Raw genomic sequence first — 144,179 nt, 5'->3', positions numbered from 1 at the left:
AGGTCAGGTGGTGTGGTATTCCCATCTCTTGAAGAATTTTCCACAGTTTGTTGTGATCCACACAGTCAAAGGCTTTGGCATAGTAAATAAAGGAGAAATATATGTTTTTCTGTGACTATTTGATTTAGGTCATGCCTGAATGGTCTAGTGGTTTTCCCCACTTTCTTCAATTTAAGTCTGAATTTGCCAATAAGGAGTTCATGATCTGAGCCACAGTCAGCTCCCAGTCTTGTTTTTGCTGACTGTATAGAGCTTCTCCATCTTTGGCTGCAAAGAATATAATCAATCTGATTTCAGTGATGACCATCTGGTGATGTCCATGTGTAGAGTCTTCTCTTGTGTTGTTGGAAGAGGGTGTTTTCTATGACCACTGCATTCTCTTGGCAAAACTCTATTAGCCTTTGCCCTGCTTCATTCTGTATTCCAAGGCCAAATTTGCCTGTTACCCCAGGTGTTTCTTGACTTCCTACTTTTGCATTCCAGTCCCCTATAATGAAAAGGACATCTTTTTTGGGTGTTAGTTCTAAAAGGTCTTGTAGGTCTTCATACAACCATTCAACTTCAGCTTCTTCAGCGTTACTGGTTGGGGCATAGACTTGGATTACTGTGATATTGAATGGTTTGCCTTGGAAATGAGCAGAGATCATTCTGTCGTTTTTGAGATTGCATCCAAGTACTGCATTTTGGACTCTTTTGTTGACCATGATAGCTACTCCATTTCTTCTAAGGGATTCCTGCCCACAGTAGTAGATATAATGGTCATCTGAGTTATATTCACCCATTCCAGTCCATTTTAGTTCGCTGATGCCTAGAATGTCAATGTTTACTCTTGCCATCTCCTGTTTGACTACTTCCAATTTGCCTTGAATCATGGACCTAACATTCCAGGTTCCTATGCAACATTGCTCTTTACAGCATCAGATCTTGCTTCTATCACCCACCAGTCACTTCCACAGCTGGGTATTGTTTTTGCTTTGGCTCCATCCCTTCATTCTTTCTGGAGTTATTTCTCTACTGATCTCCAGTAGTATATTGGGCACCTACCAACCTGGGGAGTTCCTCTTTCAGTATCCTATCATTTTGCCTTTTCATACTGTTCATGGGATTCTTAAGGCAAGAATATTGAAGTGGTTTGCCATTTCCTTCTCCAGTGGACCACATTCTGTCAGGATACATTATTGTTATATAATTCTTGTAAAGACCTCACCAGATCTACTCCCATAATTTACATGTTAAGATAACAGGATTAGCCAGAAGGTTTAATCGAGAGATTGTCCTCAGGCAGGATACATTATTGTTATATAATCCTAAGGAATGTAGAGGGGAAAAAAATTTTTGTCCTTTCTTCCTCCTTGAGAATTTCAGACCCCTCTCTCCTTGGAGACCCCTAGACTTCTTATCAACCTGCCTAGGAAATGACTCTCTCACTGGGACTGAGGCTCTCTGGAGAGAATCAGAGTGTAAATCTCCACACATGAGGACATCTGGACAGTGTGTGCAGCATGGACATGTCTTCTAATGATTTTCACGATCTGACCTCTGGATGAGAATTATTCCACTGGTGACCTCACTCCTAGCCTCCAAGGTCCCTGAGCCCTGTCTGCCAAGAAGAAATCTCTTCAGCAAGTGCTGACTCGGAGAGCCTCCCTCAGGCACTCTCTGGGACCCAAACGTCACAGGCTGTCTCCCAGACCCGGAACTGGGTGAACATCTGCTCTGTGAGAAATGCCCCTCAGCAGGTCCACTAGCAGGTGAGGACCTTCTCCACGGTAAGTTCTAGGCACCCAAAGACCCTTTGTGGACAGGCAGTGTTTAAAACATTAGGGGCCTACCTCCACCTCAGTCTTTCTTTTCCTGGTGCTCAGTATAAATCCTCTCACTCTTTTCAAGCCTCACAAAACAAAAATAATGGAAACTATCACTCAAATGGAATTCTGACAAAAACCCATAACACACTGGCTCAGCATGCACATCAGAATCACCACAGCAGACAGTTAATATGAGCCAGGTTATACCACCCCCTTCCCAGTGCCCAGAGCCATGTCATCACTCTAGGAATTCTCTTTGTAGGAACTGTGGGGAGTCTGAGAAGTGGGCATCTGTCCCTTAAATTCTGTCATTTCACAGCCAGTGAATGGCTGTAGAGGATTAGACAAGGACCAGGGAATGGTCATGTTACATTGGTTGTGGGAGTATAGACTGCCTGGGGTACTTCCCCTTTGAGTTCCCAATAACAGAGAGTGAAGACAAACTGAGAAACAGGCATGATCCAGGTGCCATTGTGATAAAGTTGTCTGGAACACATCCCTGTTCAGGAGAACACGTTACATGCCACGTGCACCTAATTAATCAGAACAGGTGTCGTAGGACTTTTACTCAGAACAGAGAAGATTGTCTGCCTGCTTCTGGGCTACACTCCTTACCCCCTTTAAAGAGGAAATCAGCTTTCACTGACATTCCACCAGAACTAACCACCCTCCACATCTGTTCCCTGTCCACAAAGGAGTGACGTGAAAAATGAAGAAACTCTTCGTCTCAAGATATGCCGAAGGTCCACCATGAGATATTGGACAAGATGAAGTCGGTCTAAAGAGCTGCTTTTCCACAAAAGGAAGAACAGTTTAGGACATCTTGGGAAACTGAGGCCTGTCTTGGTTGAAGTTACATGGACACCCATCCCTGTCAAAGCCAAGGCAACTGTTACCTGAACTGAGAGGTCAGCTGTGAGCTGGAAGGAGTGGAGACGGTCTGGACTGCAGCAGTTAGAGTAACTTCCTGCCTAGCTCTCAGAGGAAATTTCACTTCAGGTGTGACCACACACAGTCCCATTGAATAGTTTTCTAATAAGACTATCTCTCCCCATGGCCCAGTTAGATACAGTATGCCCCAGTCCAAACCCCTCAGAAAGACATGGGGTGGGACAAGCTTCGGGTACCTAAGAAACACAATACGGGGCTAGGGCCTCCTCATGACCCTTCCTGTGTCACCACCAGATCACCCACACTTCCTACACACATGTTTCAAAGCGGCTTATCTTCATTCTAGAAATAATCAAGCCTGCCTGCTGCCATCCTTTCTCCATAACCAGGGCAATTTCCCTTGATCCACTTCCAATGAACCCTCCTCCCCAGTGCAGCCTCAGGTTTCTTCAGGCTTTTCAGTCTCCCCAGATGTCCTTATGGGTCCAGTGCTCTCTCCTTCCTCAACTTCAGTTCAACCGTGTGCCCACAGTGAAATGTCACATGTGGACTCAAAGGTCTGAGAAATGGCAGGGAACACGACCGCAGCCTACAGGCTTACCTCCTTCTGAAGCCATTCCCATAGGCTTGGACATGGACCACTGCTGCCTGGTAGCCTCAATGAGAAAAGTCAAGACCAAGACCCAGAGAGGGACCTGCTCCAGCAGATGCTCAGCATCCAGGTAAAGGAGGGAAATGTTTGAATTCAAACAGTAGAATGTGGAACTGAAACATTCTGCAGCGGGGGAGGGGCAGAAGGCAGGTGGACCTGGGTGGGGTGAGCAGACATTCCATGAACAGCTCTGGCAGGAAGGCGAGAACCAGAAGTTCGTTCCACATTACATAGCGGTGACACAATTGGTGTTTGCCTCTTTAGGCAACTTATCAATTGTTTCTCAGTTTCACAGCACCAAAGTTGGACTTGATCTTCCACCTATTTCACTTCTTTTTCCATCAACCTAGTTTTGTGTCCCTCAACTCACTCTGCTTCCTAACTGGATCTTGACTTACTTCAACAGAGACTAGACTTTCAGAACAAGTTCAGAAGAACTTTTAGTCTTATAAACCCTTGGGTATTAATGGCTACATGGAACTGAGGGTTTGAAATTAGGATTGTCTCAGTAGATGCAGGGTGTTTGGTTGCTGTATGTACATCACTCCTAAGGAAGCAGTCCTTGTGCCCCAACCAACATTCAGCAGGACTTTTCCTTACTAACAATCCCTTTTGCTGGAAAAAGCCCATCTATCAAAAATCCATCATGCAACCCACACGTCTAAGACCAGAATTCACTGTGTTTCTCATAGCATTACATTGTTGTTAAATATTTAGTTTTTTATCTTTTAAATGATTTTAGTATAATACTTTAAACAAGTAATATCTTCTAATGGTTCAAAATCAAATTGTGAGAAATGGAATATGCAGTGACATAGTTCCACCTCTTTCCTCACTTCAATCTTCTTTCCCAGAGAAAACCAGAGTTATCTGTTTCATTAAAATCTTTCCAGAGATGTGTTTTGCAACTAAAAATAAATGTAATTGATATTCATTTTTAAAAATGTCTCCAGTTTTGTTTTTTTTTTCTGGTTGAAAATTCATATATGTTTTAATATATCCAAGTATATTTTCAATGATTGTTTTTGTATTTTGTATTACAGCTCCTCTGTTTCTGGACTTAATTCCTAGAACAAGAATTTCTACAGTCTTTTAAATTTCAAATTACCTGAAAAGGTAGGATGACCAGATCAAGCAAATAAAAATAACAAATGCCTAAATGAATTTGATTTTTTGAATTTTGCATAAACAATGGATTAGTTTTTAGTCTAGCTGTGCCCTATGCAATATTTCTGATATAGCTTTATGCAAATTAATTTCCTCATTATCTGATACTTGCATTTAACTGAAAACCTGTATTTTATCTGGCAGTACTACCAAAAAAGTATAACATAGTAAGCTATTATTCATCATTCTTATGAGAAAGAGGGGCTTCCCTTGTGACTCAGACAGTAAAGAATCTGCCTGCAATGCAGGAGACTCAGTTTTGATCCCTGGGTTGGGACGATCCCCTGGAGAAGGAAATGGCAATCCACTCCAGTATTCTTGCCTAGAGAATTCCTGGACAGAGGAGCCTGGAGGACACAGTCCATGGGGCTGCAAAGAGTCGGACACGACTGAGTGACTACAGTTTACACTATGAGAAAGAGAACTGGGAGTAAAGAGACTGACGTGTGCATCTTGGGTCCAACACAAAACACAATTGCAAACACACAAAATCTGCAGACTCTGGATGAAATGGATTTCGAAGAGCCATCACATGGCATTGAAAGTTTAGGCTTAGTAGGACTAAGGACAGAAATAAGGAATGAGAAGGTAAAAAAATCTTCTCTTTCCTTGTGTTTAAAGGACTAAATATCCCAGAGCACTGGTTTTTCTAGATGTTAAAAATCTATTACCCATGAAATGGACGTGTACCTTGAGAAAAATGCCAAAAGTTTATCTAGCAATGTCCAATCCCCATTCACACAAATCCACTTCCATCTAAATCCTAGCCTGCAAATACTGCTTATAAGCTTATGAATTTCCTGTCTGCATTACATACCCTTGCTCTTTAGAACCTAAGCTCATCATTGCATATGGACCCACCTGCATGAAATAAAGGGAGCATCTCTTTTTTTTTTTTTAGTAATTTGCCTGATTCTCATTTTCATATTGAGAATCAATGTCAGTTTATCACTATCAAAATGATATGAAAGAATGTTTGCCTTTTGTGTTGTGAGAAGAAAGGAATTTAGGTATCTTGTCAAGGGATATGAAGGGTGAAAACTTCAGAGGACTACAACCAGATCTCTTGGGAGACAAGAGTCACTCCCTGCTATAGCAGGAATTGTGGGGTGTTGGGAAAAGAAAGATTTAGAAGGACAGTTCCATACGGTGAAAAAGACTTCTGTTGGTGCTTATGAAGTTCCTTGCACCTTGCAAGGAAAAATGGACTCAAAAGAATGTGAGAAGATGAGGTGAGAGTATTTAAAGTAATATCATGGTGAACTTTATATCAATAAACTCCTGTTGGGGACTGAAAAAATAACTTGGAAATATGGCTCAGCTCTTGGACTCCTATCATGAAGGAAAACTTAAATGATATTCAACCAATGCTAGACTTGATGCTAGAGGGATGGTGAGGCAGAATACAAGAAAGGAAAGCTTTCTTGTTGCTTCCTCCCCTTGTTCAGTCCTTCAACCAATTACAAGATTCTCATTCATAACTCTGATAAAGTATTTGAATGAGGCCTCTCAGGGCCACTGATACAAAAATTGCATTATGTAAAAGTTATCAATTCTGCAATCATTTTTGTACTGCTTCAAAATACTACACCCCGGAGACAGATATAATCAAATCAGCCCAAATATGATTTGGGAAGACCAGACAAGGAAGGAGTATCTAAAATTCCTTTAGATCACAATCTCTGACTATTCCTGCAGACGCTGGGGGCAGGCATTGATTACAGAGAAAAAGTATCTCTGGACATGGATCACAAGCATCAGAAGACAGTTCATCTTCCACATCACTATGGAACATTAAAGACAGAAAGAGATACAATGTTTATGTCTTGTGGAGTTTTCAAGTCTGTGCACTTGAAGCTCTTAGTACTGTTAAATATGAGGGATCTTCAGAAGCTTTCTGTTGAGTGAAAAAATGCTCTAATCTTGCAATTGACCAGAAAGAGGATTTGCTGATTGAGGTTTCTTTGGCAAGCATTACATAGTCAGGTTAATAAGTTGATTCTGCTACTATTTATTTTTTTATTGCCAACAGAAATTTTGCAATATATTACCAAAAAAGGGGGAGAGTAAAATTGTTCCCATAGTATTAATACCTGTTGTGTTTAAATTGAACCAGATTGTTGTCTTACTCAGGGTTACAACAAAAACTTTACAAAGGAAACACTCAATATTTACTGAAAAAAACTCCATGTATTAAATACACTACAGAAAAATATTCTAGTAGAGTATATGCATTTGGAAGAACTCTAGGAATGGAATCAGGAGAAAGCATCTTAAGAGTGTTCCCAGGTCTGAAACTCTTTGCTAAAATTGTTCTTTAACAGAAACGTCCACCTTGCTAGGAAAAAGACCTACTGGTTTTGACAGGCATAAACAAGAAGCAAGGAACTGCAGTCCGAAGGTCATGAAAGCACTTGCTCCAATTTGAGGATATTGTTATAAGGATGGAGCTCTACAAAACCCTTTGCATCTAAGCGCAAGGACTTCACGTGTGCAATTTAAAAATCACAAGTGCTCATCTCACGAGAGCTAGTTTTAAGAGAGCACCACGAAGTTTCCAGCAAGGAGACTTAGCCAGAGAAGCTCCTCAGGATACCCCGACCCTCCATTTCTCTCCTCTCCAGCAGGGACTTAAAAGGACAGTTTCCCACAAGTCCTGACGCACAGGACTCCAGGGGCTCTAGAGCACTGGAAGTGCGGTAGTCTAATGGCTCTTTCAAGGGTCTGTTGAGGCTGTCTGCTCAGGAAAACAGGAGCGCACGCGCGAGCTTGGAGGGTGGGGCCCCAACGGCTGCCTCAGCAGAGGGCCGAACCTCTTAAGGCCGCCTCCAGAGTCAACATGGAGGTAAGGGATGGAGGGACCCTTCAACCTGCGGGTGTCACTCTCTGACTGCTGTTCACCCTGTCGGGTATTTGTGTCTTTGTTTGTAGGGGAGTGGAGAAGGAAATGGCAACCCACTCCAGTGTTCTTGCCTGGAGAATCCCAGGGACGGCGGAGCCTGGTGGGCTGCCGTCTCTGGGGTCACACAGAGTCGGACACGACTGAAGTGACTTAGCAGTAGCAGCTGTAGGGGAGACTCCTCACAATGTGGATTCATGCCCGTATAGAGCTTACTTAGTTCCCTTTGCTGCGTTTACACTAGGGTTATTGGCCATGGGGGAGCAGGCTGCAAGAACGGTTCGGTGACTGTGGGAGTAAGTTGTGGGATAAATAGTGTGTGAGAGCCGTTAAACAGGTGCCATTCTGTCCACGTGTTCTGAAGAGTACGAAAGCTAGACGGAAGTTCTTCCGATTTGAAAGCCCTCATCAGGTTCCCAAAAACTAGCACAGGTTATAGGAAAATGAGTGGAAAGTGAGTGAAACCATAGTTTCACTTGTGTCTTCATTTTTAACGTAAAGGCATCAATCGATTGTTCAATTGATTTGGACACAAATGTTCAAACTGCACTCTTTTGTCCATGATAGAAGAAACTTTGCTGAATGTAGTAATAAACATTGATTCATAGTCTGATATCAATTCAGTATTGATTTGCAAGCATAGATGGGATTCGTGTGTAATCGGTTGGTGGGAATCTGATATGTAATAAAATGTGTGGGTTGGTTTTGTTTGTGAATATTTGTGTTTAAGGGGAAGTTATGTTTTTGTGAGAATGTGTAAGGTAAATCTTTGAAGGATATTTGAAGGGTGTTGAGATTTAACGGAGACATACTCAAGGAGTTAGTTAGTGGTTGCTGCTGCTGCTGCTGCTAAGTTGCTTCTGTCATGTCCGACTCTTTGCGACCCCATGGACTGCAGCCTACCAGGCTCCTCTGTCCGTGAGATTTTCCAGGCAAGAGTACTGGAGTGGGGTGCCATCACCTTCTCTGTAGTTAGTGGTTAGGTATTTGTAATTTGGTATTTGGGGAATATTTTTACATGTGTCTTTTTCACCCATGAATTTGGGAATTTCTTTGTGTCTCATGATGGATTTGCATATGCATAAGGGCAGTGTTAGGAAAAGGACTGATGTGTATTAGTTTGGGTATACTATCTGTTTTGTGTATTTGATGAATGTAGGATGATCATTTGTGTATTCAGGATATCATTTGTGCATTGTGTGTGTTGTAGGGCTTATGTGGTTTGTGTGTGTGTATTTTCAGGAGCTGTGTATATATCTGTTGCTGTGTAGGGGAAGTCTGTGGCTATTTTATGGAACTGATAGATGTAGGTATGTTGTGTTTGTATAATACTGTATTATGGAAGATGGAAGAGTTAATTCTGTGTGAGAGTTTGGGAATGTGGGGCTATGCATATGCAGGTAGTGTAGGATGTGTATTTGAAACAGAGAGTATATACAGTTATATGTTTGCTTATTTTTAGTGCAGCGGGTAATTGTTCTATTTGGAGCTTGTGGACAGTTGTATGTAAAGTAAGTTTGTGTGTGTATTCAAGGGGCATAGCCATTTGGAGGAATATCTGCTAGTGCTATGTATTTGTATTTTTCAATAGGGGCCTCTTAGGCTTATATATTTTGAGAAGTGAGTATATGTGTACCTGATGAGACGGTGAGGTTCCAGGTTTATACACAGGAGTTGGAGAATTGCACTTATATGTATTAGGAATATGTGACATGGTTTTTTGTTAGTATTTGCAGATATATGAGCTGGCTCCTACTAGCTAGGGATCATTTGGTATGTGGAAGTTATTTCATAAATGGTTTCCTGTAGATATTTCTATGCATGTTACTTGTGAATAGTAATTTGTGTGTATGTCATCAAAGGGTGTATGAATTATCCAAGTTTGTTCATGAGGTATGGAGTTGTTAAGAGTATTCTAAGTGCATTTCTTTGGAAACTGCTAGGATCCCTTATGATTATACAGTGGAAGTGAGAGATAGATTTAATGGACTAGATCTGATAGAGTGCCTGATGAACTATGGATAGAGGTTTGTGACATTATACAGGAGACAGGGATCAAGACCATCCCCATGGAAAAGAAATGCAAAAAAGCAAAATGGCTGTCTAAGGAGGCCTTACAAATAGCTGTGAAAAGAAGAGAAGCAAAAAGCAAAGGAGAAAAGATATTCCCATTTGAATGCAGAGTTCCAAAGAATAGCAAGGAGAGATAAGAAAACCTTCTTCAGCGATCAATGCAAAGAAATAGAGGAAAACAACAGAATAGGAAAGACAAGAGATCTCTTCAAGAAAATTAGAGATACCAAGGGAGCATTTCATGCAAAGATAGGCTTGATAAAGGACAGAAATGGTATGGACCTAACAGAAGCAGAAGATATTGAGAAGAGGTGGCAAGAATACACAGAAGAACAGTGCAAAAAAGATCTTCACGACCCAGATAATCATGATGGTGTGATCACTCACCTAGAGCCAGACATCCTGGAGTGTGAAGTCAAGTGGACCTTAGAAAGCATCACTTCGAACAAAGCTAGTGGAGGTGATGGGATTCCAGTTGAGCTATTTCAAATCCTGAAAGATGATGCTGTGAAAGTGCTGCACTCAATATGCCAGCAAATTTGGAAAACTCAGCAGTGGCCACAGGACTGGAAAAGGTCAGTTTTCATTCCAATCCCAAAGAAAGGCAATGCCAAAGAATGCTCAAACTACTGCACAATTGCACTCATCTCATATGCTAGTAATGCTCAAAATTCTCCAAGCCAGGCTTCAGCAGTACATGAACTGTGAACTTCCTGATGTTCAAGCTGGTTTTAGAAAAGGCAGAGGAACCAGAGATCAAATTGCCAACATCCTCTGGATCATGTAAAAAGCAAGAGATTTCCAGAAAAACATCTATTTCTGCTTTATTGACTATGCCAAAGCCTTTGGCTGTGTAGATCACCATAAACTGTGGAAAATTCTGAAAGAGATGGGAATACCAGACCACCTGACCTGCCTCTTGAGAAACCTATATGCAGGTCAGGAAGCAACAGTTAGAACTGGACATGGAACAACAGACTGGTTCCAAATAGGAAAAGGAGTCTGTAAAGGCTATATATTGTCACCCTGCTTATTTAACTTCTATGCAGAGTACATCATGAGAAATGCTGGGCTTGGAAGAAGCACAAGCTGGAATCAAGATTGCCGGGAGAAATATCAATCACCTCAGATGTGCAGATGACACCACCCTTATGGCAGAAAATGAAGAGGAACTAAAAAGCCTCTTGATGAAGGTGAAAGAGGAGAGTGAAAAAGTTGGCTTAAAGCTCAACATTCAGAAAACTAAGATCATGGTGTCTGGTCCCATCACTTCATGGCAAATAGATGGGGAAACAGTGGAAACAGTGTCAGACTTTATTTTTGGGGGCTCCACAATCACTGCAGATGGTGACTGCAGCCATGAAATTAAAAGACGCTTACTCCTTGGAAGGAAAGTTATGACCAACCTAGATAGCATATTGAAAAGCAGAGACATTACTTTGCCAACAAAGGTCTGTCTAGTCAAGGCTATGGTTTTCCCAGTGGTCATGTATGGATGTGAGAGTTGGACTGTGAAGAAAGCTGAGCGCCAAAGAATTGATGCTTTTGAACTGTGGTGTTGGAGAAGACTCTTGAGAGTCCCTTGGACTGCATGGAGATCCAACCAGTCCATCCCAAAGGAGACCAGTCCTGGGTGTTCATTGGAAGGACTGATGCTAAAGCTGAAACTCCAATACTTTGGCCACCTCATGCAGAGTTGACTCATTGGAAAAGACTCTGATGCTGGAGGGATTGGGGGCAGGAGGAGAAGGGGTCGACAGAGGATGAGATGGCTAGATGGCATCACCGACTCGATGCACATGAGTTGGTGATGGACAGGGAGGCCTGGAGTGCTGCGATTCATGGGGTTGCAGAGTCGGACACAACTGAACTGAACTGAGTGCGTTTATACATGTGTTTGATAGTAGATAGTAGGAGGTGGTCTGTGTATATTAGCATGAGGTTAGATATATGTATATAGTGTCCTTTGTTTATATGTTTGGGGAGCAGTGGGGAGGTTGTATTTGGAGAGGTAGTGTTTGAGGGGGATCTCTATGTTCAGAGGTTGGGAATGTTTGCACATCTGTGTCCATAGGTGTGTGAGAATTGCATGTGTATATTAGAGAACAGAAATTGTCGGTGTTTTTGTGTTTTGTGTGTGTCTTAGCATTTGGGATGTATACTCAAGAGAAGTTTATGGATGTGTGTATTTGTGATTTGTGCGTAAAGGAGGCTTAGTGTCCTCTTTGTGTTTATTTCAAAATGTAATGCCTGAAGAATTTAGCAGTGTTGCTTGTGTGTTCTCAGAACTGGTAAGTTGGACTTATATAAGTATAGTTAACTCTATAACATCATGGGTTTGAACCACACGGGTCCATTCCTAGTGGATTTTTTTTTTTTTTCAGTAAATACTACAGTGCTACTACATGATCCATGGATACAGAAGCATTGAATGGAAGTTTGGTACCCTAATCCCCAAGTTGTTCAAGGTTCAGCTGTATTCGATAAGTGTAGGTTGTTTGTGGCTGTGTGTATTTGAGTCCCTGGGGCTATGAATTAAGTATTCTGGCAGATATGAGAGTTCAGTAGATGGAGTAGGTTATGTGTATGTTCAGAAATCTGGAGTATATGTATTTTAGGGCTATGAATTGCATGTGGGTCTTTTGGGAGTTGCTCATGAAACAAACAGTTGTGTACCTTGTGAGCCTGTGTGTATACGTATACAGTGTGTACATATGAGTGGTATATTGGTTGCATATGTTTGTGTTCAGGCCCATGTCGTGTGTATATATGTATATAGTTGTAAGAGTGGCATGTGAATATTCAGTGTGAGTAGGTTTTCATCTATAAAAATTTAGGTAGTAAGAGGTGGTCTCTGTGTATATTTTTTCAAGGTGAGAGTAGAAATGTACATGTGTGTTCAGAATATATATGTGTATGGATATACATACATACACATATATATGAATATGTATGTTGTGTCCTTTTGCTTATATATCTGTGCTGGGAGTCGAGGGGCCTACTCTGGGTATAAGTGGATTTTGTGCACATACTCATATGAAAAGATTTGGGATGTGTTGAAACTGGTTCATACTAGCTTGGGATAGTCAGTGGTGCATATCTCCTCCCAGTTCTGTGTTCAGTGATGTCAACTGGGTAGCTTGAAACTGATCATGCTGGGAATGTTTATACCATGTAGACACCATAAATGAAGTCTTTCCTACCTTTCTCAGAGAGGTTTTTATTAAGCATTTATCAGCACACCACTGATGTGTGTGTTTAGATGTATGTATGTATGACACAAGAATATTTGGGCATCAGTGGGAATGTATGGGACACTTACGTGGTTATCAGTGGGGCTTCTGGGGTTGTAAGTGTGAATGGATCCTTGTCATTCTGAATCATTGCATCGTTCCTATCAGGTTGGTCAAAGAATTCCCGTAAATGTTGGGGATTCCCAGCAGAAATCATGCAGATGGATAGAGGGGTGTCTGTACTTTAGGCAGTAGACACTCCAGCATTTGTATGGTCCTAGCATCTGGGCCCCTAGAAGGGTGGGTGTGGTGGGCAGATGGCCTTGTAGAGGAGAAGCTTCACAGGTGCGTTGTTGGTGTGACAGGCAGCAGTCAAAAGTCATAGGGCTTCCTGGATAAGAAGTCAGATAACCAAGTGCTCTCCCAGGAAAACCCCCTGAGAGTTGCTTGGACAGCTCCAAGTATTGCTGGCTCTTCTGTGACACAGGTGATGGGCAAGCACACCCTCCACACTGGGTCTAGGTGTTGAAAGTCTACAAAGCCATGTATCCCTAAGCCCAACTGCCCCAGGGTGATGGGGACTATTATCAGGCTGGTCAGCTGTATCACTAGGTCTCAACCAACCTAGCTCCATGGAAACCTAAGTTCTCAGGGTAAGGCAGGACCTCTAGGGATCAATGAGCTGACAAGGATGGAGGTGGGGAGACTGTCCCTGAGGGACAGTTGAGGACTGAGACCTGCAGAGACTGGGGAGTCCCACTCTGAGAAATATGGCTCTGATATTCCCAAATCCTTTAGTCATGTTCTCTGGTCTTTTCTGAAGGCTGAGGATGCTTCTAGCAGTGGGAAGCTCATCTCAGTTTCATGTTTCTCTGATAGGATAAAGTGACTTTTTTTTTTTTAATATTCCACAGCAAGCTGCAAAGTCATCAGATGGAGCCATGTGATCAGTGTGGCCACCAGCTGACCCCATAGTCACATTCTGCCTCCCTTGCATCCTCCTAAGAATTTCTGAACCTTCTTAATGGTGAGTCTTCTGGCCTTTTCTCCCTCATTGTGAATCCTCCTGCCAACAAAACATGCTGTGAACTTTAATAAAAGGATAACTCAACTGTAACTGGAGTCTGGAAGGCCTGTAGAGGGAGCTACCATTTCCTGTCACTCATCATCAAATACCCTAGCAGGAAGAGGTCATTACTGATCCCAGCAGGAAGACTGATACATTGCAATCCCAAACAGGAAGTGCAGCTACATTACTACCCCAGCTGGAGGAGGGAAGATTTCCTTTTTGGCCAACAACAAACTCAGCTAATAGAAAATTTTGCCATCAGAAGCCACTTTTCCCCACTGGAACTTCATCGCTTCCTTTCCTTGTCCTACCTTTCTTATTTTAAGAGCATTCCATGATGTGCAGCCCCTTGGAGTATCTCCTTGTCTTCCACGAGATGCCATCTGATTCATGAATCATTTACTAGAGTCAGTATGTTACAAATTCCGAGTAAATCTTCCAATTTACTCAGTTAAATATTGCTTTTTTAATATATTAGTGGCAGTGATGGAATGATATCTGGGGACAAGGAGAAACAGGTGTGATGTCTAGAAATCCTTTGAATTCACTGTCTTTCTTGCCATTCCTGGAGGTTGTTGGTAAGCTCCTCTTGGTTTGAGCTCCATTCTCTTTGCATCTGTGCTCCCAGTCTGATGGCTTTCCTTTACAGGGCAGGTCAGCTTGGCTGGTAGGGGATTCTTCCTAAGGCCAAACCCCTAGCCTTTCAGATCAAAATTGCCAGGGCACAGTAATATCTCTTGGTTATTGCCAATCTATTTTTGAGTAGTAAATCCTAGCCCCTAATTCCGTTCCCTGGAAACTGCTGACAGTTTAGTCTGTACTTTCCCATCTGTTTGGAATCAGCAGTGGCCCCCAGATTCCATGCTGGGAACTATTGGTGACAGCCATAGTTCTCCTTTTTGTTTGGAATTAGTTTGTAGTCCCAATTTCTTGGAATTTGCTAGTTTGACCATTTCCCCCATTCCAACATTCCCTGGGAATTGGTGGTGGTACAGGCCAGGCCTTCTTTCGGCTGAGACATAGCAGCATCTCTTGGTTACTGCTCATATATTAAGGCCCAGGTGTATTTGCCTTGTTTCAGGTTGACAAAGACTAGCAAAGGAAATGGGAGCCTTTATCGCAATTCGTTATGCTACCTTCTGGCACACTTGCTTATTTTATATTTAAGAACTGTAGTCCTGGAGGCTGTAGAGACCTAGAAGGATGGCAAAATTTTAGTGATATTGGTCTAGAATTACAGTGGCCGTTGTGGGGTGTGTTCCAATCAGACAAGATTGTTCATTTAAGGAAAACACTAGAGCAAAGGATCCCATTTGAACAGGGAGAATGAGATGCCTACTTTAATGGGTATGTGAAAACTTACAAGCCTTCAAGATTCCAAAATATCTTCATTTAAAAACTCAGTACAAAAAGCTAATGAAAAATTAAAGAGATAAAGTTACCTGAAACAGAAGATCATAGGACAGCTATGACTGTAGACTCAAGTCCTACTATTCTACCATATCCTTTTCCAATCCCTGGTGGCTCAGACGGTAAAGAATCCGCCTGCGATGTGGGAGACCTGGGTTCAATCCCTGGGTCAGACAGATCCCCTGGAGAAGGCAATGGCAACCCACTCCACTATTCTTGCCTAGGAGAATCCCATGGACAGAGGAGCCTGGTGGGATACAGTCCATGGGGTCACAAAGAGTCAGACATGACTGAGTGACTGACTTAATGTTTTATTAACTTTTTGACTGAACTACTTTTCTATTCCAAAGAGAATATTCAACAATTGCTATTTAAAATAAAACTAACTGAGGTTGTAGGCAAACCTCCTCAGATATCTTCTCTCCCTTAGTTAAAGACTGAACTGAGAGCTCTAGGCAAAGAATTCTCTAAACCTAAGGAGGAACCCCAAAAGTTTTTGAAGAGTTTAGAGTCATTTTTAGGGCCAAATTGCTAGATCTTTCTCAGCTTGTACACATGTTGGTCCTCTCCGCCTCACTCCATGGCCAGACTCACTTCCTGTGGCTGCAAGTAACACTCCCTAATAGAGGGAGTGTTATCTTGGAGGGCAGGGGTCCAGGTTCTTCCTGTAGCTCTCCCATACGTTAAACAATAAGCATGGTGTACCCAGATTAGAACTGCAGTATATAAGGAAGAAAGTTCAGGCCCTCTTCTCTGGGAACAGCCCAGAAACCTAACCAGAAAGGCCGTTTCTGAATAGCTCACAAGTCTCTTTGTACCCTCCCCCACTACTACCATGGGCTTCCCTAGTGGCTCAAATGGTAAAGAATCTGCCTGCAATGCAGGAGAGCTGGGTTCAGTTCCTGGGTTGGGAAGATCCCCTGGAGAAGGAAATGGCAACCCTCTCTAGTATTCTTGCCTGGAGAATCCCATGGACAGAGGAGCCTGGCCTCTACAGTCCATGGGGTTGCAAAGAGTTGGACATGACCGAGCTACTAACATTTTCACTTTCTACTACTACCTGCAGAGCCAGGTAGATCAAGCACCCTTAATTCAGTTGCTAACTGGATATCTTCTAATACCCTGCATGTTTATGATGGAGCTATGTGTTTCCTGTCTATTTCCTCCACATACTGTAAATCTATAAGAGCGGTCTTTGCCGTGTTCATTGATGCCTGATGAATAATTGAATGAAGAAATGATTATGGTTGTCATAGTTTGGATTTTTTGGAACACAGAATCAGAGAAAGAGTTTAGGGAACAGTATATTTACCAAGCAACACCTGTGAGGAGTAGAAACAGAAAGGATTGGGCAGAGGGGCTGTTGAACAGTGACTCAAACTCCAAAACATCTTCCCCCTACCCCATGGGACCTGAGGAGCCAGACTGTCTCTTCAGAGAGGTGGTCAGTTGGAAGGAGTGGGCCAGGCATTTCTAACTCTGCCTCCATCAGTCCATCAGATATGAACTTTCCTGGAAGGGGAATGACTGTTAGGCAAGGCAGTTCTCTAGTTCAGCAGTCCCTGAAGGAATTGGGAGCTGACACTGCCTCCCAACTATACCCTCATCAATTCAGGACACAAGGCCTTTCCTGAAGAGAAATCCAGGTGGCCCACGTCCATGTCACCAAATTCATCCCCTTTACAGCTTGCAGCTGTTTCTTTACAGGGATTCTGAGTGTGGGTGTGTCTTTGCTGCTGCTGCTGCTGCTAAGTCGCTTCAGTCGTGTCTGACTCTGTACGACCCCATAGACGGCAGCCCACCAGGCTCCCCCATCCCTGGGATTCTCCAGGCAAGAACACTGGAGTGGGTTGCCATTGCCTTCTCTGGTTGTGTCTTTAGGGTGGTGGAAATTGTGTGTGTGTGTCGGGGCTGTGTTTATGTGCATAAACATGGTTTGTATGTGTGAAGTCAGGGAGTGTGGAGGGTTGTGCTTATGTTTGAGGGAAGTTGGAATGGCCCCTTGTATGTTGGGGTGAGGTGTGTTCGCAGGGCAATATCTGGTGTGTTACATTAAGAATATGTAGATTATGACCTGCTGAGTGAGGAGGCACAAGCCCCACAAGGAACTGGCAAGCAGCTTCCTCAGCACCCAAGCTCCCATGTTCAGGAAATGAAAGCCCTAAGTGTTGTTTTGATTGAAGGCATAGTTTCAGTACATACACACAAAGGAGGTAAAGTCACAAGAGTTATTAGTGTCACACCCTGGAACTGGGGGATAGTGGGGGTTGGGTTGGGCAAGGAGCTTTGAAAGGCAATCCTCTGCCCAGGTTATGAGCCAGCAAGAGGTAGAAAGCAGGGTAGCATGCATCTATTAATTATTAGGTGTTTGGGGTGGAGGTCACTAAACTTTGGTGGGCTCAACTGTAAGTGGCTACTTTAAAAGGTGTCCCAGGAAAAGTAAAACTGAACTTGGAGCAAGAATTCTAAGTTCAGGGTGTAAAAAAGGTTATGAGACTCAGCACATACCTTGGTTTTCCAAAACTCAAAGGCATAGCAGAGAGCAGCCTGACAATCGTAGCAACCATCTCACACTCAAGCAGCAAGTGTTATATACAGTAAGCAAGCAAGGAGGCCTTGGTGTAGACATATAGTTAGCTCTGCAAAATGCTATTTGAAGTGTCATCGGCAGGGTATTTAGATAAGCAAGCATTCAATTTAGCAACCAAGTCCCAGTGCTTGTGTCCCTTGATGTCATCTTGGGTACAGTGGAAGGTTGTGGAGGCAGCATTCAGGATGAAGTTGTGTCCAGTCATGTCATGGGCTGGGGTGTTATAGCATGAATCCTCATGTCCCAATCCATCCATGTTGTCTTCTCTCAGACTGTTATGTCCTGCACTTTTGTGGGCTATAGCATTGCATCTCCAGTGTTGTCTCAGGTGAGGGGAGCCATCTCAGAGGCTCCCAACATAGTGGCTCTGCCAGGGAGCCGCTGAGGAGGGGAACTGAGTGACCAAGGGGTCTAATAGGGCCCTGATAAGGGTATGCTTGCACTGTCGGGAGTCAACATCAGGGTGCATGTATCTTTTCAGGTTAGAGTTTTCATCTTTTCTAGGTATGTGCCCAGGAGTGGGATTGCAGGATCATATGGTTGGTTACTCTATTTTGGGTTATTAAGGAACTTTCATACTGTTCTCTGTAGTGGCTGCAACAATTTACATTCCCTGCCAATAGTGTAGGAGGGTTCCCTTTTCTTCATACCTTCTCCAGTATTTATTATTTGTAGACTTTTTGTTGGTAACCATTCTGACCAGTGTGAAGTGATTGAAGCTCTGATTTGCATTTCTCTAATAATTAAAGATGAGATGGCTGGGTGGCATCACCTACTCAATGGACATGAGTTTGAGTGAACTCCAGGAGTTGGTGATGGACAGGGAGGCCTGGCGTGCTGCAATTCATGGGATCGCAAAGAGTCGGGCATGACTGAGCGACTGAACTGAACTGAACTGAATAATTAGTTGTGTTGAGCATATTTTCATGTGCCTGTTGGTCATCCGTATGTCTTCTTTGGAGAAATGTTCATTTAGGTCCTCTGCTCATTTTTTGATTTGATTGCTTTTTTTTGATACTGAGCTATATAAGCTGTTTGTATATTTTGAAAATTAAGCCCTTGTTGGTTGTATCATTTCGAGATATTTTCTCCCAACTATAGATTGTCTTTGCATTTTGTTTATGGTTTACTTTGTTGTGCAAAATCTTGTGATTTTGATTAGGTCCCATTTGTTTTATTTTTGCTTTTATCTCTTATGCCTTGGAGAATGACCTGAGAAAATATTGCTACAATTATGTCAAAGAATGTTTTGCTTATATTCCCTTATAGAAGTTTTATGGTTTCATGTCTTATATTTAAGGCTTTAGGACATTCTGAGTTTACTTTTGTGTATGTTGTGAGGGAGTGTCCATTGATTTGCTTGTGACTGTCCAACTTTTCCAGTACCAGTTGTGGAAGAGATGGTCTTTGGTCCATTGCATATTCTTGCCTCTTCTGTCAAAGATTAATTGACTGTGGGAATGTGGGGTTATTTCTGGGCTCTTCATTCTGTTCTATTGATCCGTATGTCTATTTTTCTGCCAATATTGCAGTCTTTCGATTAATGTAGCTTTGTAGTATTGTCTGAAGTGTGGGAGCATTATGCCTCTAGCTTTGTTCTTTTTCTGAGTCTTTTGTGGGTCCGTATAAATTTTAGGATTATTTATTTTTGTTGTCTATTTGCTAAGTCCTGTCCAGCCCATCAGGCTCCTCTGTCCATGGGATTTCCCAGGTAAGAATATTGGAGTGGGTTGCCATTTCCTTTTCCAGGGGATCTTCCCAACCCAGGAATCAAACCTGCATCTCCTGCATTGTTAGGCAGATTCTTTACCACTGAGCCACCATGGAAGCCCAGAATTAGTCACTGCAGTTCTATGGGGAAAAAAAAAAATATCATGGGTAATTTGATAGGGATTGCATTAAATCTGCAGATTGTTTTGGATAGCATTACCATTTCAAGAATATTAATTCTTCTAACCACAGAGCATAGGATATCTTTCCATTTCCTTGAATAATCTTCATTTGCCTTTGTCAGTGTTTTTATAGTTCTCAGTGTGTAAATCTTTCATGTCCTTGTCAGGTTGATTCCTAAGCATTTTATTTTTTTTGACATAATTTTAAACAGAAATTTTTTTTTTTACTTTCTTTAATATTTCATTATTAGTGTAAAGAAATCCAGCAGATTTCTGTATATTAATCTTGTATCCTGCTACCTTGCTGAATTCATTTATCAATTCTAATTGTTTTTGTGTGGAGGCTTTAGGGTTTTCTATAGAGTATTATGTCATCTGTACATGACAGTTTTATCTCTTCCCTTCCAAAATGGATACCTTTTATTTTTATTTTTTTGTCTGATTTCTGTGGATAGGACTCTCAATACTATGTTGAATAGAAGTAGTGTAGTAGGCATCCTTGACTTGTTCCAGAATTTAGTGGGAAAGCTTTCAGCTTTTCACCATTGAGTATTATGTTGGCTGGGCATTTGTCATAAATAACTTTTATTATGCTGAGATATGTTCCTTCTGTATCTACTTTGGTGAGAATTTGTGTCATGAATGGATGTTGAATTTTATCAAATGCTTTTTATGCATCTGTTTAAATGATCATGTGGTTTTTGTTATTTGTTGTGATGTAACAGATTAAATGTTTTGCATATATTGAGCCATCCTTGTGACCCTGAGATTTATCAAACTTGATTATGGTATAGGATCCTTTTTAAGTGTCGTTGGACTTGGTTTGCTAGTATTTTGTTGAGGATTCTTGCATCTATATTCATAAAAGATATTGGCCTGTAATTTTCTCTTTTGGTAGCATCTTTGTCTGGTTTTAGCATCAGGATGATGGTAGCTTCAGAGAATGACTTTGGGAGTCTTTCCTTACCATGTCAGGTTTAGCCTGTTCATAATGGTACTATTTCTGTTTTAGCCCAGTGGCATTTGTGGCCATGCTGGGTCACTCTTAGGAGGAAGCCCTTATCCATGATATAATAGGGATGTGAGTTTGCCAGAGAATAATCTTCATCCCATGAAGGCTTCTGTTTGTAACAAAGCCCGCTAAGTGACCAGGATTTGATGTGCTAGGGGAATGTAGTAGGTGTGGAGAGTAGCTGTTTGGTCTCGAAGCCCACAGGCATCTAGGAGGAGCTATGTTAAGTTCAAAGTCCATGCTGATCAGTCATGCTCTACCCAGAAGGAGCAGCCGAGGGGAAGGGCTTCATTAATTTTTTTTTCAGATACATTTTATTAAATCAGACCAATCACCCAATTTAAAAATTTACATGTGTGATAGCAACCCAGGTTGCACATTCAGGGGCTTCTCAGGTGGCACTAGTGGTAAAGAACCCGCCTGCTAATGACATCATGTTGTGTGTTAGCTCCTCAGGTCTTATTCCTTCATTTTGTTTCTCATTTTATAATGAAAAATTTGTATCCATTTACCAACCTGTTCTCATTTCCCCCACAACCAGCTGCAGACAACAATTTCTACTCTGTTCTATGATTTCTTTTTTTTTTCTTTTAGATTCCACATGTAAGTGATACTGTCAGGCTTATTTCAGTTAGCATAATGTTCTCCAAGTTCATTCAGTGTTCTTGAAAATGTCAGGGTTAACTTTTGGTAAGGCTGAATAATATCTCATTTTGTATGTTATGTATGTGTGTGTATCACCTTTCTTTATCCATTTATCTACCACAAACAGGAAGTTTCTTTCTGTACCATTATTTTGTGATTAATGTTTCAGAGAACATAGAAAAGCACTGATAACTTTTTCAGATAAAAATGTTTGTTTCTTTTTGCTAAATGACCAGAAGTGAAATTGCTGGATCACATAGTATTCTAATTTTATTTTTTGAAGCATCTCCACAGTGTTTTAAATATTAGTTGTACCAATTTACATTCCGAACACCAATGCACAAGGTTTGTTAACGTCAGACCTACCGTGAAGGCCCTGTCAGTGAGTGGATACTCAGATTCTAAGGAACGCCTGTGAGGTCTGTGTGGGAGGTCTCAGAGACAGATTTGAGAGGTCACTGGGAGATTACTCGTATGGGTCTGTGAGAGGCCCTTTTGTGGGGTCATTGTAGCTCTGTGCCAGGCCTCTGTGAGGGGCTAGTGGGGTCCCTATGGGAGATCAGTGTGGGTTTGTCTGAGGTCTCTGTGTGGGGTCACTTTTTATCTGTGGGAGGTCTCTGTGTGGGACTAGGGGGAGTTTATGTGTGGGGTCAGTGTTGTGGACTCAGTGTGGGTTTGTGGGAGATCCCTGTGTGGGACACTGTGTCTCCATGTGGAGACACACAGTGGGGGGCCCTACATTGGTGTCCTTTCTGCACTTTAGGGCAGGAGAAGGGCACAGGGATTTTTCCCCTCCTGGTTTCTTGCTTTTCTGTCAATATCCCTTCTGTGTCACTCCTCCAGACAGGAAACGATGGGGCGCCCCAGCACTCACCTCTTGGTGCCCCTAAGAGAACCAAGCAGCAGCCAGGCTCGAGGTCCCCACTCTGTGCCCCACTCTTCTGAGCTCTGGAGGCCACTCTGTGCCCTGAGCCCCCACTGCTAGGCCCACGCTGGACGATGGGGACCAGAGGAGGGACCAGGCTCCAGGGAGAAACCGCAGCACAAGCAGGCCCATGCCGCTGCCCTCCACTCCCAGGTTCTGGTCCTACAAGTTAGGGTTCTGACACGCTGATAGTAGTTGACACTTGCTGTGACGCCAGCATAGTCCCTGGGCCTGTTGAGTCCCACATGTTCCCTAAGAGTCTCCTTGGATCACAGACCATGAGTCTGTCCCAAGCTCCCAGTCCTGTGAAAGCTTCCCTGCTCAGAGGCTCCGCTGTCTCTGGGAGCCTGGCCCTCTGTGGAGAGCTCTAGGTGTTCTCTCTCTGTCTGGGCTCTGGGAGCTGGAGTAGGGGGAGACTCTGGGGTGGGGCCACCAGGAGCCACCAGGCCTCTAAGTTCTTTCCTCTGGGCCTCTTGACAGTGGTGGGACGCCAGGGATCCCTCGGTCACTGCACCATCTATGGACACCTCTGCCACCTGCCTCCTTCCCGTGCATCCCACCCTAGGGGCACAGCGTCCCACCCTCAAGCAGTGAGGTGACTGCACACGCAGTGACACCCCTACTTCTTCCCCAGGGGAGGTGGGCACTGTGAACAGGGCTGTCCTCTCCTCTCGGGCAGGGTGGACCAGCCCTTGGGGGCCTCCATGCTTTACACTGCACACCCTCAGAGCTGGGAATGTGCTCCTCATCCTCGCCTCTGCTCCAGAGCATGAGAAAGGCAGAGGGAGGGTGATGCTCCTGGTTCATCTCATTCCAGTTCCGTCTGGGAGAGGAGGGACTTCCAGGGCAGTGTCATCTATCCCACCATGACACAAGGACAAGGTTTCTCCCACGTCTCACTCAGGGCCAGCACTGGCCCCAAGCTCCTGTCCTTATTCTGACATGAGAAGTTCTCTCTGACACCTTCTGAACCTGAGGGGAATTTCAGCCTCTGCAACCCAACCCCCACCCACAGCCGTACAAGTTCAAAGTAGAGAGAGAGCAGGAGAGAACTGAGCTGGATCCTGAGAAGGAGTGGTTTTTAGGTTTAGTTCACTTTGGCATGTCCTGAATGCTGTTGCTTGTTTCCGTAATGCTGGTATTGTGGAAACTGGGGTGCAATGAGGGAATTGGGGTGAGGGTGAGTATCCACACTGGGGTCACCCTCCCTATGTGTCCCTGTCCAATCTGGAAGACAAAGCAGGCACCTGAGAAGAGTGAACCCTGACCCCTTCCCTTCCCCTCTGCAGGGTGCAGAGGCCACCATTGTTCATGAGAAAAAACATTTATTTCAGGAAAGAGTAAACTTTGTGGTAGGAAGAAGCCATTAGCACACAGAGGATGTGCTAACATGAGAGAAAAAAGGTTTTAGCTGCATGGCATACTATGCATTTTTTTCTTGGAGATGAGTTTTTCTACCAGGAAAGCTGTGACAGGCATGTTCTGATTGACCAAAAGAGGTTTATGTCTGAAAGAGGCAGTACCTTGGACAGTGGAGAGGATGGCCTGGGACACTTGTCATTCTTGATCCATGATGAAGGTTCTGCCTGGTGGGGGTGGGAAGGTCCACCTGCTGTCCCTGGGGCTGGTCCACTTACTCTTTCTAGGGCAGCCATGACCCATGGGGTAGGTTGGTCATCCCGGCATGTATATTGCCTCACTCTTAACTTGGTAGAGAGAAACCTGTGGTAGTAGTAACGTAGAACTAATGGGGCCCAGAGTTTTCCTTTGAACCAGTTAAACTCGGAGGCACGAGGTCCACAGTGAAGTGCCACCTTCTCCCTTAGGATCCGGCCAACAGCTGTCCCAAGAGCCTGGACCTCAGCAGTCCTGCTATCGAGCTGGCCTGGTCGGCCCTCCGTACTGCCAGCCCTTTTATGCTGTCCTAGTTTGGGCCTCCTGTGAGTCTCCCGGCAGTGGGGACAAACATCTTGCTCAGGCTCTTATATTTGGGCTGTTGTCTTGGGGCCTCCTGCTGGCCGTGCCTACTCCCTCCACTCAAGGTCATGGAGCTTCTGGGAATTGGATGAGTCTCCAAAGGACAAGGGCTGGAAGCCAGACAGAGATTCCTGAGAAACCAAGATGTCTGGGGCAATGAAAACATCTGAGTAACAGTCTGAGAAACGTCTTGGTGGCGCCATCTTGAAGGAGCAAGTAGTGACGCAGCCTTGAGCCTGTTTCTGCTGGTCTCTGAACCCTTGGAACTCAGGCTTGCAACACTGGGCCTCAAAGTGTAGATCTTCTGGACTTGCGGCTGTGGACTCTGTTCAACGAGGGGCTTTTATGGGCCTTCAGGACCACGATCTCCTCAGATCCATATTGCAGATTTGGAATTTAATCAGCACACTAGGTTTGAAAGTACTTTTCCAAGAAGGGTCCCCCTCCATGACCTCTTGGACCCTGGAAGATTGGGACCATGTGTCGAGGTCTATGACTGTCATGACAGAGCAGGTGTCTGGGGAGGCCTGCCCCCCAGCTTCTTCCTGTGGTTCATTCCTAGCCAATGCCGGACTTGGACTGGGCTCCAGGCTGCCTTTGTCAGTCCCCGCAACAGACTCATGTCACAGATTCTGCCCACAGAGTTGTATGAGGGGGCCTGTGAATGTGGCTTGTCTTCCTGTCCAGTCAGAGGGACCTCTGAGGGCCTATGGATGTCACCAGGTGGGGGTCCTCCCAGGGGCCCTGGGGTTTCTTCACTCACCTGTGAGGGGGCAGGAAAGAGACTCTTCAGAGGGGAAACTGCCCTTGTTGTTATCACTTTCTCTCCCAGATGAGCCTGGAGGGGCTTTTCCAAGATCTTGATTAACTGGGATTTTGAGTGGTCCCCAGAGTCACAGGTGACTTTCAAGGTGGACTTGAGCCTTTTTCACCTTTAAGCTAAGTATGAACTTGAGTAACTCTAGAGGTACACCCCACCTGTACCTCACCTGTGTGTGCTTAAGTCGCTTCAGTTGTGTCTGACTCTTTGCAACCCCATGGACTGTAGCCTGCCAGACTCTTCTGTCCATGAGGATTCTCCAAGGAAGAATACTGGAGTGGGTTGCTATTTCCTCCTCCAGGGGATCTTTCTGGCCCAGGGATTGAACCTACGTCTTATGTCTCCTGCATTGGCAGGTGGGTTCTTCACCACTAGTGCCACCTGGAAAGATCACTTGAAACCTTATTCTATGTGCTTCCAACTCTTGTTGATTATAAGGATTTGAGGACAAGAGATTCATGGGAGGTGTTCATGGACACGACTGAAGCAACTTAGCATGCTGTTCTCCGAAGTGGCTGTATCACTTTACGTTCCCACCAACAGTGCAAAAGGGTTCCCTTTTTTCCCACACTTTCTTCTTCACTTATTATCTGTAGATTTTTTGATGATGGCCAGTCTAGAAAACTCCAGTACTTTTGCCTGGAAAACCCCATGGACAGAGGAGCCTGCTAGGCTGCAGTCCATGGGGTCGCTAGAGTCGGACATGACTTTTTCACTTTTACTTTTCACTTTCATGCATTGGAGAGGGAAATGGCAACCCACTCCAGTGTTCTTGCCTAGAGAATCCCAGGGACGGGGGAGCCTGGTGGGCTGCCGTCTACGGGGTCGCACAGAGTTGGACTCCACTGAAGCGACTTAGCAGCAGCAGCAGCAGTCTAGAAAAAATGTTACAGATGAATCTAGTTCCAGGGCAGGGATACAGATGCAGAACTAGAGAATGAGCCATGTGGACACAAAGGGTGGTGAAGGGGAGGGTGGGGTGAATTGGGAGATTAGGTTTGATGTAAATACACTACCATGTGCAGAATAGATAGATAGTGGGGACCTGCATAGAGCACAGAGAGCTCAGTTCAATGCTCTGTGGTGACTTAGGTGGGTATGATGGGGATGGAGTGGGAGAGAGGTCCAAGTGGGAGGGTCTGTATGTATATATACAGCTGATTCACTTCATTGTACAGCAGAAACTAACACAACATTGTAAAGTAATCGTACTCCAATTAAAAAACAACTGCAACAATTTGTCCATAGCTGGACCTGGAGTCCCACCTCCCAATCCAGGTGCTATTGGTTCAATGCTGCCCACAGGCTCCTGCTCACCACACCCTTTTCCAGGCCCCTCACGGCTTCCTTCTCCACGTGGAATCTCAGAAGTATCTGTGTTCTGCTCTTCATCCCAGGAGTCTCCCTGAGGCTTCTGTTTCCTGAGTGACAGGTACTGCCACTGGCCTCCTCGGAGTCCATGGACCTGGGCCCTCAGGGTAGGGAGAGGAGGGGGCTAATGTTTGGGGCACACAGGGTTGAATGGCAGAACTCGCCTTTCAAAGCTCTGTTTCTTTTCCTGCTCCTGCTTCTTCCCCTCAGCTCCATTTGATGCTGAGAGAGAAAAAAATGAGGACCTGGGACCAAGTCTCACTCTCCCTCTCGAGACAAGCATAACTCAGAGGCCATACATAATATGACTTCATATGTTTTACTAACAGCTCTGTGGGTTTTCCTTCCTTTCACTCATTTTTAAAGAAGATAAAAGTGTTTTCTGTTTTCCTTCTTTGAAGAACATAAAGGATTTTCAGTGTGAGATTCACCCTGAATTTCTTTTGTCACTGTTTCTCTGCTCAAGAAACACACGCATTCTCAGACCTGTGGGTGAATCCGAGCTCCATCCGGTAGGTCTCTGCTTCCTGAGACCAGGCCCTCCTCCAGCCCCTGCTCTGAGGCTCTGGGGGCCTCAGCAGTGCCCTCAGATTAGTCCTGGTCTGAGATACCTGGTCAGGTCTGGTGAACAGATGCTCAAGGGCCTCTCCTCTGGCTGAGAGTGAACTCAGTATCCAGTCCTCAGACTCTGGTCACTATGCTGGGGACTACTCCTGGAGCCCTCTGCTACAGCTGGTCAACTGGTCTGATAACTTTGGATAGAAATCCTAGTGTTCATTGTATCCCCTGCCCAGCCTGGTTTGTCCCTAGAGGGATGATGTTCTGTTCTTCCTTGAGAAAGTTATTGTGTTCTTTTCCATCCCAGGAGTCTCCCTAGTTGATTCAGAAAATGGAAATACGTATGTAAAATAGACAGCCAATGGGAATTTGCTGTATGACTCAGGAAACTCACACAGGGGCTCTGTATCAACCTAGACGGGTGGGATGGGGAGGGAAATGGGAGGGATGTTTACAAGGGAGGAGATATATGTATATCCATAGCTAATTCATGTTGAGGTTTGAAAGAAAATAGCAAAATTCTGTAAAGAATTTTTATTCTTCAATAAAAAATAAATAAATTAAAAAAAAAGAAAATGGAAATAATAATACACAAGAAGAGGGAATCATGTGTTTGTGAGTCTGGGCCAAGGGTTCCTTACCCTCCTGATCAATCATTAATCACCTCCAAAGTAGAACTGGAGTTCAGCTGAGTATCAAAAGTGCTTTTCAGAGAACAGAGGATTCTCCAGCATCTGAATCACACTGCTGCCCTCAGGCAGTTAAGCACAGGGTGTGCACTGGGGACTCAAGTCCGAGGTCCCTGTCACAGAGCTGTGGTCTGGTCACAGTGGGCTCCTGAAGTGGGAGGGAGTACTGGAGGGCGGGGCTGGACCACCGCCCCTCTCTAACCATCCAGACCCACAGCTCCATCCATCTCCTTCTCTGAGCCTTCCCATCCTACCTTTTCATCCTGTTAGAGAGACATAAGTCAAGTTTCAATTAATTCCACTTGGAACTCAGACAATACTTGATTCCTTTGAGATCTCCACTTGAGCCCCGTCAGTTGCTCTGAAAAATCTGGAGTTGTCCCTGTAGTTTTGGTTAATCCCAGGAATTTTTATTCCCATGATGCCCTTGACTGTAATTCCAAGTTTCCCACATAGTATGTTTATGCCTTGCCTCACCCAGGCACAGAACTTAAATTTGTCTCATACTTAGCCGTGTGAATTTTGAAAACATTAAAGAAAAATTTTAAACTTTATGTTAATCTTAACTGTATTCAGCTACAGGGACTGAAACAATTATTTGAAATTTACAAAGTTATGAAGTATAAAACAAGTTGAAATAGTTAAACCTTACAAATAAATATAAGTAACACTGATATATTTTATATATAAAAGTTTTAACAGAGTAAATCTTAAGAGTTCTCATCACACAAAAAGTTTTTTGTTTCTCTAGTTATATGTAACACATGAGGTAAGAATGTTCACTAAACTTTTATCGTAATCATTTCATGATGTATGTAAGTGTAATCACCTTAAACTTATACAGTGCTGTATGTCCATTATATCCCAATAAAACTGGAAGAAAAAAAAAGAAACATAAGTAAATATACTAAAAAAGAGAAAAAAAGGCATTGTGTCTGGAAACTTTAGAATAATAATAAAACAAGCAAAATATTTGGGCAGAGATATCTATGGTAAATTATCTAAAATGTCTAGTGTTTAATAGTAAGTTATAAGACATAAAAAGAAGCAGGAAAATGTGTTCATACTAGTGTGGAAATAAATTAGTAAAAATTGTCTTTAAGTAGTCTCAGATATATTTTTCAAACTTAGAATTCAAAGCACTTATTTAAGTATGATTAAAGAACCCAAATTGGTCTCCTCCAGCTTATCCCTCTAATTGACTCCAATCATGTTACGTCTCTGGACAAAGCTTGGGCACAGGTCTATGTCCTAGCTTCAGTGGCTGCTGCTGAGGGGTGGGTCCTTGGATTACCTGGCTCAGATAGCCACCAGGGTTTGCATTCACTGGTCCCATAGGACAGTAGCAAACAAAGAAGTAGTTTTCACTGGCTGTCCTCCTGGGACTCAGGAGCAGAAGGAGCAAACAGAAATACACATCTTTTAGTCTTTTCCTGAAAAGGGTCTATTTGCATATTTTAAAATTCACTGCAAGTATCAAGTTTCCAATTTAGCATCCTTCTATGGGCTGAATCAGAGCCTCCCCAAAATTCCAAGAGCCTGTGTCCCACCCTTTGCCCTCTTCCTCAAGCCTACTTGAAGTTGCTAGTATCTCTTACAAGAAGCTTGTACACGTATTCCCCAGCTTTTTCGGCTACTGCCCACGTCACAGGCCACTGGATTTTTTGACAGCCAGTGGGGTTTGCTTTCATAAGTCCCACAGAACCGGAGCAAGTGAAGTAGTAGTTCTGAATGGGCACAGGACAGCCCCTCCTTCTTCCTCACAACTATACAAGCACAGAAGGAACAGGCAAAAATGTCAGTCTTTCAGCATATCACTGGAGGGGCCTTAACTACATACTTTGCCAGCTTCCAGTCAGCCTACCTCCAGGGCCTGATGTGATCCTGCCCTTTGGGACGCTGATGGGCCCTTGAACATCCTCAATGACTGAGAAGTACCATGGACAAAGAGTGTGGCTTAAACAGTCAAAGATTTGAGAGGCAATCAAGAACCCAGGGTGAGCTGATTAATAAGTTTCATCTTCTGTGTGAAACCACTCTGTCAAGACTGGGAAAGGTGGCTGTCTTTTCTAATGTTTAAAACCAACAGACAGTGAAGGAAATCAAAGAAACAAAGGACTGTGTTCCAAACAAAAAGGTAAGGTAAGAGGGTCCAAGCTAACACAGTAGAAGGATGTGTGTTCATCTCCCCTTGTGAGAGCCTTCCAGCATGGATCAAGAGTAACAAGTGTCCCAGGCGATGCACTATCTAAGGCACTGTTTCCTTCAGAAATATACCTCTTCTGGTCAATCAGAACATGCTTGTCACAGATTTCCTGGTAGGAAAACTCTTCTCCAAGAAAAAAGAAATTGCATATCGTGCAGAGAAAAACTTTTTCTTTCATGTTAACACATCTTCTGTGTCCTAATGACTTCTTCCTACCACAAATTTTATTGTTTCCTGAAAGAAATGTTTTTTCTCATGAGAATTGGTGGTCTGTACCCTGCTGAGGGGAAGGGAAGGGAGCAGGGTCCACTCTTGCCAGGTGCCTGCTTTGTTTCCCAGATGGGACGGGGCCACGGAGGGAGGGTGTGACCCCGGCGTGGATGCTCACCGCCACCCCGTTTCCTCACTGCACCTTCAGTTTCCATGATCGAAGCATTGCAGAAACAAGCGACAGCATTCAGTACATGTCAAGGTGAACTAAACCTAAAGACCTCCCACTTTTTAGGATCCGACTCAGTCCTCTCTACCTCCCTCTCTACCTTGAGCTTGTGGGACTATAGAGCAGAGGGGTTTGCAGAGGCTGAAATTCCCCTCAGACCCCAGAAAGTGGCAGAGACAAGTTTACATGTCAGAATAAGGCGGGGAGTTTAGGGGCAGTGCTGGCCTCAAGTCCAGAGGTGGGAGAAACCTCATCCCCACATCTTGGTGGGATTAGATGACAGTGTCCTGGAAGCCCCTTCTCTCCCTGATGGAGCTGAATTGAGATGAACCAGGAGCATCACCCTTCCTCTGCCTTTCTCATGCTCTGGAGCAGAAGCGACAATGAGGACCACATTCCCAGCTCTGAGAATGTGTGTTGTGGAGCATGGAGGCCCCTGAGGGCCCATCCACCCCGGCCCTAGAGGAGAGGACAGCCCTGCTCACAGCACCCACCTCCCCTGGGGAAGGAGCAGGGGTGTCACTGCGTGTGCAGTCACCGCACTGCCTGAGGGTGGGACGCTGTGCCCCTGGGGTGGGATGAAGGGAAAAGAGGCAGTGGCAGAGGTGTCCGTAGACGGTGCAGTGACCAAGGAGCCCCTGGTGTCCCACCACCATCTACAGGCCCAGAGGAAAGAAGTTAGGGGTCCAGTGTTTTCTGGTGGCTCCACCCCAGAGTCTCCCCCTACTCCAGCTCCCAGAGCCCAGACAGAGTGGGGCTACCTGGAGCTCCTCCACAGAGGGCCAGGCTCCCAGAGACAGTGGAGCCTCTGAGAATGGAAACTTCACTTTTCCACAGTGTAAATAATCAGCTTTCACAGGACGGGAAGCTCAGGACAGACTCGCGGTCTGTGACCTCTACCTACATGTGTGGCCCAAGGAGGCTCCCAGAGGACAGACGGGACTTAACAGGCCCAGGGACTGTGCAGGGGTCATAGCAAGTCTCACTTGCCCCCAGCCTTGCTGACCTGAGCCCGGGGCGGGGGAGGGGAGAGACTAGCAGACGGGATGTGTCACCCAATGGCGGGGGGTGGGGGCGGGGGTGACCTGTGGGGAACAAGTATGCTGTCAGCTTTCCTCCCTGGACCCATCCACAGGGGAAAGTGGGGAGATAGGAGCAGTTCTCTGGAACAGCTTGGGGCCCTGTGTCACAGTCACTCCCACAGTGGAGAGACCTGCTCCAGGAGGGGCCCCGATGCAGGCGACAGGAAGAATAGTCCTGCCGCACGGCTGTCAGGACTCCCACAAGTGGGACCAGGATCAGGGTTGCAGGGGCAGCGGGCACAGGCCTGCTTGTGCTGTGTTTCTTCCCTAGAGACAGGTGCCCTCTGGGCCCCATCCTCTGGGGTGAGCATAGAACTCAGGGCTTATCCAGGGCTGAGGGACGAGCTGGGGCCCAGGACAGACAGTGACCTCTGGAGTTCAGCAGAAGGGAACACAGAGAGCTGAGACCCTGAGGCCGGCTGCCACCTGGTCCTCTCAGCGGCACCAAGAGGTGAGTATAAGGGATGGGGGAGGTAGACCCCCTAGGCATGTATCCAGAGGAATGAACCAGAACGGACACAAGAAACAAGAAGCAGCAAGTCTCTGTGTCCTTCTGCCGCGAGGGGCAGAAAGACCAGCAACAGAGGTTTCCCCACTAAGAGTCCCCACGCTGACCCACACCGACCCCACACATGGACCTCTCACCCCAACTCTGAGAAATCCCAGAGACCTCTCTCTCTGAGACCTCCCCAACACACCTCACTGGTGTTCTTTAGGATCTGAGTATCCCCCCACTGACAGGTCCTTCATGGTGGGTCTGATATCAGTTAACGAACTGCAGCATGGGAGAAAGACCAGTGGCCGTGTCCCGAACTGCCCCCCACCCCTTGTCCAAAACTCTTAAGACATCCAGACATTGTCAGCATGTCCCCAGATGGGTTTCTCTGCTTGGAGAAATGCTCCTGCTTTCTTGTACTTTTGCAAACATTGCCTCTGAACAGAAGAATTATAACTTTCCACGTGCAGACTTGCAAATGTCTTTCCTCCACAGGTCTTCATTACCTGGAGCTCTGCCACATTGCTTCAGTTCAGTTCAGTTCAGTTGCTCAGTTGTGTCTGACTCTTTGTGACCCCATGAATCGCAGCACGCCAGGCCTCCCTGTCCATCACCAACTCCCGGAGTCCACCCAAACTCATGTCCATCGAGTTGGTGATGCCATCCAGCCATCTTATCTTCTGTTTTCCCCTTCTCCCCCTGTCCCCAGTCCTTCCCAGCATCAGGGTCTTTTCCAATGAGTCAACTCTTCGCTTGAGGCAGCCAAAGTATTGGAGTTTCAGCTTTAGCATCAATCCTTCCAGTGAACACCCAGGACTGATCTCCTTTAGGATGGACTGGTTGGATCTTCTTGCAGTCCAAGGACTCTCAAGAGTCTTCTCCAGCACCACGGTTCAAAAGCATCAATTCTTCAGTGCTCATTGCTTAGAGAATCACAAATTTTAAACATCAGTAAAATGCTGCCAGTCTGTTGTTTCACGTCCAGTTCTAATTGTTGCTTCCTGACCTGCATATAGGTTTCTCAAGAGGCAGATCAGGTGGTCTGGTATTCCCATCTCTTTCAGAATTTTCCACAGTTTATTGTGACCCACACAGTCAAAGGCTTTGGCAAAGTCAATAAAGCAGAAATAGATGTTTTTCTGGAACTCTCGTCCTTTTTCCATGATCCAGCAGATGTTGGCAATATATGCGGAGTGCATCATGAGAAACCCTGTGCTGCAAGAGGCACAAGCTGGAATCAAGATTGCCAGGAGAAATATCAATAACCTCAGATATGCGGATGACACCACCCTTATGGCAGAAAGTGAAGAGGAACCCTCTTGATAAAAGTGAAAGAGGAGAGTGAAAAAGTTGGCTTAAAGCTCAACATTCAGAAAACTAAGATCATGGCATCTGGTCCCATCACTTCATGAGAAATAGATGGGGAAACAGTGTCAGACTTTATTTTTTGGGGCTCCAAAATCACTGCAGATGGTGATTGCAGCCATGAAATTAAAAGATGCTTACTCCTTGGAAGGAAAGTTATGACCAAACTAGATAGCATATTGAAAAGCAGAGACATTACTTTGCCAACAAAGGTCCGTCTAGTCAAGGCTATGGTTTTTCCACTGGTCATGTATGGATGCGAGAGTTGGACTGTGAAGAAAGCTGAGCACCAAAGAATTGATTGCTTTTGAACTGTGGTGTTGGAGAAGACTCTTGAGAGTCCCTTGGACTGCAAGGAGATCCAACCAGTCCATTCGAAAGGAGATCAATCCTGGGTGTTCATTGGAAGGACTGACGCTAAAGCTGAAACTGCAATACTTTGGCCACCTCATGCGAAGAGTTGACTCACTGGAAAAGACTCTGATGCTGGGAGGGATTGGGGGCAGGAGGAGAAGGGGACAACAGAGGATGAGATGGCTGGATGGCATCACCAACTCTATAGACATGAGTCTGAGTGAACTCTGGGAGTTGGTGATGGACAGGGAGGCCTGGTGTGCTGCAATTCATGGAGTTGCAAAGAGTCAGGCATGACTGAGCGACTGAAATGAACTGAACTGAACTGAACTGAAAATGCTGCCAAACTCTAATGAGAGAAAGTATAAAAATTTCTCCCATTTTAGTTATCTTCCAGTCGGATGGTGTCAATATCATATTAATTTCCTTGTGGACAAGATGAGAACTCAAGATGTCAGGTTTCTTTACTCTGAAAACAAAGTAACAAATGGGCTCAAGGAATAAACCAGCAAAAAGGCATGTGAAGTCTCCCCCACCTCCCAGGGGGCTGTGCAGCTAACACACTATTTTGTGCATACAGCTTGTGTCAGGTTTGTGGGTTTGGTTTTATTTTTAAATGAAACAAGCTAATACGTGAAGTTTTTCAGGTGAATTATATATTTGGCAATATTCCTTTTTTGTGGAGAAGGCAATGGTACCCCACTCCAGTACTTTTGCCTAGAAAATCCCATGGACGGAGGAGCCTGGTAGGCTGCAGTCCATGGGGTCGATAGAGTCTGACACGACTGAGCGACTTCACTTTCACTTTTCACTTTTATGCATTGGAGAAGGAAATGGCAACCCACTCCAGTGTTCTTGCCTGGAGAATCCCAGGGACAGGAAGCCTGGTGGGCTACCGTCTATGGGGTCGCACAGAGTCGGACACGACTAAATCGACACAGCAGCAGCAGCATTCCTTTTTTGTCCACTGGGATTTTTCTTTTTCCTTAAAATCTGGTAATGCCCTCAAATGGTGTTATACATATTTCCAAGATATGACAAAGTCCTAATATCCAGGTAACATAGCTGAAACTGATGAATATTTAGGAGGAATCATTTTTTAAATAATTCTTTAAAAATGTAAAATTTCCAAGACTCTGGTAGGCTCCATTTTTTATTCATTATATCATTTTAGGGCTAAAAGGGGGCTTTCCTGGTAGCTCAGCTGGTAAGGAATCTGTCTCTAATGCAGGAGATCCCAGTTCAATTCCTGGGTTGGGAAGTTCCCCTGGAGAAGGGATAGGCTACCCACTCCACTTTTCTTGGGCTTCCCTGGTGGCTCAGATGGTAAAGAATCTGCCTGCAATGAGGGAGACCTAGGATTGATCCCTGGGTTGGAAGATCCACTGGTGAAGGGAATGGCTACCCCTTCCAGTATTCTTGCCTGGAGAATCACCCTGGACAGAGGAACCTGGTGAGCTACAGTCCATGGGGTAGCAGAGAGTCAGGCACGACTGAGCAGCCAAGCACGGGGCTAAAAAAGGACTCTGCTTCAACTAGTCTGGAGTTTTACAAAAGATCATTTAATCTGTGCTTGATATATACACATGGCATGATAAAATGACCAGAAGGGACTTCTTTACATCTGAATTGAAGATAGGGTACATAAATAAATAATGTATTAATGTACACAGAATGTACATCAATCATCAAAACCCTCACATTGTATTTTCAGCCCTTTCCAAAGTTGGCACTTTAGTGAAACTACATACATATTTCTTGTTGCTCATAAGCAACTACGTTTCCTTGCCTTGTTAAAATCTACTTTAGTGACAGCTGTCGAGTGTTAATCATTGGTTAAGTCAGATTATCCCTCAGGATGACAGTATCACAGTCTGTTTCTAAGAGAAACAGAGCTGATGTGAGGGTTCTTCTGGCCTATTTATTTCAACAAAAATTCCCTTCTTGTATTTTTTTATGATTACAAATCTATAACTAATTTTCTACCTTACTTCTTACAATCTTACTGAATCACAACATGATGGAATATGGTTGTGGATGTCCTCTTGTATTCTATTATGTGATTTTTTTTTTGTAGTGAAAGTTACGCAGGTAGGTTTCATAACGAAATGGGGCCAACTGAGAAAAATTCCATACAGGAAATGCTTTACAAAATGTATTATTCCCTTTTCAAGTTGACTGTCTTAGACTGATTATTATTCAGTCCTTTGAATTTAAGTTGAACAAACTGAAAACATAGACAAACATACATAATAATAAATAGTTTATTGCAATGATGTGTGATTGCACTGCCCCTCATTAGTAATGCATAGTGCGAAACTGCAATGAGCAACGAGCACTAAAGCAACGTTCCCGTCAGTCACTGCACCTGCATCTTCATATGTTGTCTCAGATGATTTATGTGTCCAAATTCCACAGCATAAACTTGCACCTTTGCCCTAGATAAAACAATCAAGGGGATTCTATCTATTTTAAAAATATTGTTGGTATTTCCAGACTTTACATTCACCCGTATTTTAACAGGATTCACCTACTGTGTGTAAATCTTATGTTTTGCCATTTATATATACAAAACAGAAATGGATATAAAAATAAGATAATGGAGAACATAACAAAACAAGTCCTTTGATTTTTACATTTTTCACATGAAAACATGTGATTAAAAAAAATTATTTATTTTAATTGGAGGCTAATTACAATATTGTAGTGGTTTTTGCCATGCATCAACATGAATCAGCCATGGGGTACATGTGTTCCCCATCCAGAACCCCCTTCCCACCTCCCTCCCCATCCCATCCCCCAGGGTCATCCCAGTGCACCAGCCCTGAGCACCCTGTCTCATGCATCGAACCTGGACCAGCGATCCACTTCACATATGATAATATACATGTTTCAACACTACCCTCTCAAATCATCCCACCCTCACCTTCTCCCACAGAGTCCAAAAGACTGTTCTATACATCTGTGTCTCTTTTGCTGTCTTGCATATAGGGTCATCGTTACCATCTTTCTAAATTCCATATATATGCATTAGTATACTGTATTGGTGTTTTTCTTTCTGACTTACTTCACTCTGTATAATAGGCTCCAATTTCATCCGCCTCATTAGAACTGATTCAAATGCCTTCTTTTTAATGGCTAATATTCCATTGTGTATATGTACCACAGCTTTCTTATCCATTTGTCTGCCGATGGGCATCTAGGTTGCTTCCATGTCCTGGCTATTGTAAACAGTGCTGCGGTGAATATTGGGGTACACGTGTCTCTTTCAATTCTGGTTTCCTTGGTGTGTATGCCCAGCAGTGAGATTGCTGGGTCGTATGGCAGTTCTATTTCCAGTTTTTAAAGGAATCTCCACACTGTTCTCCAAAGTGGTTGTACTAGTTTGCATTCCCACCAACAGTGTAAGAGGGTTCCTTTTTCTCTGCACCCTAATTTATTAAAACATGTGATTTTTAATGCACAATATTCAGTATCTAAAGGAACGTTGGTTTTGAGATTGATTTACATTTAAGACTATTCTCCCTGGTGGCTCAAGACAGTAAAGAATCTGCCTGTGATGTGGGAGAAACAGGTTTGATCCCTGGATCAGGAAGATCCCGAGGAGGGCGTGGCAACTCACTCCAGTGTTCTTGACTGTAGAATCCCATGGACAGAGGAGCCTGGCGGGCTATAGTCCATAGAGTTGCAAAGAGTCAAACATGACTGAGGAGACATAGCATCAGCAGCAACATCACACTGATTAAATTGAACCCGGAAAAACGTGGAAACTAAAATGCTTTTGCACAGCCAAAGAAGCAGTGAACAAAATGAAAAGGCAGCCTACAAAATGAGAGAAAATATTTGCAAATCATCTATCTGATAAGGAGTTGATATCTAAAATATATAAGGAACTCATACAACTAGCGAAAAGAAGTAATCTGATTTAAAAATGCACAGAAACCTGAATAGTTTCCCAAAGAAGACATACAAATTGTCAAGAGAGACATTAAAGGATGCTCAACATCATTAATTACTAGGGAAGTTTGAAAAACTCCAAAGTATCACCTCATACCTATTAGAATGGCTAGTATGAAATGTTGGCAAGAATATGGAGAAACGGGAATCTTTGTGCATGTTGGTGGGAATGTAAACTGGTACATTCTATGCCAACAACTATGGAAAACAGTATGGGGGTCCCTCAAAAAAGTTAAGTAGAGAACTATCATATGATCTGACAATTCCTCTTCTGGGTATTTTTCTGAAGACAGTGAACTCACTATTCCAAAAAGATATCTGCATCCCCATATTCATTGCAATGGTATTCACAGTTGCTAGGACATGGACAAGTGTCCCTCAACAGATGAATGGATAAAGAAAATGTGATGTATGTGTGTATGTGTGTGTGTATATAATACAGATATTATTAAGCCATGAAAAGAAGAAAATCATGCCATTTGAGGAAATCATCCTAAAAGATGATGCTGTTAAAGTGCTGCACTCAATATGCCAGTAAATTTGGAAAACTCAGCAGTGGCCACAGGACTAGAAAAGGTCAGTTTTCATTCCAATCCCAAGGAAAAGCAATGCCAAACAATGTTCAAACTACCGCATAATTGCACTCATTTCACATGCTAGCAAAGTAATGCTCAAAATTCTCCAAGCAAGGCTTCAACGGTACATGACCCGTGAACTTCCAGATGTTCAAGCTGGATTTAGAAAAGGCAGAGGACCCAGAGATCAAATTGCCAACATCCATTGGATCATAGGAAAAGCAAGAGAATTCCAGAAAAACATCTACTTCTGCTTTATTGATTACGCCAAAGCCTTTGACTGTCTGGATCACAACAAACTGTGGAAAATTCTTTTTTTTTTTTTAATTTTATTTTTAAACTTTACATAATTGTATTAGTTTTGCCAAATATCAAAATGAATCCGCCACAGGTATACATGTGTTCCCCATCCTGAACCCTCCTCCCTCCTCCCTCCCCATACCATCCCTCTGGGTCGTCCCAGTACACTAGCCCCAAGCATCCAGTATCGTGCATCGAACCTGGACTGGCAACTCGTTTCTTACATGATATTTTACATGTTTCAATGTCAAAGAGATGGAAATACCAGACCACCTGACTTGCCTCCTGAGAAATCTGTATGCAGGTCAAGAAGCAACAGTTGGAACTGGACATGGAAAAACAGACTGGTTCCAAATTGGTAAAGAAGTACGTCAAGGCTGTATATTGTCACCCTGCTTATTTAACACATGCAGAGTACATCATGAGAAATCCTGGGCTGGATGAAGCACAAGCTGGGATCAAGATTGCCAGGAGAAATATCAGTAACCTCAGATGTGCAGATGACATCACCCTTATGGCAGAAAGCAAAGAGGAATTAAAGAGCCTCTTGATGAAAGTGAAAGAGGAAAGTGAAAAAGCTGCCTGAAAACTCAACATTCAGAAAACAAAGATCATGGCAGCCAGTCCCAACACTTCATGGCAAATAGATGGGGAAACAATGAAAACAGTGAGAGACTTCATTTTTGGGGGCTCCAAAATCACTGCAGATGGTGACTGCAGCCATGAAATTAAAAGATGCTTGCTCCTTGGAAGAAAAGCTATGACCAACCTAGACAGCATGCTAAGAAGCAGAGACATTACTTTGCCAACAAAGGTTGGTCTTGTCAAAGCTATGGTTTTTCCAGTGGTCATGTATGGATGTGAGAGTTGGACCATAAACAAAGCTGAGTGCCAAAGAACTGATGCTTTTGAACTGCGGTGTTGGAGAAGACTCTTGAGACTCCCTTGGACTGCAAGGAGATACAATCAGTCAATCCTAAAGGAAGTTAGTCCTGAATATTCATTGGAAGGACTGGTGCTGAAGCTGAAACTCCAATACTTTGTCCACCTGATGTGAAGAACTGACTCATTGGAAAAGACCCTGATGCTGGGCAAGATTGAGGGCAGGGGGGGAAGGGGGTGACAGAGGATGAGATGGTTGGATGGCATTACCAACTGAATGGACATGAGTTTGAGCAAGCTCCAGGAGTTCGTGATGGACAGGGAAGCCTGGCATGCTGCAGTCCATGGGGTCACAAAGAGTCAGACACAACTGATCAACTGAACTGAACTGAAGCCATTTGAGACTACTGCTGCTGCTATGTCACTTCAGTCGTGTCTGACTCTGTGTGACCCCATTGATGTCAGCCCACCAATCTCTCCTGCCCCTGGGATTCTCCAGGCAAGAACACTGGAGTAGGTTGCCATTTCCTTCTCCATTTTGACTATTGAGACTACTGGATGGACCTTAAAGACATTTTGCTAAATGAAGTAAGTCAGAGAAAGACAAATACTATAAAATGTCACTTATATGTGGAATCTAAAAATGATACAATACAAAACCAAAAACTGAGCACATAAATTCAATTCAGTTCAGTTCAGTCACTCAGTCATGTCTGACTCTTTGCGACCCTGTGGACTGCAGCACACCAGGCTTTCTGTCCTTCCCCATTTGCCAGAGCTTGCTCAAACTCATGTTCATTCAGTTGGTGATGACATCCAACCATCTCATCCTTGGTCATCCCCTTCTCCTCCTGCCTGCAATATTTCCCAGAATCAGGATGATCCAAGTATTGGAGCTTCAGCTTCAGCATCAGTCCTTCCAATGAATATTCAGGACTGATTTCCTTTAGGATTGACTGGCTTGATCTTCTTGCAGTCCGAGGGAGTCTCAAGAGTCTTCTTCAACACTACAGTTCAAAAGCATTAGTTTTTCGGGCTCAGCTTTGTTCATGGTCCAACTCTCACATCCATACATGACTACTGGAAAAACCATAGCTTTGACAAGACCTACCTTTGTTGGCAAAGTAATGTCTCTGCTTTTTAGCATGCTGTCTAGGTTGATCATAGCTTTTCTTCCAAGGAGCAAGCATCTTTTAATTTCATGGCTGCAGTCACCATCTGCAGTGATTTTGGAGCCCCCCAAAATAAAGTCTCTCACTGTTTTCATTGTTTCCCCATCTATTTGCCATGAAGTTCTGAGACTGGCTGACATGATCTTTGTTTTTTGAATGTTGAGTTTTAAGCCAACTTTTTCACTTTCCTCTTTCACTTTCATCAAGAGGCTCTTTAGTTCTTTTTTGCTTTCTGCCATAAGGGTGGTGGTGTCATTTGCATATCTAAGGTTATTCATATTTCTCCTGGCAATCTTGATCTCAGCTTGTGCTTCATCCAGCCCAGGATTTCTCATGATGTACTCTGCATATAAGTTAAATAAGCAGGGTGACAATATACAGCCTTGATGGACTCCTTTCCTGATTTGGAACCAGTCTGTTGTTCCATGTCTGGTTCTAACTGTTACTTCTTGACCTGCATACAGATTTCTCAGGAGGCAAGTCAGGTGGTCTGGTATTCCCATCTCTTTAAGAATTTTCCACAGTTTGTTGTGATCCACAAAGAACTTGGTGTAATCAATAAAAGCAAAAATAGATATTTTTCTGGAATTCTCTTGCTTTTTCTATGATCCACTGGGTGTTGGCAGTTTGATCTCTGGTTCCTCTGCCTTTTCTAAATTCAGCTTGACCATCTGGAAGTTGTTGGTTCATGTATTGTTAAAGCCTCGCTTGGAGAATTTTGAGCATTACTTTGCTAGCATTACTCATGTGAGATGAGTGCAATTGTGTGGTAGTTTGAACATTGTTTGGCATTGCTTTTCCTTGGGATTGGAATGAAAACTGACCTTTTCCAATCCTGTAACCACTGCTGAATCTTCCAAATTGCTGGCATATTGAGTGCAGCACCTTAACAGCATCATCTTTTAGGATTTGAAATAGATAACTGGAATTCCATCACCTCTACTAGCTTTTTTCATAGTGATGCTTCCCAAGGCCCACTTGATTTCACATTCCAGGATGTCTGGCTCTGGGTGAGTGGTCACACCATCATGGTTATCTGGGTCCTTAAGATATTTTTTGCACATAAATACAGACCAAAAAATGGTGGCTGGCAGAGTCAGGAAGTTACAGGAGTGAAATTGGTGAAGGGGATCAGAATGTGCAAACCACAGTTATTTAATAAACCATGGGCTTATAATGTTCAGCATGGTGACTATAGTTAATAATACTGTATTGCGTATTAGAAAGTTGGTAAGAGAGTAGGTCTTAAAAGTCCTCATCACAAGAGAAAAATATTGTAACTAGTATGGGGATGGATATTAACTAGACTTTTATTGTGTTTCAATATACACCAATATGAAGTCATTATGTTGTACATCTGAAACTAGTATAATGTTATATGTCAATTATACCTCAATTTTAAAAAGAAAACTAGTAAAATTTTCCTGTTGGGAAAAAATGTGCTTTCTTACTTAGGACCATTCCACATTGTTCAGGTTTTCTGCTCTTGACTAAACAAGTCTGCAAGAATTATGCATGTGTCTGCTCATAACAAGGTTAAAAAGAATAAAATAGTTTATCAAGTCTTAGGTAAAAATCATAGCTAAAACAGAAAGAGAGGGGACATGTAACCTGTTATCTGAAAATTCCAGAATTTTGAGGCTAGGGATAAATGAGGCTCAAGTCATTTTGGAGAGGGTCACAAAGTCCCAAGTCTCTAAGACATGTTTGGAGACCAGAGTTTTTCTACCATGAATTCAGCTAATTCATCAAACCATGAATTCATAGTGACTCACAGAAGCATGGATTCATCTGATTCATAGGATCATAAATTCAAACTGAGTGATAGAACCATAATTTTATACTGCCATCTCTAATTCTTAATCCAGCATCACAGAGTACATTATAGCCTTCCTTTATTTTTAGTTTCTCCTACAGAGAGAATGAGTTCTTTATCCATAACATATTCACTTCTTACTCACTCCTAGAATACACGTATGTTGGCACCACCCCCAGCCCTTTTTAAATTATTTCTGAACACATAAAGTTAACACATTTCTAAATGTAAGAACAATTAAACTTACATTTAAAGTGCCTCTCTTCCTACTCCTATTCCTCTATTACCATTTCCCCATCCTTTCCACTTACCCCTTCCCATCTCTGTCACCTCATTCACTTTTAGTTTATATTTTCTGTGGGGTTTTTTTGTGGCACATATGTATATTTTGCTGTTTCTTGTCCTTATATTAAAAGTAGACAGTTCATGAGGAAGTTCTTATCTTTAAGTCTAATCTAATACCTAAACAAATGATAAAATCTCAGTTATTTAGCAACTTCAAGTGGGTATATAAAGAAATGACAAATAGCTTCAGAAACTAAACTGAATTATTGTGCTCTCCTTTTTTCCTTTGTCCACGAACATCATGGTCCTGATGGCGTGTGTGCTAAGTTGCTTCCATTGTGCCTGACTCTGCGCCCCTGTGGACTGTAGCCCTCAAGGCTCCTCTGTCCATGGGATTCTCCAGGCAAGAATATTATAGTAGGTTGTCATGCCCTCCTCTAGGGACTCTTCCTGACCCAGGGATCGAACCCATGTTTCCTGTAGCTCCTGCATTGCAGAAGGGTTCTTTACCACTGAGCTACTGGGGAAGCCCTAAAGTCCTAATTAGGAAACACCTAATGAGATGGTTCAGAGAAGGCAATGGCACCCCACTCCAGTACTCTTGCCTGGAAAATCCCATGCGTGGAGGAGCCTGGTAGGCTACAGTCCATGGGGTCGCAAAGAGTCGGACACGACTGAAGCAACTTAGCAGCAGCAGCAGCAGCAGCAGCAGCAGCAGTGAGATGGTTGGATGGCATCACCAACTCAATGGACATGAGTTTGGGTAAACTCCAGGAGTGGTGATGGACAGGGAAGCCTGGTGTGCTGCAGTCCATGGGATCACAGAGTCAGACACGACGGAGCGACTGAACTGAACTGAACTAAAAGGCACTTACCATTCAACCTAAGTGTAAGCGCAAAATAACAGCAGCCATCCTGTTGCCATTCTGGTCTACTGAAGTATTCATTTGTATTTCTAAACTAAGAATATATGCAAGCTTAAAAACTTCTGATCAATAAATACAAGGTTTGAGCTAAGTGTATCTCTGATGCCACTCAGCTCCAAGATTCTGTGAGCCTCTGTTCCCATGGTGCCATGGTTCTAATATTCCAAACCAGAGGAGAATCATTTTACTGAGACATTAACAGGCAGTCCTACTCTCTTGTTTTGGACTTCTTCTACCGAAGTTTGAACATGGGTGGAATGAGCTACACAGTGAAGAAGGGCACAATAAAAACAGGAGATCCTGTATACCTGCGGAAGGCCCTTGTGTACAACCTCGGAGAGGAGAAGAGAACCAGGATCCACATTCTAAAACTTCAGCAGGCTTTAAATATGCGGTTCAGGGAGATCGATAAAGAGAAAGCAGCCTTGAAGAAGTTTTTGGTTAAGCTTCAGAAGACAACTGGGTATTTTCCTCAAATGCCCTTCTGGTGACCAGTGCCACTGTAGGTGAGGAGTTCCGTGAAAAGTCCAATACAAAACACACCTGTGTCTCCTTCTGTTATCGCTGTGACCCAAGAAAGCATTATAAAAAACCATTGGGACAAGTGAAAAAAAAAAAAAGACTATACAATTGAACATAAAAATGAAATGCCTAGAAGAAAATCAACAAATATCTCCTACAAAAGAGAGACTAGAGCATTACTTTTTCCAGATGATTCCATATATTTACAACTTGAAGTGGTAATATGCAGTGCATATATTATTTCCGTTCAAACTTTTCCTTGAGACCAGAATAAAGCTTAGGCATTGTAGAGATCTTTCTGATATTGACGGTAGCATGCATATATTTGTCTTAATTCTGTTTTTTTCTCATTGATGTCATTTTCAATTGTTTTTCTATAGTTTTAATAGCATGAATAAAAGTTAGTTTGAGGAACTTCCTTGATGGTCCAGTGGTTAAGACTGCATGCTTCTAATGCAGGGGATGCAGGTTTGATCCCTGGGCACCCCACTCCAGTACTCTTGCCTGGAAAATCCCATGGACTGAGGAGCCTGGTGGGCTGCAGTCCATGGGGTCGCTAAGAGTCGGACACAACTGAGCGACTTCACTTTCACTTTTCACTTTCATGCATTGGAGAAGGAAATGGCAACCCACTCCAGTGCTGTTGCCTGGAGAATCCCAGGGACGGGGAAGCCTGGTGGGCTGCCGTCTATGGGGTCACACAGAGTCGGACACGACTGAAGTGACTTAGCAGCAGCAGCAGCAGGGAACTAAGATCCCACATACCACGTGGCAGGGTCAGAAAATAAAATTAAATATGAACAACAGAATAATTTTTTAAAATAATGATATAGTAGGAAAAACTTAGAATCTTGATTCTTTAGTTGTTTGTTGTTCAGTCACTCAGTCATGTTCAGCTCTTTGTGACACCGTGGACTGCAGCAGACCAGGCTTTCTGTCCTTCACCATCTCCCGGAGCTCGCTCAAACTTATATCCATCCAGTTGGTGATGCCATCCAACCATCTCATCCTCTGTCACCTGCTTTTCTTCCTGCCTTCAATCTTTCCCACATCAGGGTCTGCTCTTTGCATCAGGTGGCCAAAGTATTGGAGCTTCAGCTTCAGCATCAGTCCTTCCAGTGAATATTCAGAACTGATTTCCTTTAGGATGGACTGGTTTGATCTCCTTGCAGTCCAAGGGACTCTCAAGAGTCTTCTCCAACACCACAGTTTGAAAGCATCAATTCTTCAGCGCTAAGCCTTCTTTATGGCCCAACTCTCACATCCATACATGACTACTGGAAAAACCATAACTTTGATTTATGGATCTTTGTTGGTAAGGTTTGGCCATGCATTACCTGTGTAATCCTGGATTTAGAAACTTTTCTTTTACCCAAGATAGAGATAATAACACTTATATCAAAACACTGCTTTAGCAAGACAATCTATATATAGGTTAAATAAGACAATATACGTACAGGGGATATTGCAGACACCCCCAAGTGGTAATATATGGCATTGTAGTTAATTTTGTTTTAAATATTATTTTATGACTATATAATAATTAAATTTGTTTAAATTATTACTCAGATTCTCTTCTTAGCTCTTCTACTAACATCCTAGGTCTCCAAACAAGTCCATTTCCATTCCTAGGCCTTGGTTTTTTCAAGGCTATAATGTGAAAACTGGACTGAATCATCTCTAAGGTCCGTTTCAACTTTAAATTCTTTGAAACTAAAACTCCATAGTTCTACTTTGAAATGTGCTTGTGGGACAGAAAAAGGATCCAGCAATCAGAAAACATATCAAGGTGACTTCATGACCTTGGATATATTTTCCTATTTAGCCCTGACTTATCTACCAATCCTATGTTTAAAGATACATGCTATTCAAATGTGATATATTCACTGGGTGAGGGCAGAGCAAATGCACCTCACTTCTTGAAAGCCCTTGGGATTAAGTTGCATGTCTTTATTACTTCTTTAGGCTCTACAGTGAAATAGACATAGATTCTGCCAGATATTACTGTTTAATACTAGGCAAATTCAGTTCAGTTGTTCAGTCATGTCCAACTCTTTACGACCCCATGAACCACAGCACGCCAGGCCTCCCTGTCCATCACCAACTCCCGGAGTCTACCCAAACCCATGTCTATTGAGTCAGTGATCCCATCCAATCATCTCATCTTCTGTTGTCCCCTTCTTCTCCTGCCCTCAATCATTCCCAGCATCAGGATCTTTTCAAATGAGTCAGCTCTTCGCATCAGGTAGCCAAAGTATTGGAGTTTCAGCTTCAATATCAATCCTTCCAGTGAATACCAAGGATTGATCTCCCTTAGGATGGACTGGTTGGATCTCCTTGCAGTCCAGGGGACTCTCAAGAGTCTTTTCCAACACCACAGTTCAAAAGCATCAATTCTTCAGTGCCCAGCCTTCTTTATAGTCCAACTGTCACATCCATACGTGACTACTGGAAAAACCATAGCCTTGACTAAACGGAACTTTGTTGACAAAGTAATGTCTCTGCTTTTTAATATGCTGTCTAGGTTGGCCATAACTTTCCTTCCAAGGAGTAAGCGTCTCTTAATTTCATGGCTGCAATCACCATTTGCAGTGTTTTTGGAGCCCCAAAGAATAAAGTGTGACACGTTTCCCCATCTATTTGCCATGAAGGGATGGGACCCGATGACATGATCTTAGTTTTCTGAATGTTGAGCTTTAAGCCAACTTTTTCACTCTCCTCTTTCACTTTCATCAAGAGGCTCTTTAGTTCTTCTTCACTTTCTGCCATAAGGGTGGTGTCATCTGCATATCTGAGGTTATTGATATTTCTCCCAGCAATCTTGATTCCAGCTTGTGCTTCCCCCAGCCCAGCATTTCTCATGATGTACTCCGCATAGAAGTTAAATAAGCAGGGTGACAATATACAGCCTTGACGTACTCCTTTTCCTATTTGGAACCAGTCTGTTTTTCCATGTCCAGTTCTAACTGTTGCTTCCTGACCTGCATACAGGTTTCTCAAGAGGCAGGTCAGGTGGTCTGGTATTCCCATCTCTGAGAATTTCCCAGTTTTTTGGTGATCCACACAAAGGCTTTGGCATAGTCAATAAAACAGAAATAGATGTTTTTCTGGAAATCTCTTGTGTTTTCAATGATCCAGCGGATGTTGGCAATTTGATCTTGGGTTCCTCTGCCTTTTCTAAAACCAGCTTGAACATCTGAAAGTTCATGGTTCATGTATTGGTGAAGCCTGGCTTGGAGAATTTTGAGCATTACTTTACTAGCATGTGAGACGACTGCAATTGTGCGGTAGTTTGAGCATTCTTTGGCATTGCCTTTCTTTGGGATTGGAATGAAAACTGACCTTTTCCAGTCCTGAGGCCACTGCTGAGTTTTCCAAATTTGCTGGCATATTGAGTGCAGCACTTTCACAGCATCATCTTTCAGGATTTGAAATAGCTCAACTGGAATTCCATCGCCTCCACTAGCTTTGTCTGTAGTGATACTTCCTAAGGCCCACTTGACTTCACATTCCAGGATGTCTGGCTCTAGGTGAGTTTGAGTGATCACACCATCGTGATTATCTGGGTTGTGAAGATCTTTTTTGTATAGTTCTTCTGTGTATTCTTGCCACTTTTTCTTAAATCTTCTGCTTCTGTTAGGTCCATACCATTTCTGTCCTTTATTGAGCCCATCTTTGCATGAAATGTTCCCTTGGTATCTCTAATTTTCTTGAAGAGATTCTCTAGTCTTTCCCATTCTGTTGTTTTCCTCTATTTCTTTGCACTGGTCACTGAGGAATGCTTTCTTATCTCTCCTTGCTATTCTTTGGAACTCTGCATTCAAATGGGTATATCTTTCCTTTTCTCCTTTGCTTTTCACTTCTCTTTTCACAGCTATTTGTAAGGCCTCCCCAGACAGCCATTTTGCTTTTTTCCATTTCTTTTTCTTGGGGATAGTCTTGATTCCTGTCTCCTGTACAATGTCACAAACCTCCGCCCATAGTTCATCAGGCACTCTATCAGATCTAGTCCCTTAAATCTATTTCTCACTTCCAGTGTATAATCATAAGGGATTTGATGTAGGTCATACCTGAATGGTCTAGTGGTTTTCCCCACTTTCTTCAATTTAAGTCTGAATTTGGCAATAAGGAGTTCATGATCTGAGCCACAGTCAGCTATTTGTATACCTTCATGTATACTTTAAGTTGCTTATATTTTTAAGTTGTACATATGTCCATGGGGTCGTAAAGAGTTGGACACGACTGAAATGAGTAGCACACATCTTTCCTCCATTTTACTGCCTTTGTATTTCATCAAGATCAGTGATATTTTCACAGAAATACAGTGATATTTATGTGAGTCTCTTTCAGGGTTCTTTATTCTGTTCCAATTATCTATATGACTTTTTTCATCCAATACCACACTTGGTTACTGTAGCTTTATTGTAAGTCGTGAAGTCAGGCAGTGTCAGTCCTCCAACTTCAGTACTGGCAATTCTGGGTCTTTTATCACTTCAGATATACTTTAGTATTATGTAGTTGACATCCACAAAATAACATGCTGGCATTTTAATAGGAATTGCATTGAACCTATAAATCGTTGTGAAGAATGACCATCTTGACAAAACTGAATTTTCGCATCCATGAATATCTACCTATAGTTCTTTTTAAATTTCTTTCATCAGAGTTTTGTAGTTTTCCCCATATAGATCTTATATGCATTTTCTTAGATTTACATATAACTAAATTTTTTGAGTGTTAATGTAAATGGTAACACATTCTAAATTTAAAATTCTGCATGTTTATTGCTGGTATAATAAAAGTGTTAATAACCTTTTGTACATTAACCTTGTATCCTATAAACTTGCTGTAATAACTTTATTTCCAGAAATTTTTTGTTAATTCTATATAGACCATCATGTAATAAATGAACGTTTTATTTCCTCTTTTCCACCCTGTGTAACTTTTATTTCCCTTTTTTGTTGTTACCGCATTACCTATATCTTCTGGTATGATGTTGAAAAGGAATGGTGAGAGGACATTGGCCTTGTTCCTGCTTTTGGTGGAAAAGCTTCTATTTTCTTGCCATTAAGTATGATGTTAGCTGTAGATGTTATCAAGTTGAGAGTTCCCCTCTATGCCTAGTTTGCTAGTTTTATAAAAAATGAGTGATGGATTTTGTCAAATACTTTTTCTGTATCTATTGATACAATCATGTGGTTTTTGTTAGCCTGTTGATGTGGTAGATTAATGGATTTCCAGATGGTAAACCAAACTTGCATACCTGGAATACATTCTTTGCATACATTTTGGTTTTGATTTGCTAATATTTTGTTGAGAACTTTCGCATTTGTATTCATGAGAGAGACTGCTCTATAGTTTTAAAGACTATCTGGTTTTGGTTTTAGAATAATGCTGGCCTCATATAAAATGAGTTAGGAGGTTCCCTTCTGCATCTTATCTTCTGGAAGAGATTGTATAGAATTGGCATAAATTCTTCCTTAAATGTTTTAATTCACCAGTGAACCTATCTGGGCCTGCTGCTGTTCTGAAAGGTTTTTAATTATTGACTCAATTTCTTTATTAGATACAGGCCTATTCAGTCTTTTTCTTCTTGTGTAAGTTTTGGCAGATGTATTTTTTAAGGAATTGCTCCATTTAATCTAGGTTACCAAATCTGTAGACATATGGTTGTTCATAGTATTTCCTGATTATCCTTCTAATATCCATGGGATCTGTAGTAATGTCCCTCTGGATCTTACTAATTTGTATTTTCCTTCAGTTAGCTTGACTAGAGGCTTATCAATTCTATTAATTTTCAAAGAACTATCTTTTGTTTTTTAACTGAAGCATAACTGACCTGTAATACTATGTTAATTCCAGGGGCACAACATAGTGATTCAATATTTCTATACATTACAAAATGTTTATTATGCTAAGTCTAGTTATCTGTCACCATACAAAGATATTACAGTATTACTGTGTATATTCCACATGTTGTATATTTCATCCGCATGACTCATTTATATTGTAATTGGAAGTCTGTACCTCCACCTATGGCATTCAACCCACCACTCCCTCCCTTAAGGCAATCACTATTTCTTCTCTGTATCTATTGTTTTCCTTTTTTCATTTGCTGTTTTTTAGATTCCACATATAAGTTAAAATCACACTTCATTTTTCTTTCTGACTTATTTCACTTAGCATAATAACCTCTAGGACCATTCATGCTGTCACATTGAAATCACGAAAGATTTTTCTTTTTATGGCTAATATTCCACTATATATAATATACCACATCTTCATCCATTCATCTATTGCTGGACATTCAGGTGGTTTCCATATGTTGCCCATTGTAAGTAATGCTGCAATAAACATAGGAATGCATACATCTTTTCTAATCAGTGTTTTTTTTCCTTTGTAAAAAATATGCAAAGTGGAATTGCTAGATCTTAAAAAAGTTATGACCAACCTAGATAGCATATTAAAAAGCAGAGATATTACTTTGCCAACAAAGGTCCATCTAGTCAAGGCTATGGTTTTTCCAGTGGTCATGTATGGATGTGAGAGTTGGACTGTGAAGAAAGCTGAGTGCCGAAGAACTGATGCTTTTGAACTGTGGTGTTGAAGACTCTTGAGAGTCCCTTGGACTGCAAGGAGATCCAACCAGTCCATCCTAAAGGAGACCAGTCCTGGGTGTTCTTTGGAAGGAATGATGCTAAGGCTGAAACTCCAGTACTTTGACCCTCATGCGAAGAGTTGACTCATTGGAAAGACTCTGATGCTCGGAGTGGTTGGCGGCAGGAAAAGGGGATGACAGAGGATGAGATGGCTGGATGGCATCACCAACTTGATGCACATGAGTTTGGGTGGACTCCGGGAGTTGGTGATGGACAGGGAGGCCTGGCATGCTGCGATTCATGGGATCACAAAGAGTCAGACACGACTGAGCAACTGAACTGAACTGGTGGTAGTTCTACTTTTAAGGAATCTCCATACTGTTTTCCATAATGCTTGAGCCAATTTGTACCACCAACAGTGCACAAGGGTTTTCTCTATATCCTCACCAACACTTGTTATTTCTTATCTTTTTGTAATAGCTATTCTGACATGTGTGAAGTGTTATCTCATTGTGATTTTCAGTTGCATTCCCCTTATGTTTATAATGGGAGCTTTTTTATGTTGAGCATCTTTTCATGTGTCTTAGTCATATGTATCTATATCTTTGGAACAATGTCTATTCAGTTCCTTGGTGGGACTGTTAGTCCTTTTGGTGTTGAGTTCTATGAGTTCTTTGTGTATTTTGGATATTAACCCCTTATCTGATATATTATTTGCAAATAAATGCTTTCTCCCATTCAGCATGCTGTTTTTCATTTTGTTAAGTTTCCTTTCTGGTACAAAAGCTTTTTGGTTTGATGTAGTTCTGTTTGTTTATTTTTGCTTTTCTCTTGCCTAAAGACACATATTAAAAAAAATATTGCTAAGACCAATGTCAAAGAAGGTACTATGCTTTTCTAGAAGTTTTGTTTTTTCAAGTCTTAGACTTAAGCTTTAATCCATTTTGAGGTTTTTAGTTATGTGGGAAAGTAGTCGTTTCTTTGGCATGAAACTGTCCAGTTTACCCAACACCAATTATTGACAACACTGTCTTTTCCCCATTCTATATTCTTGCCTACTTTGTCATAATTGCCCACAGTTCTGTCAGCATCATCTCCCAAACTTGCTGAATGCCTTATCCAGACATCCTGGACAACACTGCCTCAGAATGAAGGACCTATTTTACACCAGAGGGGTGACAATGAGCTCATGACTGTGCAATACGTTGATCTTGTCATGTATCCATCATCCGGAAGTAACTGGCCTGATGCAATACAGGATGGCCTACTGAAGGCTCAGGTAAGGTGCTGGCTGGGGAGACAATACTTAGTGAGGTTTGGATACAATCTTCCAATACAAGATATGGTGTGTGCTCTGAACCAATGACTGGTAATGTGACTATAGGGAAAATACACGGTTAGCAATTGGTATTTTGCAGTTTAAGACTTGACTTGTAGCCAATGACTAGGGAACTTTATGACTGAGTGTGACTATAGCCACACTCAAGAATACACGGTTAGCAGTCAGTATTTTGTAGTTTGTTAAGACTTGACCTGTAGCCAATGATTAGGGGAATTTTTAAAAAGTAATACAGAATACATATGCCTACACCAGGAGTTACTGGAAGGTCTCACAGAGATCTGCATGCTTCTGTAGGACTCGAGGAGGACCACTCACGCTCCTTAACTGGAACAGTGCCCATTGCACCTTGTAAAACAAGCCGTCAGGACTTGGACTTAGAGGACTTTAGAGCATGACATACTAAGTGCCTATTCCTGGGGCCATGGCACCACACCCCAGCAGACCATGTTTTCCTGACAAAAGCCCATCTGCCAGACTCAGGACCTACCGTTGTCAAGACTCACAGAAATCCCCAGAGCTCCCTATGTTCCCATAGACTCCCTTACAAACTTCCTACACACAACCAAAGCAGAACTGCACTTGTTCTTGGGTAGGGCTGCCATTCCCAGACATGATACCTAATGTAGCACCTGAGGACAGAGTGCCTGGACCTGATTAGCTGGCCTCCCCTAAGAAATGACCAGGACCGCTTTCCTAGCCATCACGTGTCCAAGTTTCTTAGGTGGATCCACACACTCAAGAGTTCCCTTGTCTGATCTCCAATCTCTTGCTGACACCCCAACCCCTTTCCCTGTGTCTTCAGAAAACCTTCCTATATCTCAATTTATCTGAAGTTTTCCCTTCATCTCTGAACAGCTATTTCCTGCTGTGTCGCATGTGTGTGTGTGCATATTTATTTCAGCTAATTTCTCATCTCCTTCCCCTTTCCCCACTGCTGTATATACGATGCATTAGTACTTAGTTCATGAGTTTTGGAACATCAAGCAAAATCGTGATAGAACCAAAAGAGAGATTCACAGCCCTAAGAGTTCTGACTTGAAACCGGTTCACACAGCTAACAAAGACCTTGGGTTTTTAAGTGTACCAGTTATGCGAGATTTAATGCATTAGGAAAGCTGGGTAAAGGGCGTATGGGAACCCTCTGTACTATCTCTGCAAATGTTCTGTAAATTTAAAATAACTCCAAAATAAACCTTAAGATTAAAAAAGAGAAAGGAAAACCTTAGATTTTCTCCTCTGGGTGAAATGATTGCATGTGGTCTTGGCTACATAGTATATAGGTGCTGTGTTAGGCCAAAAAACTATTGTTAAAAGGCAAATATAGAAGTAGGGTATATTGGGAACTAGGCAGCCACAAGAGCAGAATGTAGTAGAGAACTTTTTAATCTTTATTTTCTATTTTCGAGGAGTTCTTCACTGTATGAATCTTGGTTTTGAGTACCTACTATTAAAGCTGAATGGGCCAGACTCTCCCATCCTGAACTTGATGGTGTGGGCTTGTGACGCAGGCCAGTAAATCCCATACGCACACTCCACTGAGTCGCAAAGAGTCGCATTTCCTTAGGGAAGTTTTCAGATAATGGCAGTGATGCCTGTTCAGTGACAGCGATGGGAGCATGGTGGCAGCGATGTGGTGGAGCCGGAGGGGAAATAGGGATATGAGCAGCAGAGCCGGGAAGCCAGGCCTTGCTGGAGCCGGCCCTGGTTGTCACCTGCTGCCAGCTTCCATGGTGCCAGGCCTACTCCTCAAGCATGCACACTGCCCCTCTATGCTACTCTATTTCTTTCTAATAAATTCCTTTTTTGGTGTTAGTGATCCAGCCTGCTGTTCCTATTGCCTGCAATTAAGAATGCTAAAGACAGACCTGCTAACCCAGTCAGGGCTTCCATATGGACCAACTCTGGAGGCATCGCTGTCACAAGGCACAGAGTGGTGCCCTGCAGCCATGCAACGTTGTGCCACAGAACATCTGTAGGACACCCAGAGCTGTTTATTAATGTGTGTCTAAAGCATGTAACACAGACTAGGAAGATAAAAATATTTACTCCATTAATTACATATTTGGACAACAAAAAACAATTATGTTACAATCTTGAGTACTTTAAACCTGGGTTTTCTAGCACCCAAGGTCTTGCACTCATTCTTCTTGGCTACTTACTATCTGAATAACCTTGGACAGTTTGATAGCTGGAAAATGGACCAACGGTGGGTTAACTACTCTTCTACTACATTTCAACTTCTTTGAAAAATACAGACAGTAATATCTACACTTCAGGGCTTCTGCTGAGGATTTAAAAATAAGGTCACCTCACACACTTGTGTGGCCCATAGTAGGTATTTGAGGATCATTACTTCTTTTCCCGATGTTGATACAATAATTACTTTAGTCTCTGTATGCAGACAAGCCCCTCACAACTGTGGTGACAATCTTCAGTTGATGCAGTCATCTTAGCCACAGCGCACTTGGAAGTAATATGACCTCAGAATACTAGTTCCGATGTTTCTGGCTTCCACGCCTACAATGCTCATACTGTCACTCTCCACATGAGTGAATCCACTGTGAAGGAAGGGACACGCTATATGTTAACTTTGGAAAAGGACAAACGTTTAAGTCATAAAGCTTTTACACGAAGATGGAGCTCAGCCTTGTACGTTCTCCACCCAGTCCACCCCATCTGTGAGTATGCTAGGCTTTGACTTGAGGACCTACGTTCATTTATAACAAGTAGCAAAAATCATCACATTCTTGACTATGATCAGTCTGAGGTCTTCCTGATGGTAGCTGCCTGAATCACAATGATTCCAGCTACTCTAGAAACTTCTGATACAGGAGTGGGGGATACCTCATCCAATCTGGGCAAGTCAGAGTCATTTCTCCAGAATTTAGAATTACTATCAATTCCTACCAGTCTTAGTGAAGGAGATGTAACCACAGGAGCCAATGGGGACTTCGGTTTCCACAAAAACACAATGCTGCTCTGTTGCATTATAGAAAAATTGAGCAAGTCTAGACCAACAAACAAAAAAAAGAACTAACCAACAAACAAAAACAGAAGGAACTTGCTGAGTTTCCCAAAGAAGCCCAGTTTTTGTCTATAGATTGCTTCTGAAACGAGCTTTGGCTTTCATGAACTACTTTCAGCTTAGAGTAAATGCCATGCTGACTTACTCAACTTAAGAGATTAATAAACCACCACAGTATGAGCGACTTCACTTTCACTTTTCACTTTCATGCATTGGAGAAGGAAATGGCAACCCACTCCAGTGTTCTTGCCTGGAGAATCCCAGGGACGGGGGAGCCTGGTGGGCTGCCGTCTATGGGGTCGCACAGAGTCGGACACGACTGAAGTGACTTAGCAGCAGCAGCAGCACAGTACTGCAAAGTAATTAGCCTCCAATGAAAATAAATTAATTTTAAAAAACGCATCTTGTGCAAACAACAACAACAGAGATTAATAACAAGAGTGGAATGTGGCAGTTTGCAGACTGTGTCAGAAAACTGCGAGATTGGGTTGGAAAATTGCAGGACTGGCTGGTCTGTGTGGGGTGAGCAGGGCAACAACTGCTCCCTGATACAAGCAGTCAGCCAGCAGTCTCCTTGGTTTGTTAGCAAATAAGGTTGAACTAGCACCTATCTTCTTTCTTTTTCTCTTTATAGACTTCCTCTTCATCTTCCCCCACGCCCTCAACTCATCTTTAGTAAATTTGCAGAACTCTGTAACTATCACTAAAACCCAGTTTTAAGAACATTTCCATTGGCCCCAAACGATCTGTTGTAGCCATCTGCAGTAAATCCCATCCTACCCCCAACCCTGGGCAGCAGTAATTAACCTTCTGTTCCTACACTTGCCTTTTCTATATGTACCATATTAAAGGAATCATTCAATATGTGACCTTACACATTTTGCTTCTTTCACCAGCACAACATGTTGGCAGTTCACCCACGTGTATGTCATATGCCATTCCTCTTTACGGCTGAATAACATTCCCCTGTATGGACGCACCACAGTGGATTTATCCATTTACCAGCTGATGGGCATATGCACTGTTTGCACCTTTAGGGTTTTCTGAATAAATCTGCTAAGAACATTCAAGTACAAGTCTCTGTAGACATGTTTTATTTCTCCTAGGGGTATGCTGCTACGTTTGCTATTACATTTTTATTTACCACACCCGTTTTCTTTGGAGAATCAGAGTATGTGTTCACAGATTATAACATTTTAGGAAACTGAAAAGCTCCTAAAAAGTAATGAAAAGATAGATCAAATGCAGTCCACAGCTGCCCATCCTGTGGGGATCAGCATGGAGCAAGGTTGCTGGGTTTATGATTGCCAATGAAGCCCTCAAAGAGAAAAATTACCACTTGCATCAAATAAGGATTTCTGAGGAATCTGTTATGAATTAGGAAAGAGCAGAATTCAAGGTTGTAATACATTCCAGGGTTCTGATTAAAGCACATTTATGTTACTAAGTGTGCTATGCTCATTGAGAAAATGTCATTTCAGTGAAAAGGTTTACCATCCTATAAAATGGGTGTGTTAGTCACTCAGCCATGTCTGACTCTTGTGACCTCATGGACTGTAGCCCCCCAGGGTCCTCTATCCATAGAATCCTCCAGGCAAGAATAGCCATTCCCTTCTCCAGGAAATCTTCCTGATCCAGGGATCAAATCTGGGTCTCCTGTACTGCAGGTGAATTCTTTACCATCTGAGCCACCAGGGAAGCCTCAGAATAGCACAGTTTAAAAACACATAAAAAACAGAAGTTTCTGGAACTTCCCTGGTGGCTCAGTGGTTCAGAATATGCCTGCCAACAATATAGGGGACACATGTTTGATTCTTGGTCCAGGAAGATCCAACATGCCACAGGGCAACAAAGCCCATGTGCCACAATTACTAAGCCCATACTCTAGAGCCTGAGCTCTGCAACGAGAAGCCACCGCAACTGGAAAAAGCCTGCATGCAACAATGAAGACCTAGCACAGAGGTAAGTAAATAAAGTGTAATTTAAAAAATAAGTTTCTAATAGTGCACAATGAATATTTCAGTGAATGAATGTGTTCTGCTTTGTGTGATGCATGTAGAGCAGTGTTTAAAAATGTGTAAAAAAGTTTCTAGAAGTGCTACTTGCTTACTAAGTTGACAACAGTGTTTTTTCAGTGAAAAGATGTTCTAACCATTCAGTAATGATACAGGGAATTCTTTAAAGGCACATATAAAAACGGAAAGGAAAAAAAAGCACATCTTGGGAGACCAACATCGCTGGCAAGCTCTTCAGTGGCCTCCTTCCAGTGGCAACAAGTGTTTGTTCGCACATACATCTCCTGCCACTGGAGGGAAAAAATCATTACTGAGGGGTCATGAGTGGATGTGGGGTGTGTAATCAGGGCCTCCATCGGCCTGAGGGGCTTGCTTCACAATGGCTGGCCTGCGGCCCAGGTACAGACAGAACAGAGCAAGGCCACCTCTCCCGAGCACAGGGGAGGGTAGATAACAACATATTAGGGTCTTCAGTAGGAAATATACAGCCCCTCATGGCCTGCAGTGTGGAGATGGAATGTTATGGCTCTTAAACTCAGCAACTAGGTAGGTTTGTTATACTGGAGTGGGTTGCCATTTCCTTCTCCAGGGGATCTTCCTGACCCAGGGATCAAACCTGGGTCTCCTGCATTGCAGGCAGAAGCTTTACCATCTGAGCTGCTAGGGAAGCAGGTTTGTTAATAGAAATATTTAATTGTAAAAATATTTAGTTTGGGGCATTGCATTTTTTTAAATTAACACTGGAAGATGTTTGCCACAGGAGGCTGAATTAATCCCATAACTCATGACAAGTAACTGATGATTATGAAGCAGGAGGTATTACCATAAGTAACCCAGTGAAACAGACAATCTGGAAGCCCTGTCCTTACTTTGCAGGACTTACTCTGATAAGAAAAAACATGTCATCCCCCAATTCTGGGCTGCCCTGGTAGGTCAGCTGGTGAAGAATCCACCTGCAATGCAGGAGACCCCAGTTCCATTCCTGGGTCTGGAAGATCCCCTGGGGAAGGGATAGGCTACCCACTCCAGTATTCTTGAGCTTCCCTGGTGGCTCAGGCAGTGAAGAATTCACCTGCAATGCGGGAGACCTGGGTTTGATCCCTGGGTTGAAAGATCCCCTGGAGGAGGGCATGGCAACCCACTCCAGTATTCTTGCCTGGACAATCACCAGGGACAGAGGAGCCTGGTGGGCTACAGTCCGTGGGGTTGCAAACAGTCAGACACGACTGAATGACTAAGCATAGCATCCCCAATTCTAATTGTAAATCAGAGCACAAAAATCATATTCTCTTCAACTTTTACAGTCTTGCCCCTATGGCCACCTAGGTTTGGTAAATGGAGCTGGCATTGTGCAGGTTACAGAGGTGGGGTAAGGGCTGCATCCAGGCTGACCCCAGCTTCACTGTGCATCCCTGTGGGCCTTTGGGCAAAACCCACATCGCTGATTTCATCTGGGAAACATGGGTGATGCTAACTGCAGGTGGTGGCTTTGTATATTAAAGGAGATAATGCAAATGATGCACAGTGTAGCATTTTTTTTAAAACCAGAGGATAAATATGAACAGTGACTTGCCTCAGGTCCCCATATAGGGAGGGGCAGGCTGGGCTAAGACCCCAAGTCCTATTCACATTCTTGCCAATGGTATCCTCTTGCTGGGAGGCCATGAGAGGCCATTGTGTAGCTAACATTTAAAAAGTCAGAAGCAATTACCTGGCCCATCTGTGGGACCCACCAAGCAAATGATAGCAGCTCTTGAGGACGGGAAATTTATTTTCCTTGTTCCACATGTAGACTCGCAGGGAGAGGTCAAAGGAAGAGGTGATGACTCGAGTCTGGTCCTTGAAATGAAAAACCAAGTGAGGCAGGAATGTGGGCTCCAAGGCACGGAGCCATGAGGCTGGCAGCAGGCGGGCAAGGGGCCACACTCACCACCCACATGGACGTGATGGGCCTCTGGTGGTCCTGAAAGGCCACCAGCTGCAGGCCGTGAATGGTGAAGAGCACCAGCTCTGAGCCGGACACCAGCAGGATCACCTGGGAGCCGTGGCCCTTCATGAGGTGAGGAGGCATCATGGTGTCTGGCAGCAGGAAGCTCGCAATCTGTCGTACTTTTTGAAATAAAGGCACACAGATTGTCATGTCTTAGTAGCAGCTGGGGGTCTGGAATAGACATGCCTCACCTACAAGGATGTGGAATAATGAAAAGAGCAACAGCTTTGTGCTGCATCTGCAATCAATCCTGACCCATGCATTTACTCCCCTAGTCTACTGGTCATCAGCTGTCGAACGCTGATCATGCTGCTTTATAGGGAGACTGTGAGGTTCAAGGCGATATGCACATGGCAGTGACAGTATCTGGCCCATGGTACTATCCAGGGGTGCGGCCTCCACCCTGCTTTCTACCCTTCCCCATCTAAGACAGGGGGATGTAAGACATGACCACAAGAGAACTATGACATTTATGACATCTGCTGAAAACTACTGTTGAAGATTCTTTTATACTGTACAGCATTCCTTGTTAAAAAAAAAAATTAATTCGATCATTTCCTTATGGAATTTAGTTAGCACCAGGAAAACAAAATTACCTCTTTTGAAGAGTTCATGCGTTTTCTCGTATCAGACAAGGGATTATATTACACATCCTGTTTCCCTTTTTTTCCTCGGCTGCCAGGAAGCTCAGAGTAAAATTTATGGTCAAATGATGACAGGAAAACAAATGAATATAATACAAAGGAAAAAACGCTAAGGAACAAAGAAAAGGCCTATCAGGGTGGTGTGGGGTTTGGAAAACAGAGGAGACAGGAAAAGACAAAAATGTGGGTCTTATTTTCCTACTGGACTAGGAGCTCCTTAGGGAAGAGCTCCTTATTCATCTCTGTGGGCACTCAGTGCTGAGAGTGGTGACTCTGACACAGTTGTAAAAGGAGAGGTGGGGATGAATGGACGCAGAGAAGGGAGAAGAGTGGACAGCAGTTAACCTCTGAATCCCACGGCCATGCAGAGGGCCCCAACACACAGCAAATGTTCAACTACTCCACCAGCACACAAAAGCACAACTAGAAGACATCTGTGGGGTCACTATGATTCACTGAGAGGAAAGAAAAAGTGCCCCAAAGGAAACATGAAGAAGCACTGTAAGGTAGTGGTGGTGACACGGGGATCCTTACCGAGAACCTCCACTCTATCCCTGGACTTCCTGCTCCCTAGCTCATAGGTGGTGATGACCAACTGCATGCCATTGTCATTTCTGTGCATCACCATCAGCCTGGCTGCCTCGTCGGGGGTCCAGCAGGCTCTGGACGTCAGCCAGATGGGGAGAGTGGTGGAGGCAGGAGTCTCATCTTCTGACCGGCAGAGCAAGGACTGAGTGTAGAACACCTGGGGAACAGCACCGCACGTCTCATCGCTGGTGAGGGAGGAGACTTCTCCAACCAGGAGCCCTCCGAAAGACCACATCCACGGTGACTGTACTGGGTCTCACAGGGTGCCTCATGTGGACCCGCCTTTCTCAAACGCCCTTACCAAGGAAAAGAGGTTAACCCCACACCATGTCTGGCCCTGCTGGAAAGATCTTGGCACACCAGTCCCAGTGAGGTCAGCATAATGGGTGAATCAAATAAATGGATTTTCTTTTCCTGAGCGCCTATCACCATCTTGCTTTTGCCTCCAATGTCTTCCTCCATATTCCTTTCCTGTCTTCTTGCAGTCTGGCTCCAAACCCCTTCTTGGTCCCTGGAACTGATTTGAGGCTGCCCACCGATCCTATGGCCTCTCTCCTTTGGCTGCCCTCCCTGACCCCTGGCCTCCCCTGACTCCCAGGTCTCGGCACTTCCACTTCCATCCAGCTAGGCCACTGATTCTCTTTTTCTGTCCTTCCTTGCTCACCAACCCCAGTATGTCTCAAGACCCGCTCCAGCTGCCTGCTTTTTACTCCAGTCTAATTTTCCAATTCAGGCTTTCCTGGTGGCTCAGTGGTAAAGAATCCGCCTGCCAATGCAGGAGACACAGAAGATGCAGGTTTGATCCCTGGGTTGGGTAAATCCTCTGGAGTACGAAATGACAACCCATTCCAGTAGTCTTGCCTGGGAAATCCCATGAACAGAGGCGCCTGGCAGACTACAATCCATGGTGTCACAAAGAGTTGGACACGACTGAATGACAGAGCTCATGGGTGCACCTGCGCGTGCACACCCACACACACACTTTTCCAGTTCACACCCTGGCACTCAGCCTGAGCATCTCTGGGCCCTCACTGGCAGAGGCAGCCATTCTCACAGGCAAGCTGTGTATGGGCCTCCAAGTAATGGATACAGTCCCTATGCTGTCAGCATCTCCTCCATGCTGGCCCAGACACTGTCTTCCTTAATCTTGTTGAAGCCTGTTCTCAGGCCACTAATACCTCATGAGCATTTCCACCAGGAAGTCCCAAACCTTTTCAAAACTGAATTCTGTCATCTCCAGTCAGGTAGCTGACCCCCTCCAGCCTGTGGGCAACACGGGAGCCTGGAAAGAACAGAGACTCCTGGGTGAGGCTGCCATGGCCATCAGCTCAGCTGGTGGCCCTGCGAAGGCAGTCCCTACTGTGAAAGGTCACAGATGACTCATCACCACCCATACATGCAGGTTTGGTCCTACATGAGAAGCTGCCCCCACAGATGCACCCCAAAAGCCTAGGGCATAGGATCCACCACCCTTGTGCACAAAGCCAGCCACCTGAGGCAAGGGACACAGCCCACCACTGACCTCCGGGCTCAGGTCTGAGTTCTGGGTTGACGCGAACACCCACTGCCGGTCAGGTGAGCAGAGGAGACTGGTGGGGTTGCCGGGAAACACGTTGACTCTGGAGAGCAGCTGCAGCCAGGGCACCGTAAGTGTGTAGAGTGCCCCTTCAGCACAGGCGGCCTGCAAGCAACGGATCAAAAATGGGATCAAGAGCCAAAAAGAATCAGAAAGTGTCCAAGGAGATAAGCAAAGGTCTAAGAAACACAGAAATGAAGTTCCTACAGAAGAAAAGTCAACTAATTAACAGACTAACACTGAAAATCCATGTTCAAGGACTTCCCTGGTGGTCCAGTGGTAAAAAATCTGCCTTCCAATCCGCAGGGGACGTGGGTTTGAACCCTGACCGGGGAACTATGATCCTACACGCCACTAAGCAACTACGCCTGAGCGCCGAAACTACTGAGTCCACGTGCTGCAACAAACACGTGGTGCAGTCAAAACAAACAAACAAAATTCATGTAAAAACTTTCCGGCGATAAATCCTGGGGAAGTTGAGCTGGGATGGTCACCACAGACACATCACAATAAAACTAACTACTAGGCTTTAAATCTTTCAAAAAATCCTTTAGGCCTTTGATTTTTTAAAACTCCAGTATTTAACAAGAGAAATAAGGGTGGCAGTAGACATTTCCAACAGAAACACTGTGGCATAATATTTTCACAAAATTTAAGGAAAGCATGAGCCAGGGATGCAGTGGCCAGCCAGGTCACTCTTCAACCCCCAGACTACAGAACCACAATGCTAATGCAAGAATTGCATTCATGGGTCCTTCCTCGGGACCTGACCAGGCGATGGGCTTCATCAAATCACAAGATACAACGAATATGTCACCAAAAGAACTAGTGTTGTTATGAAATACATTAAACCGTAAATCAAAGAGCTAATTTAAAAAAAAGGTAGACACAAGAGAAGAACAGGGTGTAAATATTTTATGTTCTCAAAAAGCTGGAAATAATATATCTTTAAAAAGTGAGGAGGATCAAAATAGAATAACTCACTGACTGCCATGGGAGTAAAGAGTAAAGACAACAAATAAAACAGGTGACAGGCCCAAATAAGGAAAAAGGAGAAAGAAAGTGTTAAGGTAAAGAAGACCGGGGCTTCCTTGGTGGTCCAGTGGCTAAGAATCCCCATTCCCAATGCAGAGGGCCTGGCTTTGATCCCTGTTCAGATCCTATTCCAGGGGATCTTCCCAACCCAGGGATCAAACCCAAGTCTCTCGTGTCTCCTGCATTGGCAAATGGATTCTTTACCGCTGCGCCACCTGGGAAGTCCTTACTTGGCTGCACCAAGTCTGAGTTGAGGCACTTCAGAGTTGCAGCCTGTGGACTCCTGGCTGAGCCTCCAACAAAAGGGGGAAGGACAGTACCCACCGTCACGAGTTTTTAAGCAGGTTGTCATATATGAGAAGCATATAATGCCCTGCTTAAAAAAAAACAACTCTGGCGTTGGTTAAGACTCTTGAGAGTCCCTTGGACAGTAAGGAGATCCAACCAGTCCATCTTAAAGGAAATCAGTCCTGACTATTCACTGGAAGGACTGATGCTGAAGCTGAAACTCCAATTCTATGGCCACATGATGTGAAGAACTGACTCAATGAAAAAGAGCCTGATGCTGGAAAAGATTGAAGGCGGGAGAAGGGGACGAGAGAGGATGAGATGGTTGGATGGCATCACTGACTTGATGGACATGAGTTTGAATAAGCTCCAGGAGTTGGTGATGGACAGGGGAGCCTGGCGTGCTGCAGTCCATGGGGTCGCAAAGAGCTGGACACGACTGAGCAACTGAACTGAACTGAGGAGTGTTCAAATCATTTGCATAATTTAAAAGCTGCATTGTGTCCTTTTTCCTGAGTGGTACCAGTTCTTTATATATTCTCGACGCAGTCCTATGTCATGTTTATATATGGGAAATACATTATTCCAGTTTGAAGCTTGCCTTTTATTTTCTTTAATGTCTTCTAAAAAGTTCTGAACTTGATGAAATCGAATTTGTTTATTTTTTATTACACAGCTAGTCCTTTGTGAGTCCTAAGAAATTGTTACCTTTGAAAAGTTTCTACTAATCTACTCCCCTGCAAAACAGTTAGAATTAATAGGTTGAACTTCCCTGGTGAGCCAGTGGTTAAGACTCTGAACTGCTAGTACAAGGGGCACAGGTTTAATCCCTGGGTGGGGAAGGTCCCGCAAGTCGCACAGTGTGGGCAAAAAATAATAAAAAAAATTTTCTTTTTTACCAAAGAATTAATAGGTAAATTTAGCAAGGCTGTTGGATACAGGTAACTATACAGAAGTCAAACGCAAGTCTCTGTATATTTATACAGAAATTATTTCTATGTATGCTACATAGTGCATGCATGGCAATTTCTTTATAAATACAAAACCATACATTCTCCTATTACTCTTGGTCTGCACCCTACCCACTCACGTAGCCTCAAGACAGAAGAGTGTGGAGTCAACAACAGTTTAATGGATGGGGGACCTTATGTCTGAAGCAAGGCCCTTAAGTGACATTCTACCATATGCAGCAGGGAGCAGGCAGGACATAGCAGCAGTCTTCACTGTTGAGGGGGCAGTTGGTGTTGTTCAGTGGCTCAGTTGTGTCCAACTTTTTGCGACCCCATGGACTGCAGTATGCCAGGCTTCCCTGTCCTTCACCATCTCCTGGAGTTTGCTCAAACTCACATCCATTGAATCAGTGATGCAATCCAACGATCTCATCCTCTGTCATTCCCTTTTCCTCCTGCCTTCAATCTTTCCCAGCATCAGGGTCTTTTCTAATGAGTTGGTTCTTCTCATCAGGTGGCCAAAGTATTGGAGCTTCAGCTTTAGCATCAATCCTTCTAATGAGTATTCAAGATTAATGTCCTTTATGACTGACTGGTTTGATCCCCTTGCAGTCCAAGGGACTCTCAAGAGTCTTCTCCAACACCACAGTTCAAAAGCATTAATCTCTGCAGTTCAGCCTTTATGGTCCAACTCTCACATAGCATGAATACTGGAAAAAACCATACCTTTGACTACACAGACCACTGTTGGCAAAGTAATGTCTCTGCTTTTTAATACGCTGTCTAGGTTGGTCACAGCTTTTCTTCCAAGGAGCAAGTGTCTCTTAATTTCATGGCTACAGTCACCATCTGCAGTGATTTTGGAGCCCAAGAAACTAGTCTCTGATTGTTTCCCCATCTATTTGCCATGAAGTGATGGGACTGGATGCCATGATCTTAGTTTTTTGAATGTTGAATTTTAAGCCAGCTTTTTCACTCTCTTCTTTCACTTTCATCAAGAAGCTCTTTAGTTCCTCTTTGCTTTCTGCCATAACAGTGGTGTCATCTGCAAATCTGAGGTTACTGATATTTTTCCCAGCAATCTTGATTCCAGCTTTTGCTTCGTCTAGCTCGGCATTTCGCATGATGTACTCTGCATATAAGTTAAATAAGCAGGGTGACAACATACAGCCTTGAAGTACTCCTTTTCCCATTTGGAACCAGTCTGTTGTGCCATGTCCAGTTCTAACTGTTGCTTCTTGACTTGCATCCGGATTTCTCAGGAGGCAGGTCAGGTGGTTTGGTATTCCCATCTCTTGAAGAATTTTCCACAGTTTGTTGTGATCCACACAGTCAAAGGCTTTAGCATAGTCAATGAAGCAGAAGTATGTTTTTCTGGAATTCTCTTTTTCTATGATCCAGCATATGTTGGCAATTTGATCTCTGGTTCCTTTGCCTTTTCTAAATCCAGCTTGAACATCTGGAAGTTCTCGGTTCACATATTGCTGAAACCTAGGTTGGAGAATTTTGAGCATTACTTTGCTAGCATGTGAGATGAGTGCAATTGTGGGGTAGTTTGAACATTCTTTGACGTTGCCCTTCTTTGGGATTGGAATGAAAACTGATCTTTTCCAGTCCTGTGGCCACTGCTGAATTTTCCATATTTGCTGGCGTACTGAATGCAGTTCTTTAACAGTATCATCTTTCAGGATTTTAAATAGCTCAGCTGGAATTCCATCACATCCACTAGCTTTGTTCATAGTAATGCTTCCTAAGGCCCACTTCACACTCCAGGATGCCTAGATCTAGAGTGACCAGACCATCATGGTTATCTGGGTCATTAGGATCTTTTTAATATAATTCTTCTGTGTATTCTTGCCACCTCTTCTTAATATCTTCAGCTTCTGTTAAGTTCATACCATTTCTGTCCTTTATTATGCCCATCTTTGCATGAAATGTTCCCTTGGTATCTCTAATTTTCTTGAAGAGATCTCTAGTCTTTTCCGTTCTATTGTTTTCCTCTATTTCTTTGCAGTGTTCACAGAGGAAGGCTTTCTTATCTCTCCTTGCTATTGTTTGAAACTCTGCATTCAGAAGGATATGTCTTCCCTTTTCTCCTTTGCCTTTTGCTTTTGTTCTTTTCTCAGCTATTTGTAAGACCTCCTCAGACAACCATTGTGCCTTTTTGCATTTCATTTCTTGGAGATGGTGTTGATCGCTGCTTCCTGTACAATGTTACAAACCTCTGTTCATAGTTCTTCAGGCACTCTATCAGCTCTAATCCCTTGAATCTATTTGTCACTTCCCACTGTATAATTGTAAGGGATTTGATTTAAAGTGTAAGTGTTAGTCTCTCAGTCATGTCAGACTCTTTGCAACCTCATGGACTGTAGCCTGCTGGACTCCTCTCTCCATGGGGTTCTCCAGGCAAGAATACTGGAGTGAATTGTTACTTCCTACTCCAGGGGATCTTCCTGACCCAGGGATCGAACTCGCATCTCCCACATTGAAGGCAGATTCTTTACTGTCTGAGCCACCGGGGAAGCCCAGGATTGTCTTTATTCAGACTAAATAATACAGTTTACTCATTTCCCTGCTTTCCAGGCCTCTTGCATCCCACTTCTTGCTCTTTCCTTCCCTCTTCTTTTTTTCCTCCAGACTGCAGACTGTGCTTTCCCAGGAAGGGCTTTATTATCAGCCTGTGTGCTCTCTGCTCAGGAGGCTCATGCTTCATTCAAGCCTGCTTCTGTCCCTTGATACTCCTGTAACTCCTCCTATCTGTAGTCCAGTTTATGGTCAGAATTATGGAATTGATTTAGATCATACCCTTATGGCCTAGTGGTTTTCCCTCCTTTCTTCAATTTAAGTCTAAATTTTGCAATTAGGAGTTCATAATCTGAGCCACAGTCAGCTCCTGGTCTTGTTTTTGCTGACTATATAGAGCTTCTCCATCTTTGGCTGCAAAGAATATAATAAATCTGATTTCGGTATTGACCATCTGGTGACGTCCATGTATAGGAGGGAGACCAATTACAGAGGTAACTGACATCAGGTTGGCTTGTCAGTTACCAGGGAAACCAGCAGAGGAGCCCGTCCCTCACCACCCCTTTGATAAACTACCATGGAGAAGATGCTCTGATCTAAAGATTAGAATAATCACTAACTGGAGGTGGGGGCAAGTATGTATTAGGGGGGAGTAGGTATTAAGGGTTGGTCATGTGAGTAGGGGCTGGTCATGTGAGTAGGGTATAGGTGAAGAAGGGACTGGTCGAGCAAAGGATGTACAGACAGCAGGAGAAGAGCCATCTTGGGTAGCATGATCACATTTATGTTCTATATATGCTGTATACTAGCAATGGAAAAAATTGGAAAAGTACATTTTAAAATAACATTAAGGGACTTGCCTCATGGTCCAGTCATTAAAAATCTGCCTCCCCATGAAGGGGATGTGAGTTCAATCCCTGGTTGGGGAAGATCTTAAGATCCCACACGCATGCATGCTCAGTAACATCCCACTCTTTGGGAAGCGATTAGACTGTAGCCTGCTAGTTTCCTCTGTCCATGGAATTTCCCAGGCAGTAATACTCAGAGTGTCCATTTCCTGCTCCAGAGGATCTTCCTGAACCTAAGATCGAACCCATGTCTCCTGCACTGGGATGTGGTCTTAACCACTGCATCACCAGGGAAGCCATAAGATCCCACATGCCTCGGGGCAACTAAGTCCGTGCCCCACAACTGAGCTGGCAAGCTCTGGAGCCTGTGCACCACAAGTACTAACAGAGAGCAGCCCCTGTGCTACAACAAAGAGCCTGTGCCCAGCAATGATGATCGATCCCGAGTGCAGCAACTAAGACCTGATGCAGGCAAAAATGAATGAATATTTTAAAATAATATTTAAACAGTATGAAAATGCTTGTAGCAGACTATGTGCAAGTGCTGTTCACTTAAAACCACAAAACTTTGTTGAGGAAAATAAATGAAGGCCTATATATATATATGGACATATATGCTTGATGAAAGTCAAAGAGGAGAATGCAAAAGTTGGGTTAAAGCTCAACATTCAGAAAACGAAGATCATGGCATCTAGTCCCATCACTTCATGGGAAACAGATGGGGAAACAGTGGAAACAGTGTCAGACTTTATTTTTTGGGACTCCAACATCACTGCAGATGGTGATTGCAGCCATGAAATTAAAAGATGCTTACTCATTGGAAGGAAAGTTATGACTGACCTAGATAGCACATTAAAAAGCAGAAATATTACTTTGCCAACAAAGGTCCGTCTAGTCAAGGCTATGGTTTTTCCAGTGGTCATGTATGGATGTGAGAGTTGGATAGTGAAGAAAGCTGAGCGCTGAAGAACTGATGCTTTTGAACTGTGGTGCTGGAGAAGACTCTTGAGAGTCCCTTGGACTGCAAGGAGATCCAACCAGTCCATCCTAAAGGAGACCAGTCCTGGGTGCTCATTGGAAGGACTGGTGTGAGGCTGAAACTCGAATACTTTGGCCACTTTATGTGAAGAGTTGACTCGTTGGAAAAGACCCTGATGCTGGGAGGGATTGGGGGCAGGAGGAGAAGGGGTCGACAGAGGATGAGATGGCTGGATGGCATCACCAACTCGATGCACCTGAGTTTGGGTGAACTCCAGGAGTTGGTGATGGACAGGGAGGCCTGGGTGTTGCGATTCATGGGGTCGCAAAGAGTCGGACATGACTGAGCGACTGAACTGAACTGATGCCGTATTCATGGCTTAGAAGACTGAATACTAAGGTGTTAGTTGTTCCCAAATTAATGTACAGATTCAAAGTAACCAAAAACCCAGGAAGCAGTGTTACAGAAATTGATGAGCTCACTGGAAAAATTTTATGGAAACAGATATATTTTCAAAGAAAGGAAATGTGGGAGGTCATGACTTAACTAAAAGCTGTGGGAAACAAGATCCCATGTGACTGTCATCAGGACAGACATACAGATCAGTGGAGACTGACCCACAAGTTTGACATAGAACACCCATGACACATTTGGTCAGCTGATATTTTGACAAAACGAAGGTGATAATGTAATTGGATGAAGAAAGTATGGTCTTTCCTGTGAGTTTTGGATGACCATTTCTAAGTAAAAATGAACCCTGATGCTGACCCTGCACACAAATGTAATTTAACTTGAAATGAGCCAATGACCTAACCACTTCCAAATAAACCGTGGAATGTATAAAAAGTCACACAAAGCTGAGTCAAGGTGTCAGGGTGCTGGATTCTCATTTCAGGGCCCATTCAGGTCACTGTGGCTGCAGGACTGAGGTTTCCCTGCCCACTGGTTGGCAGCAGAGACCATCCCTGTTCCAGGCCCACCAACAACCTGGCAGCCAGCACAGGAGGCCCCCATGCCCTCACCCTCTGTGTCTCTGACTTCCTCTTCTGTGACCAGCCAGAGAAAATGCTTGGCCTTTAAAGCGCCCACGGAACTAGAGTGGGCCCGCCCAGATCATCTCTCTTTAACCAGGTAACAGCAATGTCTCATGATGCATGTAGCTTTGACCATTTCTCCTTGAAATTCTACACATTATTTTTCAATATATATTTTAGACCATATTCTAAAATGCATTCAAAATTAGCCCTGGGATTTTCCTGGTGGTCTAGTAGTTAAGATTTTGCACTCCTAATGCAGGGGGCACAGGTTTGATCCCTGGTCGGGGAACTAAGATCCCGAAAGCCACTCCAAAAACACGAGGCCAAAAAAAAAAAAATTAGTCTTGCTGTATCTTCCCAGGAGGCTTACCTAATTCTTATTCTGATATAAGACCCCTAAGATCCAGGAAAGACTTTCATCTTCCAGTCTTCTCGTCTAACATAATTAGCTGTATCAGCTTGCCTCTGGTAACATCTCTAATGCCTATCATTTTCCCATCATTTTAATTCCAACCCTTCCTTAAGTGTTCTGTTTTAGAGGAGTCTTGTATTAGTTTCCTTTGGGTGCAGTAGTAAGACAGGGTGGCTTATAAAAACAAAAAATGTATTCTCTCACAGTTCTAGACAGCAGAGGCCCCAAATCAAGATGCCAGCAGGGCTCTGCTTCCTCTGAAGGAAGACCAGAGCCAGTCATTCCTCCCTACTCCCTCAAGCCATTTCCAGAGCTGACTCCTAGAAGCCCGCTCTGCTCTCCCAGGGAGGTCTGATAATGAAACCAATGAATCTTTTTACATCCCCTCAGAGCATGTGTGGCATCATGAGTTCTCATGATAATGAGAACTAAAAATGCTGCCTGCCATATATGTAAACAAAGGATGTTGCAGCCATTAAGCATCACATTACCGCCACCCGCAATGGTGAGCTCTGAGGGGACTCGGGATGTGAAAACACAGGATACTGGCCCCAGACAGTGAAGGTTCATAAAATGAAAGTGTAAGTTGCTCAGTCATGTCCGACTGTTTGCGACCCCATGGACTATACAGCCCATGGAATTCTCCAGGCTAGAATACTGGAGTGGGTAGCCTTTCCCTTCTCCAGGGGACCTTCCCAACCCAGGGATCGAACCCAGGTCTCCCACATTGCAGGCGGATTCTTTACCAGCTGAGCCACAAGGGAAGCCCACATCAAAAGAAAGTACGTATCAAAGGAACAATTCAGTAAGCCCAGACTCTTGCATTTTCCCATACATGGAAGAGTGTTAAATTCCTTAACTTGAGATATCATATCTGGTTTTCTTTAATTAACAGTAATCTTTTGATGTTCCAACCACCTGGTCATTTATTGCAAAAAAAATCCTATATATCCTGGGTCCCCACCCTTGCCTCTTCCGAACAGTTTTCTTAAGGTTATCTGAAATGCTCTATCTTCAGAAAGTCCTGCTGAATAAAACAAAACTCTCAGCTTCTAGGTTGTGCTTTTGTTTTTCTTTTCCAGTTGACAATAACCAAGCCAAACTTTGGGTTGGGTTGATCCTGCCCCTAGAGGGAAACCACAAGACACATTGATCTTCCTCTTATGATTTAGAAGCTATTTGCTGTATACTATTTTGGGAATTAGGTGAGAGATAACTGTTTGCAAACTGCCTCATAAAGTATATGACTAATTTCGTACATTTAATCTCGGACAGTTCAAGGAGCTTAGTAGACCTAGTTCCTCATAACCTTCTCCTAACCTAAATGGTGAAGTCATTCATTTTATTTCTACATATAAAATCCACAAGGCATTGTTTCTGCTGCTTTATACAGGATATTCGTTTAGATTTCCTAAGATTTACCATGGTTCTTGCTCAAAATTCTTTCCTGCTCCTTCTGAAAGTTCACCTATGATCATTCTCCCACTGCCTGAAGCAGTCTCATTACTATTACACTTAAGGTAGTTTTATTTCCCCTCACTGCTATTAAATAGATCTGTCTTAGTCTTCAATTATCTCAGTTCACTCTGATAGGTCTATGTGCAAATTTATTTTTATTTACCTTACTCGGGGTTTGCGGGACCTTCTTGACCTTCATTGATTAATGTCCTCAGTCTATTTTGGAAAAATGTCTACCATCTTGTCAAATGTTTCTTATGCTCCCACCCCCACCCCACCCCCCAGCTTGATAGGGAAAGAGTAAAGGGACAACGTAGGTCATAAAATAGTTAACTCCCACTAGGGGATTGTAAGTTTTAAAAATTGGACCCTGAAGAAGGAAATGGCAACCCTCTCCAGTACTCTTGCCTGGAGAATCCCTTGGACAGAGGATCCTGGTGGGCTACAGTCCATGGGGTCGCAAGAGTCGGATATGACTGAGCGACTGACACACACACACAACTGAAATACTTGATGGTGCAAGGGCACACTTTCTCTACTCTCCCATCTCCTGCAGGAAGCAGGATGGGGCAGGCAGGACCTGGGAGGCAGGGTGACTCCCCCCACCCCCATCCCTTCTGGAAGTCTTGGGGCCTCAGTGCCTGCAACAGCTGGCCTTGGGCAAATAAAAGACTAAGTTGTTTACTGGAAAAAATAAATAAATAAATAAAAATTGGGGAGACCCCTGGGAGTTAATGATCACTCAAGAAAGCAAATTTGGATAACCTCAAAACCAAGTTGGCTTGCTTAGCGACAGAAGCATGACATGCCCCAAAACTGCAAACCACTGGTGGCACGAGACCACATCCTGCCCAGGGAGCTCAGTCAGCTGATGATGCCTAGGGCATGCTCTCTGCACACATGAAACAGTACCTGTGGACTTAGATGGACCACATAGGGACAAGAAAACTCCCCTGCTCAACCTGGAGGAGGAACTCATGATGGAAGCGTGACATCTATCAAGAAAGACAAAGATCTCCTCCTCCTCACTTTTCCTTTGATTATAAAACTAGCCCACTAAGTTCTCAGGACACAGCGCTCTCTTGCCCATTTGCTTGTAAGCCTCACAAGCACCCTTTTCTAATAAATCACTTATCACTTCACCCTTCGCTGGATTCTTTCCACGTGGAGACATAAAAGATCAGGGCTCTTTGGAGCCCCATGAAATGGCACTACATGGTTTCACCCTGACTCACCTACTCCTAAGATATCAAATGAACAAATACTAAACTTTTTCATGGGTCCTTTATGGCCTTGCTACTCCAAGTGTGGTCTGTGACCTGACGGCATCAATATCCTCAAGAAGCTCCTAAAAAACTCAGAAATCTCAGGTATTCCCAGGGACCCACTCAATCAGAATCTTCATTTCAACAAGGTCCACAGGCAAATAACATCCCATTCAAGTCTGAGAAGCACTGGTCTCTGTCTCTCAGCCTCTCTTCCACATTTACCACTCCTGATATCCCCATTGCATTCTACAGAATTACGTTTATCTTCCAGTTCACTAATTCTTCTATAATCTTAACTTCTTAATTGATGTACATAACACAGAAAATTGCACCAAACATAAACATAAGAGCTCAGTAAATTATTACAAAGTAAATACTCATATCACCACCCATGGCTTCCATGTCTTGGCTATTGTAAACAGTGCTGCAGTGAACATTAGGATACATGTGTTCTTTTGGATAATGGTTTTCTCCAGGTGTATGCCCAAGAGTGGAATTGCTCGATCGTATTTTAAGTTGTAAGTTTTTTAAGGAACCTCCATACTGTTCTCCATAGTGGCTGTGACAATTCACATTCCCACCAATACTGTATGAGAGTTCCTTTTTCTCCACACCCTCTCCAGCATTTATTGTTTGTAGACTTTTTGATGATGGCTATTTTGACTGGTTTGAGGTGATATGTCACTACTTTTGATTTATATTTCTCTGATAATTAGTGATACTGAGTACCTTATCATGTGCTTTTTGGCCTTTAGAATGTCTTCTTTGGAGAAATGTCTATTTAGGTCTTCTGCTCATTTTCTGATTGTTTTATATATATATATGAGAGAGACAGAGAGCGAGCTCCATGAGCTGTTTGCATATTTGGGGGATTATTCTCCCATTCTTTGGGCTCTTTGTTCATTTTGTTGATAATTTCCTTTGTTGTGCAGAAGCTTTTAAGTTTAATTTTTGTTTACTGTTGTTTTTATTTTCATTACTCTAGAAGCTGAATCCAAAAGGATCTTGCTGCGATTTATGTCAGAGTGCTCTGCCTGTTTTCCTCTTAAGAATTTTATAGAGTCTGGCCTTACAGTTAGGGCTTTGATTCATTTTCAGTTTATTTTTGTGTATGGTGTTAGGGACTGTTCTAATTTCATTATTTTATTGAAGAGACTGTCTTTTTTCCTCTGTATATTCTTGCCTACTTTGTCATAGATTAACTGACCATTGGTGCATGGGTTTGTTCTTGCCTGGAGAATCCCAGGGACGGGAAGCCTAGTGGGCTGCCGTCTATGGGGTCGCACAGAGTCGGACACAACTGAAGCGACTTAGCAGCAGCAGCAGCAGCAGCATAGGTTTATCTCTGGGCTTTCTATTTTGTTCCATTAATCTATATTCTTGTTTCTGTACAAGTCTCATACTATTTTGATTACTGTTGCTTTGCAGTATAGTCTGAAGTCAGGGAATCTGATTCCTCCAGCTCCCTTTTTCTTTTTCAAGATTACTTTGACTATTCTAAGATATTCTATGTTTCTATATAAATTAAAAAATTTTTGCTCTAGTTTTGTGAAAAACTGGTAGTTTGCTAAGGATTGTACCAAATCTGTAGATTGCCTTGGTAGGTCATATTATCTTATCTCTACTTATCTCTGAAAGTGAAAGTTGCTCAGTCATGTCCCACTCTTTGCCCATGAACTATCCAGTCCACGGAATTCTCTAGGCCAGAATGCTGGAGTGGGTAGCCTTTCCCTTCTCCAGGGGATCTTCCCAACGCAGGAATAGAACCCTGGTCTCCCATACTGCAGGTGGATTCTTTACCAGCTGAGCCACAAAGGAAGCCCAAGAATATACACCATTAGTAGTTTGGTAAGGACTGGACTGAATCTGTAGATTGCCTTGGGTAGGTCCTGTTATCTTATCACTACTTATCTCTAAGGTGAAGGTGAAGGTTAAGTCTCGCTCAGTCGTGTACAATTCTTTGCGACCCTGTGGACTATAGTCTACCAGGCTTCTCCATTCATGGAATTCTCCAGGCAAGAATACTGGAGTGGGTTACCATTTCCTTCTCCAGGGGATCTTCCCAACCCAGGGATCGAACCCGGATCTCCTGCATTGGAGGCAGACGCTTTAACCTCTGAGCCATCAGGGAAGCCCATTGTCTTAACCACTCCCTCCCTTATTTCTAAGGGAGTGCTAAACACTATATTTGAAAAGAGAGGCATGGTGAGTCTTATCTTTCTCTAGAAAGGATTTTCATTTAGTGAAGAAGTGAAGTCGCTCAGTGTCCGACTCTTTGCGACCCCATGGACTGTAGCCTACCAGGCTCCTCTGTCCATGGAATTTTCCAGGCAAGAATACTGGAGTAGGTTGCCATTTCCTTCTCCAATTTAGTACCACCAGGTAACTGGGCAGCTGCAGCCATTGCTGCTGCTACTGCTGCTAAGTTGCTTCAGTAATGTTTGACTCTGTGTGACCCCAGAGACGGCAGCCCAGCAGGCTTCCCCGTCCCTGGGATTCTCCAGGCAAGAACACTGAAGTGGGTTACCATTTCATTCTCCAATGCGTGAAAGTGAAAAGTTAAAGTGAAGTCGCTCAGTCGTTCCCGACTCTTAGCGACCCCATGGACTGCAGCCATTGCAGGCACTGTTTATTTTCAGACCCTCCCCCACAACTCTCAGGTTCCAACATTCGATAACACACCCAATGTAAGAGGCTTCACAGGGCTCCAACCCTTGATGGCCCTGCACTCCAACCTTTATCTACTTGGCTATCTCCCTGCTCAGCTCCTTGGCCTTGGAGTAAACATCTCCAGAACAAAAGCAGCCCCAGTGTTAGGCTCAGCACTTTGCTTTCTGCCATCTTCTGAATCTTGGCCTAGAAACTGTTTGCTATTTTTAGCTCTCTGATTTAATATATATTCTAACTTTCCTAACTGTCCTTCACCAACAATGAAGTGTGAATCATGTGGTCTCTCATTCCCCGGAGAGAACTACAGTGGCTTCCTCTTCCTCTTTACAATATATTCTCAAATTGCTCTGGAGGTATTAATTACACTTATTCCAAAGTCTCCTTTAAATAACTACAGAGTTATTTATATGAAATATGTTTCATCAGGTCTTACTGTTTTTGTTCATGAACTTAGTTCCTTTACAGAATTAGTCCTGTTTACATATGAAGCTGTTCCTGGGGGTGTGCTCATCTTGGTATTTGGGAGGCCAGCTTGTTCACACTCTCAAAGACCTCCTTCCCTCCAGGAGGAGGATACTGCCGCCAGGTGAGAGCCACATCCTCGACCTGCCAACTTACACCCACTTTCACCCTTTCTCTCTGGCCAAATGCTCCCTTGCAATACTCAAGAATCACCTCCAAACCAAATGTCCTGGCAACAGAAGGCCTTTATCATCTCAGGCAAATGCTTGCATTCTGTCGAACATGCCTGTTTTCCTTTGAGTTGGGCCCTTGCTGAGACTTGAAAGGGGGAGAGAAGAGTGAGAATGCAGTAATGAGAAGTAACCAGAAGGGAAAGAAAGACTATGAGCAGGACGGGGAGACAGGAAAGCAGGGGCATGTGGACAAGAAAGCACCGGCAGCCCATGGGGCTGGACCTCACTGTGAGAGGGTGAGAGGCTGCAGAGACAGGTCCAGGGAGCAGGCTGTGGCATGTTAGAACTGAAGGGGGATGTGGAGCCTGCCCTCCACACGGCAGGCAAGGAGGAGCGGGGGGACCAAGCAGAATAATGAGGTCACTTGGTCTGCCACGTGGAGGGCCTGGCTTGAGGTGCCACCTGACACGGTGGTCCGGTGCCAGGCCCACAGATGCCGGGAAACAGGAGAGGCTCCTAGGAGCCAGGTTACTCACCAGCAAGAGGGGACCCTCCGGAATGTCACAGGCCTCCAATGCAGATGAATACATGGGCAGCAAGAAGGCGGCTTTCTCACACCCATTCTCTGCTTCCCATACTTTGATCAGTCCCCGCTCATCCACAGTGACCACCAGTTGCAGTCGAGGGTAGGCCACCAGATTCACCAGAGCAGCAGACTGTACAGGGCTCGACCAGAGCTCCATGCCCTGGGCAACAACAAAATGAATATAACAACTCACACAGGGGTCATTTATTTCCTAAACACTTATTGGTTTCATTCATTCAACCATCACCCAGGGCACACTGGGGACATGCAGGATGAGAGGTGTGATCCCCATCCTCACAGGATGCACAGCACAATATGGGATACAACACAAAAGCAATGTTCCCTTGGACTTCCCTGGTGGCCCAGTGGTTAAGAATCTGCCTGCCAATGCAGAGGAGATGGGTTTGATTCCTGGTCCAGGAAGATTCCACATGCCGTAGAGAAACTAAGCTCGCGTGCCCCAACTACTGAAGTCTGTGCACCCTTAGAGCCTGCCTGGCAACAAGAGAAAATCATGCAGCTCTGAAGACCCAGCATAGCCAAAAACTAAATAAATAATAAATAAAATTCATTAAAAAAAAAAAAAAAAAGTAACATTCTACCACAAAGGACACATTTGTCCTAGAGGAGAGCAGTGGCTGAGCGTGGGTGCGGAGACTGCTTGGGGCTAGAGCCATGGCCAGAAGGACTGAAGGTGGGGTCTGGGGTGCACATTGGGATGTCTGAAGCACTACCAGTGGTCAACTATGGCTTAACTGAGGAAGGCTGGGCAGGGAGGCAGGACCAACGCTACCCTCCACCCTGCCCTGGACTGGAGCTGTACTCAGGACCTGAGTTCCAGAGGGCTGCATACAGAGAACTTCCACACAGAGCATCCCATTTGGTCCCCAGGAAGCCCAAGTTTACAGATAAGCTACTTTAGGCTCATGGATGCAAACGGTTTCTGTTGAGTAACTGCAGCTGCCCTGCTCAGAACATGCCCTTCCCACTGGGGTGCCCAGTGGAGCTACCACGGGCCGAGCCTGGCCAAGGTCCATGCCCTGTCATGGCCATTAGCATAGAGGAGAACAACTGGCCTGAGATGGGCTGACTCCCAGCTCCACGGTCTCTTCCAGGATTCTGAAAGCTAGAAGAGTGAGGTAAAGAGCAGGCCCATGGCACATTAACAAAGGGCATCAGAGAACCAATCCTCTAGCCATTGTTTCAGAGTTTTCCAGAGCTGCGACAAAGTTTTTTCTTTTTCTTTCAATTTGTAGTTATTATGGTCCTTTTTGTATCAGGTGTTATCTTGTTAGCACAATCTTTTCCCAGTCATGATATCCCAGTATTCTTCCTTTCTTTTCTTTCTTTCCCCTCATGTCAACATATCAACAGTTGATTTCTGTTGCTGGAACAGCTAATAAGACCATCACTAGTAGAAACTCTGCACCGGTGACTGGCTCATGTCAAATAGGTCTCGGAGACCACACATCACTCCCCAGTGGCCAGTGGTATGAAGTAGGCAAAGCAGCAGTGAAACTCCCCTTCTCATGTCAGAATCGAAAGCAGTGACCAGGGGAAGAGAGCATGGAAACAGGCTACATATTGCATGACTCCAACGGAATGACTGAACTTTTAAAAAAATAAAGTAAAATTGGAGATGTGCTCACAAGAGGGATTAAGATAGGGAATCAGGAAGAATGGATGCAGAGTGGTCTAGCCCTATAATAAAACAGACCACAGTAGAGTTCAACCACGGCCTATACCCAAACCCATTTTTGAATTTTAGTTAAAGGAAAAAAACAAAGAGCATTTCATGACACTTGAGAACAACATGAAACTCACATTTGAGTGTCCATAAATAGTTACATTGGAACACAGCCACTCCCTTTTGTTTATCTGTTATCTATGGCTGCTTTTGCATTACAGCCACAGAGTTAAGTTGTTGCAGAATCACATGGTTTACAATGCTTAAAATATTTGCTCTCTGGTCTGCTGGCCAGACAAAGAAAAGGTCTTACAGAAAGGTCTGTCGACCCCTGCACCAAAGCTCTTTCAAGTCAAGATCTTTTTGTTTTGGCAACTATGGAACCTCCCAGCCTTTGGGTCTCATTCCTGCCCAAGATCCCTAACCTACTAAGCCTGCAAGGTCTCCTGTCCACAGCCTGAGGCAGGCCTCTTTCAGGGCAACACAACTGCAGTGAGACAGAAACCAGCTACATGCACCCATGGTCACCAGAGACCTTCACCTGGAATTATGTCAAACATCATGGCATATATATGAGGGAAAAAAGCACATGGAAGAGAAAAATCCGTGATAAACAACTGAAAAACTGACTATGGAGGAAAGACATACGATGCAAATAACTGTATCCTTTAAACAAACAAAAATAATAATTATAATCAGAAAATATGAAAGGGTTCCTAGTAATTAAAAATGTTTCTGTAAAGCAGTCAACAGATGCTCTCTAAAGTATACACACCAAGAAACAGAATCTATTAATAAAATATAAAATAAGACCAGAAATCAATAAAGAAGTGGTTACCTTTGGAAGGAAGGGCAATTTTTTTTACTTCTTATAAATTATCTTTTAGTCCCATTTTTCCTTTCATATAAAAGCCTTGATAGTGTTTTATGAAAATCAAAGCAAATTGTAACTACCCAAAACTCATTCCCAAATTGCTCTGCTCCTTTGCCCTCTCACTGCTCCCATCCAGTGCCCCCAACCTTCCTCCCTTTCTGAGTCCGTATCCCAGTTTCTGAAGTCCCTCAGACGGCCTAGTTTGTCATCTGGCATCTGTCAGAATCCTGGGCTGGAGCCCAGCTAGGGCTTTCGGACTTACTCATTCACTGGCAGCCAAGCACTCCCATCGCCTAACATGGTTCACACCATTCTCTCTCATGGCTTCTACCATGAAGTCTGGGCAGAGGAGCAACCCCCAAGGCAGGAACAGGGACTCAAAAATGCAGCTACAACACGGACTGAGAAGTCAAGCCCACAGATCAGTCAGGTCTCTGACCACCGTGCCCTGTTCATGGGGGCAATCTGCGGGATGTTAGGTAGGGCTTCCTGGTGCCCTACTCAGGAGTTTGCCCTCTGCTCGCTCTGCACTAAGTTCCCGTGGAAGGAAACTGTCATGTCCAGCAAACCCGAACAACAGCACAAGATGAGCAACCACCTCCCCAAGTCTGTCTACCAATAATGCAAGGCCTAGAGGGACCTCCTTGTCTAGGGTGTTTGAAAACATCAAGCTATCTAGTTTTCCAGGAAAAGATCCATGGGCCCAGGCAGAAGCCCTGGATCTGCTAGGGACCACGTGGTTCAACTCAGATGCCTTTCCTTTCTGTCTCAGTCTAAACCTGTATAAAATTAGGATGATAATAATAATGAATACTGTGAATAATAACGGCTACTGTGGGAATCAAATGAGAAAATGGATAGGAAAGCTTTTTAAGTGCCAACCAAGTCTGAAATTACTAATAGTTATCAAAGTTTTTAACACTTAGTTTGCAAATGGGTGAGTAAAGTTTGCATTATCTGGGCAAAACTGGCATCAGCTCTAATATGCACATCACAAAACTGGGCAAGCCAGCTGCCATCCCCTTGCATGAACAGACTCCATCAGGCACTGTAAAAATGCCCATCTCCCTGAGGCGGGGCAGGACAGTCAAGGGCATTTGCGATCAATCAGACTCAAGCTTGAAGAGTGACCTGGCACAGTGACTGAGCCTCCTGTAGCTCACACTTTCCACTGTACAATGGGACTCCCACACCTCACAAGTTGACTGTGATGGTTAAAGAGAAAGAGAATAAAGGCAAAGGGCTGCAAGACTGAGGACACAGCAGAATCCACAGCGCTCATCCTGGCCCCCTCCCAGGCAGCTCACCTCATGCAGATCCCAGGCACGCACGGTGCCATCTGAGGACACGGTGCACACCACGGACTTGTCCTGACCATCAAACCGGTACTCGCTGGTTGAGATGTAGGCCAGATCATCTATCTCTCCTGAAGAAGAACACAGACTTGCCTTGAGCACACATATGGGTGCTCAGGATATGAACACTCAGCTTGGTAGGTGGGACAGTCATCCCTCTTTCTCTCTCAGAAGCAGTGCTGATTCAGGGCACAGCGGTGGACACACAGAGTTAGGGCTTCAGACTTACAACCCGGGTATCATGCCCAGGACTGCCTACCATCCCACTGGTCATGTAACTGTCAACAATTTCCTTATGTTAGTTTCTTTCTACTCTGAAACAGATGTAATGATCTCTGTGAGGATCAAATTATATAGAACAAGTATAGAAACCAACAAGGGCATATCCTCATTAAGTAGCCCTTTCCAACTAACTGGCTGAAAGACCAAATCCCTGGAGACGTGACCAGGGAAGCCGTGGGAATGTAGAGTTACCACTTTGTCACCCCATACCTTTGTGCCCAGCAAGGGCTCTGCAGGTAAAGTCCTCTGGCCGCCCAGATGCCATTCGGAACTCAAGCTCAGATCGGCGGAGATAGTACTGTTTCCATGTCTGTGTGCCCAGGGTCATCTGGGAGGCTTTACAGGAGGACCAGCGTCTCAGACACAGCTGCCTGAAACACAGGCCCCAGTCCCAGGCAGAAGAGGAGTCATTACAAGGTGCTTTGGCATCAGGAGGCCTAGTTTCAATTCCCAGTTTTAGCATCTATTAACATTAGCCTGGACAACTCATTCTGTCTATGTAGGCCTCAATTTCCTTTGAGGAATCCAGTGCTGAGGTGGGATGCAGGTTTTCCTATACTTACTGAAACTCTGCTTATTCTATCAGAAGTAGCATATCACAGCCTGTGGGCAGAATGAGCATCCAGATTACCTTGTCTGGTCTGCTTAGGACTGAAAGCGAAAGTGAAGTCACTCAGTCATGTCCAATTCTTTGCAACCCCATGGACTGCCAGGCTCCTTTACGAGATTTTCCATGCAAGAGTATTGGAGTGGGTTGCCATTTCCTTCTCCAAGGGATCTTCCCAACCCAGGGCTTGAACCCGGGTCTTCTGCATTGCAGGCAGACTCTTTACCATCTAAGCCACTAGGGAATCCCTTTGCAATAGGACTGGCCTACATGAAGTAGTTGCGCACACTTAAAAATCAAATTTCACACACAAATCAGGTAAAAGAAGGTTTAGCTATATTGAAATCAAATTACCACCTGATAAAACTTGTCTGGGGCCACAGAGAACTGTCCCCTTCAGACAAGAATGGGCTTTCAGGAAATTCCCTAGCAGTCCAGTGGTCAGGACTCTGCACTTTCACTGCTGAAGACCTTACTTCAGTCTCTGGTTGGGGAACGAGGATCCCACAAGCTGAATGGCACCGTCAAAAAAAAAAGAATCAGCTCCACCACAGCCTTCACCGCTTGTGTCATCTCCTGGACTAAGAAGCTGATTACCAGCTGCCTCACATCATTACTCTCATGCTGTTGATTTTCATTTAGGTGAAATAAGCAGAAAGGGGACTTTCTTGTACACATATGTCAACTTAAACAGTTTGAAAATAAAAACTAGATCAAGAAGACAACGTAGTTTTAAGAAAAAAAGGGAGAAAGCATGTTTCTTTGTGGAAGTGAAGCCTGTTTCTACATTGTTAAGGCCATTATACATAAAACCGTAAGTAGGAACCATAAGGAATATTCAGAAGAAATAAAACCAAATGATCTGACTAAAAAAGGGCACACTGTCAATACAGTTGAAGTGTGCATATAAGTATATACATCTCTGAAATACAAAGATGTATCAAGTGAAAAAATCAAAACCCTTGGCATCAAAACCTTTCAGATACCAGCTGACAGCAAAACAATCTAATGTGCACAACAGAAATTACATACCTTAAACAAAAGGAAATGTCTGCAGTTTTACTTTTAACCAAAAAACTAATGCTTAGTGTGTTAAAGAAATGGCACAATTTAATTAAAAGGTCAAAGGGGAAAAAAAGGTCATGAAGCATTTTAAAGAAATACCATGAAGTATTTTAAATTAGAATTGGAGTACATATTAAAAACACATGATCAGTTAGTCACATTCATTTACTGTGTCCATAAGAATTTCACTGGGCCTGAGGAATTTTGGGGTCTGGTACCCACACAGGCACAGCATCAGAAATGATATGTGCATGTGACAATGCTCCTGGAATGTGTTGTCCCAGAAACAGAAACCCAGTGTTTTTATATGAACATAGGTATAATCTTAAGCAATGACTTTATGCTACAAAGAGTTAACACCAGATACTGAAAAATAATCATCAACCGAAAACCTATCTGTGACTTGGCTTGCAGAAGGCTGAACAATCTGCTTCAGGAACCTGGAGATGCATACAATATGGTGACACATGACACATATGTGGGGGTCAGGTGATAAGCTGCTGCAAAGATTTTTTGAATTGCTGCAAGAAATATACTTACTTGTGTTACTCAAAGGGAAATTTCTACCCCAGCTTATCAGTAAAAATGAAAACAAACACTAGGGTTTAGGGTTGGCATTCTACCCATTTCAGTTGTGAGCACTGTACTACAAGTTCAGTTCAATTCAGTTGCTCAGTCTTGTCCGACTCTTTGCGACCCCATGGGCTGCAGCGTACCAAGCCTCCCTGTCCATCATCAACTCCTGGAGTTTACCCAAACTCATGTCCATTGAGTCGGTGATGCCATCCAACCATCTCATCCTCTGTTGTTCCCTTCTCCTCCCACCTTCAATTTTTCCCAGCATCAGGGTCTTTTCTAATGAGCCAGTTCTTCGCATCAGGTAGCCAAAGTAGTGGAGTTTCAGTTTTAGCATCAGGCTTTCCAATGAATATTCAGGACTGATTTCCTTTAGGATGGACTGGTTGGATCTCCTTGCAGTCCAGGGGACTCTTAAGAGTGTTCTACAACACCACAGTTCAAAAGCATCAATTTCTCGGCACTCAGCTTTCTTTATAGTCCAACTCTCACATCCATACATGACCACTGGAAAACCCATAGCTTTGACTAAACAGACCTTTGTTGGCAAAGTAATGTCTCTGCTTTTTAGCATGCTGTCTAGGTTGGTCATAACTTTTCTTCCAAGGAGCCAAGCGTCTTTTAATTTCATGGCTGCAGTCACCATCTGCATTGATTTTGGCCCAAAAAAAGTCTCTCACTGTTTCCACCATTTCCCCATCTATTTACCATGAACTGATGGGACCGGATGCCATGATCTTACTTTTCTGAATGTTGAGTTTTAAGTCAACTTTTTCACTCTCCTCTTTCACTTTCATCAAGAGGCTCTTTAGTTCTTTTTCACTTTCTGCCATAAGGGTGGTGTCATCTGCATATCTGAGGTTATTGATATTTCTCCCGGCAATCTTGATTCCAGCTTTTACTTCTTCCAGCCCAGCGTTTCTCATGATGTACTCTGCATAGAAGTTAAATAAGCACGGTGACAATATACAGTCTTGCTGTACTCCTTTCCCAATTTGGAACCAGTCTGAATTTCCATGTCCAGTTCTAACTGCTGCTTCCTGCATACAGGTTTCTCAAGAGGCAGGTCAGGTGGTCTGGTATTCCCATCTCTTTCAGAATTTTCCACAGTTTATTGTGATCCACACAGAATAAACCACACACAATTCTGGCCTTGGAGTACAGAATGAAGCAAGAGAACACATTGGTCATAGCAAACATCCTCTTCCAACAACATAAGAGAAGACTCTACACATGGACATCACCAGATGGTCAACACCGAAATCAGATGGATTATATTCTTTGCAGCCAAAGATAGAGAAGCTCTATACAGTCAGCAAAAACAAGACTGGGAGCTGACTGTGGCTCCGATCATGAACTCCTTATTGTTAAATTCAGACTTAAATTGAAGAAAGTAGGGAAAACCACTAGATCATTCAGGTATGACCTAAATCAAATCCCTTATGACTATACTAAAGTGGAAGTGAGAAATAAATTTAAAGGACTAGATCTGATAGAGTGCCTGATGATGCCTGATGAATTATGGACAGAGGTTTGTGACACTATACAGGAGACAGGAATCAAGACCATCCCCATGGAAAAGAAATGCAAAAAGGCAAAATGGCTGTCTGAGGAGGCCTTACAAATAGCTGTGAAAAGAAGAGAAGTAAAAAGCAAAGAAGAAAAGGAAAGACATACACATTTGAACAATGCCATTACAGCAAAGATGAAATCAAAATGGCTTATCTGTCCATCAATTTGTCTATCAGCCAGCTGCATTCAATCTGTTATACACATCTGCCCCTGAGTTTGGTACCCCCGCCCCTAAGATTAACCTCCAATTGATTAATAAACTCTCTTTTATTTCAATATACTATTAAAGAAAAGTCTTATTCTCCAAGTAGGGAGGAGTTTCCTGCTGGTAGGGGCTGTGGTTTGTCTGTTCCTGTCTCCTTAACAGAAATGCCGTGAGTGCTAAAAAGGGCCACCCCTCTCTTCTTCAAGGCATACTCTTTCCTGAGAGGCCTGGTTTTTCCTTCACTCACCTCCACAGTTCCTTGGTCCTTGAAGCCTCATTCCAGACCTAGAAAAGGAGGAGAGAGAAGACAGTCATCTGTTCAGTCAGCAAGCAATCAGTGACTAGCCTGCCAGGCCCTGTGGAGGTGACAGAGTGCTGAATGAGATCCAGTGCTGGCATTCAAGAACACTCACCCTGAGGTGACATATTCAGACAATCAAATAAAACCCACCAAATGATGAATGAGGAAGGAAAAAGAATGACCAACTCAACTGGGGCCAAGAGGTTCAGAAGAAATGATGGATCAAGCCCTGAAGGATGTCCTCTTAAGTGGCTGTCCTCTAATAAAATGCCTGAAGCAATTTCAGGGAGAGCCATCCACCTCGGCAAAGATTCACAAGTGTGAAAAAGATGATGAGCAGGTTGCCTTCATCAGAACACAGAGAAAGGAGCTGGAGACAGGCTTAGACCAACTCTTGGAAGGGCAAAAACAGTGAGAAGTCACTTGAGAATTGTAAATGGCAGAGCGACATGCCAAACTGTTTCAGGAAGGTCACTAGATGCTATGAGAAGGAAGAACTGAAGAACGCAGAGCAGCAGGGCCCATAAGAAGGCTGCTGCAATGGAGTAAATTAAGGCCCTGGCTAAAGAGATGTCCCAGAGATGTCAAGGTGGCAGAATGGACTCCTATCTGGGGAGGGTACATAGGCCCTATTCCCACAAACTGCTATCTGCAGAAATGTCTGGAAGAGGCTCAGGTGGCCCCGGACAGGATCAGAGTGCCATGCTTCCCTCTCCCTCAGGCCACACCTGCATCCTGGAACCTCCTGGCCTCTCTAGCTGGGCCACCCTGGATTCAGGAGCCTACCCATCCTCATGAAAACCACTCGGGAGCTTTCTGTGGCCGAGACCTACTGAGGCTCCCTTCCAGATATGTGGCTTACCAGGCCCTGGTAGAAGTAACAACCTTCCTGTCTGAGCCCAGGCTCCTACTTCTGCCGCCCTCACTCATCCAAGTTCAAAAATTTCAGCCTTTAACAAGTCCTTTTGGAGACTTCCCTGGTAGTCCAGGCACTAAGACACTGTACTGCCAATGCAGGGGCCTGGCTTTGATCCCTGATCAGGGAACTAGATCCTGCATGCTGCAATGAAAATGGAAGATTCTGTGTGTGACAACTGAGAACCAGTTTAGCCAAATTAAAAAAAAAAGGAAGTTTTTTTGGCTGGAAGGAATGTAAAGTTGATATTTTGCAAAGATCAAACCTGACAAGATTATCCATTCTCCTTTTACACAGTTCCCAGTTCAAAACCCAACTGAGATCTTATTTCCCTAATATTTATAATCCCTAATAATTATAAAATGTAATGAAACCTACAAAATAGATGCTACCCACCTTTGGGCTTCCCTGGTGGCTCAGATGGTAAAGAATCTACCTGCAATGCAGGAGACCTGGGTTTGATCCCTGGGTCAGGAAGATTCCCTGGAGAAGCGAATGGCTATCCACTCCAGTATTCTTACCTGGAGAATTTCATGGACAGAGGAGTCTGGCAGGCTACAGTCCATAGGGTCGCAGAAGAGTAGACACAACTGAGCAACATTTTCACTAACATTTTCACTTTCAAGTCCTCTGAGAATCTCTCTGTTAGAACCTGACCTTCATGATGACACTGTGAGGCAGGGTCTACTGACCTCATTTTACCTAACAGGGGAACCAGAACCTAGAGAATCTGCTACTATCAAAGGGTAAAAGGCACCTCCCTTTCTAAATCTGTTGGGGGACTACCTGGGTGACCTCAGCCAACGTGCTCACTACCTGATACTCATTTTCCTTACTGGTGTGTGTGCATGCTAAGTCGCTTCAGTCTCGTCTGACTCTTTGTGACCCCATGGACCATAGCCCACTAGGCTCCTTCCTCCATGGGATTCTCCCCAAAAGAATATTGGAGTGGGTTGCCATTTCCTCCTCCAGGGGATCTTCCTGACCCAGGGATGAAACCCACGTCCCTGACCAAGTACAGTCACTTGCATTGTTAGGCGGGTTCTTTACCACTAGCGCCACCTGGGAAGCCTAATACCTTACTGGTACAACTGGGGATAACAACCCAGGATTGTTACTCTACACATTTAAATTGTAATTACACAAAGAGGTAAAGGTCTGTCTGTTTACCTTTTGTAAACTGATACAATAATGTATTTTTAAAAGTGAAGAAATTATTTCACTCAACAAACATTTACTGAGGACCCTAAATATCAAGGGGGTTGAGATGGTTGGATGGCATCACCGATTCAATGGACATGAATTCAGGCAAACTCTGGGAGATGGTCAGCAACAGAGATGCCTGGCGTGTTGCAGTCCATGGGGTCGTAAAGAGTGAGACACGACTTGGCGTGACTGAACAACAATTAAATATCAAGCCATATACTGAGTGTATACACACAATGATTATACAGTGATTTTATACACAGTGATGCAAGAAACAAGTTCCCCACTCTTAGAAATGAGTCTAGTGGGGGTGGGGGGTGAGGAGCAGATATTTAACAAACAACACTGTACGATCATGTGGTTACAGCTGTGCTGATGGAGCGCACAGAGGAGAAAGCGCTCAGAACACGTGTAACATGCGCAGAAGCGCAGACCAGACTACCACATTCAACAGGCACTTAGGGAACACAGCCAGAATGAGAGTTCGACTGGCTGAGAAGGGGTAGCCCGAGCCTGCAGGAGGAGGTGCCACTCACAAGGAGAGCAAGGATTTCCGGGCAGGCCCCATAAGGGAACTTTCAGAACATTCCAGAAGAGGCGGGATCTCTAAGTCAATCTTGGGGTGAACTCTGTTCACAGGTACCCAGCGCAGGTCAACCCAACAGGAGCTCTGGACACACTCTAGACAGATGGAGGGACGGAGGAGTAACAGGCTTTCTGAGCGACCCCTTAAAACGCTGAGGAGGTCATCACCCCGGGGGCCACGAGCGTCCTCTGCTAATTCCGGGCGGATTCAGGACCGCCGCACGCCCCCTCCCAGATTTGGGAAACTGAGGCCTAGAGGGAACGGACCAACCGTGGACACGCCAGAGACCATGAGCCCAGCCCTGCCTCCCACCTGGGACGGGACTCACTACCTTGTCCACTTGGGCGGCGCACAGCAGGTCGCGAGCCTCCAAGAAGGAAAAGACGTGCAACAGTTCATGCAAACCCAACTGCGGTTCCATGGCGCCCGCCGCCCAGGACGCCGGGTTGGGCCACGCCTTCGCTGTGCTTCCGCCCCCCACGGCCGAGCCCCGCCCCCGACGGCCGAGCTCCGCCCCTCAAGCTGAACCTCTTTCCGCAGGCCGCGCCCCGCCCAGCCCGCCGGCTTCCGCCCGGCTGGCATAATTCTTGCCGAGCAGCGGTGCTGTTGCTCCTTACAGTAATAGCACGCCGGATCCGCTTCTGTTAGTCTTCATCTGGCTTTTGAGCTTCCCCTTGGCACTTGCTCTTGTCCTGACAGTAGCCCAGAACCTCGCTCACCCTCTTATACTGACATTCATCCTCGTTCTGACCTTCGCCCTTGCACTGACCCTTACACTGGAACTTGTGGTGCCCCTGCACCAAGTACCTCCTGAGCCCTTGCCCTGGTGCTGGCCCTTATCCAGACCTTGTACCTTTTCTTCAGCCTCACCCTAATCATCGCGCTTGACCTCATTAGCATCTGACATCTACCCCACCCCTATTCTTACCCTCACTTGATCCTGACACACCCTAACATTCCTTCACCCTGACTTTTGCCCTAGCCATGACTCTTGCCTTCACAATCACCTTCACAGAGACCCCCAGCCTCCCTCTTACCCTGGCACTGGCCCTCACCTAGTGTCTCCTTTGTCATGACCCCTGCCTTGGCCCTGACCCCGGAGCTCACTCTGGACTTGGTCATGACCATACCAAAGATCAGAGTTAGTGTAAGGGTGAGGATCATGATCTAGCTCAGTGTCAGAGCAGTTAGGGTCACAGTCAGGATGAGGGTAAGATCAGGGACAGATTGATGAAGATCAGAAATTGGGGTGAGTGTCCAGTTCAAGGTAAAATTCTATGTCAGGTTAAGGGTTAAGATAAGAAAAAGGTCAGGGTTGTGTCATTGGAATCAGGTTCAAGGACAAGATCAGTGTGAGGGAAATTTTAGATTCAGGGTTAGGTTCAAGATCCAGTTCAACTTTGAGATCAGTGTGAAAGTCAAGATCAAGTTGTGCCTCCATTGCAGAGGGTCAGTGAGAGGATGAATGTCAGGATAAGAAAGATGGTATTTGGGGGATGAAAGTAAAAGTTGGGTTCAGGTTGACAGTGCATGGCCATTTCAGAGTAGGATTCAGGGTCAAGTTGAGGGTGAGGTTGATGTTCAGAATTAGAATCAGTGTTGGATTCAGGGTCAAGATCAATGTGAGGATAATGTTAGTGTCAAGGTGAGCATGAAAGTCAAGGTCAATTAAAAGTCAAGGTGGGGTTCCATTTCTACTCCTGCTGGCAGGAATTAAGTTTTCCTCCAACTCTCCCTCCCCTCCCCCCATTACATTGGCCCAATCTGCATAATCCAGGACACTCTTTACATCTCACTCCTTTAATTACATTTGCAAAATCCCTTCTGTGTGTAAAACAGCATATTCATAGCTTAGGACATGGGCATTTTAAAGGGAACATTAGTCTGCTTACCACAGAGGGTCAGCGTTTGGCTTGTAGTAAAAATCAGGCTTAAGTTTCAACGTGAGAATAGGTCAAGATGGAGGTGATGATCAGGCTGAGGATCAGAGTCATCATAATCATGAAGGGCTATGTCACCCTGAAGTTCAATTTTAGAGTTAAGGTCTAGGTCAAGTTCAAGGTCATGATGGGATTAGGGTGTCAGTGGTGTCAGCCAAGTGTGAGTCTATGGCAAGATGAGTGTCAGAACCAGAGTCATGAGCAGGTATGGGGTGCAGACTAGTTTCAGTTTCAGCTTGAGTACAGTGGCTCAGACAGTAAAGTATCTGCCTGCAATGCAGGAGACCCAAGTTCGATCCCAGGGTCAACATGAGAAACAAAGATAAATACCAGTTAGACAGTCATGGTTAAGGTGAAAAGGAGAGCCAAGTTCAAGGACAAGGGTAAGTTCTAGGTCAAATGAGGTCAGAGTTTGGATGAGGGTCAGAGTCAATGCTAAGATCAAAGCCAAGCCAGTGGTGGGGTGGGGGGGTGCGGGGGGATGGGGAAGGGGCTGCCAAAGAACTAAGTGAAGGTGAGAGTGAGGGTATGTACCAGGGTCAGGGTAATAGGGTCAGGTTAAATGTAAGGCTCAAGGTCAAGGCTAGGGTCTGTGTTGGGGGTGGGGGTAAGGTTTATAGAGTCTTTGTGAGCAGAACTGGCTGAGTGTCAGTGATCAGGGTTTGGGTCCAGACCCACATTCATATGGAGGTGAGAGATACCAGAAATTGAGCTAGACTGAAGCTTAGTCTTCAGATGTGGCTGGACAAACAGGCAGAGGCTAGATGCTTAAAACACCTTTAAAGTCACATGAGACACTTAAACTTATCCCTGCAAGCAACAACTGAGTTTACTGTATTTTACCCTCAAAGAGCCTAGAGGGCAGTGATGGTGGCAGTTAGTCACCTCTGTAACCTCAGCGCTTGCAGAAGTTTATACATATGAGCACAAAATGTATATTTTGAATAACATACTGCTAGTATTTTAAGTTTCTCTTAAAATACTAGTTTCTCTCACTTGTCTGTTTTTAATCTATCCATGAACAAACAGCACATTGTCTTATTTACTATACCCTATATGTCTTGGTATCTGATACGGTAAATCCTTTTATTGCTTTTCTCCTTTTCTTCTTCTCCCTCCTCTTAACCTTTTCATTTCCACATATATATTTTAGAATTGGCTTACCAAGTTATTAAATAAGAAAGACAAGAGCAAGTTCGGATTGTTTTGGTATTTACTGAATTAACAAGTGAATTCCAGGAATGTCTCTTATTTGCAAGGTATCTCTGAGTGAAGAGGTTCATTTGATCCCAGCCTACCCTTATCCTGAGGGTGATGCTGGTAAACCAGTTTAAGGTGTGGAGGGTCACTACCGGGTCCCCCACTTGAGCCATCCCTGGCCCTTGACTTCTGCCACCTTACCTCTAAATGGGAGCTCTGTTACATGAAGAACCTAGGAAGCCCCCAAGACTATAAAGTAGCCATGAGTGGGGCCACTTTCCAAGTGAGCAGAAACAAGGGCCAAGAGATGATGCCACCTCAGCCACTTCTCTCTATATGAACTACGGAAGAGGGGCTTACGTCACATAGAACTACTCAGGGTTTTTATAATAAATCTCAAAATTGAACTAGTGTTTAATGTCTGAGAAAAAAATCAAACCAAACTTTCCTTCTCACTTGGGTTTCCAACATGAGGACATCTTAAACTCAGTGCTCCCTTGGATGGTTCTACTGGGACAATCCCTGATGATGGCAGGCATGGTAGTGGAGCTCACTGCCCCCTCCTGATGGATCCCTCGGCAGCACACAAAATTGGAAGCTGACAGCACAGGTTGAGGGCGCCCTCTGCTGGGGCTGGATGGCCTCATCGTCTGGCCAGGACCAGGGCCACTGTGGTTGAAATCAGGCTGGAGCAGAACGAGTGGCTTGGGTTGTCCTTGGGAGGGGCAGGAAGTTGGGGGGACAAGCCAACTGGGCCTGGCCCTGCATCTCAGCCCTCTGGGATGAAAGGCCGAATCAGCTCCGGGTTCAACAGTGACTCCTCGAGAGGCCGGTCCACGTGGAAGTCATGGACATGGGGGGGTCCTGGGTGGGCCTTCGGGGCAGGTCCCCCTGGGCGCTGGGGGATCGGCAGCTCCGAGGGGTGGACAGGCAGGGGAGCTGTGAAGAAGTAGTGGTGCAGGAGGGCCTGAGGGGAGCAAGCAAGAGACAGCAAAAGGAAACCGGTCACTGCAGCCTTCCAGGTTCAGCTCACTTCCCTCTGGGGGGCAGCAGGGGATGTGAATACCCGAGAATACCCTGGAAGAAATTTTCTCATTCATGCATTCTCCATTCAAGATGATCCCAATAGCTCTGAGTGTTCACTGTTTCAGCACTGCTCCAAAGACAGGAGATGTAGCAGTGAACTAACAAAGAGCTCTGCCTTCAAGTCTTCCATATAGTCAGGGGTTGGACACGACTGAGCGACTAAGCACAGCACAGCACAGGGGGCGATAACAAGGTAAAGTAAGATAAACAGCGCACCAGATGATTGGTGCTGTGGGAAAAAGAAAGTCAGAGCATGGACAAGGAAAACTAGGGCAGCTGCAGGCCTGAAGAACGGGAGGGTAGGCCCCGAGAGGTAGCACTTGAGCAGAGATCTGGAAGCTGAATGAGTGAGGCTCTGGGACAGAAGTGCACAGACCTTAGGACCTGGAGGAGGCCTGGGGTCCCAGGGAGTGAGCAAGGGGAAGGGAGCTGCAGGGTCACAAATGTGACGGCCCCACGTGTGTGATGCCTGTGGGTCACTAGGACCTGGGCTTCTCAGCTGAGGAGACAGCCCTGCAGGGGAAGATGTGACAGCCTGCCTGGACAAGGTCCCTCTCTCTGCCGGGTGGAGGAGAGATCGAATGGGAGGAGGAGAAGCAAACTCTGGGAAGCAATTGGGGACTTGCAGGGAGGCAGGAGGCACTTAGATTGGAGGCAGCAGCGGGGGGCTGAGAAGTGGTCGGCTGGCTTTGTGCACGCGTGCTAAGTCGCTTCAGGCATGTCCAACTCTTTGCCCACCAGGCTCCTCTGTCCTTAGGATTTCCCAGGCAAGAATAATGGAGTGAGGTACCATTCCCTTCTCCAGAGGATCTTCCTGACCCAGGGATCGAACCTGCATTTTTTTTTTTTAATGTCTCCTGCACTGGCAGGTAGATTCTTTATCACTAACGCTACCTGGGAAGCCTCGGTTGGCTTCAGTACATCCTAAAGGCATTGCTGACATTGGAGCTCATAGGGGTGTATGTAAACACACACTGCTTGCTCCAAGGGCAGGGAAGTGAGGCTGCCATGAGGCCAGATGGACAGGTACATGTAACAGAGGCCTGACTCCATAAGCCATCAGCCCATGGTTCTCCCCTCCTCCCTCACCTACAGCCACAACCCCTTCTGGGTCCTCCTCTCCAGGCCTCTGCTCATCATTTCTCTTGGGATAACAGACCCGCCCCGCTCCCCCCGCCCTTCTCCAGAAGACCTGCATGACCCCAGAGTCAGTCCCAACATCCCTCCCCTTGATGCCCACAGACTGGCTGCCCTGCCCCACCACAGGGTGGAGAGCCCAGAGGAACAAGTCACGTCTGTTCACGCGGGATCAGGACCCAAGACAATGCTGGGCATGTGCCAGATGCTAGTAAATTCTTCTTGAAGGAATGAAGGGATGAAGAAGCGAGATGCACTCTTCAGCGAGGTGGGCATGCCCTTTTAATATGGCCACTCCTAGCCACCTGCTGCCTCTCAAGGGTCTGCTCAAGAGAGGTACGCCTTCTCCATGCCCCCTGTCTCCAGGGGTGCTGTTCCCAGCCCATCACAGGTTCTGAGGACCTCAACCTGCTGGGTCACAGGGGCATGAACAAGGAGGGTCAGGGCAATGGGCGTCTTCCTACCTGGGAGGCAGAGATGCGCTGTTGTGGTGGGTAGAGGAGGAACCGCCCTAGCAGGTCCAAGGCCTGGGGAGAGGCATCGGGCAGCACCTCCTCCAGGGGCACAGGTGCCTGCTCCTTAAAGGAGATCTTGTTGTAGTCGGGCAGCTCAGTGATCTCCTGGAGGAGAAGGGGGCTCATCACGGCTGGCGCCCACCCTGTCAGCCCCCTCAGGAGTCAGTTCTTGCTTTCTGTCACCCACCTGCTGCCATTCACTCACAGAGCCCCCATCCACCTGCCCCTGCTCGCACCACATCACTCATGACATCATGCGCTCACAGCATGATGTGAGTGAACACATGCACATCTCAGGCGCCTGCTCCATGCCCAGCTTGGTAAGGGCTGCGTGTGTGCTGGGGATTAGCAGGAAGGGGTAGGGGCTGGGCTCTGGTCCTCCACCCTCCAGTAGATCAGGGATGGAGGAGATCCCATGCTGGGCCAGGACCAAGGTCTGGGAGGGTCTAGGAGGTGTGGGGGCCTTGAGGCAGAAGACAGAAGATGCAAGGCAGGGGAGTTATGAGCTGCTGGGGGAAGAGAGGACACCCCCTCCCCCCCCAAATGGTAGGCCCCTGCAAACCGGCCAGACTTGAGGACTGGGGGTGCCCAAGATTCGAAGCACACAACAAAGCTGTTCGATGTCATTCTCTCCTGGGAAAAGGGGGGACCCGTTCAGCAGCTCCCCCAGGATGCAGCCCACAGCCCTGCAGGTACAGAAGCCAAACATCTCAGAGATCACACACGAGGGACACAGGTTTCCCCACACCAGCACCCACACTTCCCTCTGTGGTCAAGAAACCCACAAAGTAGCCTACAGATCCCCAGCTTCACACAGTCCAAAGCTTCAAGCCTAGAATACAGAGCATAGCCCATTCTCTAAATAGGTCTTAGGCCTCAACTTTGAAACACACATCAACCCAGTTTGGGGAACGTCTCAGAACCTCATACTCTGGGACACAGAGCAACCCCCTCCCATTCTGGGACAGACCCCCAAAACAGCCCCCAGACCTCGAACTCTTGTGAAGTGAAAGTTGCTCAGTCGTGTCTGATTCTTTGCAACTCCAAGTATTGTAGCCTGCCAGGCTCCTCTGCCCATGGAATTCTTCAGGCAAGAATACTGGAGTGGGTAGCCTTTCCCTTCTCCAGGAGATCTTCCCAACCCAGGGATCAAGCCCAGGTCTCCCTCACTGCAGGAGGATTCTTTATCATCTAAGTCACCAGGGAAGCCCAAGAATACTGGAATGGGTAGCCTATCCCTTCTCCAGGGGATCTTCCTGACCGAGGAATCAAACCAGGGTCTCCTGCATTGCAGGCAGATTCTTTACCAACTGAGCTACCAGGTGAGTCCAGTCATGTCTGACTCTGAGATCCTATGGCCTGTAGCCCACAAAGCTCCTATGTTCTTGGAATTCTCCAGGCAAGAATACTAGAGTGAGATGCCATGCATCCAACTCCAAATAAAGGTCCAGGGCCTTCATATCCAGGGACCCAGGCCTCTGCATAACTCAGGGACATTACATCCTGGGATGTCATCCCCTGCATACCGGCTTAGACATCCCATGCCTCGGACCGCCTTCCCAACCTCAGCCCAGAAGCTTCCTACAGGGACAATCACTCCAATCCCACTTGACCCCTCCCAGCTCAAAACTCATGGGGAGGATCACTGATTCCAAACTCCTCAGAAATACTCTAACCAGAGGAGACACTCCCAAGGCAACCTAGAGCTCACAGCAGGGAAAACCCCCAAATGGCTTAGAGACCTCAATGTCCAGGAGGAGAGGTGACTCAGCTACCCACATCCCCCCTTTGTCTAGCCCATAGGAGTCTCACCAGAGGTCAACACCTTGATCGTACTGGCGGGCACCATACAGGAGCTCGGGGGCTCGGTACCACCTATGAGAGGAGGGCACGGGGTCACAGGTAGGTCACTGGTCTGTCAGGAAGCTGCCCTGGAAGGTCACCCTGACCCTCACACCAGCCCCAGTAGAACTTGTTTGGACAGAACATCTCTTCCAAAATCATCTCTTCCCCAGTAGGTAGGCTGGGGGCCTATCCTTTGCCATATCCTGCCCAGAAACTGGTCCTCCCTACCTGGTGGCCACCTGGTGTGTGTAGAGGCGGTTGCCATCTGGGGAAAAGACCCGGGCCAGGCCAAAGTCTGCTATCTTGAGCTGGCCTGAAGCACTGATAAGCAGGTTGGCTGGCTTCAGGTCCTGAGGGCACCAAAAGAAGCATCAGTTCCTCTAGCGGACCTCGGGACAGGAGGGCTTGGCAGGCTGGGCACCCGGGTGAGCTCAGGACCTGGTCTCTTCCAGGGCCACAACTCCAGTCACTTGTCCCCAGGCCCTGCCCGTTCTGTCCCCTCCCAAACCATGCCCTTTATCAAGGGCTGGCCTACTCCCAGCCCAGCCATCCACAGGCCCACCCCAGCCCATGGTGGTACTGACCCGATGCACGATGTTGTTGGCATGGCAGAAGGCGACACCCTTGAGCAGCATCTGTAAGTAGCTCTTGACCTGCGCCTGGGCCAGTGGCCTCTGGGTGTGGCGCACCACCTCAGCCAGATCTGACAGCATGAACTCGAAGGCCAGCACAAAGCCTGCGCCGTGTGGGAACACGGCCTTCAGCTGTACAACCTGCAATGGTACCCCGTCAGCCTCCAGACTCTCATGGCTCACGTTCTCTCGGATCCCCAGCCCCTGCGCCAACAGAGGACCAGGCAGGCAGAGAAGTTGAAAAGAGACCTGAGCTCAGGATCAGGGAGCTGGGTGCTCTCTCGCTCCCTTCTCCCAGAAGAAGGCAAGTCCCTACTGGAATCCTGTAGTAAACACCCGCCTGCCAATGCAAGAGACCTAAGAGATGTGGGTTTGATCCCTGGGTTGGGAAGATCCCCCGGAGGAGGACATGGCGGCCCACTCCAGTATTCTTGCCTGGAGAATTCCCTGGACAAGAAGCCTGGCGGGTCACAGTCCATGAGGTCGCAGAGTCAGACACTACTGAAGTGATTTAGTTCTAGCAAACCCTCAGGGGAAAGGAGGTCTAAGAAAGGCCACGTAGGGCAGTGTCTGATCCCCCACCCAGCCCATGAACTGGAAAGTCATCTGGAAACACATCCACACAGGTGATCGCAGCTCCCAGCACTGGGCGCAGGAGACATGCCATATAAACCGAGGGCCCACAAGGGCTGGCTGCACAGCAATGAGCAGGAGGGAGGGCCAGTGGGTTCTCAAGGAGGGGACAAATGACAGAAACTAACAAACCTATAGGGTATTCTGATGAAAACAGAAGAGAACAGATGGGGCGAGGTCTGTTATATAGGGATCTGGGAAGGAGCTGGGGGCAGGGGGACAGCAAACACAAGGCCCGAAGGCAAGAACAGGAAGGAGGCTGCTCTGTTCTATACTCCTGGAGTCTCGATAGTGCTGTTTTCAGAGAGACATGGAAGAAATTTTGCTGAATGAATGAAGAGGCTGGCATGAGACAGAGCAGATAGAGATAGTTCTTTCAGAATGAAGAGAAGACACTGGAGCTTTTCAAGCTGGGGAGTGGATTCATCTACAGTTTTTGACTGTGGAGTGGGAGTAGTGGCAGGGAAGGTGGAGGAGGGAAGGGGGAGCTGTTGCAGTAGTTCTGATGAGAGGTGAGGATGGCCTGGGCCAGGGGAATACCTGCAGTGTTTTAAAGATAGACCCTTCAGGCCTGCTACACAGGACATGGGACTGTATCACCAGCTTCCCATGGGCCCTCCAACCAGCTCACACAAGCTGTTTGTAAGCCCTTTTACTGTCCTCAAAAAACAAGAATGGCCATAGTGCTGTTTTTCTGATTTTGATGGTAGCATACAGTCATTTTACAAATTGTGACAAACATAGATTCAGATAATACACAAAATTATAACAAAAAACCCCAGCAAAAGTAAAATCCTACCACCTATAGTCAACAGTAGGAGTCTATCCCACCAGACTTTACAAGAGACATGGTACACACAGACACATATTCATACGTGTGTGTGTGTGTGTGTGTGTGTGTTGTATGTGTTAGTCGCTCAGTCATGTCTGACTCTTTGTGAACCCATGGACTGTAGCCCACCAGGCTTCTCTGTCCATGGGATTCTCCAGGCAAGAATACTGGAGTGGGTTGCCATGCCCTTCTCCAGCAGATCTTCCGGACCCAGGGATCAAACCCAGGTCTCAGGTATCGCAGGCAGATTCTTTACCATCTTAGCCACCTGGGAAGCCTATATATATATACATACACTTAATATTCTTATACAAAACCAGGATGACACATGCAGTTCTAAAACATGCTTTTGTCACCAAAATATCATGGACATCTCTAGAGAATAAGAAGCAAGTCAGACAGCAAAAGAGACACTGATGTATAGAACAGTCTTACGGACTCTATGGGAGAGGGAGAGGGTGGGAAGATTTGGGACAATGGCATTGAAACATGTAAAATATCATGTATGAAACGAGATGCCAGTCCAGGTTCGATGCACAATACTGGATGCTTGGGGCTAGTGCACTGGGACGACTCAGAGGGATGGTATGGGGAGGGAGGAGGGAGGAGGGTTCAGGATGGGGAACACATGTATACCTGTGGCGGATTCATTTTGATATTTGGCAAAACTAATACAATTATGTAAAGTTTAAAAATAAAATAAAATTAAAAAAAAAAAAAAGAAGCAAGTCAGAGTATTGCCTACTCTTGGGTGGGTGGGCCTAGCCTTGTCACTCCCCAGGAAGTTAGGTACATTCTCCACTCAGGAAGGACATGGACAAGAGAGAAAACCACGCAATGAGCCTGGGTGTGGGAGGTGTCTCTCCCCATGCGCCCACAGCCCCTTTCATGCCTGTCACATACAAATCACGCCAAGTGGACCCTGTAGCCTTTGTCTGTCTCCCCTACCACACTTCAGTTCTCAAAAGCAGGTTAGGGGCTATGTCTCCAGTGCCCAGCAGAGGGCAGAGCCTATGGGAGACCCTAATGCTAAAACGTTGATTCTGCAATCAGGCCAAAGCCTCCACAGACAAGCTTGAGCCAGCTGAGTGCCCATGAGCAGGCCCTGGCCTGAGATAAGGAGAGCCTGAAACCCGCCTTGCAGTATGGAGGAGAAAACTCAGGACAGTGTACATAAAGCAGTTAACCCAGCCTGCAGAACGTAACAGGAGCTCAACAGGTGGCAATAATCATTATCATTAGAAATCATTATATGATTTGAGAAAAAGGATAAGTCAGTCAATGAATGAACAAGTAGGCAAGAAATAAATGCGTGAACAAGAGGGAATGAGTGAGGAATGAAATAACTGGGTGAATGAATGTGGACAAGAAAGGCAGTGAGTTGAGGGGTGAGGATGCAAATAAGGAAACACAGTGACCGCAGGCCCTCAGAGTGGGAGTGAGCAAGGAGGGTGGGACAGCCCCTCAGAACACCAGCCCCACTCACATACTGACTGTCTTCGATCTCCTGCAGGGCCTTGATCTCCCGTAGGACCTGGTTGGGGATGCCATCCTCCAGCCGCCGCAGGGCCACCTTCTTGAGGGCAACGATCTCTCCAGTCTGTTTGGGACAGAACGCAGACACTACCAGCCCGTCCCAGCTGGGAAAAGGGGTGCGACGCCGAGGGCTGAGGTCCTCGTGGGGGTGGAACGCGCCCCCCAACCCGTGCTGGAGGGAAATCAGGGCCAACCGGCGCAGAGCTGGGCAAACAACTCAGATATCCACGCCAGGCTCCTAGGGGAATTCGCTGAAAGCGCCGTTGGTAGCTGGCCGCAACTTGGAAGCCCTCCCCTCCGCGGGCAAAAGAGGCGGGCGCACGCCAGGATGAACTACCGGGAGGCAGAAGCTATGGCCCAAGCATGGGTCAGGAAGACGGGGAGATCTCAAAGAAACCGAAGAGGAAGGGCTGGATGCTCACCTCCACGTGCTTGGCTTTGAAGACGATGCCGTGCGCACCCTCCCCTATGCGCCCCAAGATGCAGTACTGCTCCATGGCCCTCTGCCCGGCACCCTGACCCTCCGCAGTTACAGCCCCTCGCTGGCACCGGACCCTTCCGCGTTAGCCCGCCCCGGCTTCCGCCCCAGACGCGGCTGCCTAGCAACGACGCAGAAACGAGCGCCCGGGCCTGGAGGCCGAAGGCAACTAGGGGTGACGTCCGGGCCTCTCAGTGCCTTTCCCTAGGACCTCGCCATCACGCCTCAGTGCGCTTCACTCAGCAGAAGTCATCCGTGCGGGCGGGAGCGATGGCCGCCGATCCCTCTCGCCTCTGCCGAGCACCACGTGACCAGTGATGCCGGGTTACGCAACGGGCGGGGCCACTTAGCCCGAGGGCAAAGCCGAGAGGCGGTGGGAAGGCGCTAAATTGGCGGGAGGGTGGAGCCGCTCTTCAGGGAGGAGGCGAGCACGGGGCAGGGAGGGGCGGGGCCGTCCACCCAGGGGCGTGACTGCGGCGCCGAGGGCGTGGCCGAAAAGTGACAAGGAGGGGCGGGCTCCTCCCCAAGAAGGCCAGGGTCCCTCCGCCCCCTTACCTAGAGGTGCCAGCTTCCACCTAGGAAAACATACAGGTACCATTCCGCCTTTAAGCCCCAGACTTAATGATGATGGAAGCGAGACGGGTTCCGGTCTGCGTTGTGGAGGGAGCGTGAAATGGCAGTATTTAAAGACAACTTTTAAAAAGTGCAAACTCTGACACAGAAAGACAATGTCTGAGGACTTCTAATGAGGAAATACTGGAGGAATTTGCAGACTGGGGGATTTTAAAGAAGTGCATGCCGTCAAAGGATGTTGATAAAAGCAAGTAGCTTTTTAAAACTTCTGAAAAAGTGTTTAATCTCATACACGATGAGATAAACCGTAAAATAATCTAATCACAACTAAAATAATAATAAAATAATCATATCACAGTTGTATATCCTCTTTGACCCACTTCTAGAACCTCCTCCAACAGATACATTACACTCATGTGAAATGACACGTGTAAGTTCAGGCATTGAAGCACAGATGAATTGCAAAAACTTAGAAACGGCATTGATATCCATCGATAGGAGACTGTCTAAATTGTGATACACGCATCAATTCAATTCATTTCAGTTCGGTTCAGTCGCTCAGTCGTGTCCGACTCTTTGCGACCCCATGAATCGCAGCACGCCAGGCCTCCCTGTCCATCACCAACTCCCGGAGTTCACTGACTCACGTCCATCGAGTCAGTGACACACATCATTTACGCTACCTTTAAAATGAACCAGGATGCTTTTCTATGTACACTAACGGGAAGATTTCTAAGATGCATTGTTAAGTCAAAAGGACAAGATGAAGAACAAAGTATATAGAGTGCCACTAGCTGTGTAAAAAGAAAAGAAAGTAATATAAATAATGCTTGTTCATGCATTACAAGGTGTCTGGAAAATACTCAAGATTTCATGATTGTGCTTACCTGGTGAAGGGACCAGAAGGATTGGGGACAAGGTAGGAGGTGGTCTTTTCACTGGGCCTCTTTGGATTTTTTTGAAATTGTGAACCGTATAATTTATTAATTCTTCAAAAAAATAAATATTTTTCTGGCTCATAAATTGTACTCTGCTTTAACAATTTCAGAAGAAGGCCTTGATGTCTATACAGATATATTCACCCTGTTTGATGATGGCAGAGGCTAGAAAATAAGTCAAATATCCCATGGAAGAATGGTGAATAAGTTATGAGAGTGCCTTAGAATGGAATGCTTTACAGCTATTACAAATGGTGTGGGTAAATACAGCAGTGGAATGGGAAAGGATGGTCTTCAAAAAATGGTACTGGGTCATTTGGAAAGTCATATGAGGAAGAACTGTCTATTGACGCAGATCTCAAATTATACACAAAAATTGATTCCAGATGGACTGCAGACCTAAATATAAAAGATAAACAATGAAGCTCTTAGAAAAAAAAATATTTTAATGACTTTGGGTTCAGTTCAGTTCAGTTCGGTCGCTCAGTCGTGTCCAACTCTTTGCGACCCCATGAATCACAGCACACCAGGCCTCCCTGTCCATCACCAACTCCCGGAGTTCACTCAAACTCATGTCCATGAGTCGGTGATGCCATCCAGCCATCTCATCCTTTGTCATCCCCTTCTCCTCCTGCCCCCAATCCCTCCCAGCATCAGAGTCTTTTCCAATGAGTCAACTCTTCGCATGAGGTGGCCAAAGTATTGCAGTTTCAGCTTCAGCATCATTCCCTCCAAAGAACACCCAGGACTGATCTCCTTTAGAGTGGACTGGTTGGATCTCCTTGCAGTCCAAGGGACTCTCAAGAGACTTCTCCAACACCACAGTTCAAAAGCATCAATTCCTCGGTGCTCAGCTTTCTTCATTGTCCAACTCTCACATCCATACATAACCACAGGAAAAACCATAGCCTTGACTAGACGAACCTTTGTTGGCAAAGTAATGTCTCTGCTTTTGAATATGCTATCTAGGTTGGTCATAACCTTACTTCCAAGGAGTAAGCGTCTTTTAATTTCATGGCTGCAGTCACCATCTGCAGTGATTTTGGAGCACCCAAAAGTAAAGTCTGACACTGTTTCCACTGTTTCCCCATCTATTTGCCATGAAGTGATGGGACCAGATGCCATGATCTTAGTTTTCTGAATGTTGAGCTTTAAGCCAACTTTTTCACTCTCCTCTTTCACTTTCATGAAGAGGCTTTTTAGTTAGGATTTTCTAAATGAGGTTACAGAAAATGTTAAAAGACAAATAAAAATGAAAAGTTGAACTTTGTCAATAGTAAGAACATCGGTTTATCATAAGAAACTACATTTAGAGAGTGAAGAACAAAGCCACAAAAAGGAGAAAATATTGTAACACTTGTATCTGACGAAGAACTCATATGCAGAATTTATTAAGAACTCTTGCAAAATCATAAGAAGCAAGCTTTCAGAAAAGTGGGCAAAATATAGGATAGACAGTTCACAAAAGGAGATACACAAATGGCCCATAAACATTTGAAAAGTTCTCTGCTAATTCCACTAGTCATCAGGAAATTTTAAGTCAAAACCATAATATAATAATCACCAGAATATCATTCCACTCCTAGGAATTTGACTTGGCAGAAATGTGTATACATGCCTTTTTTTTTTTTTTTTTTGAGGAGAGCATGGCAACTCATTCTAGTATTCTTGCCTGGAGAATCTCATGGACAGAGGAGCCTGGCAGGCTATAGTCCATAGCGTGGCACAGAGTCGGACATGAATGAAGTGACTTAGCACTCACTCGCACATTTTTTTTAACACCAGAAACACAGAAGAATGTTGATAACAGCACTCTTTTTAATAGCTCAAACCTGGAAACAACCCCAAAGTCTATAGTAGAATAAATAAATTGCAGGATTTTTCACCTAATGGAGTGCTACATAGTAATGAGAATAAACAAAACATTATTATTTGCAACAACATGGATGAATCTCAAGCACAATGTTCAAAGAAACTAGACACAAAATAATGTGAAACGGTGCAGCTGCTATGAAGAACAGTATGGGAGTTCCTCAAAAATTAAAAATAGAATTACTATGTGATCCAGCAATTCTACTTCTGAGTATATATCAAAAGAATTAACAGCAAGACTTTGAAGAAATGTTCGCACTTCCATATTCATAGTAGCACTGTTCACAGTAGGCAAGAGGAATAAACAACCCAAGTGTCCATGGAGAGATAAATGGATAAACAAAATACAATATATACCTACAATGGAATATTACTCTTTTTTTCCTCAATGGCGTGGTATGAGGGATCTTAGTTCCCTGACCAAGGATGGAACCTGTGCCCCTATCTTTGGAAAAACAGAGTCCTAACCACTGGACCACCAAGGAAGTCCTGGAATACTATTCCTTCCTAAAAAGGAAGAAAATTCTGCCACATGATACAATGTGAGTGAACCTTGAGGACATTATGCTAAGTGAAATAAGCTGGTCACAAAAACAAAAATACTGTATGATTCCACTTATATGAAGTATGGAGAGAAATCAAATTCATATCAACAGACAGTAGACTGATGGTTGCTGGGGCATGGGTGAAGGAAGAAATGGGGTGCTGTTGTTTGATGGGTATAGAGTTTGTTTTCCCATATGAAAACTTCTGGATATTGGTTTCACAGTACTGTAAATATGCTTAACACTACTGAACTGTACACTTAGAAATTGTTCAGATGGTAAATTGTTTAAATGGTAAATTGTATATGTTATTTTCCACAATTAAGCCTTTTTAAATTAAAAAAAAAAATTTTTAAATAAACATAATCTGAAAGGCTGGTAAGACATTAAGAGTAGATCTAAAATTTAGGAGAGGTGGAAGAAGGCAGGGCTGAAAAAAATATTTGAATAGATAATGATTGAAAGCTTCATGAATTGGGGGAAGGTATAACCTACGGTTTGAAGAAGTTGAGTCAATCCCAAAAGAATAGGCCCCAAACTATCATAATGCCCTAAAACATCATAAATCAAATTACTGAAAACTAAAAGAAAAAACAAAAAAACCAACTCTTGAATGTGCCCAGCAGTCCTAGAAAAATGATACATTGCCTACTGGGGCAGAATGTCTCTAATTCTTGTGATTTCTCATTAGAACCCATAGAGGCCAGAAGGAAACAGCACATTTTTCAAGTGCTAAGAGAAAGGAACTGTTAACAGAATTATATATCCAGTAAGAATATACTTTAGGAATGAAAATGAAATGAAGCCATTCTCAGATGAAGGAAAATTGAGTGAATTTGTTCTTAGTGAACTTAATTTAAAAAATTGCTAAAGGAAGTTCTTGAAAGGAGAAGGAGAATGATAACAGAAGGAAACATGGAATGTCAGGAGCAAAAAAGAGGAATAGAAAGGGTTAATATTTGGACTTGACTTGTTGGTGAAGTGGATAAGAGTCCGCTGGCCAATGGAGGGGATTTAGGTTTGATCCCTAGCCAGGAAGATTCAACATGAAGAGGAGCAATTAAGCCTATGAGCCACCGCTTCTGCAGCTACTGAGCCCAAGCACGTACTCTTGCCTGGAGGGTCCCATGGATGGAGGAGCCTGGTGGGCAAAAGTATAAAATAAATATCCATGAATTACTATTAATAAATAAATGATAAATAAATAAAGGGTAATAGGAAGTATCCTATTCAGAAGAATTCCAGATATTTTATGCAAGTACTCTGCTCTCAGGAGACGCAGCATAACCCCCCCCACTTTTTTTTTTTTGTAATTTAAGTTTCAATTTATTAAATTATCTAAAAGATAAAACTATGAAAGTTCATTTTCTTAACCTTGTATACATCAGTAATGATTGTGATTAATTTCTCTCAAATACCTTGGGCTTCCCTGGTGACTCAGATGGTTAAGACTCTGCCTGCAATACAGGAGGCCTGGGTTTGATCCCTGGGTTGGGAAGATCCCCTGGAAAAAGGAATAGCAACCCACTCAGGTATTCTTACCTGGAGAATCCCATGGGCAGAGGAGCCTGGCAGGCTATAGTCCATGGGATAGCAAAGAGTTGGACTATGAAAGTTCATTTTCTTAAACGTGTAAACATCAGTAATGATTCCAGTTAATTTCTCTCAAGTAACTTATATGGCAACAACACATAAAAAGACCTTAAACAACATATAAAATATAAACAATTGCAATAATTATAAAATTTTATCATGAAATTTAAATTTATTCATGTTTAAATTCTATTCTAAAAATATCAATACCATAGAGTTACTCTATTCCTTATTTCTGCACAATTTGGTATACCTTCCTTCAGTTCAGTTCAATTCAGTTCAGTTGCTCAGTCGTGTCCGACTCTTTTCGACCTCATGGACTGTAGCACACCAGGCTTCCCTGTCCATCACCAACTCCCAGAACTTTTTCAAACTAGTTTCCATCGAGTCGATGATGCCATCCAACCATCTCATCCTCTGTCATCCCCTTCTCCTCCTGCCTTCAATCATTCCCAGCATCAGGGTCTTTTCCAATGAGTCAGTTATTGGAATCAGGTGGCCAGAGTATTAGAGCTTCAACTTCAACATCAGTCCTTCCAGTGAATATTCAGGACTGATTTCCTTTAGGATTGACTGGTTGGATCTACTTGCAGTCCAAGGGACTCTCAAGAGTCTTCTCCAATACCGCAGTTCAAAAGTATCAATTCTTCAGCACTCAGCTTTCTTTATGGTTCAACTCTCACATCCATATGTGACTACTGGAAAAACCATAGCTTTGACTAGACGAACCTTTGTTGGCAAAGTAATGTCTCTGCTTTTTAATATGCTGTTTGCTAAGTCACTTCAATTGTGTCCGACTCTGTGCGACCCCATAGACGGCAGCCTACCAGGCTCCTCCCTCCATCCATGGGGTTTTCCAGGCAAGAGTACTGGAGTGGGTTTCCATTGCCTTCTCCAATATGCTATCTAGGTTGGTCATAACTTTCCTTCCAAGGAGTAAGTGTCTTTTAATTTCATGGCTGCAATCACCATCTGTAGTGATTTTGGAGCCCAAGAAAAGAAAGTCTCTCACTGTTTCCATTGTTTCCCTCTCTGTTTGCCATGAAGTGATGGGACCAGATGCCATATCTTAGTTTTCTGAATGCTGAATTTTAAGCCAGACTTTCCACTCTCTTTCACTTTGTTCAAGAGGCTCTTTAATTCTTCTCTGCTTTCTCCCATAAGGGTGCTGTTATCTGCATATCTGAGGTTATTGGTGTTTCTCCAGGCAATCTTGACCCCAGCTTGTGCTTTATCCAGCCCAGCATTTCTCATGATTTACTCTGCATAGAAGTTAAATAAGCAGGGTGACAATATACAGCGTTGACGTACTCCTTGCCCAATTTGGAACCAGTCTGTTGTTCCATGTCTAGTACTAGTTGTTTCTTGACCTGCATACAGATTTCTCAGGAGGCAGGTAGGGTGGTCTGGTATTCCTATCTCTTTAAGAATTTTCCACAGTTTGTTGTCAGCCACACTATCACAATATTAGTGATAACAAAATAACCCTAATATTAGGGTTATTTTAATGCTTCTTTTGATGTTTTTCTGTGGCTTCAGAAAATTTCACATTAATTCTTTCCAGGAATTTTGTTGAAATTTACAGATGCCTCTTCCCCTCAGAACAGCAGATTTTGCAGGATCTAGGCTATCAATCAATTCCTAAGTATCTTTTTTGACCCTACAATTAAAGGGAATTAAACTTTAGTGATATATGGTGTGGCTGAGTCCCTGTAATACATGTGGACTTTTCTCTCCCTTCCTCTCTCCCTCTCCCTGTTACATATTTTCATTTCTGTAAGTTGTTGTCTTTCCAGTGCGTGAATAGCTCCCCACTTTTTAACTGCTGACTGTATGTCGTGTCATACTGTCAAAGAGGACAATATGAAAAGTTAATAAAAGACTATATTGTTGTTGTTCAGTGGCCCAGTCATGTTCAATTCTTTGTGACCCCATGGACTGCAGCATGCCAGGCCTCCCTGTCCCTCACTAGCTCCTGAAGTTTGCCCAAGTTCATGTTCATTGCATTGGTGATGCCATTCACCCATCTCATCTGAAATGAAAATCAAGTGAAATCAAATGAAAAATACTATACAGGGAAGAAATCTGACAAGACTCCACCTCAGTCAAGAGATAAGGTCATTACTAGTGATAAGCCGTGCTGATAGTACTAGTATGTGGAGAGAATGGCACTTTACCTCTGTTGTCTTCCTTCCCAAATCCCATAATCTCTATCAGATCATGAGGAAACATGACGCAAATCCCGAACGTGGGCCATTCTACAAAAAGGTGAACAACACTCCTCAAAACTGGCAAGGTCATCAAGAACAAGGAAGGTCTGAGAAACTGCCATAGCCAAGTGAAAGTCATTCAGTTGTGTCCGATTCTTTGTGACCCCATGAACTATACAGTCCATGGAATTCTCCAGGGCAGAATACTGGAGTGGGTAGGCTTTCCCTTCTCCAGGGGATCTCCCAACCCAGGGATCGAACCCAGGTCTCCTGCATTGCAGGCTGATTCTTTACCAGCTGAGCCACAAGGGAAGCCCATAACCAAGAGGAGCCTAGAGAGACATGACAATGAAATAGAACTTGATATCTTAGAATACTAGGACAGAAAAAAACATATTCGGTAAAAACTAAGGAAATCTGAATAAAGTATGGACTTCGGTCAATAATAATGTGTCAACATTCATTTATTAATTATTGTAGATGTGCCATACTAAATACAAAATGTTAATAGAAGAAACTGGGTTTTGAAGTATGTGCAAGCTGCATTATTGCGATTTTTCTGTAAATCTAAAACTGTTCTAAAATTTTTAAATTTCCTCTAAAAAAATCATTAAAACAGTAATCACGGGGACTTGCTGGTGGTCCAGTGGTTAAGAACCTGCCTTGCAGTACAGGGAACACGGGTTCAATCTGTGGTCCAGGAAGAGACCACATGCTATCTACAGAGGTCTGCTGGATCTAACCGTGTTTTAGTGTTGTTCTAGTCTTTTATTTCCTGGCTTTTCTTTTGCCTAGTTGTTTTATTATTGAAAGTGGGACATGATGTTTTCAACTTTTATTGTTGAATTATGTGTTGCTCCTTTCAGTTTTAAGTCTGGTTTCGTTTCACTGTAATATAGACGTCTATTGTTAAGTGAATATGTTTGTATAATCATTTTTCCTATTGGATTGTCCTATTTATTTCCTTAAATACCTCTATAAAGTGTCCTTTGTTTCCAGTAACAGTTTTTGTCTTAAAGTCTATGTTGACTCAAACCAGTATAACCACTTGACTCTCTTGGTTTCTATTTACATTCTGTATCTTTTCTCATCTTTTAACTTTCTAAAGAGACTCTCTTGTATACAGCTTATAATTGGATCATGTTTTTGGGAAAATCCATTCTGTCAATCTCTCTCTTTTGATTGGAATGCCTAATTCATTAGCATTTGTTGTAATGATTTCTGAAGTAGGATTTACATCTACTAATTGATATTTATTTTCCATGTCTTTTTCATTTCTCTGTTCCTCTATTATCAGCTTCTTTTGTATTAAGTAGATGTTTTCTAGTGTGTTCTGTTTCAATTCTCTTGTCATTTTGTTTACGATATTAAAAAATCTTTTTTCTTAATGTTTCTCTGGGTAGTAAAATTAGCATCTTAATTTAAAACAATCTAACATTTTGTTTTACCTTGCATGTGACTTGCAGGATCTTAGTTCCCCAACCTGTGCCCTCGGCAATGAAAGTGTGGAGTCCTAACCATTGGACAGCCAGGGAATTCCCAACAATCAATAATTTTAATTAATACTAAATTTCAGCCATGTGGAAAAACTTTGTTCCTATATAAGCTCTGTTCCTTCCCCTCTCCTTTATGTTGTTATTATTATACGAATCAATCTTTATACATACTGTGACCATCAATACAGATTTATAATTATTGTGTTATGCACTTGTCTTTTAAATCAAATAGGAAAAATATAATTACACAGAGCATTTATATTTATGTTGTCATTTCCACACTTACTTATGTAGTTATCTTTACTGATGCCATGTTGATTCAAGTTACTCTCAAGAGTCCTTTTATTTCAGCCCAAAGAACTCCTTTTAGAATTTGTTGTGGGGCAGATCTTAATTCCTCCTTCATTTGTGAAGTATAGTTATGCCAGATGTAGAATTCTTGGTTGACAGTTTCTATTTTCAGCACTTTCAGTGTCATCCCACTACCTTCTGGCAGTCCTGGTTTCTAGGGAGAAATTAGCACTTAATCCCATGGACAGGGGAGTCTGGCGGGCTACAGTCCATAGGGTTGCATAGAGTTGGGCATGACTGAATCGACAGCGTGAACACACATGAGGATCTCTTATAAGTAGTGAGCCACTCCTCTCCCTCTGCTTTCTTAGAGTCTCTTTTTCTTTGGCTTTCAGAATTTAACAGTGATCTCTTTCTCAGGAAACTGAAAGTCTTCTCTTAGTCCTAGGGAGCTTCGTGGGAGCTTAGGCTATTCTGTGCACTCACTTTCTGAGACAACTTTCGAGCCCCTTGGCTTGGATAGGGTTGGGGGAAACACATGAGAAACAGAGTATGAACTCTTGACTAGTTGCACAAAATGCAATTTGCAAGCCAGCAGCACTGTCAACCCCTGGGAGCTTGCTGTGATGTAGATGCCCAGCAGCACCCTAGACCTACTGAATCAGACTCTGTATTTTCAGTAAGGTCTCAAGATGACTCAGTGGTAAAGAATCTGCCTGACAGTGCAAGAGTTGCATGTTCAATTCTTAAGTCATGAAAATCCCCTAGAGAAGGAAATGGCAACCCACTTTAGTATTCTTGCCTGGAAAATCCTATGGACAGAGGAGGCTGGTGGGCTGCAGTCCATGGGGTTGCAAAGTCAGACATGACTGAGAAACTGAGCAAGATGACTCAAGTGCACTCGATAAATTCCTTTTTGTGAAGAGGAGAAATGCCTACTCCAGTGCCTGCAGTTCCCTCAGCGGAAGGAGGTGGCTGCTCTCATACACGACCTTTTGAAGATTGAACACACAGCAGCGAATGCTTTAAGATACTACTGGCAATCTTCCAGTTCCCCTCCATAGCTGCTTATCTCAGAAAATTCAGTATTTTCTCAAGTACTAAAGTGAATCAGTGGCTCTCTACCACTTTTTAACTTATTTATTTTTGGCTGTAATGGGTTTTGTTGCTGTGCACAGGTTTTCAGTGAACATGGGCTCTACAGCTCTCGGGCTTCAGTAGTTGTGGCACAGGGGCTCAGCTGCCCCAAGGCACGTGGAATCTTCCCAAACCAGGGATCAAACCCGTGTCCCCTGCATTGGCAGGCAGATTCTTAACACTGGACCAACAGGGAAGTCCTTTCCACCACTCTTCGCATCATCAAGCAGTAAGTCAATAAAGCTCTATGAGTGCCCATGGTGTGCTCTTCTAGGGAGAGGGCCATGGACCAAGGTTCCAACTTAGAGAAACTGCAGTTGCTCTTGGAACATTAACATGTAGAGGCCTAGTGCAGGGGATAAAACCAAAGTAGTTGCAGTGGATTTCTCAAAGTGCTCCTCATCAGCTGAAGACCACAACAATTGCTGAGTGTTTTTCTCTTCAAATGAGATACTGCTAGTATCCACTGAAGAGGGTTGCTCCAATGGTTTAGATCAGATCAGATCAGTCGCTCAGTCATGTCCGACTCTTTGCGACCCCATGAATCGCAGCATGCCAGGCCTCCGTGTCCATCACCAACTCCCGGAGTTCACTCAGACTCACGTCCATCGAGTCAGTGATGCCATCCAGCCATCTCATCCTCTGTCGTCCCCTTCTCCTCCTGCCCCCAAGCCCTCCCAGCATCAGAGTCTTTTCCAATGAGTCAACTCTTCGCATGAGGTGGCCAAAGTACTGGAGTTTCGGCTTTACCATCATTTCTTCCAAAGAAATCCCAGGGTTGATCTCCTTCAGAATGGACTGGTTGGATCTCCTTGCAGTCCAAGGGACTCTCAAGAGTCTTCTCCAACACCACAGTTCAAAAGCATCAATTCTTCGGCGCTCAGCCTTCTTCACAGTCCAACTCTCACATCCATACATGACCACAGGAAAAACCATAGCCTTGACTAGACGAACCTTTGTTGGCAAAGTAATGTCTCTGCTTTTGAATATGCTATCTAGGTTGGTCATAACCTTCCTTCCAAGGAGTAAGCGTCTTTTAATTTCATGGCTGCAGTCACCAATGGTTTAATGAGAGAATAATAAGTCATTAAGTCCTCAAAAAATGTTCATCATTATTAAGTCATTACAAGCATAGTGGGTTTTACCAGTGGTGTTGTGAGAATTACATGTGACGATACCTAGATTCAGAGAAGTTAAATCATAAGGTATTTAGGGACCCAGAATGTTGCATATAAGTGCTGGAGCATGAATTTGACTCCAAATGTTCTAAATCTTTGGGTGTTTTTTATTGTGTATGTGTGTGTATACAGTCTTTGTTAATTAAATTATTCTTCAGGACAAGAACAAAGATCATCCCCTGACAAAACTTAGGAACTATGTATGTGTGCTAAGTTGCTTCAGTCGTGTCCAACTCTTTGCAATGTTATGGACTATGGCCCGCCAGGCTCCTCTGTCCATGGGATTCTCCAGGCAACAATACTGGAGTGGGTTGCTGTGCCCTCCAGGGGATCTTCCCGACCCAGGGATCACACCCTTGTTGTATAGAACTTTACAGAACAGAGAACAACACTTTAGCTGAAGCCTGCCCGCTGACCTGCAAAGGGTGCCTGAGTGGACTCAACGAAGAAAAGTAAATCAGGCAGGGAAGGAAAAGTACCCATCTGAATAAAACTTCAGCTGCCATCAGGGCAAGTCCTGTGATGGTCACAGATTGAAGGCTCTGTTTTTGGAAGGTTCAAGTACAGCACAGGGGTTCCACGTGTCTTTATGGTTACATCCAGGCTGAGATGCTATTTGGTCAACGTAACTCAAATTCCTGGCCAGCCAAACTCCAGCAGCAAAGGCCCAAATTGAAGAACAAGTTCCTCTGGAAGTCATTCTTATTGGTGCTGAAGTGGTAGATGCCCCAAAGCCAGTCTCCCACTTTGTCTGGAATTTCGGTAGCTTCGTTCGCAGAGCCCGCAGAGGCCCCGCCAGCCCCACTGGAAGGCATAACAGCACCTTTGCCCAAATCTACTAAATCTTTTAATCCCAGATTTCTTTGTGGTTCTTTGTGCTACAAATCAGCTCCATCCTCTGCTGTCTTTTCCCTTAATTAGCCCTAGCACAGCTGAGTGCCCTGTAGTCATTTTTAATGAGTTAATCAAGGAAGACCTGAATCCTTTGCTTAGCCTAGAACTGACATGGCTAAAAGCCCCTGGAGTGCCCCAGGATATCATTCATAATCCTTTGTCTGCTCAGGCTGCTCTTTCTTCCCTGTGAGCTCTGAATCAGGGAAATTTCAGGCATAAAATAAGAGCATTAATTCATTGGTCCTCATATTTTTGAAGAAAATAAAATAGCTAATGTTTAATAAGCACATAACACATGCCAGAACCTACTGAAAGGCACTTTATATGAAAACCCAGTGAGGCAGCAAATTTAGTTACTTCTGTTGTTCACATAAGAAAAATGAAGTTTAGAGAGTTTTTCCAAGTCTTTCCATTTCAGGGAGCTAGGGAAGGGAGGAGCCAGATTCACAACAAAATCTATCTGACCTTCCCTGGTGGCTCAGAGGATAAAGAATCCGCCTCAGTGCAGGAGCTTCAGCTGGATCCCTGGGTTGGGAAGATTCCCTGAAGAAGGAAATGGCCACCTACTCCAGTATTCTTGCCTGGAGAATCCCATAGACAGAGGAGCCTGGTGGGCTACAGTCTATGGGGTCACACAGAGTCAGACATGACCAAGCGACTAACACTGATGTCACAGGGATTGGAAGGACAGGGAGATTGGGGGGTGGGGGAGAGGGGCAGAGAGACAAAATAAAAGTTGACAGAGTTCATTTTATTTTTTTAGTTATTATTATTTTTAAAATATTTATTTGGCTGGGCTGGGTCTTAGTTGTGGCATGCAGGGTCTTTAGTTGAAGCATGTGAACTCTTAGTTGTGGCTGTGGGATCTAGTTCCCTGACCAAGGATCAAACTCAGGTCCCCTGCATTGAGAACTTGGAATCTTAGCCAATGGACCACCAGGGGAGTCCCATGGAGTTCATTTTAGCCAAGTGTCGTCCTGAGGGTCTGAATCGTGAAGACATTCATGAACCGACTCTTTTTGACTCCCTCTCAATCACCCTCAATCTCCATCTCTCTCTCACACGCAATCTTTTTTTCCCCTTCGCTCTCTCTATTTCCATCTATTGCTGTTATGCTTTAAAAAAAAAAATTTGGCATGATTCTTGAAATACTAACCTCAAATAATCAACAAGTATTCACAACTCTGTTACAAAATCTGCCATTTCTTATGGGAAAACATTAATTTATGAGTGATGAGTGTCTGATACTCTTCAATTGAATAATAAACATAATCTGGGATAGACCAATTGTCAAATGTCTCTGGAGGTAAAGATAAACTTCCTTAAATTTTTTTTTAAATTTTTTCCCTGTTATTTTCTAACGCAGCAGTCCACAGTGTTTTTTGGCACAACTGGTTTTATGGAAGACAGTTTTTCCACAGACAAGTGTGAGGGTGAAGGGGGTGGGGTGGGGGTGGGGGAAGGGGTTGGGGATGGTTTCCAGATGATTCAAGTGCCTTACATTTATTGTGCACTTAATTTCTATTATTATCACATCAGCTCCACCTCAGATCATCAGGCAATAGAGCCCAGGGGTTGGGGGCCTCTGTGCTAAAGGAATCTGAAGCTTTGGCCTTCTCCCATGAGGAACGTGGAAGCTTCCTGAAGCCACAGAGGAATACTATTTGTCTTGTTCATAAATTATCTTTAGGATCTTGCCCATTATCTGGCACCTCATAGGTGCAGAGGGACTGCATAGCAATTAATGGCATAGACTCTTAATATAATGTGAGCCACATGGGTGATTTTAAATTTTATAATAACCACATTAAAAAGGTAAGAAGAAATGGGTGACATTGATTTTACTAACACATTTTATTTTGCCCAGTATGTAAAAAATGTTGTTTTGACTGTGTAAGGCATATAAAAATCACTGAGCTGATGAAACAAAATTGTTTTAAGGCAGGACAAGAAAAATTGAACCTAAAATTTTATCTGCTGTTTGAGTCACTCTTCTCTCCCCTTCATATGCATTGTGCATCTGCACTGTACACAGACAAGATCTCCTTAGAAGATCTAGAAGACACAGGAATGCCTGCTCACCAACAAGAAATTAACTAAAAACCCCAACAATTTTCTATCAGTGCCAGCAAGGTAACTCTTTAGGAGATAACATTCCTTTCTCAATTCTGTAAGGAGTCACGATGACTCACTACTTGCCTGTTAGATCATGTAAACTATCAATATGTTTCTCTTACGTATAACCCTTTGTCTCAAAAGTTTATATAACTGTGCTTTGACCTCTAATGGATCTTTGAGTTCTAATGGGTGGAACAGTCCTCAGTGCTTTCTGAGAGACTGTCTCCTGGGTTGTAATCCTCAGATTGGCTTGAATAAAATTTTCCATTTATTTCTTAGATTGGCTATTGAGTATTTTTTTTCTTGGACAGAGCTGTTTCACATCGTGTGTTTTGTGCTGAGTGTCCAAAATGCAGTGTGCCAGGGCTTCCCTGGATGTCCAGTACTTAAGACTCTAAGCTTCCACTGCAGGAAGCATGGGTTCAGTCTCTGGTTGAGAAATTAAGATCCTGCATGCCACACCATGGGGCAAAAAAAGAAAACAAACAAGCAAACAAAACAACCCCACAGTTCAGGGTGTGTTTTACAGTCACAGCACATCTCAGTTTGGACTTGCCACGTTCAGGTGCCCAGCGTGGCTCAGCCATGTATTGGTTATAAATGTGGCTCAGCCACTGTATTGGTTATAAACACCCTCAGAGCCTGTTTCAGAGGAGGAAAAAGGGCAGCAGTTTACTGCCCAAATTGTCTTGGATTCCAGGACTGTGCCTTTAAACGGACTTTTGGGCTTGGCCTCCACTCTTGAAGAAATGGGATGAGAGCAGTTATGGGGACCAATTAATACAAGGGCAGGGCTTGGCCCAGAGCAGAAATCCAGACCCTTTGAGCTTTGGATGCATCCTTTTGTGGCATTGAAACATTGGTCACCTTATTTCTGCTTTGATGCACACTTTCCTGTAATAATAACACTTGAATTTCTCCCATTCTAAAGTGTTTCTCCAAAAATCCATGTCCACACGTGTATTGAGCTCCCTCTGCTTCCCCGCAAATTCTCCATGGTTTCTCCACTCCTGCACCTCCTGTTCATCTCTCTCCTCCCTGCACAGAGCTTGACACTCACCATCCCCTGAAAGTGCAGTAGTCTTCTCAAATTTAGGAACAAGAAATGAAGTGAGAGGTTCAAGTGATAAAGAGGTGGTAGTGGCTCTTGGGCATTATGTGGGATAGCGTGGTGTGGAGTCTTGTTGGGTTGTTGTGGGGTCATTTGGGGTCTTTTTGGGGTGGCTGTTGGATCTTGTGGGGCTGAGGGGGAGTCTTGTGGGGTCTTATGGGGCTGTGGGTGGGTGGGGAAGTACAACTGCTTGGAGCTGATGTAGCTGTTCCCTGGTGAAGGAGTGGGAACTATCACACCCATAAGGTGGTTCCTTCTGCCCGAGGTGGACCCTCTGATGCTAAACTTTTTCAAACAGAGTACATCCTTCATGGACACACAGCTATGAAGATCACTTCTAACCAGAACTGGTGCCGATGGAGAGCCTTTCAGGATTGGAAGCATTCTGGGTTTTCGGTCTGCTACCCATCTCTGCAGGAGTGAGATGGGTCAGCAGAACCATCCTCAGAGCAGAATAGGAGGCCAGTGCCCATGTATTTCTGAGCTTCCTGGAATGCAGAGCAGAAAGCAGGTTTCTGAGATGGAATTCTCCATGGGAGACCATCAGAAAAGCTTCATATGGCATTTTGAGGTTGTCTTTTTGACAATATTCAACAATACTTTCCCCTCTACTTCTCAACACTTGGATCTTTCCAGGTTTGCTCTTGCTATTTAAATCTTTCAGCTCAGGACAGACTTTGGAGGAAATAATTTCGTTTTCTCTGAGGCAATGCCAAATTAATTGAACAAGTTGCAAATTAATCCGGCCAGAAGCAAAACAAAACAAATAAAAACTATGGAGCTTGAAAGAAAACACCGGATAGTGGTCAAAATGTGGTCAAAAGCCTTTGGTATGGATCACAACAAACTGTGGAAAATTGTTAAAAAGATGGGAATACCAGCCTCCTGATAAACCTTACCTGCCTCCTAAGAAACCTTATGCAGGTCAAGAAGTAACAGTCAGAACTGGACATGGAACAATGGACTGGTTCAAAATTGGGAAAGGAGTACTTGAAGGCTATATATTGTCACCCTGCTTATTTTTCATATTTGTAAAGAGAAAGTGTTAGTTGCTCAGTCATGCTGACTCTTTGTAACCCCATGGACTATAGCCCACCAGGCTCCTCTGTCCTTGGACTTCTATGAGCAATAATACTGGAGTGGGTAGCCATCCCCATCTCCAGAGGATCTTCCCAACCTAGGGATTGAACTGCATCTCCTGCATAGGTAGGAGGATTTTCAACACTGAGTCCCCAGGGAAGCTCATCATGGGAAATGCTGGGCTAGATGAATCACAAGCTGGAATCAAGACTGCTGGGAGAAATATGTGTGTGTGTTATGTGTGTGTTAGTCGCTCACAGTCGTGTCCGACTCTTTGTGACCCCACGGACTGTAGCCCACCAGGCTTCTCTGTCCATGGAATTCTCCAGGTAAGAATACTGGAGTGGATTGCCATTCCCTTCTCCAGAGGAACTTCCCAACCCAGGAATCGAACCCTGGTCTCCTGCATGGCAGGCAGATTCTTTACCGTTTATGATACCATTATGAGGCAGAAAGTGAAGAGGAACTTAAGAACTTGTTGATGAAGGTCAAAGAGGATAGTGAAAAAGCTGGCTTAAAACTCAGCATTCAAAAAACTAAGATCACGGCATCTGGTTGCATCACTTCATGGCAAATAGAAGGGGAAAAAGTGGAAACAGTGACAGGTTTTCTTTTCTTGGGCTTCCAAATAACTGCAGATGGTGACTGTAGCCATGAAATTAAAATAGGCTTGCTCCTTGGAAGGAAAACTATGACAAACGTAGGCAGTCCATTGAAAAGCAAAGACATCACTTTGCTGACAAAGCTCCGTCTAGTCAAAACTATGGTTTTTCCAGTAGTCATGTATGGATGTGAACTGGGGCTTCCCAGGTGGCACAGTGGTAAAGAATCTGCCTGTCAAGGCAGGATATGCAAGAGACACAGTTTTGATCTCTGGGTCAGGAATATCCCCTGGAGTAGAAAATGGCAACCCACTCCAGTATGCTTGTCTGGGAAATTCCATGGACAGAGGAACCTGGCAGGCTACAGTCCATAGCATCACAAAGTGTTGGACATGATTGAGTATACATCCACCCACATGGATGTGAGAGTTGGACCATAAAGAAAGTTGACGCTTTCTAACTGCTGGAGAACACTCTTGAAGTCTCTTGGACTGCAAGGAGACCAAACCAGTCAATTCAATCCTGAAGGAAATCAACCCTGAATATTCACTGCAAAGACTGATGCTGAAACTGAAGCTACAATACTTTGACCACCTGATGTGAAGAGGTGGAAAAGACCCTAATGCTGAGAAAGACTGAGGGCAGGAGAAGAGGGGGCAGCAGAGGTTGAGGTGGTTATAAATAGCATCCGGACTCAATTGACATGAGTTTGAGCAAAATCCTGGAGATAGTGAAGGACAGGGAAGCCTGGTGTGCTGCAGTCCAAGGGGTTGCTAAGAGTAAGATGCGACTGAGTGATTGAACAACAGCAACAACAAAATGTGATCGTATCTAGTGCCCCACCCTGCTTGTTAATCACCACAACGAGATAAGCAAAAGGTCATACAGCTTCCCACCCCTTTCTCTCCTGGTACCTGCACCTTGGGGGCAGTTTGCAACTTATTTCCTTTCTATTTTCCTGGAATTATATTCTACTAAAATTCCCTTGAGATTTGCTCAGTCCATTGGAATTCAAGAAAAGTGGGCCCTGATATACAGCATAAATGTCTAAATCTTGACTCATGACCTTCTATGTATTAGATAGGCACAGCAGCAGCTTTTATAATAACAGTCCATTTCATGATTAAAAAAAATTTTTTTTTCTTTATTTAAATGTTGATCAGAGGAAATGGATAAGGAAATTTCAGTAGCAAGTTCTGTAGTAGCGGGGTAGGAAAGTGTGACTCAGTCTGGCCCTATGTTTGCTACTGGGGGACGTTTGCTGTTGGGCGACGCTTGCCGCACTGCACTTGGGTATATTGTGGGTGCAGAAGAGTTGACTTTCATTCCTTAACTAATTCATCTGCCGTCATATCCCTTAAAACCAATCACCTTGATGACGCTGTGTGGTCTGGTCTACGCTATTCTGCGACGGGGTGGGGGCAATCTCCAATCAGGTTTCCTAAATCCTGACCCAGTGCTCAATGTCTCAATAGCTGCGCAAAGTCCGGGAGTTGAACGCACCGGAACTAGTGCTCTTCCGAGAGCGCCTGGCCACTCCCAGAACTACTTTTAGAGAAGATTGCATTAAGGGAGGGGGCCTTGGAAGGTGTTTAAAAGGGGCTTGACTGGGTGGGTCCCTCCAGTGCCTCTACCGGACTCCAGGAGAGAGGGAGGCAGTTCTCACTGAAGTTCCTTGCTCGTCTGGAGGCCCATCCTCACCATGTCTTCGGAGGGTAAGTCCTTGGGACGAGGGCTATTGTGACTAATGCGGAGAGTCTGGGCTGTGGGGTATCGGCAGGGCTCACCTGGAGCGATTTGAAGTTTTCTGTTTACTGTGCCATTTAGTGCTGAGACTTAGAAAGGGGGGAAGGCTAACTAGACCAGGCCCTGAAAAAGCCTCCTTAGAGAAGGAGCTCAAGATGGTAGTAGGCACCCATCATGGTACTTTTTTTTTTTTTTTCCCCCTTAAATTCAGAAATGTGCAAAGTTCACTTTGCAGGATGCAGCGGTTCTAGATTGCTTTGAGGAGGGCCTAAAGGGGGAAGGGAGCCTAACTTCTCCAGAACCTGATATTTTGCCCATTTTTCATCAGAGAGTGAATTTGGTTTAGAACTGAGTCAGTAGTGAGCCCAGTTCTAATGCACTTGGGAGCCCAAAGCTAAAATTGAGGACTGAGGAGCTTGCCCTAGTTACAAGCAGAAATGCAAATATTAATGTGTATGATTCCACGATATTTGGTTTTTCTCAGATGAGATTTCTTCGTTTAAATTTTTGACATCTCCTAATAGCTGTATATTTTGAGTCCTCTCATAGGTGGTGGGTACATATTAGTGGGGGTCTTGACAGACACATCTGGGCATTCCCAGGCCAGTGTCTGGACCTGTGCATTGTGTTGTCATTATAGTTTATATGGCAGATGCCCCAAGAATTGTTTGGGGTGCACTGACATCTTTGGTATCGGTAGGATGTGCAGGTGGAATCCCTGAGTTGGGAGCTGAGGGAGAGTCGTTATTTCATGGGATTCCTCAGAGGGTGCCAGGCCAGGAGCAGAATCCCAGGAGTGGGCTTGCGAGAGCTCTGCAAGGGGACCTAAGCTTCCTGCCCAGAAACAAAATTCCTTCTCTTTGGGAGGCTGCAGATTGAGCAAGTCTCAGTTCTCACACACAGATCCCGGGGTTACACGTGAACCGAAATGTGAGGCCTGAGGCTGAAGTCTGTTTCTTGTTCTGGATCTGTTCTAGAGTCTTTTTCTGGACCTGCTCCAGAGTCTCAAGAAGGCCAGAGGCGCAGGAGAACCAAGTACGACAAAAATCAGTCCAAGATTCTTTTTGAGGCTTTCAAAAGTGACGCTTACCCCGATATTAATGTCAGAATGGCTCTGGCTGAGCGAATCAAGGTTCCTGAGCCAAGAATCCAGGTAAAAATGTAAATCCTTGACAGGAGGGTGGGGCTGGGTGAGGGACCAGCCCACGTATTAACTGCCTGTTTTTAATACTGGTTTAAAAAGCCCTGCTTTGAGTAAATCCTCTTAATATTGCTGTGAGGTAGACATTATCCCCATTTATAGGAAAATAAAGGTTAGAGGTTAGTAATTTAGGTTACTACTCTGGCAAGGGGTAGAGTCTAAACTGGCTTCTCTGGGTTCTGTCAAATATTTACCATGTTAGAAATTGAAAACTGAGAATTTACAAAAAGGGAAAAAAAGAAATTGAAACCGAGAAATCTCAAAATATTCACTAATTCAGTAAAAATAACCATAATAAACCTGTGCTGCAGTCCATGACGTCGCAGAGTCTTAGCGACTGGACAACAATAAACTGGTTACATTACTTGTTAATTTTTGGTATTTTTTAAGAAAAGCAACCATAGTCTCAAAACCTGAACACTGTCTTAGAAGAATGGCAGAACAAGACTCAGAAGCTGGTTTCTCAGTTCTTTGCATTCCCTTTGCTGTACCAGCTCTCTGGGCCTCTGGGAATCACAGAGAGAATATAGGAAGAGAGGAAAAGAGCAGAGGCAAATTACCTCTGGGTGTTGTAAAGAAAATGGTTTTGATTTCACAGGGACCCCCCAAAGGGGGTTGGAGGTCCCAGGGATCTTGGATCTTTTGGATCTCTGGGTCACAGCCTTGGGGGCACACTGTAGTCTCTCTGATTGCTCCTCCAGGAAGTCTACTGGGATGAGTCTGGGTCCAGCCTGGGAATTTAAGTAACACCCCCTCCTCTGCCCTCTAGGTGATTGAAGTGTGAGGTCAAGTCTGAAAACTGCTGCTGCTGCTCTTAATGAAATTCAGGTCTTTGAGGGCGGAGCTGGAATATACACAGGCTGTTTAGAAAGCCTCCCAGGTGATTCTGATGTGTAGCTAGGATTGAAATCTCTGTTCTTGACCAGTGGTTTTCAGTCCTAGATTAACGTCTCCTGCACTGGCAGGCAGATTCTTTACCACTAGTGCTATCTGGGAAGCCCAAACACCAATGCAGGAGACGTTAAGAGACTAAGAGACTTGGGTTCGATCCCTGGGTTGGGAAGATCCCCTGGAGAAGGGAATGGCAAAGCACTTCAATATTTTTGCCTGGAGAATCCTATGGACAGAGGAGCCTGGCGGGCTACGGTCCATAGGGTCACACAGAGTTGTACATTACTGAAGCGACTTAGCAGGCAGGCAGGTACAACTTCACGACCACTTATGGGCAGAAGCACTGGGTTCAGAAGTTCAGTAAAAGGTTCTGGGGTTCCGTTTATACTTCAGGTAGCATCTGGAGCCAGATGGGAAACCTTGAAGTTCAAAAGCTCAGCTATGGGACATCCCTCTGGGGGCACCTGGTAGACACCCTATTAGGGCCAGAGAGTGAAAGTTGATTAGTCATGTCCAGCTCTTTGCCACCCAGTGCCTGCCAGACTCTTTTGTCCATAGGATTTCCCAAAGGGACAATAATGGAGTGGATTGCCATTCCCTTCTCCAGGGGATCTTTTCTTTCCATGGATTGAGCCCAGGTCTCTTACGTTGCAGGCAGATTCTTTACCATCTGAACCACCTGGGAAACCCAATTAGGGGCCAGAGAGACTGGGAAAGTTTCCTGGTTAGAGATCAGCTTAGCATTTGCAAAGGCCAGGGTGTGGGGGAAGAAGCCAGCATCCTGTGCCTACCTGGAGGTGGGCTTGCCTTGGGGCCAGGGTGTGTATAGGAGAGTGCAGGGTTGGAATTTTGGGAATGTCCCTCTTCCCTCACCCCTCTGCTGTAAGTTTGGGCCTTTATCCTGCAGTTTCCCTGGGGGAGTTGTTTTCCCTAAGGGAAAAGAAAATGTGTGGGAATTGTCAGTGAAGTTCCTTTATTGTTCTGTTCCATCTTCAGGGCTTGCCCAGTGGCTGGGCCTATAAAGAGGCCACTGTTGTGGTCCTGGAGGGCAAAGGGGAGGCCTGGCAGAACTGGACCAGGGTCAGGGGTGAAGAGGAGCCTCCAGGAGAAGGAGTAGCCCTAGGGGAGGTGGAACCGCATCTCAAATCTAGAGGAGGCAGAGAGGAGGCCTGCCTGGGAATGGGAAGAGAAGAGGACTCCCAGTGTCAGGCAAAGGAGAGGAGGTGGGACTAATAAGTGTCTTGCTCCCAGGCCTCACCTATCCAAGGTGAGGTCCTGAAAGGACCCACAGAGGAACTGACACTGAACTAGGGGGTTTGGGGTGAAAAGGGGTTTTACTCAGAGGGGTTCTGTCTTATAAACTAAAAAATGATTACCACTGTACAGCTTACGTAACACCTCATTCTGTCACATAGTTAACATTTCTTTATGATAAGAGCATTAAATATCTATCTGCTTTCTTAGCAACTTAGCAACATGCTGTAATTAGATCTCCAGAACTTGTTAATCTTATGACCTGAGAGTTGGTACCCTTTGACCAGCATCTGTCCAGTCCCGTCGGCCCCGCCCCCCGGCCTCCCCCGCCATGGGAGGAGGCTTCTTTCAAAGATAATCTTGATAAGAAGGGGTGAGTTGCAGTTGGCAGAGAAGAGCAGAGCCAGGAGTGAAAGTGAAAGCACAGTGAAAGTGCCGACAAGGATTGGAAAGTAGAATGGGAGAGAAAGGGTGTGTCGCTATGGCGGCCTCCACACAGCGTCCTGGGTTGTGGGACGCATGCGCACATGATGCCTTGGGGAGCTTTGCCCGGATGGTTAAGGTTGGGCCACACCTTGAATGGTTTGAATCAGCTTACCACGAATTTGACTTTTATTCTGAATTCTACCTTAAGTCACATGCTCCTTGGTGGTGATAATTATGGGACTGGGCTTAATTGGAAAATGTCTTTTTGTCTCACCATCCCTGTGTCTCTTCCTTTCTCCATCTCCCTCCCCCTATCCCCGCCCCTCTAGGTGTGGTTTCAGAACAGAAGAGCTCGAGATCCTCGATCTCGCAAGAACACAAAGGAAAAGGCACGCCCCCCGGTTCCAGAACCCATTCATGGAAGAGTTGGCGCCCCAGTTCCAAGACCCAGTCAGGGTGGACTCTGTGCCCCCAACTGCCCTTGCCAGCAGTGTCTTCTGGCGGCCCAGAAGAATGCCAGTTTATTTTCCTCGAAGCCAGAGAATGCTTCTGATCAAGCTGATTTTGGTGGGTATGTTGGTAACCCGAGCATGAATATGGCCTCGCATAACCTGCCAACTGCAGCTGATGAGCCTTCCGGAGACCTGCGCTACTCTTTCTCCTCGAGCTTCAGCCTCCACTATTTCTCCTCAGGCTTCAACCCCAAAATTCTCAATGCTTCCCAACAGTCCTCTCCACAACTGGAAGCTGGCTGTGCAGAGACTTATGTGGGGGACCCCGAACAGTTCCTGGCTCAAGGGGATGAGCCCCCGCAGGGATACGGGCAATGTCCCCCCTCTGGTGAACAGCAGCCATGGTGGAACTGGCAGCCTTCGCCTGCTCCGAAGCCAGAGATGGAATTCGAGCAGCCACTGTCCCAGAGCCTGGAGGCCGCTGTGCCTCCGTGGTCCTGTTGGTCACTTCCACCTACTCCGGCCTCTTCACCTCCTCAACCCCCTCTGCCCCAGGAGCTGTGTTCCCATCCTGCTTCTTCTCAGCCCTTTCCAAAGAAGGCACGTGCCAATATGAGGAACCTGTTCCATCCCTACCTCTGAGAAAGGACCTTGGTGGGAGGCCCTAGGCACCCCAGCCCTCAGCCATTGCAGCTCTGGGAACAGCACTTAAACTCCTGCTACAACAAAACAGTGGACATAACCTAAGCAAGTGTGAGTCAGGTCACAGATGAAATCAGCTAGGGCTCATCTATACTTTTTAATAGTATGCAAAATTGAAAAAGGATTTGAAGATTTGTGTATTTGTGCTGGAGAGATATAGACATATTTCTAATGAAATGCAGTTGTCAAGATGGAAGGGCATAAAGTGCAGGGGATATGGGCAGGCAGAGGACCTAAGGGGTTTCCTTAGATGGGAGGAAAAGGGATCTTTGGAAGTCCATCTGTCCTGGCTTTTTATCAATATGAATCAATATGATTCACTTGATCAATATGAAGCACTTAAATGTTCTGTAAACCTTAGAAGGGATTGAGGGGTAGGGTGAGGGCTGATTTGTAGAAATAAACTCAATACTCACAGAATGGGATTCACTGTGGCTATTTCTGTGGCCTGGAATGGATCCTCCCTCTTCTCCATGTGCACACTGCCCATTTCCCTTGTCCAGCCAAGTGTGTCTTCCCTCTGGACTTTGAACACATCCCTGCTCCTGGGCAAACAATTTCCTGAAAGCAAGTCCTCCTCCCAACTCACTGTGTATGGCCAAATGCAAACCCCAGTGTAGAATGAATGGGTTTGAGTAGAGAGAGAAGTTGGAAGGTGAATGCAAATGCATCTCTTCTTTTCAGTTCACACAGTGTAGCCTGGGTCCCTCTGGTACCTACTCATCCATGCCAAGAGGGAGAGGGTGGGAAGCACACCTATGTGGAGGAAATCTGCTTAGCCAGGGGGACTGGACCCTCAAGGTTGGAGAAATTATATAAAGATGCTTCTTGTTCATGTGGCAGACTACCTTCAAGGTTACAGAGTAGCAAAACTTAGCTTTACCCAGTTTATAAATAAGGATCTGGTGTACATCAGAGCTGAACACCAGCAGCCTTAAATTGCTCTGCGCAGTCTGACTTTAAGGAAAACTAGGTGGTGAGCACACCCACTCCAGTACTCTTGCCTGGAAAATCCCAAGGATGGAGGAGCCTGGTGGGCTACAGTCCATGTGGTCGCTAAGAGTCAGACACAACTGAGCGACTTCACTTTCACTTTTCACTTTCATGCATTGGAGAAGGAGATGGCAACCCACTCCAGTGTTCTTGCCTGGAGAATCCCAGGGACAGGGGAGCCTAGTGGGCTGCCATCTATGGGGTTGCACAGAGTCGGACACGACTGAAGTGATTTAGCAGCAGCAGCAGCATCAGGGGTTGAGCACAGGCTGCTGAAATGTCCAATTACATATTTCACCTTCCTTGCTTCCTTGCCATTCTGTGAAGTTAAAGTGCCAACACACAGACTGCCAGGAAGGCCTCATGGCCTGAAAAATCTTAAGTTGGATCTACATTGTCAGCACCTTGGGTTTTGACTCCAGACTACTCAGGTTTCATCAGTAGACATCTTTCTAGCCTCAAACCCCCATCCTTCACCCCCATTTTTCTTCCCAAATGGCAGTACCAGGTGAAGAGGGAACGAGAGTACCACCAGATCCTGCTGGAGGGCAGAACACCAGGCTACCCTCTGCCCACGGAGGGTGTCAGGAAACTGCTCCTGTGTGTCTTCATGAGGGGATATGCTGAGTTTCCCAGGTCTGGGGCCCAAAGAGACAGAAGCAGAGCTGCATGGTAGGAGACTGGATAGCTGTCTTCTGTTCAAATGGAGCAGAAGGCTTGGCTGAACTCTGACCTGTAATAAAGAGAGAAGACACTGACTCACGAACTATTTACTCATATATGCCATGGCAAAGCTGGCCATGGAATCTGTATATGCTGATTGGTGAGTGATGGTCTTTCTCTGAAATTAGACTTCAGCATTTCCAAGTTTCTTGTAGGTGGAAAAGAAATAAAAGATGCTGTCTCTTGCTTTTTGTCTCTAGTTTTCTTACATTCTTTGCAGGAAATTTGTCCTCAACAAGGGCAAGTTCTTGGGAATTCCTTGGAGGCCCATTTTTTTAGGATTCAGTGCTTTAACTTCCCAGGCCTGGGTTCAATTTCTAGTTAGGGTACTAAAATCCAGCAAGTAACACAGCATGGCCAAAACAAAACCAAAAGCAAAACAAAACAACTGAAAAAACAAAAACAAATGAACAACATGGACAAGGTCTTTGTTTTTGTTGAGTCACTAAGTCGTGTCTGACTCTTTGACACCCCATGAACTGTAGCATGCCAGACTCCTCTATCCTCCACTATCTCCTAGAGTTTGCTCAAATTCATGTCCATTGAGTCAGTGAAGCTATTTAACCATCTCATCCTCTGCTGCCTTTTTGCTTTCAGCCTTTCCTAGCATCAGGGTCTTTTCTAATCAGTCAGCTCTTCACATCAGGTGGCCAAAGTATTGGAACTTTAGCAAGATCTTTAAGAAATCAGTATTTGGAAGGAAATGATTTAGGATATATAACCAGGGATATATAACTATGCTCCTGGTCTTCTCAGATGCTGCTGCTGCTGCTAAGTCGCTTCAGTCGTGTCCAACTCTGTGCGACCCCATAGATGGCAGCCCACCAGGCTTCCACGTCCCTGGGATTCTCCAGGCAAGAACACTGGAGTGGGTTGCCATTTCCTTCTCCAATGTATGAAGTGAAAAGTGAAAGTGAAGTTGCTCAGTCGTGTCCAACTCTAGTGACCCCGTGGACTGCAGCCTACCAGGCTCCTTCATCCATGGGATTTTCTAGGCAAGAGTACTGGAGTGGGGTGCCATTGCCTTCTCCGCTTCTGAGATGAGAACTCCGTATCTCCCTTCCTTTCCCCAGGCTCTTGGGTGCTTGCTAAGCAGCTGATCAGAGAAAGCCTGAGGAATAAGGGAAGAGCCTGAGGTAAAACTGAGGTTCAGTTCTGGCCCCACACTCCCTAGATATAGGGCCTGGGCAACATTTCTTCTCTTAGAGCCTAGTTTTCTTAATTACCAGGCAGCATATGAATGCCTCTCAGGCTAAGATAATGGTTCCAAGCATAAAAATAAACACAGAAAAGAGACTGCTCTGCCATTAATACAAGATAGTTACCATGGACAAAACTCAAAATGCAAATGACATGTTGGAGGAAAAAGTAAGAGCATATATAGTGGCAGGGAAATTAATAAAGTCAGATAACAATGAATGATACCTCTCAAAATAAAAGTGAAAGTCATTCTAAATTAAAAAAAAAAAAAGCAAAACTAAAAATAGAATTGCCATGGTTTCCTGCAGTACCACTCCTGGGCATATGTCCAAAGAAAACTTGCACCTCTATGTTCATAGCAGCACTATTTACAACGGCTAAGACATGGAAACAACTTAAATGTACATCAATAGAGGAATAAATAAAGAAGATGTGGGGACTTCCCTGGTGATCTAGTAGCCAAGACTCTGTGCACATAATGCAGGGGCCCAGATTTGATCCTTGGTGAGGGAACTGGGTCCCACATGCCACAACTAAGAGTTCTCATGCTGCAACTAAGACCTGGTGTAGCCAAATAAATAAATATTTTTTTAAAAAAAGATGTGGTACACATATATAATGGAATACTGTGCATGGAATGCTGCTGCTAAGTCACTTCAATCATGTCTGACTCTGTGCAACCCCATAGACGGCAGCCCACCAGGCTCCCCCATCCCTGGGATTCTCCAGGCAAGAACACTGGAGTGGGTTGCCATTTCCTTCTCCAATGCATGAAAGTGAAAAGTGAAAGTGAAGTCGCTCAGTCGTGTCCGACTCTTCGTGACCCCATGGACTGCAGCCTACCAGGCTCCTCCATCCATGGGATTTTCCAGGCAAGAGTACTGGAGTGGGGTGCCATTGCCTTCTCTGATAATGGAATACTACTTAGTCATAAAAAAGTATGTGTGTGTGTCTGTGTGTGTGTGTGTTAGTTGCTTAAGTCGTTTCTGACTCTTTGCAATCCCATAGACTGCAGCCCACCAGGCCCCTCCATCCATGGGAATCCCCAGGCAAGAGTCCTGGAGTGGATTGCCATTTCCTTCTCCAAAAAAGAATGAAGTAATGCTATTTGCAGCAACATGGATGGGCTTCAGTTCAGTTCAGTTCAGTTGCTCAGTCGTATCCGACTCTTTGCGACCCCATGAATTGCAGCACACCAGGCCTCCCTGTCCATCACCAACTCCTGGAGTCCATCGAGTCAGTGATGCCATCCAGCCATCTTCATCCTCTGTCGTCCCCTTCTCCTCCTGCCCCCAATCCCTCCCAGCATCAGAGTCTTTTCCAATGAGTCAACTCTTCGCATGAAGTGGCCAAAGTACTGGAGTTTCAGCTTCAGCAGCATTCTTTCCAAAGAAATCCCAGGGCTGATCTCCTTCAGAATGGACTGGTTGGATCTCCTTGCAGTCCAAGGGGCTCTCAAGAGTCTTCTCCAACACCACAATTCAAAAGCATCAATTCTTTGGCACTCAGCTTTCTTGCAGTCCAACTCTCACATCCATACATGACCACAGGAAAAACTATAGCCTTGACTAGACGAACCTTTGTTGGCAAAGTAATGTCTCTGCTTTTCAATATGCTATCTAGGTTGGTCATAACTTTCCTTCCAAGGAGTAAGCGTCTTTTAATTTCATGGCTGCAATCACCATCTGCAGTGATTTTGGAGCCCAAAAAAATAAAGTCTGACACTGTTTCCACTGTTTCCCCATCTATTTGCCATGAAGTGATGGGACCAGATGCCATGATCTTTGTTTTCTGAATGTTGACTTTTAAGCCAACTTCTGGTTGGGCTTAGAGATTATCATACTAAGTGAAGTAAATCAGAAAGACAAATACCATAATGATATCATCCATGTGGAATCTAAAATACGATATGTTGGGGTCCTTTAATGGACTGGAACCTGGTGGTCCAGAGTCGACAATAAGAAAGTAAAAGAGAGAGAGGCTGATATTCCCTGGTTTACACAGAAAACCAATAAAGCCCTTGACACAGGGCTTGTGTTGCTCATGAAGGCACGGGGCACCCTCTCAATGGGGTGAAGTATGCCTTCTGGAGAGTGTCTTAGAAGCCCTGGCAGGAGAGTGAACACGATGGGTTTCTACACTTCAGAGAATTAGCCAGGAAGAGAGAGGAAGAAAGACACGGGGACCCAAGATCTGATGGAGCAAAGGCGTTTTACTCAATGTAGAGTGGGTATATATACTGTCTTACAAGATAGCTTTGTTCAGCAAAGATAAATCTCAAAAGTCCAGGCTTACAAATTATCAGGGAAACATAAGGCAATCCATATCAAAGAGAGAGGGTTGTAAATAATCACTTTTACTGTATAGTTCGTAAAAAGGAAGAGGGTCGTAAATAGATACTTATCACCGTATGGAAAAACTAACGAAGGAAATGCATGCAGTCCTCAGCCCCGGGAGTGGTTTGCCACTCCTCTTAATTCCTGAATATTCAGGAACAGAGGACTCCTGACAGATCCAAAACAGCACACAGGAAGCCTCCTGTTAAAGGCTTCCTGACAATGATGCAAATGGGAATTCCTTGGTTTGGTGGTTAAGACTTGGTGCTTTCACTGCCCTGGGCTTGCATTTGCTCCCTCATCAGAGAACTAAGATCCCACAAGTTGTGGTGTAGCATGGCCAAAACAGAAGAGCTTAGCTATGAAAGAAACAGACTCACGTAGAGAACAAACCTGTGGTTGCCAAGGGGAAGGGGGGTGGTAGGCAGCGGATGGAGAGTGTGGGATTAGCAGATACAAACTGTAAATATAGAATGAATAAACGACAAAGCCCTACTGTATAGCACAGGGAACTACATTCAATATCCTGTGATAAACCATAATAGGAAAGAATATGAAAAAAAATATATATATATACATATAACTGAATCCCTTTGCTGTACAGGAGAAACTAACACAACATTGTAAATCAATTATACTTCAATAAAACAATTTTTTAAAAAGCAACACAAATTAGTGAAATGCTATCTTTTACCTATTATATTGGATTAAAAATGAAAATATTTGCCATATATGGTCAAATATTTAAGGATATGCATAATAGAGCTTTGTTTATAATAGTAAAAATTAAAGGAATGAAAATATAGAAAGGTTAATTATATGGATCTTCTAGTACATGAACTATTATGAACTCATTTTCAGTGTCCTAAATGAAATGTTTTCAACATCTGAGCTAGAACCATTTAGTTAATTAAATCCCTTATTTTACAGGGGAAGAATCTGAGCAGATAATTAGCCAAGTCCCAGTCTTTCTCCAATTCACCAAATCCCTTCAGCTAATTATAAATTCCTTTAAAGGCACATCAATACTGTTCAGATAAATCATATGAAACTTCTAAATACCATTGGTCCTGGTTTGGTTCAGTGTGCATTATGTGTGTGCAGGTTCGCTCAGTAGCTCAGTCATGTCTGACTTGTTGGGACTGCATAGACTGTAGCCCACCAGGCTCCTCTGTCCAAGGGATTTTTCCAGCAAGAATACTGGAGTGGGTTGCCATTTCATCCTCCAGAGAATCTTCCTGACCTAGGGATTGAATTTGAGTCTCCTACATCTCCTGGATTGGCCAGCGGATTCTTTACCATTGAGCCACCTGGGAAGCCCCTCAGTACACACTGGGGATGGCCAAAGACATTTGCTGAGAAATGGCTTCTTTGGGTTTTGTGGGCCAAACAAGACCAAGGGTACCTCTCTCTCTTACACCTAGGAAACACTCAGCCCCTAGAACACATTTCACTTTTGGGAATTTCCTCTTATCTTTGCATCTTTGCAGCAGCGCTTCATTGCCTTTCAGGCCCGCTTCCTGGACAGTGGGCGAGGATGACAGAGCAAAGGTAGGCGGTTGGAGGCCTGGGGCTCACACCTGCATTTGTTTCCAAGGAAGACAAGAAAGGGAAAAGAAAAGAATGTGAAAACTGACCCCTAAGAAACTGACCCAAGAAACTAAGCTGTGGGGACTACAGGTTTTCTGGGGAACGTACATGACAGCTGAGAGTGGTAAACACAACCCTGTAACTCCATCTGAAGTCTTAGTTTTGCATTCTGAATCTGCCAAGTGAGACAATCTCATGAATATAGAAAACCGTTCCTGCTTACCTCACAAAGTAGAGTGTTTGAAAGAAGCTTGTGATGTAGTAAGTGCTATGTAAATGTGGGACACCTGTGACTTTGTGTGGTGGGCTGGAAATGCCAGTTCAGGATTTTCAGAATGTTTGCAGACAACTGAGAAGTCAGCAAATAAAGAGTGAAGAAATATTTGCCCATAGACACAATAGCTCTCCATTTCAGAGTTCTTTCCAAGAGCTAATCCCAACCTTTTCTATCTGCTAAACCCAGACTGAAAATACATATTCTCCTTGAAGTGTTTCCTTGTTTCTGATTTCTCAACTTCTTGGAGACCTCTCATCTGCCTGCTTCCTTTCCTCCATTCCTGGGAATCCAGATACCTCCATGGGTTTGACCTGGAGAAGCAAGTAGAGTGTCCTCCCTGTCCCTGGCTTTCAAGATCTTTCCTTCATTCCTTTATTTCTTTGTCTTACAACAAAGTTCCCCACCTCACCTTCTCCCCTCACCCTTATCTCTGAGTTAAGGCTCATGCTCATGGGATTATCGGCGAAGGCGATGGCACCCCACTCCTGTACTCTTGCCTGGAAAATCCCATGGATGGAGGAGCCTGGTAGGCTGCAGTCCATGGGGTCTCGAAGAGTCGGACACAACTGAGCGACTTCACTTTCACTTTTCACTTTCATGCATTGGAGAAGGAATGGCAACCCACTCCAGTGTTCTTGCCTGGAGAATCCCAGGGACAGGGGAGCCTGGTGGGCTGCCGTCTATGGGGTCGCATAGAGTCAGACACGACTGAAGTGACTTAGCAGCAGCAGCAGCAGCATAGGATTATAATTGCCATCATCTCTTCTCATTTCCACGGCTTCCCCAGTGGCTCAGTGGTAAAGAATCCATCTGTCAATGCAGGAGACTCCAGAGATTGTGGGTTCAATCCCCGGGTGGGGAAGATCCCCTTGAGGAGGAAATGGTAACCCGCTCCAGTATTCTTGCCTGGAGAATCCCAAGGGAAAAGGAGCCTGGCAGGCTACACACAGTCCATAGGATGGCAAAGAGTCAGACAAGACTGAGCAGCTGAGCACACACTTCTCATTCCCAGAGATAGTGGGGAAGGGAAGCTGGAATGGACGGATGATCAAAGCCATTGTTGTTCAGTCACTCAGTCACGTGTGACTTTTTGTGACCCCATGGACTGCAGCATACCAGGCTTCCCTGTTCTTCACCATCTCCTGGAGCTTACTCAAACTCATGTCCATTGAGACACTGATGCCATCCAACCATCTCACCCTCTGTCACCCGCTTCTCCTGCCTTCAATCTTCCCCAGAATCAAGGTCTTTTCTAATGAATGAGCTCTTCACATCAGGTGGCCGAAGTATTGGAGCTTCAGTTTCAGCATCAGTCCTTCTGATGAATATTCAGGGTTGATTTTCATTAGGGTTGACTGGTTTGATCTCCTTGCATTCCAAGGGACTCCCAAGAGTCTTCTCCAGCACCACAGTTCAAAAGCACCAGCACTCAATCTTATTTATGATCCAACTCTCATATTCATATATGACTACTGGAAAAAACATAGCTTTGACTAGATGGACCTTTGTTGATAAAGTAATGTCTCTGCTTTTTAATATGCTGTCTAGGTTTATCATAGCTTTTCTTCCAAGGAGCAAGCATCTTTTAATTTTATGCCCCAAATCTCAGTAATCAGCGTGAATAATATTTTATTGTGATATTCAAAAACTATTAGTACTAATGTTTTAAAAAAAAAGATGAAAGAATAGTAAATAAAGATAAGCTCTCACAGTACCACTCTGAGCCACATCAGAGCCTGAGGCAAATGGGAAACTGTGCCTCCCTATCTATGTGTTTTCTTGTGTTTCCATTAATTTTTTTTTTTCCAGAATGTTAAAACAGTTGAAAAAATATTGAGAAATTGCAAAGTAGGTTTATTCAACATCTAACTGAGAAGTTAGTGAACAGCAGTTCTGGGGTGACATCAAAAGCAAATGTCAAAATGCTCTTGAGTGAGGATATTCTGAAAAATGAGATGAACTTAAAAATAAAGGCATGACACCTCACACCTGTTAGAGCAGCTATTATTAAAACCTCTACAAATAACAAGTGTTGGTCCGGATATGGAGAAAAGAGAACACTGTGACATTGTTGGTGGGAATGCAGACTGGTACAGCCACTGTAGAAAACAATATGGAGGTTTCTCAAAAAACTAAAAATAGAACTATCACATGACCCAGAAATTCCACTCCTGGGTATATATTCAAAAGCAAAAACACTAATTTGAAAAGAGCATGCACCCCAATGTTCATAGAAGCATTATTTACAGTTGCCAAGACCTAAGTGTTCATCAACAGATGAATGGATAAAGAAAATGCTATATATATATATATATAGGCTTCCCTGGTGGCTCAGATGGTAAAGTGTCTGCCTGCAATGCAGGAGACCCAGGATCGATTCTGGGTTAGGAAGATCCTCTGGAGAAGGAAATGGCAATCCACTCCAGTATTCTTGCCTGGAAAATCCCATGGATGGAAGAGCCTGATAGGCTACAGTCCATGGGGTCGCAAAGAGTCAGACATGACTGAGTGACTTCACTTCATATATATACTGTAATACTCAGTTCAGTTCAGTCACTCAGTAATATCCGACTCTTTGCTACCCCATGAACCACAGCATGTCAGGCCTCCCTGTCCATCACCAACTCCTGGAGTTCACTCAAACTCACGTCCTTTGAGTTGGTGATGCCACCCAGCCATCTCATCCTCTGTTGTCCCCTTCTCTTCCTGTCCCCAATCTCTCCCAGCATCAGAGTCTTTTCCAGTGAGTCAACTCTTTGCATAAAGTGGCCAAAGTATTGGAGTTTCAGCTTTAGCATCAGTCCTTCCAAAGAACACCCAGGACTGATCTCCTTTAGGATGGACTGGTTGAATCTCCTTATAGTCCAAGGGACCCTCAAGAGTCTTCTCCAACACCACAGTTCAAAAGCATCAATTCTTCGGCGCTCAGCTTTCTTCACAGTCCAACTCTCACGTCCATACATGACCACTGGAAAAACTATATACTACTCAGCCATAAAAAAGAACTAAATTTCTCCATTTGCAGCAATATGGATGGACTTGGAGGGCATTATGCTAAGTGAAATAAGTCAGACAGTTCAGTTCAGTTCAGTCGCTCAGTCATGTACAACTCTTTGCAACCCCATGAACCGCAGCACGGTAGGCCTTCCTGTCCATCACCAGCTCCCAGAGTCCACCCAAACCATGTTTATCGAGTCAGTGATGCCATCCAACCATCTTATCCTCTGTTGTCCCCTTCTCCTCCTGCCCGCAATCTTTCCCAGCATCAGAGTCTTTTCAAATGAGTCAGCTCTTCACATCAGGTGGCCAAAATATTGGAGTTTCAGCTTCAGCATCAGTCCTTCCAATGAACATTCAGGACTGCTGCTAAGTCACTTCAGTTGTGTCCAACTCTGTGCAACCCATAGACGAGAGCCCACCAGGCTCCCCTGTCCCTGGGATTCTCAAGGCAAGAACACGAGTGGGTTGCCATTCCTTCTCCAATGCATGAAAGTGAAAAGTGAAAGTGAAGTCGCTCAGTCGTGTCCGACTCTTAGCGACCCCATGGACTGTAGCCCTCCAGGCTCCTCCATCCATGGGATTTTCCAGGCAAGAGTACTGGAGTGGAGTGCCGTTGCCTTCTCCAATTCAGGACTAGAGAAACACATATATTGTATGATATCACTTATACATATAATCTAAAAAATACAACAAACAAGTGACAATAACATACAGGAAGCAGACTCACAGATACAGAGAACAAACTGGTGGTTACCAATGGAGGGGAGAGGGGCAATAAGAGGTGGGGAAGAGAAGATACAAACTACTGGATGTAGAAGATAGGCTCAGGGATGTATTGTACAACACAGGGAATATAGCCAACATTTTGGCTTTAGTAACCTTGGGGAATGTAACCTTTAAAAGTGGTATAAAAATTAAGAAACAAGTTAGGAAATTCTCTGTTGGTCCAGGGGTTAGGACTTGGTGCTTTTGCTGCCCAAGGCCTGGATTCAGTTTCTGGTGGAGGAACTAGGTCCCTCAAGCCTTGCAGTGCAGCCAAAACGGTGAAATAAAACAATAAATAAAAATGAAGGCATGAGACACATGCCTTTAGGAACATGATTTACCTTGAGCAAGACTTAGCAGACACAACAATAAAGTTTTCCCATCTCGAGAACTTAATACAGAAGAGAAATCTGGAAGAACTGTTGACTAAAAAAGAATAAACCTTAAACTCTACTTAACGTGATTAACCATAACTAGCTTCTTGCTTTTTAGTCACTCAGTGGTGTCTGACTCTTTTGTGACCCCATGGACTTAGCCCCCACAGGTACTACCCTTCATGGGATTTCCCAGAAAGAATACTGGAGTGGGTTGCCTTCTCCAGGGGGCTCTTTCCCTCCCAGGGATGGCACCCCTGTCTCCTGCATTGCAGGCTGACTCACTGAGCAACTGAACTGAACAGAACAACCTCTGAGCCACCAGGGAAGCCCCAGTTAGCCTCTTAGATGAGAGGCAATTGTGGAAATGCTCACCTTCCAGGAGACAGAAACCTCTCCATGGCCTACCAATGATAATCAGACACTGGCGAAGGAGGCAGATATTTAAAAACAAAGTCAACAGGGCAATGAGGGAACAATGGGAAAAATGTATAAAATGCCCTCGGGGGTTGGGGTGGGGGTGTGTGGAGTCTCACGGTGCGCAACTCAAGATAAAGTCGCCATCTGGGTTCTCAGGTCAGATACCTGCGAGTACACTTGATCACCTCTCACGGAAAGTTCTTTTATCACGCAGTCCGGTTTTCCTACCTCCTTAACGTCTCTCAGAGAGCTCTGTCAGCGTCTCCCGCCTCTGGTCAACATCCTTTCTGAACCCCTTCCTCTTCTATGGGGACCACGACAGCAGCTCCCTAAGCGAGCAGATGCCCCCGTATCGTCAGACACGACGATATCATGTCGTTTAGGAAGACTTGACCCAGAAGCACGCGTGATAGAGGGTCACCTCTGCCAAACAACAAGGCCAAACATAGGATCTCAGTAAATAGGACTTTTCTACACACCATTACTGAAGTGAATTCAACATGGATAAGATTTAGGACAGTATTCTAAAACGTGTGTGGCCCTTTTTCTGCATACTACTTAAATTCAGAATCACGTGATAAAAATACATTCTAAGCGTGATTTTGAATTTAAATGCCATACACTACATGCCAAGCAGATCTGAGTCTTTAGTTTTTGTTTTCATTTTACCACATGTTGCATGTACTCATTTTGAAAAGTGGAGTGTTTTTTCAATACTTATGAAGAGAAACAACACTCTCCTGCTACACCCTTCCACGCAACTGATTCTTATTCCTTAAACACAAGAAGATATAAATTTTTTAGGGGCTTATCATGCTTTTATACCTACATTGATATGTGACAAGCTTTTAAGAGTACTTCTTGATTTCTAGTCTTCTGATTGTCTGCTTTCTCACTATGGTAGATGAGAATTTAATTCTTTAAAAAAGTTTTTTTTTTTTTACACTTTTTATATGTATTTATTTAGGCTGCACTGAGTAGCTTTTGGGAATCTTAGTTCCTTAACCAGGGATCCAACCCCAGGCCCCAGAAGTGAAAGTGCCCGAATCCTAACCACTGGACTGCCAGGGAATTCCTGAGAATTTAATTCTTTTGGCACCTCAATAGTTACTCCCCCTGTTCCCATTCTCTCTTCATAAAATGTAATTTCTGGGTAAATTATAGTGTTTACATTATCATGATCACAATTTTCACAGTATATTACTCATATTCATAGTGTGTCTGATTATGCTCTTTCTGGTACAACTTCTCTTCTTCTAGACTCAATTTTGTTGCATTTATTTCAATCATTCAGTTCAGTTCAGTTCAGTCACTCAGTCGTGTCCGACTCTTTGCGACCCCATGAATCACAGCACGCCTGGCCTCCCTGTCCATCACCAACTCCCAGAGTTCACTCAGACTCACGTCCATCGAGTCAGTGATGCCATCCAGCCATCTCAGCCTCTGTCGTCCCCTTCTCCTCTTGCCCCCAATCCCTCCCAGCATCAGGGTCTTTTCCAATGAGTCAACTCTTTGCATGAGGTGGCCAAAGTACTGGAGTTTCAGCTTTAGCATCAGTCTTTCCAAAGAAATCCCAGGGCTGATTTCCTTCAGAATGGACTGGTTGGATCTCCTTGCAGTCCAAGGGGCTCTCAAGAGTCTTCTCCAACACCACAGTTCAAAAGCATCAATTCTTTGGCGCTCAGCTTTCTTCACAGTCCAACTCTCACATCCGTACATGACCACTGGAAAAACCATAGCCTTGACTAGACGAACCTTTGTTGGCAAAGTAATGTCTCTGCTTTTCAATATGCTATCTAGGTTGGTCATAACTTTCCTTCCAAGGAGTAAGCATCTTTTAATTTCATGGCTGCAATCACCATCTGCAGTGATTGTGGAGCCCAAAAAAATAAAGTCTGACACTGTTTCCACTGTTTCCCCATCTATTTCCCATGAAGTGATGGGACCAAATGCCATGATCTTAGTTTTCTGAATGTTGAGCTTTAAGCCAACTCTTTCACTCTCCTCTTTCACTTTCATCAAGAGGCTTTTTAGTTTCTCTTCACTTTCTGCCATAAGGGTGGTGTCATCTGCATATCTGAGGTTATTGATATTTCTCCTGGCAATCTTGATTCCAGCTTGTGCTTCTTCCAGTCCAGCGTTTCTCATGATGTACTCTGCATAGAAGTTAAATAAGCAGGGTGACAATATACAGCCTTGATGTACTCCTTTTCCTATTTGGAACCAGTCTGTTGTTCCATGTCCAGTTCCAACTGTTGCTTCCTGACCTGCATACAAATTTCTCAAGAGGCAGGTCAGGTGGTCTGGTATTCCCATCTCTTTCAGAATTTTCCACAGTTTATTGTGATCCACACAGTCAAAGTCATTCATTAATTCCCCACACCTCTGATGACCATGCATGCCATGCTAAGTCACTTTAGTCATGTCCGACTCTTTGCAACCCCATGGAGTGCAGCTCACTAGGCTTCTCTGTCTATGAGATTGTCCAGGCAAGAATGGAGTGGGTTGCCATGCCCTCCTCCAGGCTCTGATGAGCATATAAACCTCCCCTGGGGGCCTCAGTTTCCCTCCTCCAATCTGTGTCAGCTGTTCTCTAGGCTTCTCTTCCTACTGTTATCCTGGAATGTGCCTTCTCCATCATCTCGGGACTTTCCTCCCCCTCTTTCCTCTGTTGGAGCTAGAATTTTCTGGACCCTATATTGTTCTTTTCTTGGAGTTTTCTATCATTTTGAGGATCATAATTTTGAGTAGCTTCATGAGAATAGGTTGTCAACAATTGCATGTTTGGCTGGATGTATACTGGCTGAAATATTCCTTCCAAATTTCAAAGGTAATTCTTGTGATCATTTATGCTTTTGGCAACGTAAATTTCAATGTCATACTGATCCCCAATGCCTTGTAGGTAAATAGTTTATTTTTCTATCTGAAGAAAATAAATGAGTTCTCTCTTCATTCTTTATGTTTCTGTGTGTGTACATGTTAAATTACATTTATCTGGCTGTGGATATGGTAGCTATTGTTTTTTTGATAGCTATTTAAAATTTGATAGTTAATGTTTTTCCATGTTAGAAAATGTTCTTATACTTCTTTGCTGATAACTCTATCTCTGTTTTTTTTTTTTTTTTTTTTTTTTTTGCCTTCTCTTTAAAGATTTTATTATTTTGATTTTGGCTATCCAAGCAAATCTCTTAAATTCTATTTCCCCCCAACTTTTTGTTCTACTTTCTATAAGAAATAAGTGAAATAGAAATGAAGAGAACAATAGCAAAAATCAATGAAACTAAAAGCTGTTGCTTTGAAAAGATAAACAAAATTGATAACCTTTTGCAAGAAAAAATGGGAGAGGACTCCAATAAAATTAGAAATGAAAAAGGAGAAGTTACAACTGATACAGCAAAAATACAGAGGATCATAAGATACTATGACAAGCAACTGTGGGCTTCCATGGTCACTCAGTTAGTAAAGAATCTGCTTGCAATGCAGGAGACCTGGGTTTGATCCCTGGGTCGAGACAATCCCCTGGGGAAGGGAATGGCTACCTACTCCAGTATTCTTGTCTGGAAAATTCCGTGGACAGAGGAGCCTTTATTTTCTTGGGCTCCAAAATCACTGCAGATAGTGACTGCATAAAATTAAGACACTTGTTCTTTGGAAGAAAAGCTATGACCAACCTGTGCTATGCTATGCTAAGTCACTTCAGTCGTGTCCGACTCTGTGTGACACCATAGACGGCAGCCCACCAGGCTCCCCCGTTCCTGGGATTCTCCAGGCAAGAACAATGGAGTGGGCTGCCATTTCCTTCTCCAGTGCATGAAAGTGAAAAGTCAAAGTGAAGTCGCTCAGTCATGTCCGACTCTTAGCGACCCCATGGATCGCCTAACAGGCTCCTCCGTCCATGGGATTTTTCCAAGCAAGAGTACCGAAGTGGGGTGCCATTGCCTTCTCCAATGACCACCGTAGATACCATATTAAAAAGCAGAGACATTTCTTTACCAACAAAGGTTTGTCTTGTCAAAGCTATTGTTTTTCCAGTAGTCATGTATGAATGTGAGAGTTGGACTATAAAAAAAGCTGAAAAAAAAAAAAAAAAAAAAAGCTGAGTGCTCAAGAATTGATGCTTTTGAACTGTGGTGTTGGAGAAGATTCTTGAGAGTCCTTTGGACTGCAAGGAGATACAACCAGTCCATCCTAGAGGAGATCAGTCCTGACTATTCATTGGAAGGAGTGATGCTGAAGCTGAAACTCCAATACTTTGGCCATCTGATTCGAAGAACAGACTCATTGGAAAAGACCCTGATGCTGGGAAAGATTGAAAGCAGGAGGAGAAGGGGATGACAGGGGATGAGATGGCTGGATGGCATCACTGACTCGATTTACATGCGTTTGAGCAAGCTCCAGGCGTTGGTGATGGACAGGGAAGCCTGGCATACTGCAGTCCATGGGGTTGCAAAGAGACATGACTGAGCAACTGAACTGAACTGAGGAGCCCAGTAGGCTGCAGACCATGGGGTCGCAAAGAGTTAGATGCGACTGAGTGACTAACTCTTCACTTTAATTTCACTTCACAAGCAACTATATACCAATAAAATGGACAACCTGGAAAAAATGGACTAATTCTTAGAAAATTCAACCTTCCAAGACTGATCCAAGAAGAAATAGAAAATATGAACAGACCAGTCACAAGCAATAAAGGTGAAATTGATTAAAAATCTTCCAACAAATAAAAGTCCAGGACCAGATGGTTTCACAGTGAATTCTATCAAATATTTAGAGAAGAAACAACACCTATCCATCTCAAACCCTTCCAAAAATTGAGGGAGGAACCCTCCCAAGCTTATTGTATGAGGTTACCATTGTCCTGATATCAAAACCAGAAAAAGATATCACAAAAAAAGAAAACTGCCTACCAACATCACTGATGAACATAGATCTGTGGCCAGAATGATTTTTCCCTTAAAAACATCAGTACACCTACCCTTATGGGTAGTTCAAATTTTGAAACTATATATATATATATATATATATGTTGGTTGTGCTCAAAACTAAAGTTTTGGCCCATGTTTGAAATAGTACAGTGATTCCCGAGTTCAAGTTTCAACAGAATCAACGATTGTAAAATTGAGATCACTTGGATCCACCCCCAGAGTTTCTGACCGAATGTGTCTGAATTCTGACAAGCTCCCAGGTGGCGTAGATGCTGCAGGTGGGATGTGCTTTCAAACCAGCCTTAGAGCCGCTCACTCAGCTATTTCAGAAGCTCTCCACAAGGTGGCGCACTGGGTGCGCTTCTGGACAGGCTATTAGCCAGCTCTTCCTCTAGGTGGTCAGTGGGCACCTCTGTACCGGGGACCCTCCCCACCACTGGCTGATTCCCTCATCCTCTTTTACTTTAAATTGTTAGGACTCGATTTTCTCTGTGGCATTTCAAACCTCAAAAGTAATACAGGTTTAGGTGAAACAAACTAGTAATGAATTATGTCTTTAACATAGGACCATATGCAAAAATAAACTAAAAATGAGTAAAGACTTAAATATAAGACCTGCAGCCATAAAACTCCTATAAGAAAGCTTAGGCAGTGAAATGTTTTACTTTGGTCTTAGCAAGGTATTTTGGGGTTTTTCTAAGGCAAGGTCAACAAAAGCAAAAATAAACAAATGCAACTACATCAAAGTAAAAAGCTATTGTTCGGAGAATGGAATCATTAATAAAGTAAAAAGACAAGCTATTGAATGGAAGAAGATATTGGCTTGGAGGACGAGCAGTGGGCACTGATTCTCGGAGAGAAGCAATTGAGTTGGCAAAACAGGGACAGAGGCTTAAAGACGTTATTTAAAGGTATAAAGATAAGCAATAAGAGAATCAAAATGAATTGGGAGCTTATAGCATAGTAATTAGTAAAAATTGTGATGTAAGATTTTGAAGAAGAGTAACAGAGTTAACCACCAGAAAAGCATTAGCAAAAGAGTTCCTAGTGTGGGAGGGAAATTTTTCTTCTACCAGTGTAGGTCCCGTGGGTCAGGGACTGTTTAACGGGAGAGAGGTTTATTTCACATGCGTGCAGGACCACTCAAAAATGAGTGGTTCCTTGAAAACGTAGGGTGAGGGGTATACACTGCTATAAAAAAAGCACAGGGTAGTGGGGAGTGCGGGTGGGGCTCCTGCAGAAAGTGTGAAGGTTTTGACAGAGTTTGATATCAATGAGTTATTGCGGTTACTTATGATGTTGTAATGTTGTGATTATTAATGGATTGATGAGTTACTAGCTAACCAAGTTATGAAACATTGTCTAATTCTAGTTTTTGTAGTCCCCTGTTCAAGTTTCTAAAAATAACAAAGTGGGCGTTAACTTTGAAATGTTTTTGTTGCTCAGTCGTGTTGATCAGTCATGTCGGACTATTTGCGACCCCAGAGACTGCAGCACGCTAGGCTTCTCTGTCCTTCACCATCTCCCGGAGCTTGCTCAGACTCGTGTCCATCGAGTCAGTGATGCCATCCAACCATCTCATCCTCTGTCATACCCTTCTCCTCCTGCCCTTAATCTTTCCCAGCATCAGGGTCTTTTCCAATGAGTTGGCTCTTCACTTCAGGTGGCCAAAGTATTGGAGCTTCAGCCGCAGCATCAGTCTCTCCAATGAACATTTAGGATTGATTTCCTTTAGGATGGACTGGTTGGATCTCCTTGCAGTCCAAGGGACTTTCAAGAGTCTTCTTCAACACCACAGTTCAAAAGCATCAGTTTTGAGATATTGTTAGACTTTAAAAATGTATTGATCAATCCTCACAGTCACTTCAAAGAAGATACATAATTAAAATGTTTAGAATGTGTGCCATCCACTGTTCATCCAACTGGTGTTCTGTGCTTGCATGGGGCTGTGCAGTGAGAGCCCACTAAGGCCGCTGGCTTCCCAGAGCCTTCAGCATTCCTGCTCAGAGTCCTCAGACCTTGAGCCAGCTAGGGAGCAAGTGCACAGTAACCAAGGTTGTGGAAATGCCCATGAAGCACTTCAAGAAAGCCACGGTGTCAGCCTCCGTTTTTAGATGAGGTAGGCAGGGTTCTGCAGAAAATGGAACTGAGAGCATGTGGATATACATATGTAGATAAGATGTATGTGTGTGTATGTGTTTATGTATGTATGTGTGTGTGTATGAGAGAGAGAGAGAGGGAGAGACTAAGTTTGAGGAATTGGCTCCCATGATTTTGGGGGTTGGCAAGTTTGAGATCTGAAGGGCAGGTTGGCAGACTGGAGACCCAGGGAAGGGTTGATGCTGCAGCTTGAGTCCATAGGCTATCTGGATTCAGAATTTCCTCTCCCTTGGGAGACCTCAGTCTTTTTTTGAAGACCTTTCAGTGATTGAAGGAGGCCCATCCACATTATGGAGGGCAACTGTATGTGCATGCACGCATGCTAAGTCACTTTAGTCGTGTCTGACTCTTTGCAACCCTATGGACTATAGCCTGCCAGGCTCCTCTGTCCATGGGATTCTCCAGGCAAGGATACTGGAGTGCATTGCTGTGTGATGGAGGGCAGTCAGCTTGACTCAAAGTCTACTGAGTTAAGTGTTCATTTCTATACTAAATACCTTTGCAGAACATCTAGAATAATATTTGGCCAAATATCCAAACTTTGTGGCCCAGTCACATCAACACATGAAACTAACCATCACATGAAACAGGTGAAAATACTGAAGCATGACCTAGCCATGGGTGGAACATTCCAGAAAAGAAGACAAGCAGCTCTGGCCTGGATGGGAAGGAGGCCTGCGCAGGGTTGTTGGCACCAGTGTTGCAAGAAAAATTCTGAGAACATCAGGCTAAGGCCTGATCATACAGTGCTTTGAGGGGTAAGGCAGGGGATTTGAATTTATTCTGAGGGCAATGGAGAACAAATATGTGCAGTGATAAATGTCAGGGTTACTTCTGAGAAGATCTTCCAGTTCTGTGTACCAAGTGTAAAACATCGTGCCTTCTAGACAAAATGCCTTGCTGAATAATGAATCCCAGATAATGGCTCAAATGGAGAAGATAGATATTAAATACGTAAAGTAGCCTTTTCCTTACACTCTCACTCTAAAGGATACTTTAACAGTCACTGATACCCTAGCTGCAACTTTCCGTTTTAGTATTTTATATGTATATTTCTATTTTGCATTTTAAATGACATTGTACTGTATTGTATTGAAAGTGAAAGTGAAGTCGCTCAGTCGTGTCCGACTCTTAGCGACCCCATGGACTGCAGCCCACCAGGCTCCCCCGTCCATGGGGTTTTCTAGGCAAAAGAGTACCGGAGTGGGTTGCCATTGCCCTCTCTGGAGTTCAGCTGTAAGTTTATATAAAGGCTGGGCAAGTTCCCCATAACCCAGAATCCAAATGCGACAGTAATCTGTGATTCCCCAAAATCCTCTCAATTGTCTTAAAAGTCATAGGTATATTACAGGCCCCTAAAAATGCTCAGGGGCTTCCCTGGTGGCTCAACAGTAAAGAATCCACCTGCAATGCAAGAGACACAAGTTCGATCTCTGTGTTGGGAAGATCCCCTTGAGAAGGAAATGACAATCCACTCCAGTATTCTTGCCTGCCTGGGAAATCCCATGGACTAC

At 44.3% G+C, this 144,179-nt stretch overlaps 3 protein-coding genes across 5 annotated transcripts in view; all 3 read right to left on the bottom strand.

The window, feature by feature from the left end:
• LOC113897489 (NUT family member 2G-like) overlaps positions 1–3,316 on the bottom strand; it is a 10,294-nt gene extending 6,978 nt beyond the window's left edge. Inside the window, exon 1 of the mRNA XM_027550228.1 lies at positions 3,301–3,316. Within this exon, the coding sequence (XP_027406029.1) occupies positions 3,301–3,316 (16 nt within the window). The remainder of the gene's footprint in view (positions 1–3,300) is intronic.
• A 50,482-nt stretch (positions 3,317–53,798) lies between these two features.
• FBXW12 (F-box and WD repeat domain containing 12) lies at positions 53,799–88,250 on the bottom strand. 3 transcript variants are annotated; one of them, XM_027550386.1, is made up of 10 exons: positions 88,090–88,250; positions 84,997–85,034; positions 80,935–81,095; positions 80,395–80,513; positions 76,477–76,686; positions 61,784–61,942; positions 60,208–60,418; positions 58,970–59,148; positions 58,751–58,878; positions 53,799–54,557 (listed from the first exon to the last, which is right to left on the bottom strand). In XM_027550386.1, exons 1-10 carry the CDS (start codon positions 88,177–88,179, stop codon positions 54,449–54,451), a joined length of 1,404 nt encoding a protein of 467 aa, XP_027406187.1. In that variant the 5' UTR covers positions 88,180–88,250; the 3' UTR covers positions 53,799–54,448. The 3 variants fall into 3 exon arrangements, with proteins under 3 accessions (XP_027406187.1, XP_027406188.1, XP_027406189.1); XM_027550387.1 differs by having other exon boundaries at positions 80,935–81,060; positions 88,090–88,229; XM_027550388.1 differs by having other exon boundaries at positions 80,935–81,091; positions 88,090–88,124.
• A 2,643-nt stretch (positions 88,251–90,893) lies between these two features.
• CDK20 (cyclin dependent kinase 20) lies at positions 90,894–99,932 on the bottom strand. Its single transcript, XM_027550389.1, has 8 exons — positions 99,537–99,932; positions 99,065–99,178; positions 96,066–96,254; positions 95,710–95,831; positions 95,449–95,511; positions 94,199–94,322; positions 93,586–93,741; positions 90,894–91,865 (listed from the first exon to the last, which is right to left on the bottom strand). The coding sequence occupies exons 1-8, from the start codon at positions 99,609–99,611 to the stop codon at positions 91,668–91,670; spliced, it is 1,041 nt and encodes a 346-aa protein (XP_027406190.1). The 5' UTR covers positions 99,612–99,932; the 3' UTR covers positions 90,894–91,667.
• Positions 99,933–144,179: the final 44,247 nt, after the last annotated feature.

This window comes from Bos indicus x Bos taurus, chromosome 8 (genome assembly GCF_003369695.1).
Source record: "Bos indicus x Bos taurus breed Angus x Brahman F1 hybrid chromosome 8, Bos_hybrid_MaternalHap_v2.0, whole genome shotgun sequence".
NCBI classification, from domain to species: domain Eukaryota; kingdom Metazoa; phylum Chordata; class Mammalia; order Artiodactyla; family Bovidae; genus Bos; species Bos indicus x Bos taurus.
The sequence above is the reverse complement of the archived record's forward strand: the minus strand, read 5'-3'. Positions and strand labels throughout refer to the sequence as shown.

Excerpts from the sequence above, each read along its gene's own strand:
- FBXW12 (XM_027550386.1), bottom strand. The coding sequence starts at position 88,179 with ATGGAACCGCAGTTGGGTTTGCATGAACTGTTGCACGTCTTTTCCTTC. Across the intron at positions 85,035-88,089 it reads GCGCCGCCCAAGTGGACAAG|GTCTGGAATGAGGCTTCAAG; the intron begins GTAGTGAGTCCC and ends CTCCTTTTCTAG. Across the intron at positions 61,943-76,476 it reads CGGAGGGTCCCCTCTTGCTG|GCCGCCTGTGCTGAAGGGGC; the intron begins GTGAGTAACCTG and ends CGTTGCTTGCAG.
- CDK20 (XM_027550389.1), bottom strand. The coding sequence starts at position 99,611 with ATGGAGCAGTACTGCATCTTGGGGCGCATAGGGGAGGGTGCGCACGGC. Across the intron at positions 99,179-99,536 it reads TCAAAGCCAAGCACGTGGAG|ACTGGAGAGATCGTTGCCCT; the intron begins GTGAGCATCCAG and ends TGTCCCAAACAG. Across the intron at positions 95,832-96,065 it reads CCAACAACATCGTGCATCGG|GACCTGAAGCCAGCCAACCT; the intron begins GTCAGTACCACC and ends TGGTGCCCTCAG.